Source organism: Antechinus flavipes, chromosome 4 (genome assembly GCF_016432865.1).
Source record: "Antechinus flavipes isolate AdamAnt ecotype Samford, QLD, Australia chromosome 4, AdamAnt_v2, whole genome shotgun sequence".
NCBI classification, from domain to species: domain Eukaryota; kingdom Metazoa; phylum Chordata; class Mammalia; order Dasyuromorphia; family Dasyuridae; genus Antechinus; species Antechinus flavipes.
In genome coordinates this window covers 188,797,417-188,941,595 of record NC_067401.1, presented here as the reverse complement: position 1 = coordinate 188,941,595, position 144,179 = coordinate 188,797,417, and the positions used below count along the sequence as shown (strand labels likewise).

The window sequence follows — 144,179 nt, the reverse complement described above, 5'->3', positions numbered from 1 at the left end:
ACTGCTTCCTGTACATTTTAAACAGGATGTCCTGCAATTAAAATGTCCAAAATAGAAATAATTATCTTTTCCTTGACCCTAAACTCACCTCTCTTTTGAACTTCCCTACCACTGAGGTACCTCCTATGGCCATTAACCAAAACCAAAAAACCCTGGCACTGAAATCTGACCTGATGTAACTAAGGTATCCTGGACTTTCACAGTTACACCCTTTGGATTTCCAGAATTTGCCAACTGCTTTGCAGTTGAACTTTCTGTTATGTATGCGTCTCTTGTAATATTCTTGTTTGGTTTTCTGGAAGTCTCTGAGCAGCCTTCATTTCAGTAGAGTAATCACCACGAGAATAGCCAGGTGTTAAAGTCCAATTCTTTATTTTCTCCTTCATAATCTTGTCTCCTTTCCTGGATCCCGATTAGCTTTCTTAGAGGCCTTCTGGAGTCTTGGTTTCAGTGGAGAAGTTAAGGAGGAGAGCCCTGCCACCAAGGTGGTGTGAGATGGGATGAATGAATCTGGCTCTCCTTGGCTCTGAGAGCTTGAGCTCCTGCCTCTAGTTCTCTTGTCTTCTCTGGCTCTGAGTTCCAGGTTATATCCTCTATTATAATTACATCATCATAGGTGTGAATCTTATAGAACTATATTAAGTACTAAGTACATGTACTGAACTAGAGAACTATTAAGCACCATGCTAACCTAGATAATCACTGTCTTTATCAATTCCACTGAGTTAGAACCTTGTCAGAATCCTTGTTTCAAGTTCAGAGTTCTGGCCCATAACAATCTCTCTTTGACTTCACTCACATTTCCATCTCATTAGAATGTGATTTTGTTTTAGCTATTTGTATCTCTAGCACTTGGTATATTGCTTAGCACATAGTATGCACTAAGTCATTTAAAATGCTCCCTCAAATAATAATTTGAGACTGAATTTTATTTACATTTATTTATTTATTTTTATTCTTTTTTAAAAATATCATTAAAGCTTTTTATTTTCAAAACACGTGTGGATAATTGTTCAACATTAATCCTTGCAAAATCTTGTACTCCAATTTTCCCTCCTCTTCTCCCCTCTCCTAGAGAGCAAGTAGCCCAATATGTGTTAAACGTACATGTATGCATATTTACACAATTATCTTTCTGAACAAGAAAAATCAAATCAAACCAGAAAAAAAGAGAAAATAAAATACAAACAAACAACAACAAAAAGAATGAAAATGCTCTGTTGTGAACTACACTCAATTCCTACAATCCCCTCTCTGGATGTAGATGACTCTCTTCATCACAAGATTATTTTAACTGGTCTGAATCATAAGACTGAATTTTGACTGAATAATGACTTTATTATCTCTTGGTTCAGATTCCCTGTAGCTAGGGATTACCAACTCTCTGGAGATAACCAAAGCTGTGGGTCTCTGCCATTACCAGGTGATGTGAGAATTGACTGTTGTGCCACATTTTCTCTATTTCCAAAGTTAGAATTCTGGAAGGAAAAGAAAGAAGTTAATTTTCTGATAAACTACTTGTCTTGTTTTGTGAAAGAAAGGAAAAGATCCCAAAGCAGAGAAAACAAGAGGCAACTCTCCACAGCTTAGCATCACCTTGGTAAAGTCAACTTGTACAATTTTTGATTACAAAGGAGTTATGAGAGAGAGGGGAAGGCTGCAATGAAAAAAAAATCATTTATTAAGAACTTACTATATGCCATGTATTGTGCTATGCATTTTATAACTATAATTTCATTTGATAAGAAAGATTCCTTTCTTGACTTCAAAATTCCAGGCTTGCTCATTCATGGATTGTAGCATCATCCAGCTTTTTCTCTTCTAGAAATACCTACTATTATCCTACCTTGAACTCTCCTGCTACAAATTCTGTGATTTTCTTTTGCTCCAAGTCTCAGCAAGTTAGTGCCTAGGTGACAAGGTCCCTTGCCTAGGTGACAAGGAGCAATAGTTGGCTCAAAAGCCTGTGGAACAAGAGGGAAGGGAATATCATAAACAAGAGATGATGTCCACCTTTTTTTGGAAACTTTGAGTCACCAAGAAAATAAAACTGCTCTTGAGCCCTGTTATGGTCATTGTGGGTTTTTTCTTTTTCTTTTTTTCTTAAAGGCAGGGAGAAGTGGACTTTAGCTGGTGAGAGGTATGGCAGTGTTTGTTTATGAAGGGATCCTTCTCTTGGCTCCCAGATAGGACAAATCTTGGGGGAGAATTATAGAATGACAGAAGCAAATAGAGTCATAGATTGCTGTCAGGTGTAGTCTGAAGATCCTGATTAGAATCTCAGCTCTTTCTATCCGAATAACCTGGACAAGTTCTTTTCCCTCTCTGAGTGAAATGAGAATTTGATATCTAAGACAAAGGCACCTTTGTGGGAAAATCTAGGAATTGGATTCAGGAGAATGGAAAACTGGAGCTTGTGTGGAATTCTGGGAGCAGCCATTAGCTACATGACTGGAATTGTAGCTATCTAAAATGACTGAACTCAGAAATAGTCATGGTGACATTCACATCTGAGGATAAAAATGACTCACAACATATGGTAAGGAGTAAGGTTCCTTTTCTCCCTGCCTTCCCTCTCTATTCCCCTCCCCCCTTCCATGACTATATGTGCCTGAGAAAGGGTTTTAGGTCTTTGATCTTTTCACTAATTCTTTTCTGATCTAGGGTCAAAGAACACAGTACAGGAGGGTGAGGCGTAGGAATCTAAGTGTTCAGGAATCCACACTATTCTAGCAAAAATGCATCGAGGAGTACTGGTCTGGAACAACTAGGTCAGCAGAAGCCTACATTGCCAATTTTGAACTTGAACTCAGTGGAACTAATGATATGCAGGAACTAAGTTATACTGTAAGCCCAATTCCCTGTCTCCTTTTCTACTCCTGCAGAGATTGAGGAAGTATAAGGGGAAATCATTCTGCAAGGGGAGAAATATTATGTATTATGTAAATGTTATCATTAAAGTAAACATCCCTCTTTTAAAATGCAATTCAATGTTAAGTAATTAAATGGATATGGGGGCTAGTCATTGGACCCCTCAAAAACAGCAGGGTCACAGCTAGTGGGAACTTGAGCCAATGGGGGGAAAAAAAAAGAAGCATCCCCTAACCTTTTAATCGTATCAGAGAACAAGGTGGGAAAAAAATCCACAGATTACCTACAAAAAAAGAAAAAAAAAAGCCTATGGTACAAACTTCAAGATACTCTGTAGTTAAATTTAACAATCACAATGACAAATAACAAATTTTGCAAGTGACCAGGAGAAAGATCTTCAGATATAAAGGAAAGGAAACTGCACCTACTAGTAACCAAAGAAGGGAGCAAAATAATGCATTCTGAAAAGCAAAAGTACTCAAGATGTAATCCAAAATGATTAGCCCTATAAACCTGAACGTAATAATGAATGAAAAGAGATGAAAGTTCAATAAAAGAGACATTTGAAATTTTCCTTCAAAGAAAACTAGAACTGAAACGGATTATTTATTTTGCAAACACCTCAAATAACAGAAATATAGGTAAATCAAAGTTTTGTTTTCTTACAGAATGCTTGGGTACTTAAAAGGAGAGGGGTGGAGAAAGAAGATAAAAGGGGAATTCATAATGTGACCTAATCATGTCAGTGATTAATGATGAAGGAAAAATTCCTATAGTCTTTCAGGAAGAAGAGAGACTACAGGAGAATGAGTGATGTGAGAAAGGATGGAATTGAAACAGGGCAAAAGAAATGAAGAAATGTAAGTTCAGTGGAGGGACATAGTGACCCAATGAAAATCATTCCTATGAAGAGAAAAAAGTACTTTATAATGGGCGACGTGAACATTGCCATGGATATAATCTTTAGGAATTGGGTGCTTGGAGAGTGTGTGCCTCTGAGAATGGCATCCTAACTCAAGAGAAGGGGAATCAGAGCCCTTGGGGGCAACTGACACCCAGTAGAGTATATGTATGTGGGATATAGACCTAGAGAGATTCTATGGCAAATGGGGGGAAAAATAATAATGAGAGGGCAAGGGGCAGTAATGAACTGTCCATTTAGGGACATAGGAAACTTTCTACTGTGTAATTCTTGAATTCTCTCTATCTCCTATAAGAATAGTTGTTTCTGTTCTTATTTCTAAAGCCAACATTTCTAGTACAATACTGATGATAGTAGTGATAATGGGCATCCTTATTTCTCCATTGATCTTATTGGGAATGTGTCTAGCTTCTCCCCATTACAAATAATGCTTGCTAATGATTTTATATAGATACTGATTATCATTTTAAAGAAAACTCCATTCATTCCTATGCTTTCTAGTGTTTTTAATAGGAACGGTGCTATACTTTGTCAAAGACAGTAGAAATCAAAATATGCTATATAAACAAAGACAAAGGAAATTACATTATAGACCAAAAAGAAATCAATATCAATATTAAACTTGTATGTTCCAAATGCCTTTGATTCCAAATTCAAAAAGGCAAAATTACATATATATGTTATATATATAAAACATAGAAAATAACAAAATAGCAAAAGGATATTTTAATATAGTTTTGGCCAAATCTAACAGAAATATATAAAAAAGAGAAAATTTAGAATTGAACAAATTGATGGAGAAATGAGAGCTGAAATACTTAAGGCATATTCTAAAAAGGATTGATAAAGAATATATATATTTGTCAGCACCACATGGAATTTTTTCAAACATTGACTATGTCAATACATGATCAGAGATATTGAAAATAAATGTAAAAGGTAAAAAGAGTAAACATATCATGCAATACAAATAATAATAGCCAACTAATATTTACATAGTGCCTACACTGTGCTAAACACTGCACTAACTCAATACATGATAACAATAAAATACTAATCAGTTTGGTGAATACAAACAAAAGAGATAAACCTAAGTGGAGACTTAATGAAATCTCAAGTAAACAAAATAACAAATCAATCAATTACTTAATGAAGGAAAATTATAATGATGAAACAACTTGCCAAAATTCCTCAGAGAGAATTAAAGTAGCCCTTAGGGGAAAATTATATTCCTAAAAACATACATTAACAAAATAAAAAATGAAGAGGATTAATAAACTGACTATGGATTTTAAAAAATTACTATCCATCATGGTTATTGGTGCTGTGAAGATCTTTCTTGTATAGTTCTTTTGTGTATTTTTGTTTGGCCCTGAACAAATAACTTACTCTCTGTTTACCTCAGTTTTCTCAATTTAAAATGGAGCTAATAATAATAATACCTTCTAGGGTAGTTATGAAAATCTAATAAGATAATATTTGTAAAACACAACATAGAGTCTGGCACATAGTTGGCATGAATAAATGCTTGTTCCATTCTCTCTTCTATTTTATATCAAGTTAGTTTGGCTGTTTTTCATATTTTGGAAGATATTCTTTCTTTTAACATTTTGTTTTGTTAGCATACATTTGTATCTTATTTTAAAAATTTCTTCTGGTTTTGTTGTGATTTCCTCTTGTTTGCTATTTCTTGTTTATTTGATTTTGATTTCTGTCCTCTTTTTTTTTTTTTAAATCAAGTTAGCAAAAGATTTGTCAATTTCATAAGTCTCTTCAAATAATCAGTTTTATTTACAATTTCTATAGTTTTTATTTCCAACTTATCTTTCTTTTTCTTTTTTCTTTTCTTTTTTTTTGCTGAAGCAATTGGGGTTAAGTGACTTGCCCAGGGTCACACAGCCAGGAAGTGTTAAGTGTCTGAGACCAGATATAAACTCAGGTCTTCCTGACTTCAGAGCTGGTGCTCTATCCACTGTGCCTCCTAGCTTTCCCCAAACTATTTTTATTGTTTCTTAATGTCTCATAGAGTCATTAGTTTTCACTTGCCCAAATGTAATTTGAAGGCATTATTTTTCTTCAGTGACCTTTTATAGCACTTTTCCCCATTTGACCAATTCTGTTTTTTAAACAGTTCTTCAAATGAATTTTTGTGCCTCCTTTTCTGTTTGGTCAATTCTGTCTTTTAAAATATTATGTCCTTCAGTAACAAAAAAGATAATGTAGTAAAAGAAAAATTGTGAAAAGAAATGAGAGTGGTGCAAGAAAGTTACAAAAAGAGATTCTAGAAAGATGGCTGGGTAAGTCAGAAAATCTTCAGTTCTCCAAATTTTCTCCACAGAGAAAAAAAATCAGAACATTGCCTTAGAAGGAATATAGAGCAACTGAAATAAACAAAAGTCAGGATAAAGTTCTTGTTTTCCTAAGTCAGCTTAAGAAGACCCCCAGAAAAACCCAATATCCAAGGGTGGTTAGAGTTGAGACTTAAAAACTTTCATCTTGGGGCATCTGGGTTGTATAGTGGATAGAGCATTTGGAATCTTGAAGTCAGAAGAACCAGAGTTCAGATTTTACCTTAGGCACTTGACACTTATCTGTGTGACTATGGGCAAGTCACTTTGCCCAATTGCTTTGCGAAGAAGAAGAAGATAGGAAAAAGAAGAAGAATAAGAAAAAGAAAGAAAGAAAGAAAGAAAGAAGAAAGAAAGAGAAAGAAAAAAGAAAGAAAGAGAGAAAGAGAGAAAAAAGAGAGAGAGAAAGGAAGAGAGAACGAGAGAAAGAAAGAAAGAGAGGGAGGGAAGGAGGGAGGAAGGAAGGAAGGAAGGAAGGAAGGAAGAATGGATGGATGGATGGAAGAAAAGAAACTTTCATCTTATAGACAGTTTGGGGTCTGACAGGCAAATAGAAGATTGAAGGACCTTCTACTGTCAAGGGATGCTAAGCACAGCTATATTGACCAGACATTTCCTAGGCTGGGCTGCTGCCATTGGGGAGAAAGAACTAATACACCTGGTGAATACAGTAGCAGAGGGGCAGAGGCTTGTTGACGTGGACACCAGCAGGAGATCAAAGCCTCTGATCTAGTTCTAGGTGAGAGAGAACAATAGTTTGCAGCCACTAGATGGACATAAAATCATTTGCTGTACAGCAAGATTAGCCATATAGCTTAGGAGTGATGTGTAGAACCTGAGGTTGGGCCCTGAAACATACCTCAGAAAATAACAATAAAAAGGATGGGAGGCTAAAGCAAAAACAAAAACTAAACTAACAATGAGGAAGAAAAGGAGAAAGTACCTAATAATAGATAGCTATTATGGGGATAGAGAAGATCTGGGTTCATATTTAGAGGAAGAAAATGGAGCTTAAAAAGCTACTAATTTTTAAATGAAAAGTGTCAAATGGTCGCAAGCACAAAAAGAGTTCTTGGAAGGACTTAAAAAGTACTTTAAAAATCAAATAAGAAAGATCCAAGGAAAAATTGGGGGGAAAAAAGCAATCTAAGAAAAATATGAAAAAAATAGTTAACCAATTTGACACAATACAACAGTATTTAATCTTTATAAATTTTGGTACTTCATCTCAATTCTTCCTGTAATGCTGGAGAAACTGAGGCAAGATAGAGATTAAAGAGTTTTAAATATTTTATATTAAGGGAGAGATTGTGTTAGGAGCATGTTGCCTCCAGGACTGATGTCCCAAAGCATCCAGCAGGAAATGTGAGGTTCCCATGAAATATTGTAATGGGCTGAAGCTCGAGTTGATGCACTGAGGTCCTAAGCATGTGAGGCTAAATAGTAATTGGACCATACTCTATTAATATATATGCTTGGAGAAAGAATGGCCCCGCCCACTCTGCAAGTTTTGATGTGTTGTATAGGAAATGACGTAGAGACAACTTGGGTGGGTGGAAAGAGGCAGGAAGAGAAGGAGAGGGGCTGCTAGTTGGGTTTGTGTTGCCACGGCTCTCACTTCCTATCGCCATCCCCCTTCACCTCCATAAAGAATAAAGATCAAGGATTTTCCCTTAACCTGAATTCCTGACTCTGGCTGATTTTAAAATATGCGGTCATCACAAAATATATATACAAGTGGCTTCTAGACCAAGGCAGGGGCAGAATCCAAGCACTGAGAGTGGGAACAGACTATCAATCCAGTTCTGACAGGGTGGGGGGAGGGTACTGGACATTCTGATAAGTTGGGATCAAGAAGAACAATGACAGAATTGGGGGAGACACTGGGGGTGATGATGTCTAAGATAGAAGATCTTTCTCCTTATCTGGATTAAACATTTACAATTTATAATCTTAGCATAGCCAGCCCTAAATTATATTAGTTCTAATGGGAACTAATTAGAGGGAAGAGTGGTGTTGCAATCAGGGGGATTGAGGCAGAACAATTAGGGGAAACTGAGGCAAGACAATTAGAAGGGAACTGTGGCACAACATTCCTAAAAGGCAATCTTCCCAGGATACTAGATAAGTTTTTAGAACCACCTACTTTAGATTGTTCCTTTCTTAAGGCTTACAGGCTCTTGTTCTCTTTGATGGAGGATTCATTCAATTTTACCAAAGGAAAATGCTGGAGAACCCTGATGGACTCTAACCATCTAGAGTTTCCTAATATCAAAGGGAATAGGAGCCAGACTCTAACCACTTAAATTCTCTTAATCTCAATCCCAGTCACCTGGGCAGTTTACCAGTTCTTGCCAAAGGGAAAATCCTCTCCAGGACTTTGACCACTTCAGAATCTCAAGCCCCGCCTCCTCACCAGTTTCTTGCCCTGTCTGGGTTGTGTACAACTTACCTGATGGATTTCAAACTTTTTCCCAGAACAAGTCTCCAAAACTATGTGGAACAGTGATCCTTACCTAAATTACAATCAGAGACTCTCAAGATAAAAAGCAAAAAAGGATTTATTACAATTTCATGAGAAAGGGCAGCTTCCAACAGACAAGGTATCAGTAGAAGAGTGCAAACTGCAAACTGCAAAACACAAGTTTATATAGACCCTAATGCAGAAGCCCCAACTCCCCTCCCTGACCTTTTCTCCCATTGTCTGGGGGAGTTCAGGTTTACACCCTAAATTCAGAAATCCATCCCAGAATCTGAAGAATACTAGTAAATAGCAAACTCTTTACCCATTAAGTAATTAAATACTAATTAAAAGGGGAGGGGAAAAGGTTGTTTATCTAAGATAATTGGAAAGCCTGCTGCTTTTAGCTATATCTTAACTTGTTATTGCAAAGTCTCAAGTCAATTAGAGCATAAGTCAAAGTCATATTCTTATGAGAGTTCTTCAATTTATCCCATTCATTGATATCCAAAGTATTTAAGTGTTTCTCAAGAAGCTTATTTGGCACTATTGATGAGAGAAATGCAAATTAAGACAACTCTGAGATACCACTACACATCTCTCAGATTGGCTAAAATGACAGGAAAAAATAATGACGAATGTTGGAGGGGATGTGGGAAAACAGGGACACTGATACATTGTTGGTGGAGTTGTGAACGAATCCAACCATTCTGGAGAGCAATTTGGAACTGTGTTAAAAAAACTGCATACCCTTTGACCCAGCAGTGTTTCTATTGGGCTTATATCTCAATGAGATCTTAAAGGAGGGAAAGAGACCTGCATGTGCAAAAATGTTTGTGGCAGCCCTTTTTGTAGTAGCTAGAAACTAGAAACTGAATGGATGCCCATCAGTTGGAGAATGGCTGAATAAATTATGGTACATCAATGAATACAGAAAGGCTTCGAGAGAATTACATGAAATGATGCTAAGTGAAATGAGCAGAACCTGGAGATCATTATACATGGCAATAGCAAGATTATATGATGATCAACTCTGATGGATGTGGCTCTCTTCAACAATGAGATGATTCAAACCAGTTCCAATTGTTCAGATCCAAAGAGAGGACAGTGGGAACTGATTGTGGACCACAACATCGCATTTTCATTCTTTCTGATGTTGTTTACTTGCATTTTGTTTTCTTTCTCAGTTTTTTTTCTTTCTTGATCTGATTTTTCTTGTGCAGCAAGATAACTGTATAAATATGTATACATATATTAGATTTAACATATATTTTGATATACTTAATATATATTGGATTACCTGCCATTTAAGGGAGGGGGTGGGAGGAAGGAGGGGATAACTTGGAACAAAAGACTTTGCAAGGGTAAATGTTGAAAAATTACCCATGCATATGTTTTGTAAATAAAAAAGCTTTAATAAATAAATAAAGAAGCTTATTCGGAAGAATATGCCATATGCACATAAATATCTTTAAAATTTGATGAAAATAAATGATTATGTATATACATATATATATCCCTTGTTTCAAAAATGTTTTTGAAAGAAATTCAAGGCATGAATGGGATGGATTAAGTAATAGTTTGATTTATATGCTGACTTATAGTTGTTAAAAACATGCCATGCTAATAGAAAGTTGTAGAGGCATAGTAAAGAGTGTAAACACATACAATGAATAATCCAGAGACAACAACTTTATAAGGTAGATGAGGAAAGTATTAAGTTTAATTTTACATATAAGTTAATTGAAGCTAAGAAATAAAGACTAAGATCACCACTATTACATTTACAATAAGAGCCAGGATTTGAACCCAGGTTCTGGTGATTCCTAGTTCAGATCATTTTGTCCCACATTGTGCATCATCTACAAAGAAGAGATTATTAAAGCTATGAGCGATATTGCCATGGATGAGAGTGAAAAAAGAGGTCAGTCATCAAAGTCAGTGCCTTAGGGAACTTCTAGACTCAGGATGCAAAAGTGAAACTAATAGAGACCATTGTTGCAGAAGTTAAGAAAATGCTATTTGGGAGATGAAAGGACATCAATAGGAGTATACTACCTAGAGGCCAATTAGGAGAAAAAGTTTTAATGTGGCAATCAAAAAGTTATTGTTGTTTTGGATACAGTTGTTTTGTTAGTGTGATAGTTATGGAAGCCATACTACAAGATAGGCTGAGGAATAGGTGCTGAGGATATGAAGGCAACAAGATTAATGATTGTAAAGCATTTGGCAAATAAATGCCATGTTAAATTATTGTTATTATAATCATTATCATTATTCCAATCCCTGTCTTCATCACTGGGGAATTCAATAGATTATATTGGCGTCCCCTCAAAGGTACTGGACTCTCCTTGAAATAAACTCCCTGACACCCAAAGAAAGAACACTGGGAAATGAATATAAACTGCTTGCATTTTTGTTTTTCTTCCCGGGTTATTTATACCTTCTGAATCCAATTCTCCCTGTGCAACAAGAGAACTGTTCAGTTCTGCACACATATATTGTATCTAGAATATACTGTAACCTATTTAACATGTAAAGGACTGCTTGCCATCTGGGGGAGGAGATGGAGGGAGAGAGGGAAAAATAGGAACAGAAGTGAGTGCAAGGAATAATGCTGTAAAAAATTACCCTGGCATGGGTTCTGTCAATAAAAAGTTATTAAAAAAAGAAAGAAAGAAACAAATTTCCTGAAAGTGTTTCCTTTCTGCTCATTGGTGTTAGCTGTGAAATTATATTCCAAGAGCTCTCTCTTTGTGTCAGTCATCACCTTTCACTTTTCCTTGGGTTGCTTGGGATTTTCAGTCTATACTTGGTCAAGACAAATCCTTCTACCTCCACCAAGAAGCTTTGTCCTTATCCCTCAGAGTTGTCTCCTCATGGAGAATTAGGCTCCTCTTGTCATCCTCCACCAATCCCATTGTCTTGTCCTTGAAGTCTGAGTTGGAGCAGTAGCTACAGAATAGAAGGTGGATTAACTCTTCTTTTATCTCCCTCTTCTAGCATCCCTATTCTGTGACTCTTTTTCCTGGACTACTTACCTCCATAAATTATTTGGGGGTTTGGATTGACAGAAGACCAAGAGGGATAGTCTCCAGACCAAAGCCAGCAAGAAACTTCACCATTCTCAGATGTTAGTATTCAGGAAAATTCTCAGATCCCTTGTTCTACTTACAATTCTGGCTAGATTACCTGTTTGGTTTTTTTTTTTTTTTGGGGGGGGGGAGTGGGAGGAGAGAGAATTTACAGGTACAGTACACAGGAGTCCTGGTTTCCCTTATTTCATATTCTCTGCTGCCCTCTTATGGTTCTTTTATGCCACAACTGAGTCCTGCATTCTATGTCAATAAAATGAATTGGCTCTTAATGAGCTTGCAAAATAAAATACACCAGGCTATAGGATGGTAGCTTTGAAACCAGAAGTAACCTCAGAATTCACCTAGTCCCATCTCTTCATTTTACATTTAAGGAAACTAATATTCAGAAACATTTAGTAAGAATTACAAATTACACAGGATTACACAGGAAATGTTATGGGCCAGAATTTCTGAAACAAGCATTCTTACAATGTGTTAAGTCAGTAGAATTGATGAGACAATGGTTATCTAGTTTAGCCTGGTGATTGATAATTCTCTAGTTCAGTAAATGTACTTAGTACTCAATCTTAGTTCCACAAGATTCACACCTATGAAGTATATAACGAACAGCCAGCAAGGACTGGACAAGATTCATTCTACCTTCAGTCAGGCTCCTGGTGGCTCTCCTGGGGGACTGAAAGACAGATTCATTCATCCCATCTCACACCCTGTGGTGGCAGGACTCGCCTCCTTCGCTTCTCCACTGAAACCAAGACTCGGGAAGGCTTCTAAGAAAGCTACCCCAGGCCCCAGGCAAGGAAACTAGATTGTGAAGGAGAAAATAAAGGATTGGGACTTTAACACCTGGCTATTCTTGTGGTGATTTCTGAACTGAAACAAAGGCTGCCCCAGAGATCTCCAGAAAACCTAACAAGAACATTATAAGGAAACAGTTGGAATTCAAATCCAGCTCCTCTGACTCTCAATTCAGTATTTGGTTCCACTATGTTACTCCTACACAACTTTGGCTTCCCTTCAACATCCCTCCCTGTGATGACTGCATTAGCACCTTGGATACCTTAGAATCAGCCAGAGTCAGGATAAGCAAAAGTCCTCGGTCTTTATTCTTGGTCTTTAGAGGTAGGAATGAATTGGATGGAAACAGAATCTCTGCGACCTCCTTCTTTGTCTCTCGTCCTGACTCTGGCTAGTCTTACTCCAATCCCTAGTTCCTCCTACAATTCTCTGTATACACCAATTATGGAGTCAGCACAGGGTAGTGGGAAGGGCCATTTTCCAAGCATATGCTTACAGAGTATTGTCCAATTAGTAATTAGCCTTAAATGCTTGGTTGTCCAAGTGCATCGATTCAAGAGTTTCAGCCTTTTACACCTCCCCACTTCTTATATGAAGGAACAGGAAAGTCAGAATTCCAGAACTTGGAAAAGGGAGGAACAAGACTAGAATATTCTACTTATTCCCAATTCTTCTCCCTAGTCTCCCTTTAGTTCTGTCTCTAGCCTCTAGCTTTTATATCTATCTCCACAATGGAGAACTGTCCAGGTCCTAAAATTTCTTCTTATAGATGAATCCCAATATTTTTTGCCACAAGTCATGTAACGTTTGCTCTTTGGAATGGGCAAATGAGAATCTAGCTGCCTAATTCTCATTTTGAATACAGAATGTAGAAGAGGAGGAGTTCTGAAATGACAATTAGCTAAGTCAGTCAATCAATAAACTTTTTAGTCTGTCTAGGAACTCCAAGTTTTTGTGTACTAGAACCAAACTTTCTTTGATTACTCCAGAATTGTTAGCATAAAAATAACAGGCCTCTTCTCAGACTCCTTAAGAGGAATTCCAGAAGAAGACTCCACTTGTCCCCCTCACTCCCCCCAATTCAAAGCTGCCTACTCTCAGATCTTCAGATCTTTAAAATGCAAACTTGATCCAATTAAGATTTTTGCTTCTTTTTTTCCTTTGCTGTTTATTGCCAAAATTAAAAGCAGCCAAACACTTTTGTTTTTCCCAGGTTCCCAATTCTTAAATCTTTTGTTAACAGTCAATGCAAAGAGATTACAATTTGCATATCCCTTTTAGTTTCTAAATCGACATGTAACATAACAAAGATAGACAAGGCACAAGCAGGGATTACACAAATACATCACAATTTTTAGACTAACAACTTTACCATACATCAACAAATACAGACCAGGGGCAAGCTCTTGACAAATCAGGAGTGCTGTGAGGGAAAATTTCAGTTCTACAATCTCTTCCTCCCTGAAACAGAGCAGACTCTAGATTGAATTGGAAGGTACTTAGATCTACTAACATGCTGATTGGCATTCCATCAACACCACCCAAATCATTAAATGGCTGCATCCAACCTAATGCCTTTGGGAAACTGAATGTTAGCAACCAGACAGAATAGATTGATGGATTTACCCTGCAGGGGTTTCAGACCACATTCTCTACTTAAGCCAAATAAAGTTCTGGTTATGGTGAGTCTATAATATGCCAAACCAAGTTACCCCCTGTGCCCTGAAACTTTTTAAGGACTTGTTTCCCTCAAGGTAAAAAGAAGAAGCAGATCCTACCTAGCCTCTACACCCAGAGGTCTCTAGGCAACGACACAGAATGTTGCTGATCTCACTGGGACCTCCAGATGATTTCAAATACAGACATTTATAAATTTTTTTTGGTGGAGTTTACTGTTCACCTGGCAGGGAGCTATCTCTTTCAAAAGCATACGACCCCATCGGATTGTGAAGCGAGCCTATATAGAATTGTAACTAGGGAAGCAGACAGGTGATAACAAAAGTGAGAAGAATGCCGTTAGAAAATTTCCTTATCTATCACAATAACAGGATGCATACAATAATGGGAATGGGTTCTAGGGGACCTTCCAGGATCAGTATTTTTTAAATAGCTTTTTATTTACAAGTTACATGCATGGGTAATTTTATAGCATTGACAATTGCCAAACCTTTTGTTCCAATTTTTCCCCTCCTTCCTCCCACCCCTCCCCTAGATGGCAGGTTGATCAATACATGTTAAATATGTTAAAGTATAAATTAAAAACAAATAAGCATACATGTCCAAACAGTAATTTTGCTGTACAAAAAGAATCGGACTCTGAAGTAGTGTACAATTAGCCTGTGAAGGAAATCCAAAATGCAGGTGGACAAAAATAAAGGGATTGGGGCTTCTATGTAATGGTTCTTAGTCATCTCCCAGAGTTCTTTCACTGGGCGTAGCTGGTTCAATTCATTCCTGCTCCATTGGAACTGATTTGGTTCATCTCATTGCTGAAGATGTCCAGGTCCATCAGAATTGATCATCATATAATATTGTTATTGAAGTATATAATGATCTCCTGGTCCTGCTCATTTTACTCAGCATCAATTCATGTAGATCTCTCCAGGCCTTTCTGAAATCATCCTGTTGTTCATTTCTTACCAAACAATAATATCAGGATCAGTATTTTTGGGGAACAATAATTGATCTTATCTGTAGAAGCACCTTACAGGGGTGATGCCTAAGAGAGCAAAAGAACAGAAATAGGCAAGCAAGGTCACTCTATGGTCATACTTGTCACTTTGATTTAGTGTGTGAGGCAGCTAAATTCAGATTCTCATGAGAAATTTATGGGGTCCTTTTGGTTCAACATAATGATCATCACCTATCTCTTTTCCCTGTTCCTACTTCTCACTCTACAGCTTCTGTGACCTTTAATTCTTGTATGGTCAACTAGGAATTCATACTCTCCAAGCCCTGAAGACTATGTTGTTAGGTTTTGTGTTCCCCAGAGTTTACAGAGCTCTGGATATTTCAGAGGCTGAGAATGAACCCAATTACTTACACCTGTTGTGTTCACTTACACCTATTTCTGACCCCCCCCCCCCCCCCCCCCCCCCCCCCCCCCCGTGGTTCCTGAACTTCTTTCCTGAGGCAGATTTCTGGGTACTCTACACCTTCCTAACCTCCTTTCCCAGTCAAGTTTTCTTTTTTTTTTTTTTCTGTCCCCTTTGTTCTAGAATGAATTTATGCTCAAACCATGAGAGAAATCTTTTTTTTTTTTTTTTTTTTTTTTTTTTCAGGCTAAGAATGTTCTCAGTTTATTTAGGATTAGAAGCTTCAACTCAGTGGATCTTTAGGGAAATCTATTGTCTACTAGCTGGTGATGTCAGAAAAGAAAGCTGAGAATCTAAATTCTAGGAAATTATTTGGAAACAAAGGAATACATTAATAACTCCAATTTATATGATACTTTAAGATCTACAAAACACTTCCCTCACAGCTACCCTGAGAGGCAGAAAGAGCAAATATTTATAGTACCAGGTTTATAAAATGCCTCTGTGCAACTATGTTTCTCACCACACTCCCATGAGTGTTACAAATTTATATCATTACTTTATTAAGGAAATTGAAGTTCAGAAGGTTGAACAATTTGTCTCAAGTCATAAAACTAGTTGTTTGAACCCACATTTCCATGAGAGAAATCTTGCTGTTCAGTCAAATTAAAGAGTTCTGCATTTGGATTTATTTCTGAATATTGCAGCATTTGGGATTGAGATTAGATTACAACATTAACTTTATTCTACCTTCTAGGCCTCCTAGGCTTAGAGTAGACATAATCTAACTCTCCTCTCTCCCCCACCTCTGTGCTTTTTTTTTTTTTTTTTTATCACCTCTATTTTGTCACAGAGGCTACTGAACCTCTGAGGCTCACCAAACCTCATGTGTGTCCAATTATTTGTGGTATTTCTAGGGACTGTAGTAAGTATTGAGATTAGCTTTCTAGACCCCATTCTGGGTTTGAGGATTGTGATGAGAAGTGGCTAGTTGTTCTTGTCCTATCCTAATAATTAGCCTCCATCCCATTGAGCCTCTACTAGGCAAAAGAGAGACAGAGCCCCAGAATTCTAATGAACCAGATGTTCCATTGATTACCAACAGAAGAAATTATGTCATCGTGGATTTTAGCAGAAAATAGGAAGTAGAACTGATGTTTTGATCCCCAACTCTGGAAGGACATTTTGCAAAAGCAAAGGCAAAAAAAAAAAAAAAAATACATGTCATTAGAATACAGGGATGTCACTTTCAAAGCCATCTCTGAAGGTGGGATACAAGTATGTAAATATTTTCCAAGTGCCCACATGGACACCTCTAGAAGATATCTACTTTTTCCTCCCAAAGTATCTAGGAAGACATTGCTAGGGGCCTAAACATGAATGGATACTAAGAAAAACAAATCTTAAAATTTATTTTTCAACCATGAGATTTTACTCTTTTACCTTTTCTTTGGTTTTAAGATGCAAATTGATTGTTAGATCACTGAGTATCATAGAATATCCAATACTATTTCATCCCCTTCTTTATTAGTTTCTAGAATTAATTGAGGGCTCAGATGTCAACAATTTAAAATTGTAGTTTATAGCTTATTATCATTACTATGTCATCAGAGAATTGAGGAAGAAGGGCTAGCAACCACATTGCAAGTTCTTCCCAATACACAATCTATATTTTTACTTTGTAAAGGTTTTATCTTTACTCTTCTGTTTGTTTGTTCTTTACTCTTCTGCCCTTACACCAATAAAATAAAGATTCTATTTAATTCAAAAGAAAAAAAAAAAGAGATTAGCTTTCTATGAAGACATACATGTATATTTTCCATATTCCCTGATAATTTTCTTTGTTGGGTTTTCTTTTTTCTTTTCTTTTTTTTAATAACTTTTTATTGACAGAACCCATGCCAGGGCAATTTTTTACAACATTATCCCTTGCACTCGCTTCTGTTCTGATTTTTCCCCTCCCTCCCTCCACCCCCTCCCCCAGATGGCAAGCAGTCCTTTACATGTTAAATATGTCACAGTATATCCTAGATACAATATATGTGTGCAGAACCAAACAGTTCTCTTGTTGCACAGGAAGAATTGGATTCAGAAGGTATAAATAACCTGGAAAGAAAAACAAAAATGCAAACATTCATTTCCCAGCTTTCTTTCTTTGGGTGTAGCTGCTTCTGGCCATCATTGATCAATTGAAACTGAGTTAGATCTTCTCTTTGTCAAAGAAATCCACTTCCATCAGAATACATCCTCATACAATATTGTTGTTGAGGTATATAATGATCTCCTGGTTCTGCTCATTTCACTCAGCATCAGTTCATGTAAGTCTCGCCAGTCCTCTCTGTATTCATCCTGCTGGTCATTTCTTACAGAACAATAATATTCCATAACGTTCATATACCACAATTTACCCAGCCATTCTCCAATTGATGGGCATCCATTCATTTTCCAGCTTCTAGCCATTACAAACAGGGCTGCCACAAACATTTTGGCACATAACCAGGTCCCTTTCCCTTCTCTTTGGGATATAAGCCCAGTAGAAACACTGCTGGATCAAAGGGTATTATGCACAGTTTGATAACTTTTTGGGCATAATTCCAGATTGCTCTCCAGAATGGTTGGATTCATTCACAATTCCACCAACAATGCACCAGTGTCCCAATTTTCCCACATCCCCTCCAATATTCGTCATTATTTTTTCTTGTCATCTTCTTTGTTGGGTTTTCTATTTCCTAACTCCTGATACCTGGGGCCTCAAGCTTCAAGACAAGCCTAGTCGATTTCCATCCCTACACTACTACTATCCTGGGATTGTTTGAAGAGCCTGATGGTGAGAAGAATTCCTGTTAGAACTAAGGATTTCTTTCCAGGAATTCTATCTTTCTGTCTATGCAGTTCAAGAACAAAGTTCATCCTAAGCCCCAGAAATGGAGCCCTTTCCGTATCATCCTCAAAATCTATCTTGTTTTGTGATTGAGCATGATAGATCAACGTCAGACCCTAAGAAAGACTGCCCTTATTTCCTAGATAATTGTTAGCATTTAGGACAAGGTGTTGGGGGGTGGGGAAGGATGAGTAAGAGGAAAACCATTAGGACAAAAGAACAGATGAGGGCTTGGAGGCTAGGAGACAGATAAGATGATTTACAGAGGAGCTAAGGCTGGCAGCATGTGCCTTATTTACAAAATGATTCTGGGTTTCTTAACATTTTACTCACTGACCTGAGGCAAATGTGTGAGTCTGGCTGAAGTGTGTGAAGAGCATGCAGAGGAAACTTCAAAGATTTTACAGCAATTTGTTAGTGTGGGGAGATTTTCAGATAAAAGGTAAAGTTCAGAGGCCAACTCATGGGCAGCCCAGCACGTGTCATCTCCCTAGAAGGGCAGGACTAGCAGAAGGCTGAGGTGTTGAAAGGCAGGAATGTGCCAACGCCCTAGAGCAGAGATTCCAGAAGTCAAGAGTCACACCCTGGCCAAGCTCCCCCTTCCGGTTCCTCCAGCAGCTAGTTTGACACCAACTTGCATAAATTTTCAGGCTGAACAGATAATCTCATCAGCCCTACTGCTTAGCACAGTGCCTGGCACATAGTAGGTGCTCAATAAATGTTTGTTGATTGGCTAGGGAAAGATCTCTGAAATCCCCGTTTCACCAATACATTCTGTTTTGAACCTTCACCCCTCCACCAGCCTTATCCCCAAAGAAGGAGGGGAACAAACAAACCCCACAAAGCTCCTCACAACTAAGTCCTCTATTAGAATCAGGAAAATCTAGGTTCAAGCTCTGGCTCTGAAACTCTGACTGTGTGGACTTGGGCAAATCTTTGTTGGGAAACCCTTTCCTCTCCCTAATTTCCTTATTACTGTAGAGGTACCACCATTCTCCCATCAGTCAGTCAAATCTGACATTTCTTCCATATTAACAAGTCTCATACACACTCCTTTCTAGCCTCTGACATTGCTGCCACCTTGGTGCAGGTTTTCATTTCTTGGATTATTGCAATAGCTTGCTGGCTGCTCTCGCTACCTTAGGTCTTTCTCTCTTCTAATTCATTCTTTACTCAGTTATAAAACTGATCTTCCTAAAGCATAAGTTTGTCCATGTCACTTCGTATTCATTCACATTCCCTATTCTCTCTAGGATCAAATATAAAATCTTTTGTTTAGATTTTAGAGCCTTTTCCATCTTTTTCTTTCCCAGTATTTTAATATCATGCACCAACTTCAGGGCATTTTTACTAGCTGTTCTTTATGGACATATTCTCATCTTTGTCTCCTCTTCCCTGATTTCCTGTGAGTCTCAATTAAAGTCCTACCTTCTGCAGGAAGGTAGCCCTTCTTCATCTTACCAATTTCTGTTTGATTCTATCTCAATTTAGTCTGAATATATTTGCTTACATAGTTGCTTTCCTCATAGACTATGAGCTTCTTCAGAGCATGGATTATCCTTTGCTTTTCTATGTATTTCCCTTTCCCCAACTTAGCACAATGCCTGGTACATAGTAGAAACTTAACAAATGCTTGTTGACTTAAATGAGATTTCTTTTAGGTCTAGATATGTGATTTTTTAAAAACTAGAAATTATTCCTGATTGCTTTTCCTCCAAAGGATTATAATGTAGATCAAAAGATTAAACTAAGATTGCTAGGAGGTTTTCCAACAATGGAGAGGGTTCAAATGGGCAGGATGTTCTTACTCTATCTTTAAATTCTTACTCTATCTTTCCTTCCCTTTGAAAATTCAGCATTAATTCCTAATATATAGAGAGCTATATATTGATAAAGCTAAAAGAGATCTTTGGAAATCATTGGATCCAGCCTCCTTATTTTGTAAGAGAGTAACCCCAAATTTAGAGTGGATAAAAAATTTGTCCAAATTCTCATAACTAGCTAGTACCATATCTAAGGTTAGATTCCCAAGCCTCTTTATTCCTAGTGTATGTGTATATTTTTTAAACAATGTAGTTCCTTCTCAGTTCCTCCTCTAATCATCTCCATAACCTAAAAGATGGAAGATAGGTGAAAAGCAATGGAAAAGAAGGATAAGAAAGAAGAGACAAACAAGTGTTGAAGGGAACTAAAAAGAAGAGAGAGGAAGGGCACAGAGGATGGAATTGTCAAGAGAAAAGGGAAATGAGATGTTAGGATGGAGGGAAGAATCTGAGGTATAGATTATTAAGAGAAGAGAGATGGCTTTCAAGCTTTGGAAATTGAAGAACTAGGAGAAATGAAGAATTTCTGGTTTCTCTAAAAGGAGAAAATAAAAGTGATATTTTTAAAGATGATTTTAGGTTTAGATTTAGGTTTAGGTTTAGGGATAGGGTTAGAGTGTGCATTTAGGGTTAGGGTTAGGGTTATGAATAAAGTCATGTACAGACATGCACCTCCCTTTCACTCCCACTCTCCACTGTGAAACCCAAAGGTGGGGCAGAGCTCTTCCCATTTCAAAAGTTCTGATACAAGGTTTTTGGTACCTATGTCTTCTGGTCCTGGACTTATATGTGAAATTCTTTGAAGCTCCCTATATACCTCTGTAACCTTCTCCATAACAGATCCAAATATGGAAACCCATACCTAGGATTTCCTTGACACCTAACTACTTATGAGGTGGAATGATTATAAAAGGCAGACAATAGAAATAGCTCATATCTAGATAGCACATTAATGTTTACAAAACACATTTCCCATCAAAACCCTGTGAATTAGTTTGTAAGGTAGCATAAGCTCCAAGTAAATAGTTTGTCCAGACTCACACTGATGAGGTCTTCAATGTAAGATATGGTTAGCAGAGGAATTGATAAAAATTAATCCCTGAGGCAGGCAGGGAGAAGTTTCTGATAGAGATAGAGATAAGTCTTGTTCCATGGTCCCACCCTCTGGGGAGATGGTCCAGCCTAGAGACCCACCCTCTGTAGAGGTTTCCAGCAGTTTCACCTTGCCATGCCTTGTCAGAAATCCCAGTCGTGTCCCTGAGGCTAAATTTTCCCTATAAAATCAACTTATGGGCCACCCCATGGCTGCTGCCTTCTTTTGAATCAGTCCACCATGGCATTCTGTCTTAGGGTGTCTTTCCTCATCCCCTTCCCCCATGTCGCATGGTATCTCCTCTAATTCTACTATGCTTCCCAATCCCACTTCTCCTTATAGCTAGCTAATTCTTTTAGAGTGCTAAGTCCCTTTCAGGGTTTAGCCTACCAGCTAAACCCAACTTCAGGGGGTACTCTCTTTCTACTAGGTTATTGTGAATTCCACTGAAAAACTTGTCTTTCATATTCTCTCCCCTCCATTTCATATTTACTATCATCCTAAATAAATCTACCTTTTGCAAGAGAATGACCATTGTAAAGTCTTCACATGACAGAACCCTAACTTGTGATGCTAAACTCCCCATTGTAGATCACATCAACACACCTAGCATTATCAGAATAAAAATCAAAAGCTGGAAGATAGGTTGCAGGTCACTACTCTTAATCCTACCTCCTAAACTGCTTTCCTTCCTCAAATGTTCCCATTTCTCTTGTAGTCCCTCTTTTTTTTCCGTCTCTATCTTGTCTTGCACATCTCACGTACTCATATTCCCATATTACATTGTAAGCTTCTTAAAGGACAAATTTCATTTTCATATTTGTCTCCTCCCCAGAAACTACTTCAGTGCCCTGAACATACTAGGTATTTACTATTTGTTGAATCCTGAACTCTAGTTGATTCAACTCATTTAACTAAAGACTTCCCAGGATTCTGGAGATGGGTATACATTGGTTAAATTGTGGTGGGGTTTCTGGCTCCTGAAAAGGCCAAGGTTACCTTTAGAGCTGGACTCAAGCTATAATTTTTTCTCAGCTTCAGTCCCTTGGGGGAGAAATTTAAGAGTTTGTTTTCCTGGTAAATAGTATTTATGTTTGTCTTCTCCATCTTATATTGTTGTTTCAACGGTGACTCCCATCCATGCCCCTTGTGCCCTGGAGGATATCTATTATATCCCAATTTTTATTTGTTTTGGTACACTTAAAAGGGCTCCACTCCTAGGATGAGTGGGGCCAGACAGGTTGGACTCCCTGAACTCCAAGGCCTCATTGACTGGGGGTGCCTACCACGCCAGACTGTGATATCACTCTTGCCTACAGTTTCTGGGATTCAGTGACTCATTTCAGAATGTCAATAGGATGTGCAAAGAATTAAGGTATCTTAACCGGAAGGCTTCCCAGAGATGTTGAGCTCTCTTTGCTTACTCTTTCATTTACTCTTTTCATCAATTTTTCTTTAAAACTTTTTTTTTGTCCCCCTCTCCTTGTGCTTCCTCCACCCCTACTATTTCTACACAGCCTTCCCCATTTTATTCTAAATCTACTGCTTTCTAAAGACTTTATTGTCTCCAGTCAACATGCTTTTGCTTTATTTTCAGCTCCACTGAACTCTTAAAAAATCTGTTCTTGGTTTCTAGTTTCTTTATGGTTGTCTCTCACTTCTATTTAGCTCTTTGAAAACTGCTATAATTTGCTAAAAGCCAAAAGCAGAGCAGATATTAACTTCTTAAATTGACTTGTGATAATTTCATCCTCCAAGAAGTGGAGGTATAAATAAGGGGGAAAAACTTTTCAAATTCTCACTAACAGGTAGGCACCAATTGCTGGGGATGGAAAGGGAAAAAAGTGACCATTCATTCCTTCCTAGAATTTTGATAGAGAGAGGAAAATTGGACATAATCTGACATCCATTCAGATTTGGGAAGAACATATTTTAAAAAGAAAGAATGAATAGTATGTAATGGACTAAAATTCTGTAGAAATCAGCTAAGAAGGGATAGGAAAATTCATTTTCTTTTTTTTCAGGTTACATATGTACATTAATTTTTAAAAATACATATTTCTTTATAAATCATGTTGGGAGAGAAAAATCAGAACAAAAGGGGAAAGCCACAACAGAAAAAGGAAACAAGAAAAAGAAAAAAAAATGAATATAGCATGTGTTTTCTATCCAAAGCTTATTGAGATTGCCTTGGATCATTAAACCACTGAGAAGAATCAAGTCTTTCATAGTTGATTATTGTACAAACTTGCTATTACTGTGTATAACATATTCCTGGTTCTATTTGTTTCACTCAGTATCAGTTCATGTAAATCTTTCCAGGCCTTTCTAAAATCAGCTCTTTCATCTTTTTTTTTTTTAATTTAATTTTATTTAATAATAACTTTGTATTGACAGAATCCATGCCAGGATAATTTTTATACAACATTATCCCTTGCAATCGCTTATGTTTCGGTTTTTTCCCCCTCCTTCCCTCCACCCCCCCCCCAAGATGGCAAGCAGTCCTATATATGTTAAATATGTTGCAGTATATCCTAGATACAATACATATTTGCAGAACCGAACAGTTCTCCCGCTGCACAGGGAGAATTGGATTCAGAAGGTAAAAATAACTCGGGAAGAAAATCAAAAATGCAAATAGTTCACATTCATTTCCCAGTATTCCTTCTTTGGGTGTAGCTGGTTCTGTCCATCATTTATCCATTGAAACTCAGTTAAGTCTCTTTGTCATAGAAATCCACTTCCATCAGAATACATCCTCATACAATATCGTTGTCGAAGTGTATAATGATCTCCTGGTTCTGCTCATCTCACTTAGCATCAGTCCATGTAGGTCTCTCCAAGCCTCTCTGTATTCATCCTGCTGGTCATTCCTTACAGTCGTTCATCATTTTTTATAGAACAATAATATTCGATTACTTTCATATATCACAACGTATTTATTTAGTCATACCTCAATTGATGGACATCAATTTTCCAATTATTTGTCACCACAAAAAGAGCAGCTACAAACATTTTTACTCATGTGGGTCCTTTTCCCTTCTTTATGATTTTCTTGGGATACAGACCTAGTTGTAGCACTGTTGGATCAAAAGTTATACACAGGGTGAGCTAATTGGCACAGTGGATAGAGCACCAGCCCTGAAGTCAGGAGGACTCTAGTTAAAATTTGAACTTAGACATTTAACACTTCCTTGCTGTGTGACTCTGGGCAAGTCACTTAACCCCAATTGCCTTAGCAAAAAAAAAAAAAAAAAAAGATTATGCACAGTTTGATAATCCTTTGGGCATAGTTCCAAATCTTCAGAATGATTGTATTAACGTTCTTGTTTTCCCACATCTCCTGCAACATCTATCATTATCTTTTCCTGTCGTTTTAGCCAACCTGAAGATATGGAGTGGTACTTCAGAGTTGTTTTAATCTGTACTTCTTTAATCAATAGTGATTTAGAGCATTTTTTCATGTGATTATAGAAGTTTTTAATTTCTTCATCTGAAAATTGTCCATTCATATCCTTCACCATTTGTCAATTGGGGAATGACTTTTATTCTCATAAATTTGACACAGTTCTTTATATATTTTTAGAAATGAGGCCTTTATCAGAAACACTGGCTCTAAAATTTTTTCTCCAGCTTATACTTCCTTTTAATTTTGTTGTGATGTTTTTTTGGTGTGTGTGCAAAACCTTTTTAATTCAATGTAATCAAAGTTGTCAAGTTTGCATTTCATAATGTTCTCTAGTTCTTTTTGGTCATAAATTCCTCCTTTCTCCAAAGCTCTGATAGATAAACTATCCCTTGGTCTCCAAATATGCTTATAGTATCCCCCTTTATGTCTAAATCACGTACCCATTTTGACCTTATTTTGGTATAGAGTGTGAGATGTAAATCTATATTGGGTTTCTAACATATTTTCTAGTTTTCTCAGCCATTTTTGTGAAATAGTGAGTTCTTATTCCAGAAGCTGGAGTTTTGGGGTTTTGAAAGTCTTTATGACCCCGATCATATTAAATTACTATGGTCATTGATTATTGTATCATGTGTATCTAACCTATTCCACTTATCTATCACTCTATTTCTTGGCCAGTACCAAATGGTTTTGATAACTGGTGCTTTATAATATAGTTTTAGGTCTAGTACTGCTATTTTGTATTTTTTCATTAATTCTCTTGAAATTCTTGACGTTTTGTTCTTCCAGATTAATTTAATTAAAATAATTTATTTTTTTTCCTACTTCTATAAAATAATTTTTTTGGCATTTTATTTGATATAGCATTGAAGAAGTAGACCAATTTAAGCAGAATTGTCATTTTTATTTTATTAGCTCGGGCTATCCATGAGCAAGTAATATTTTCCCAATTGTTTAGATTTGACTTTATTTGTGTGAGAAGTGTTTTATAATTATGTTCATATAGTTCCATTTGTCTTGGCGGTATAGACTCAAATATTTGTTTACAGTTATTTTGAATAGAATTTTTCTTTATATCTCTTGTTGCTTTGTCATTAATATATAGAAATGCTTATGATTTATGTGGGTTTGTTTTATATTCTTAAACTTTCTTAAAACTATTAATTTTTTCAAGTAGGTTTTTGGATGATTCTCTAGGATATAGTATATCATCTAGTATATCATCATATCATCTGCAAAGGTGAGGGTTTTATCTCCTCATTGCCTATTCTAATTCCTTTAACTTCTTTTTCTTTTCTTATTGCTAAAAGCAATATTTCAAGTACAATTTTGAATAATAGTGATGATAATAAGCATACTTGTTTCACCTCTGATTTTATTGGAAATGCATCTAGCTTCTCTCCATTATAAATAATGCTTGCTGATGGTTTTAGATAGATGCTGCTTTATTCTTATGCTCTCTAGTGTTTTTAATAGGAAGGGGTGCTGTATTTTGTCAAAAACTTTTTCTGCATCTATTGAGATTATCATATGATTTCTGTTAGTTTTGTTATTGATGTCAATTATGGTAATAGTTTTCTTGATACTAAACCAGCCCTGCATTCCTAATATAAATCCCACTTGGTTATAGTGTATTATTCTGCTGCTAAGTTGTAGGAAAATTTCAAGAATTAAATTCTGAAGGCACCAAAAAATACAGTACTACTGTGGAGAAAACAATGGAATTTGTCTGAAGAAATCAATTTGGAAAACTAAGATTTTACTTTAAAATTTTTCATTTTTACATGCATTTATAATTTTTATTTTGATTTCCTCATCTGTAAAATTATGAAGTTGAACTAGATTGTCTTTAAGGTCAGTTATAGTTTTATGATTCTATAATTCTGCTATTGTTCATTCCTCTTCTTCACAAATTTGGTGCAGGTCTCTACCTTCTCTGGGTCCTCCTTCAATACCTGTGAGTGCTTTGTATCCTCTCCTTCTTCACTGAGTGTCCTAGTCACTTTCTGAGTAAACTTTCAAATTTCTTTCCAGAATGGTTGAACCATTTTCCAGCTCCCACAATAGTATATTAGAGTATCTCTCCTTAAATCATTTTTAAAAGACTGTGCCATACTCATGTTAATCTTTCTATCTGCCCTTGCTTCTGAATACATCTTTAAAAAATCTAATTTGCTTTTGAAAGTCTTTATGACCCCGATCGATACAATGATTAAACCATGATTCCAAAATATTGAAGATAAAATACTTTCTTGGGGAAGATTCATCTCCTCTCAGAGAGGTGATGAACTTAAAATATGAAATTGCTGGACTACATATACTGGATTTTATTTTGTTGTTCATTGTGTTTGGGACTGGAGGTGGGAGGGGGGTGGGGAGGACAATGGCAGGTGTAAATGCTGTATATTCATTACTTCCTCACAATCTTTCTTAAAAGTTTTGGTGGCTACTTTGTTCTCCATCACCTCCCCAAATTACACTCTTAACCATCTTCTCTATATATGCCCTTCTTGCCTTAGATTTGAGAAGAGGAGCTAGATCAGGGGAGGGGTGTGGATGCCTCTCCCTCAGCCTTAGTTTCAGTGATGCTTACAAAAGTATTTAGAGATCATTAGATAAAAAAGGTAAGAGATACCACACTCTGGGTGGGGAAGAGTCTTGGTTCAGAGAACCTATAAACTTCAAGGCACTACTCAGATGTTTCTGTCATTCTTTGAAGAGATGCAGGGCAGGATAGGGTAGGGATGTGTGACAAAGAGGAACTATGTGGCTCCAGTGGGTGTTAGAAGGAGAAGTTGCGAGGACTAATTGCCAAGCTGAGTGCCAGCAGCATACCATCAATATTTGAGGGACAAGTCACCAGAGGAGAGTAAGGAAGGGAAGGAGGGGCAAATTAGTCTCTAAGAAAGTTGGGATCATATGATACCATCATGGCCTTATTTAGATGCTCTCTGGCTGTTTCACTCACCATTCAATCTGTGGTTCACTTTCTGTCTCTCATGATTATTTTTGATAATTCTGTCTCTTTCTTGGCCTTTTTGTCTTTATCTTTTCCTCTCTGCTTCTTCTCTCAGTTATTCCTTATTTCTTCCTTTGCTTTTATTCTATTCTATTCTATTCTTTATCTGAGTTGTCAGTTAGTAAACATTCAAACTGTCTATATGTGCTGCAAAATTTTGCTAAATGCTGACCCAAGAAACAAAAAGACATTTTGTTTTCAAATGTTTAGAGTTTAAAGAGGGAGACAACATGTAAATAACTGTACAAATAAGATATATACAGGAAAAACTGGAAATAGTCAACAGAAGGAAAAGACTAAAATTTTCATTTATTTATTTATTTTTATCTTTATAATAACTTTTTATTGACAGAACCCATGCCAAGGTAATTTTTTACAACATTATCCCTTGCACTCACTTCTGTTTCGATTTTCCCCCTCCCTCCCTCCACCCCCTCCCCTAGATGGCAAGCAGTCCTATACATGTGAAGTATGTCACAGTGTATCCTAGATACAATATATGTGTGCAGAACTGAACAGTTCTCTTTTTGCACAGGGAGAATTGGATTCAGAAGGTAAAAATAACCCGGGAAGAAAAACAAAACTGCAAATAGTTTACATTCATTTCCCAGTGTTCTTTCTTTGGGTGTAGCTGCTTCTGGCCATCATTGATCAATTCTCTTTGTCAAAGAAATCCACTTCCATCAGAATACATTCTTATACAGTATCGTTGTTGAGGTATATAATGATCTCCTGGTTCTGCTCATTTCACTTAGCATCAGTTCATGTAAGGGAAAAGACTAAAATTAAAGGCTTTCTGCAGGTGGTGGGATTTTAAGCTGGGCCTTAAAGAAAGCTAGGAAAGCTAGGAAGTGAAGATGAGAAAGGTGAACATTATGGTAAGAAGGCTAATTGAAGGTTTGGCTGAGACCTCAACAACTCTCTGTTTACCACACTTTGCCTCACTTTATATTTTTTACAGTTAAAAGATAAGGGTGAAAAAAAGGGGTCAGCAGCAATTTAGCCTGGGTTACATGGAGAAGTTAGGTGGTACAATGACTTGAAGAGATAAAGACCTGAGTTCAAATTTGATCTCAGACATCTATATACTTATGACCCTGGCAAGTCATTTAATTGCTCTCTGCCTTTGTTTTCAATCCATAAAATGGGGATAATAATAGCATCTACCTCCCAGAAAGAGGATAAAATGAGATAATAATTGTAAAATGTTTAGCACAGTGCCAGGCACACATAGTAAGTTATATAGATGTTCATTATTATTATTTTAAATTGTGCTTTGCAAACTGTAAAACATGTATAATGCTTACTATTATCAGAGTATTAAGTTTGTTCATCAGCTTTGTAGGGTTCAGGAACTTGATTTTATCAATCCATTATATGTATTCTATGTGGACTATGGAGATTAATTAATGACATTCACACAAGATGTACTGCAGAATAGAAATGACAATGTATTTGAAGGGAGAGGGAAACTGTGTTCTCTTTAAAATGATCACTCTGAAATTGTGTTCCCTTTTGATCTCAAGGCCTCCTGGGGAAGGCATTATTCAATTAGAAATCTTGGCCAAAAAGCATCCTTTTTAGTTTTTGAGGATCCAGACCCTTTGAATTCCAATTGGAGATCTGGATGTGATACCAATAAGCATCTAGTCCTGGAAACTTTGGCTTTCTTTTTAACCCAAAACTTGAGCCTCTAGACTCCTTTTAAAGGGTGATTTCTGAACTCATTCTTTGCAGAAGGTCCAGAGCAGTTTGCTAGGACCCTGCCTATGGAGAAGGCATTCTCTTCTCAGTATCAGCCTCCATTTCCCTAATAGGACTTTGCCACTAAAGAAGTCAGTCTCTTAACAAAATTGGCTTCCTATTCAACAATGAACTTTCATTTTTTTGTCAATTAATATTTTGGGTTCATGAATTTTTTCATGAAGAACCTGTGTGTCGACCAAAATGGGATTTTAACAACTCTCAGACTGTCACTAACCTCCTCATATTGATTTATACTGAGTGCTAAGGGGACAGAATATTCGTATTATAGCGAGACAGAGGCAACATGTTATAACATAGCATCTGATAGATATTGATTTGTCTTAATGTTAATGTTTCTTCAAAAGATGGAGAAACCAGCAAGGAAATTTAATTCTGGATTCGTTATTCAACAGCAGAAAGAAATGATTGCTGAGAAACCTTGGGGGAACTGATGATTTCCTCTTAGAGCTTGTGATAGAAAAGATCAGGAAAATCACAGTTTGACATGTCTTCAAAATTTAGAGAGAATAAATTTCAAAGGTTTCAGAGAAAGGATAGGTAGGAACCATAGACTAAAAGTTCTACAGAGAAAGTCAATTGAGAAAGGATTGGAAATTTTCAAAAATAAAATTCTGACTATCTGACAAAGGAAAAAATTTCCAAAGGAGAGGAAAAATGGAATTGTCTTAAGAGACAATTGAGAAAATAAAACACAATTAAAAATACATACAAAATATGGCACAGTAATAAAATGAGAGACAAAGCTTAGATTGAGCTAAACTAAGAACAGTGAAAAGTGCCTAGAGGTTTTTTTTTTTTTGTTTTGTTTTTTGTTTTTTGTTTTTTTTAAATCAAATTGGTGAAAGGGGAAAGAGATCCAAAAAAAAAGAAAGAAAAAAAAAAAGATAGGATTTTTCCTTAAAGTGACTGGGATTGATTTTTGTTAGAAGGCAGATCTGGCTCAATGCATAGAACTCTAAACTTGAATTCTACTTCAGATACCAGGACCCTGGACAATTCATCACTCAGCTTCAATCTATTTATCTACATGATGGGAATAATAATATCTATTTCACAGTATTGTTATGAGGATCAAATGTGGTAATTTATGTAAAGCAAATAAATCTTATAACAATAAGTAAAAGTTAGCCATTATTATTTTGCTTGTTTTCTCTAGCAAGAAGAATTACCTTTGCATTGTAAATAACAAGAAAGAAAAGCTAGTGGGGTGTTTATATTCAATTTACATAAGGAGATTGGGGGAAAAAAAATCATCTAGTTGATCTTTGTGAATTCAAGTCACCAGGCCCAGGTGAACTATCTCCTTTTTTCTGAAAGAACCAGTGGAGATGACCTAGTACTGAGGTCTGACTCCTTAACCCCTCTCTCCCATCCCTTTCTAGTATTCTTAAACCTTACTCCCCACTCCCCCATGTATACTCTTTGATTCAGTGGAATCCTCTCCCTCCTTTACTTCAACCACTGATTTCTCTAGTTTCCTTTAAGTTTAAATTAAAATTCTTCCTTCTCTAACTCTCTTGATTCCATTACCTTTCTTCTCTCAATTACTTATTGCTTATATAGCAAGCTATATGTATATATTTGCATGTTGTCTCCCCCATTAGACTAAGCCCCTTGAGGGCTTTTGCCTCTTTGTTTATCCCCCCAGAATTTAGCAAAGTGTGTGGTACATAGTAAATGATAAATAAATGTTTATTGATCTATTGTTTCTTGAGTTGTAGACAGTGAAAAATTTTGAAGAATGGGAAAAGTACAACAGGATTTCTAAGGGCAAATGTCCCAACATTCAAGAAAGAGAAGAAAATACTCTCCTAAGTATAGATTAATGAGCTTGATTTAAATTTCTGGGGAAACTTTAGAACAGATTATTAAATAGATGTTTATTAAAGATTTAGAAAAGGAAATTGGGATTAACAATGAGCCACTTTAGCTTCATTAAGAACAAGGTATGTTAGACTAATTTCTATTTCCCTTTGTAAGAGGATTACTAAATGAATAGTATGCTTTGGACATAGTTTGTCTAGACATTAGCATTAGATAAAGTATGTCATACAATGACTTGATAATACTAGAACAATTAAATGGATGCAGAACTGGTTGAAAGGTTATGTACAACGATGAATTAATGGTCTGATGTAAGCTAGACAAAAGATCTCCAAAGGAATGCTTCAGTGACTTGAATAAAGGTTTAGATACAAATGATTAGTAAATTTTTAGATGACTAACCAAAAGCTGAAAGGAGCCAAAAAGATCCTGGATGGCAAGGAGGATATCTTGACAGCCTAGAATACTGTGTTTAATTTAAGAAGATTTAATTCATTAGGAATTTTTGTAAACTTTTACATTTGGATTCAAATCACCATAAGTTCAAAAATGATTTAACAAAAGTCTTCTGAGAAAAGATCTGGTTTTTGTTGTTATTGTTCTTAGTAGACTGCAAGCTTAATGTGTGATGGCAGCCAAAAAAAAGCCACTAGAATCTTGGGATGTATTAAGAGAAGTCTGGTATCCATGAATATAGAGGCAAGATTTCTATTATCTTTTGTTTTCATCAGATCATAACTGAAACATTGTGTTACTTTTTGAGTGTCACAGGTTAGAAAAGAGATGGATAAGGTTGTCTGGAATGGGGGCAACCAGGATTGGTGAAGAATTTTAAGTCTGTGTTCTGTGAAGTCTGGTTGAAGAAGTCTAGGATAATTAATTTGGAAAAGGTAAATGAAATCAGAACATGATTCAAGTGTTTAAAGGGACTGTTGTGTGGGAGAGCAATTAGATTTAATTTAGTCAGAGGACAAGGAATTCTATCCCTCCCTCCTGTTTTCCCACCCATAGCTGATGTGGAATTCTTTAGGATCTTCCTAGAATTATAGGACTTAAGAATTGGAAGGTTAGTACCTCAGAGATCTCTTGTTTTACAGATAACAAAACTGAGGTCCAGAACAGAAAAATGACTTGCATGAAGACACAATTGGAATAAATGGAAAAGTCAGGCTTTGAATTTATATCATCAAATCATCAAATACAAAACTTTTTCCACTAATAATAACAGCTGACATTTATATACAACTTTATAGCTAACAAAATACTTTATAAACATTATCTCACTTGCTTTTACACTTAAGCCTGCTGTCTTCAAGTTGCTCAGAGCATATTACCCATATATTTCTTGCCTTATATCATTTTATGGATCCCTCTCTTTTCTTGGTGTGATTTGACATCTTTCCATATTTCTGCTTTGCTTTATTTTTCTCATTAAGTCTATATTAAACTAATATGGAAATATGTTTTGCATGACTTCATATATATAATGGATATTATATCTTTTGACTTCTCAGTGCATGAAGGAGAAGGTAGAAGGAGAGAATTAAGAACTGAAAATGAAAAAGATATTTTTAAAAGTCTTCATCAACTTAAGAGACAGTCATTAGGACAAAAAAATAACAGGGACCCAAACAAAAGGACAGAAACAGAAACTCTTTCCAAAGACAGATCAATTTTTTTTTCTTTTATTAAAGCTTTTTATTTTTCAAAACATATGCATGGATGATTCTTCCACATTAGCCCTTGCAAAACCTTGTGTTCCAATTTTTCCCTTCTTCCCCCACACCTTCCCCTAGATGGCAAGTAGTCCAATATATGTTAAACATGATGGAAATATATGTTAAGTCCAGCATATGCATATATATTTATACAATTATCTTGCCACACAAGAAAAATCAAATCAAATCAGAAAGAAAAAAGAGAAGCAAAAAAACAATTGGAACTAGTTTAAATCATCTCATTGTTGAAGAGAGCCACATCCATCAGAATTGATCATTGTATAATCTTCTTGTTGCTGGGTATAATGATCTCCTGGTTCTGCTCATTTCACTTAGCATCAGTTCATGTCTTTCCAGGCCTCTCTGAAATCATCCTGCTAGTCATTTCTTACAAAATAATAATATTCCCTAACATTCATGTACCATAACTTATATGTTTCTTTTATCCAAATATCACTCAGTTCCAAATAAGTTAAAGCAAGGGAAGCAGGCATACCAACTTTCTCAGCATACAATTTTATTTTTGTCCCACTAAGTAGGAAGGGATTTGGCAAATCAAGATAAATGGAATTGTCATTAAGGGAAATTAAAAAGAAAAAAGATGTTGGGGAAAGGTAGAGGGACTGAGAATCATAGGATCAAAGAATTAGACCTGGAGGGGATTGTAGAACTGATTTAATTCAGCCTCTTTACTTTCTTGATTCATTTAAGATCACAGAGATCCAGAATTTGTACACATCTGCTTTTTTCCATTGCACCCTGCTGCAAATAAAAAATAGGAAGGGAACATGACTCTCTGAGGATGAACTGTAGCTAGGATGGTCAGGAAGGAGAAATTGAGCAGTAAATCAGATCACCTTAAATCTTGTAAGTTACTTGAAAGCAGAGATGGTGTCACACTTCTCTGTATCCCCTGTTTAAAGTCTTCTGGGATAGGTAGTAGACTATTCACAGTTTTCTAATTGAATTGAATTAATGTTGAATTGAAAGAATTCTTTTATGTCAGTTACTAGGCTCTTGCATTTGGTGTAATTATTGAATGAACAAGGACAAGTTAAGAATTAGGGTCTCCAAAAGGTCTTAGATGTAGTGTACATTAAACATATGAAGGAGGCAGAAGGCAATAGTTATCAAAAACATGTGGAACAGAGGAGGGCCAGCTGGAAGGTGTGACTAATGAAGGCGGCATGGTTTCCATGCCAGGAACACCTTCTTGGAAAACTTTGTGCCAGCTCTCTCTCTATTTCTGTCTCTCCATCTCACTCAGTGCACCTTCATAATTTGGTAATCACAGATTTCAGCTCTGACATATGTCTATACTTTGCCACTCTTATCAGGCTATTTGATGATGAGAAAATTGATTGGCCTGTAATCAGACTCCTAAATGCCTATCTATACCTTTTATAGGCTCCATAAAACTTGTTGACTGGTTTGAAGGAGTGAGGAAAGTGTCACAGAAATGACTGATGTTGAGAGAGATTGAGAAGGAAGTGACTTCAAGTTGGGAAGGTGGCAAGGGTGAGGAATAAGCAAAGGGGGGATTTAAAAGAGAAAAGGGATAGAAAGGGAGGGTGATTTCTCTCTGCTTGATTATTCAACTATATTATGGTTAGTTCTCTAGACTTCAGTACTCTCAATACACAGAAGCACAGTGTTAGATTTGGAAGGGATCTTAAACATCATCCTTTTAAGCTGCATTCATTTGCAGGGAAGATTGGGGTCCAGAAAAAAGAGGTCTAACATTAGGTAAATTACACACAGTTAATGCTCCCAGCAATGAAATCCTTCTCTGGTTTTAGATAGTCTTCTAGCAAAATCCACAAAGGATTATGGGTGAAAGCTGCCTTTCAAGTAGGTATCTATTCTTAGCTTTTATTTTTAGAGGTCTCCTCCTTAGATTCCCTTTTCTAAAAGAGTTATAGAAAAGTGCTATCTCATTAAATAAACAAGCGTATTTAACTAAATCATCTGTATGACACATATTCAATTATAGCTTTTTGAATTTATACTAATGTCTTTGGTATTGATAATATATAAATTCATTTGAAAATGAAAAGAAAAAAAGAGGGTAAAAGGAAGCAACTGTTATTGATAAAATGAATGGCAGAGACAGGAAACAGACTCCATGAATTAGAGCAAAGAAAGTAAAATCAGTTCCAAAAGACTCATTCCATCCTTCCTTTCTCCCAGTATGGATCCAATGAGGACTAAGAATATGGTGTAGGATTAGGCAATAATAATGGAAAGGGAAGAGATGAGATATGGATTTGAAACATTATAGAAAGAGAGCTTCTCCCAAAATGCTTTGCTTCTCTATGTCACTGCTCTGGCATAATAAAGTAGGAATTAACAATAGCCAGTAAAAAAAAAAAAAAAAGTGGGGACACTATTATTATGAATAAGGAGCTGGCAAAAATCAGATAGACTGTAAATTCCTCCATCAAGATTAGCAACAACAAGGCCAAGAGTGCAGATTATACTTTTTTTGGGGGGGTACCTACAGTGCCTTTTTCAATAAATACCTGTTTTTTTGAGAAATTTCAGGTTTTGACACTCAGTCTCTTGGAGTTGGAAGAGACTCATAGACCTTCTAGTCCAATCTATCCCTGGATAAGTTTCCATGAGAATGAAGCTACTAGGCTGATAGCTAGCACTAGAGAGCCTTCTCTGGACAATTTCCAATTTGTCAATGGCCCCCAGAAAGGAACACAATTCTCTATTAATGTGGTCTAACAAGTTCAGAGTACAGTAGGACTGTGACTGCCTCAATCCCAGACACTCATCATCATGAAAGCAAACTGCCATATCACACCAATGACTTATTCCAAATGTATTCTTTGCTAAGAGTCCCAGATTTTTTTCACTCATAGGAAATATTGTCTATTTCTACTTCTTCCATCTTGTATTTGCCAAGTTGATTTTTCAAATCCAGTTGTAAGACTTAACAGATCCAGTCCTTTTAACTTTGCTCCCCACTTTCAATTACTTAGAAAAGTAGGTATTTGAATAGCGAATGGAGATGGTAAGTTGAAGAGAGACTCACCTAGAATAAAGAGTTGTCGGTCAAGATCAAAAAGGAAAGAAATTTGAGGACATTTTGCTAGGTTCCTGAGTCTATTTATCCTATTACACAAAGAGATAGAAAAGATAAAAGGTTTCTGAGAATGACATGAGAGAGAGCATGTGTCAGGATGAACTAAGCTCCTAAATTGACTTAGATTTCTAATCATTTCCTCATGATGTGAAGATCAAGTTTAGAGTCTTTTGCAAGTATCTATGTCTTCATCTAATGTACTGAGCATTGAGTATCCATAACTCCCCTGCCCCAAAGGAAGAAGTAATGGAATTAAAACAAAATCTAACTACATATTTTATAGAATTCCTAGATTTTATGTCAGTCAATCAGGCTATAAATATTTACTTACTTACTATGTGTTAGGCATTGTTCGAAGGACTGGCAAACAAAAAAAAGTAAAACATGGTCCACACCTTTGCAAAGCTCACATTCTAATGGGGTAGACAATATGAAAACAATTAAATGCATGTAAGATATATAGTATATAAATAGGTCATCTCAGAGGCAAGATTCTAGTACTGGGGATATGTTGGGGAGGACTGAAAAAGGGCCTCTTGCAGAAGATAGGATTTGAAATGAGTCTTAGAGGAACCCAAGGAAGCTAGGAACCAGAGTTTAGAAGGGAGAACATTCCAGGTATGGAGGATACAGATAATGAAAAAGACATAGCATCAGGAGCTTTAATGCCTCATGTGAAGAACATTGAATAGGCCAGTGAAACAAAGGGAAGTAAAGTCTGAGAAGACTGGAAAGAGATTGTGAAGGACTTTAAATGTCAAACAGAGCATCTTATATTTGATTCTCAGAGGTAATAGAGAACCATTGGAGCTTACTGAGTGACATGGTTAGGCCTTCATTTGGGGCAACTAACCGGCTGGATTTGGAATAGGGAAGAGACTTGAAACAAGACTTCCTAAAGTCGGGTGATGATTGTGTAAGAGGCAAGAGGAGGATATACATGGGAGATGTTATGAAGACAGAAAGAATTGGCAACAAATTGGATTTGTGAGATAAATGAGAGGAGTCAAGAATGGCACGAAGTTCGTTGCCTTGGGTGACTGGGAGAATAGTGGTGCTTTATAGAGCAATGAGAAAGCTAGGATGAAAAGAAAGATTTGAGTGGGGATCTGGGAAAATAGTGAGTTGGCAACCTAGTTTGCTAGCCATTTTAAGTATGTTTATTATGAATTGTGCTATAATTATTATGCAATGTTTATTCTATACAAGAGTAAATTCTACAAAGAGTTTGAGCATAGGTGTCTGCCTGCATGGATGGCTAATTCCATTAAGCTAAAGATAATAACAAGTAACCACTGAAATACAACAAATTAAAAAGAAATGAATTTCACTAGTGTGATGAATTAGAAAAAATAGAACTTATTTTGATTGAGTAGATCCATAAATCTCCATACATGCTTAATAATAAATCAGGATACTAAATTGCATATGAAACTGTCAGGGTAAATTTGGGACACCCCTGTGCATTATAATAGATACCATTTACATAATAGCCATCAACCACCTGGTATTGGAAAATGTTTCTCTTTAGAAGCAATGACCATGTGTCAAGGAGGAAACAAGATCTCTTATCCTTGCCTATGTCAATCAAGAAAAAATGCCAATAGGAAATGGCAAATGCAAGATGATGGAATTACATGGTTTCACCATGATTCCTAAGCAGACACATATATACTCTCATTCCTGAAAAAACTTTGGGAGAGGAGTGTTTTACTGAATTAGAAGAATGAATAAACGAAGAGGAAAAAGGAGGAACAAAGATAATTTTAGTAAAGGAGAAGAGAAATATAAAAGAGAAAAAAAAGATCAAGACATGGGTAGACAGAGACAGAAAAGGAGACAGAAGAAGTGACAAAGAAATAGAGGACTAAGATAGAGATGAAAGTGGTTATTAATTTATCCCTTCCAAAATAAATTTCTTTGGGCATACTTAAATTTGTATTTCTATAAAATTCAAGGATACATATAATTCCTACTGCATTTGCTTATAGCCTTCATAAATATGTGTTTTTAATATGTTATCTGTATTTATGGGTCTACCACTACTTGGAATCTTACTGATATGTGTGGTCCCTCCCTTTCCCAGGGCTGTGTCTGCAGTGGTGTCTAATAAAAGTGTTGGAACTCAAGAAAGGCTTAATGTTGTTGTTGCATTGTTATCCTTATTGACATTAAAAGTAATGACAATTTCTCTCTGTGCATTTTAATTGTGTAATTCTCTGTCCATGAATATCTCTATAGTTAACTGAAGCTAACCAAACATATTTTGTCAGTTTGTATGTGTGTATGTATAAGTGTGTAGCTGTCCTTGATCACAATTGCATGCAACTTTGTGCTTATTTATTTAATAAACCCTATTGGGTAACTAGAAAGAGGGGCCTTCACAGGAGAAGCAAAGAAATGGAGAGATAGCATGAGGGCAGACAGGGAAGGGGAGAGACTTTGGTAGAGCCAGAAAAAACAAAAGGAGAGAAGCAGAAGAGCACTCAAGTGGATGGAGCTAAAGGTAGAAAAATGAGAAGAAAAATAATATCAAAATATAAATGAAGACAGAATGAAAGAGTAAAAAAGCCAAGTAGAAATGTACAAAGGGAGAGATGGAGACAGTTCCAAAGATCAGAAACTTGGTAGAAAGCTAAATGTTTGATCTGAGAGACCACATACTAGAATTCTGTTGCATCTAGACAGAGGGGAATCTGGATTGGTGAAATTTAATTCAGCTTATGAACTTCCATGGAGTGGTTAGTGAAGTCTTCCTTGGAGGCCAAAGTAAAAAGGATCCTGGTAAAGACTCGAGTGCTCAATTTGGAATTGGAGAACCTATATTCAAATCCTGATTCTGTCACTATCAGTGTGATGATAGACAAATGATTTAAACTCTCTTAGCTTAAGATTTCTCATTTTTGAAAGGAAAAGATTAAACAAGATGATTTTTAAGTTTCATTCCAACTCTAAATCTATGATCACAGTTTTCTGTTATAGCTTGGGAATTTTTTCTTAGGTGGTATGGAAGATCCTAGGAGATCTGCCAAGCAATGATGGAAGTTCAAATACCACCTCTGTTACTTGCTAACCGGGAGATCTTGGGCTAGACACTTTACTTCCATAATGCCTTAGGTTCCTTATCTGTAAATGGTAGACCAATCCATATCTTTGCCAAAAACAAAATCCCAAATGAGATCATAAAAAAATCAGACATGACTGAACAACAACAAAATGAAGGGACTGGACTAGATAGCCTTTGGATAAATAGACACAAAAGAAGTAACTAGAAGAGAAAAGAGGCGTGGAACATCACTGGACATAGGAGTCCTATTAGTGCAGCTGACAAAAACTTGAAGTTGTAGTCAGAACATATGGAACTGATTCTTGAATCTTCCCTTTACCGTTTTTTTTTGATGCTGAATAAGTCACTTAAGCTTTCTGGGATTTACCTTCCTCTTTTGTAAAATGAATCATTTTAAATGATCTTTAGGGTTCTTTATAACTCTCCTAGAAATCTGTGACCTGCAAAATGAAGAGGTTGGATTTCTTTTATTCTAAATCCTATAAGCCTTTGAAATGGGGAATGAAGTAAAATAGTCATTCAACATTTATTATTTATTCAGTACTTGGGACAGTGCTAGAGCTGTGGATGTTTAAAGGATGAGTAAAACATTCCTTGCCTATAAGAAACATATAGACTTGTAGGGATTTAAGTCTTGTTCATAGCACAGAGATAATTATAATAAGTGGGAATGTAAATATCTAAGACAATAGTGCCATGAGAGTTTATTTGGATGGATCAGAGAAGGCTTAATGGAGGATAAGAAACCTGAGCAATCTTGAATGATGGGCAGGGTTTGGAAAGGTGGAGATAAAAGTTAAAGGGAAATCCATGAAACAATGGGAATTTTGACAGTAAAATTTTTAAAAAGTGAACCAATGAGAGAGAACCCTAAGATGGCAAAGATGAAGCTGGCACACAAGACCTCCTCCCCCTCTTATTCATAAAGCAGTGTCTTTGAGGCCAGGGAAGGTGGGGAAAATGGAAATATAAGCTGGGATTTAGAGCTACACATATGTATTAGAAAACCAGAAACAGAATGAGGCACACAAATCCTCTGGCCTCTTCCAGAAACCAGTCTACTGAACAGTCCCCACCTTCAGTCCCCACTTGAAGGAGTGCCAGACACCTGGAGTGATTCATGCCTTGAAGATGTTAGTGCAAACGCCAAGAGTGCATCTGGGCACTTTGCCCACCTTTCATCGGGCAGATGCTAGCCGTGGGAAGAAGGCATAAGCATGAAGACCAGCGTGTGGTGGGAGACCAAAGAAGTCCAGGGTTACTTGACTCTGCTCTAACTACATAGTGCCTCTTGGTGTTTTTATTCTTTTGCTCTCGGGACTCAGGTGTCCTCTCTTCTCCTCCCCTTTCCCTTTGGGAAGCGGGAGAACCAGATGGGCTCTTGCGCAAGGTCACGGCTTGTTGTTTACCTCCCGCGGGGGCCTCCTCCCTCTCTATAAAGCCTGTGCAGAGCCGGGGTGACGCGAAGAGACAAAAACTGAGGCTCTCAGAGAGAAAGACAGACTAAAGAAGATCCAGAAGGGCAGGGAAAAGCTCAGAAATTAAGAATTTAGAGGAGGACAAATAAGACTAGTATTGCGGTGGGGTGGGGAGAAATCGAAAGCCTAGGGTAATCCACTATGGAGGTCGAAAGAACATCAGGTGGATCCTTGCCCCTTCTCCCCACGGAGATTTCGGAGTTCGGTCCGGGGCTAGTGGAGCGTTTGGAACAACTGTCTACTTGCCCTCTGTGTAGGGGGCCCTTTCAGGACCCCGTGATCCTAGCGTGCGAGCACAGTTTCTGTCGCGCGTGCTTGGCTCGCCGCTGGGACGCCCCTCCAGGCTCGGATGATACCAACTCCGCGCCTCCCATCATATGCCCCTGCTGCGGTCTCTCGTGCCCTCGCCGCAGCCTTCGGTCGAACGTGCGCCTAGCAGTGGAGGTGCGGATTAGTCGTGGGCTAAGGGAGAAGCTGGCAGAGCCCGGGGCTCGGACCGGGAGACGCCGTGGGGGACGCATCCCTACCATGGGCTGTCAGGATCCGCACGGAGAGGTAAGGACTTGTCCCCGGAAAGGTGGGCGGAAGGTAGGGACTAAGATTCAAGGTAAAGGGAATTGGATACTGGAAGGTGTGTGTATGACTGGATCTGGGGGCGGGAGAAGGGGAGTGGGTTGATTTACTTGGCTTCAAAGGGAAATCTGGGGAAATAATGGGATTGGGAAAGAGACAGGCTGGAAGGCCGTTTTGGAACACATTATGGTGTTTTGAAAGTTGGAGATGAGAGAGAAGGGTGGAGTCGAATTTGAGCAGAGGATGATTTTGGGGAAGGGAAAGGAAGGTAGACTTCAACTGTAGACCCGGGATAAGTGACAGTTGAATGTCTGGGCCCTTAAATGGAGAAAAAAGTCAGAAAGTCAGTTAAGTGCTGGATCCAACACTTGGGGCTTGAGAATTAGTTGGGACCTGATAGAAGAAAGTGAGGTGGAAAATGAGAGGGAGGGGGTTTAAGATATCTGAGCTCTGAGAAGGGATTTGGGGGAATGAGAGAAAGCAAGGAGTTAACACTCTTGGATGAACTACAGGATTTCTTGAAAACAGCTAGCACCCATGAAAGTGTGCTTGGGATTGTACACCCAGGTTGGAATTTGAAGCCTAGTTATTGTTGATCTTTCTCTCCTAGAGACTTCAGTAGGGTTCAGGTAGGGAAGTGGGTAAGAGGTAGTGAAACCCAGGATGAGGACAGGAATCTGACATATGAGTTCTTTGGTTTTTGCCTTGAATCCAGGATATCTTGTCACGGCCTCTCATTCCCTTTGAGGACCCAGGTAACCTGGCTCTGGCCTTCTCTTCCCTTCCTGGGACACAGAGGTGTTTAGAATTTCTTGCTGCCCTAGCCACTTCCGCCCTTTGAAGCTTTGAGAGACCTAATTAGTCTTGTGGCAATTAACATAACAAGGCTAATTGCCTCCTCCTTGGCTCCAGCCAAGACTGGTCCACACCCTTGCCAAAAGCAAGAGACCCCTGACCAAGGGACCTTAGGGCGCCACCTGTCTATTTCTAAGACTCCTCAAGAACCTAGGTGTCTCACAGTCTCTGTTGGGGCCCACACCCCAGGTCAAAATTGCTCTCCAGGCTGTTGGGGAGTCCCAAAGTTTGGAGAGGCTAATAAACACTATTAGGGTTTTATGATGAGAGGAGAAACAGCTTTTATTAGAGAGCCTGGGAAAGAGATGGGAGTGGGGGGCAGTGGTGGAGGTAGGGGAATAATTGAGCATAGGAAAAAATGTTCTTTTGAAAGCAAAGAGGCATTATAAACCTCTTTGGTGGGGAGGTTGTTTATGGAAGATATAAGTTCTGGAGGATATGGGCATGATAAGATGAAGCATCTAGGAATAAAGGAAAAGCCTAGCTAGGCTAGGATGAAGGAAATGAAAATGTAAGAGTTTTTGATAAGTGGTGGAGAAACAGACATATTGAGGATATTGTACCTTTAGAATTTGGAAGTCATCTAAACCAACTTCATCCTAGAGAAGTTAGACTTGTCCAAAATTTCATAGGCAGTGGCAGAGATGGAATTCAAACTTAATTCCATATTATGCTGGGAAATACTAAGAGAGGGAAGGCCTGTGATTGGAATAAAATGGGAAATCTCTAGAACATTTTTTTTAAACCTAGGTTCACAGACTGGATAGCTTTTAAGGAGTCCTTGAAAGTGGATTTAAAAAAAAAATACATCTTTGATTTGTACTAACCTCTAACGAAATTTAGTGTATTATTCAATTATTTAAAAACGGTTTTTTTGTGAGAATTCCTAGGTTGAAAGGAAAAGTTTAAAAGCACTTGCCCTAGAAAAAGAGTTCTTCCAAAGAAGGAAATGAGTGTAGGATTTGAAGGATTAAATAGGTCCTGGGATGGAGTCTTCTATTGCATCAAAGCCTAGAGCTCACCTCTATTTTCTCTTTTATTCATCCCTAGGATGTGAGGAAGACATGGAGAAGGTGAGTTCAATCCTGGATGTTCCTTTTTCTTTACTAAGAATTTCTACTTCTGAAATCAAATAATACACTAAAAGTACTTCTCCAATCTTATCTTGATATAACAGCAGCAATTATTAATTGCTTAGCTTCACCTTGGATAATCTTCCCTCCCACTCCCACTCCTTTCCCCATAGGAATCAATTGTAAAGTAATGAGTCCACACATGTTATGTGTGTATGTATCTTCTCAATTACTAGCAGGTCTTCAGCATGAAGGTTAATGAAGTTTTTATGTGCATGTCTGTAATAGCTACATCTTTCTCAGACTTGATGCCACAAAGTCCAAACCAGAGGAATCAGATGAGGACATCCCAGATGATTATCCTGTGGTCAAAAACATGCTCCACAGACTCACAGGTGAATTGGGAAATGGGAAGACTAAATCACTAAATAAAGTCTTTGCTGATGTCTCACCCTCGTTGCCTGGGTCTCTCTCCCTTCCCCTCATATTGTTAGAATCTCACTCTCTCTCCTCTTACACCACTATTTTACCTTGTTGGGAAATATCCCCCTCCTGCCATCAAGGAAAACCACACGTATTTTGGCCAGATATTTCCCTTGTTGGAGATATCCAGAGAAAAAGATTCTCCAATTCTGTCACTGATGTTTCAGAGGGTGGGGTTGGCTGGTTTCTCAAGATACCTTAGATTCCTCCCCACTGCTCACTTCCGGTTCTCTTCTCTCCCAACTCCTTTTACCTTATGTTTCCTGTCAATCACTTCACGGTCTTGTTGACCCGCCTCCCTCAGCCCCACCCAGATTTAGTTGAAGCCATTTCCTCCACCCTTTTCTCCTCCCACTTTCCCCACACCCACTCATTTCCAACTCTATTTCTATTCTCGGCTCTTCAGGTCTGTCCCCATGCTCCAAACTCCAAAGACAATACTCAGGCCCCACACCTTTTTCTTTTCCCACTGTTATCTTCATCTGCCTTCAACAACTGTCCATTGATTTTCATCTCTAACATTCCCTTAGTTCTTCAGCTCTTCCCTAGCTAGCCTCTCATTCCCACCCTCTCATTTGCTGTCCCCAACTTTACTAAACTCATGTTTTCTCTTCAAATCTTTTTTCTCTTATTTTGGAATCCCCACTCTTCATTTCTGCTTTTCTCCAATAGGTCCCATTTACACTGGGAATTGGAAAAGCGCACTAGATTTGGATTAAGTGGACCAAGGGTTCTAGGCTGCTTCCCCACTTCATCTGTCAAATGATGGTAGTTAATGTGATCTCTTAAATCTTAAAAATTCTTTTAATTCTTCTTCCCTTGTTCCCAATCCACCACCCAGCGGACTTAACTCTGGACCCTAGCACTGCACACCGTCACCTCCTTGTGTCTCCCGATGGTCGAAGCGTTTGTCTAGCTCCACCTGGGACACCTGTGCCACTGGACGGACCAGCCCGCTTCGACCAGCTCCCCGCTGTGCTAGGTGCGCAAGGCTTCAGAGGTGGACGGCATTGCTGGGAAGTAGAGACTGCCAGTGGAACTTCTTTCGGGGAGTCCTCTGGTGAAGATGACAAAGGGAGCCATTATGCCGTCGGTGCTGCTGGAGAATCTGTGCGGCGAAAGGGCCGAGTAGGCTTATGCCCCGCGGGGGCCGTGTGGGCTGTGGAAGGCCGAGGCGGCAAGTTATGGGCTCTGACAGCCCCCGAACCTACGCCCCTGGCAGGTGGAAGGCCTCCGCCCCGGAGAATTCGCGTGGACTTGGATTGGGAAAGAGGCCGAGTGGCTTTCTATGACGGTCGGTCTCTTGACCTGCTTTTCGCTTTCCAGGCATCTGGATCCCTTGGGGAGCGTGTCTTTCCGTTGCTTTGCACTCGGGACCCCCGGACCCCACTTCGCATAGTGCCAGCTGATGGCTGAACACTCCACCCTGCATTTTTACTAAGGGATTTCGAGCTCTTCAAGTTTCCCTACTTGGGAAACTCCAGCTCTCCTGACTTGCCTCACCCACTCCCAAGAATTTCCCATTCCCTCCCAGTTAATTTCAGATCCAGTCTAAATACCTGGATGTAGAAACTTGAGACCCATTGCTTCCAAAAACTTCCCTTCCTAAGTCGAACATGCCATATTCCTATGGGAAAAGTGCTTTCTAAATAAATTTACAAACCTATCTTCCTACATCTCCAGCCCACTACAACCCCACCCACAATTTCCCAAGTCATGAATATTCCTTTGCTCAATTACTATTTGTTTCCTATTAAGCCTCACCCTATTAGAGAAACTGCCTTCTCAGCAATTCCCTAAGACCTTTGAGAAATCTTTTCCATTCCCCTTTCTAGAAAATAAGTATAAAAGGAAAGGTTCTTCCTAACTTTTTCTGGACCCCTTTCCTGATGATTAATTTCTACCTTGCAGCAAACTGTAAAATCTACCATCCAAGTATATCTGTTCTTATCCATTTTGGGGAAAAGCTCTTTACTGAGAGAGCTGCCCTTTTCTCTGAGATCTGGCTTGATGCTATGCAAACCCTCCCTACATTTTTCCCACCTCCCATTCAGGATAGGAAGAATGGTACTACCTCTCCCCACTTTGGGGGTCTCCACACAGCCCACTAAATACTCCCTTTAATTGGCCCCATATTTAACACATTCTGTGACATTGGGTTATTTATTTTGAGAGCCTATGGCAATAAATGAAATCTCAGTGAAGAGGTGGAGTTGGTTGACCTTTGTAGATAAATGGAGAATGTAGGAGACAGTGGATGATTCATTCCCAGGAATTTTGTGGAGGGGCCTATTAAGTTGGTGGTGCTCTTCTAGGCTTATTTGGGAACAGAATAAGGAATTGGAAGGAATACCAACCTCTTAGATCCCTCTTCATTCCTTCCTAGGTTCCCCTCAAAGTCATATTAGATCCAACCTCTGCAATGGGAAAACCAGAAAACTGAGGGAAATCAAACTCAGACAACAAAAATTTCAGCTTTCTTTGCCAAAAGTCTTAGAAAGGATAGGGAAATCCTTCTCCCTTCAATCCCTTCTGAGAACATTTTTGGAAAGGAATAGTTAAGGGATAGGGAGTGGGAATTCTCTGCTGTCAGCCTCTTTGGAAGGAGCAGCCATTTTCCAGCCTACTGATGAGATTTAAGGATATAACCTGAATCTCTTTCCAGCTGATAAAGAATTAGGATTGTATAATACTTTGGAGTAGGTGCTTTAAACCAAGATTAGAGTACAGCTTGGCAGCAGGGCAACTGGCCACTAATGGGGGAGTGGACACTTGGGTCTTGAATGGGATAGAGGCCTGGCAGTGAAAGCTGGGGTTATAATGAAGTCCACCTTCTAGTGTGCTAGATTCAGAGAACAGGGGATTGTGGGTTGGGAAGATTTGAATTCCAGGGAAGGGAATTTGGCAGTGAGAACAGAGGGCTGGATAAGAATGGGGCTGGAGACTAGGATAAAAGATGCCTGGGTCCCCGAATACAGGGATGAAGAAAGAGGAATGAGAGTGAGGGAGCTAGATGCCTGGGTCCCTCAAGGGTGGAATGAGCCTAGAAGCCTGGGTTCTGTTATAGCAGCAAAGTCAGGACTCCGGGATTTTTACCAACCTTCTTCTCCCCGTACCCTTCAGCAGGTAGAGGAGAAGCAAGGTGAGGTGAGGGGATAGGAAAGGGGGGGATAGGAGGGATCAAACCATGGGTTTAATCCCTAAGTAGTAACACAGACACATTCAGGTCCAGATAAATGGAGGGGCAACGGAGAAGAATGAAGCTCAGTGCTGCATGGGCCCAGGTGGGGGTTGGGAGGGGTTAGGGAGGTGGGAAAGAGTAGTTGGGGGTGGGACAGTGGTAGCACGACGCTGTCCCTTTTGGTGGCCCCGAACACAGTGAGTGTGACCACAGCCTTCATCATCTTCATCATCACTCTCTGTAGAGCTCTCACCAAAAGCCCGAGGCTTTTCATAGATACAGCAACCTAGAAAAAAAGTAGGGAAAAGAAGGAATTCAGCTCTTCAACTCAAACTCTTCTCTTATTCCATTCTTCCCCTTATATCAAGTGGAATGTTTCCTTTTATTGTGTAATTAACCCCATATTTAACATATTTTGTGATCTTGGATTATTTATGAGCGCCTGTGGCAATAAATGAAATTTTGATGAAAAGGTAGAATTGGTTGACCTTTGCAGATGGATGGGGGAACATGGGAGGTAGCAGACAATGAACTCTCAGGAACTGAATGGAGGGGATTTCACTTCTACTAGGAATCTCTTTTCTCCCTGCAGGATAAAATTCTTTGAGGTTCTCATTTCTCTCCTAAAATTCAGGCCTAAAAACTCCTATCACCGGGCTCTCTCTCAAAGCATCTGACTCTCTTCTACCACCCAACCTCCCAAAGTGGAAATACCATATTCAGATTCTCTCTCCTTCATTTCCTCTAAGGACCTATGCATTCACTGTGCTTTAACACCACTGAACCAACTCATAAGAATCTGGAACATATATAAGACTGGGGTTGGGGGGGAGAAGCAATGTCTAGAATTTGGATAGTTTTACTGCTTTGGGGGCAGGCTGAAAGTATTGTAAAGAATCTGTAGGGAGGTGGCTACTCACATTTTGATGAACGGCGTCCTAAATGCTCGTTGTCCACAGTATCACTTGACCATTCCACCTTCTTATCTGGCTTCCGTTTCCGAAGTTTAATAGTTAGGCTACGGTTTTCCTAGAGAAATGTGGGGGAGGATAGAGAGGAAGAGGTTGAGGTGAAATGATGAAGTTCCTACCAGAAACATTATAATATATGTATTAGATAGTCAGGAAACAAGAGTACACAAGTACTCTCAGGGGCTCTTAGTCTAATAGGAAAATTACTTCTTGGTTGGGGGGGAGGGGGAATAATCTCTGGATCTTGGAGGTGTATAAAAAAACAAATTACTACCCTCCATATGTTCCCTACTCTTCGTGCTAATCATCATCATCAATTTAAAAATAATTTTTCCTGTCTCCAATGGCATTTTAAGTTTCCTACGGAATCCTGCTTGATTCCTCATGGCTTACCTCTCCATCTCTCTACCTTTACATTTCCAATTAATGAATGGAAGCCGAGTGAGGGAGGGGATACTCTTAAGCTAGGTCTTGACTATCCTTGACCTCTTGCCTGGCATTCCCTATCCCCAATCATGTCTCGCGGCATTCTTTTCCATTTACCTCCTAAATCCATCATATATCTTCCAGATCTCTCAAGACCCTGCGCCAAACACCTCATCTACTGATTCTGACACCCTATCCAATATTTCTCTGGCTCCCCACCGCTGTTGACTCCTTTCCTAGGCCACCCAATCTCCAGCACTGCCTTTCTCCATCCTTGCCCGGCCCCATCCGGCATCCTTTTCCTCTCCCCTCTCTTCCCGCACCCTTTTCCTCCCTCTCCTCTGTCATTCTCTCCCAGTCTACGCTATCCTCTCCACACCCCTGTCCTCCTCACGGGTTCGGTTGTCACGGTAACCGATGTCTCGGTGACAGTCTCGCTCAGTCCAGCCGTGGTCTCGGCCATGGCGGAGGCTGAGAGTGGGAGAGTGATGGCGGGGGAGGCGTTATCTTCTCTTCCCTGGCTCTCCGTGACTATATGCCTCCGGTGTCGGGGGAAGTGGGAGTCAGGGTCGAGTTGTTTCTCCTTTTTGGCCTCGACTTCCCCGCCCCCTGAGGACAAGCAACCCACCCCCACTTCCGGCACCTGGCTTCCGGGTATGACGTTCCTCCGCATCAGATTTGTCCCACTGCCAATCGCAAGCGATTAAAGGCGCAGGCGCTCCAGAACTATTTCCGTCGTAATCGGAGAGTCAAAGTTACTTGACTGAGAGCCTATGAACGCTTGGGGGCACCCTTTGGACGTAGGAGGCAACGCAACTAGCAACTGTGAGGGCTAGATGCCCAAGCCCAACAAGAGTGGCTCTGCACACGAACTAGCTGCTCTCCAGTCTAAATCACTAACTACACTTGGGGTATGGCGAAATCTTAGGTACTCCCATCAAAACAAACATCCTTTCCTCTTCCAATGCAGGAATTGAGGCTGGAGGAAATTGGTGTGTGTGTCAAGAATCAGAAACTTGGGTGCTTGTCTAGGTTCTAACAACTACCTGCCGGTGAGAATTGGGATGCACTACAAGAGATGCTGTTTCATTTGTCCTACTTTCCTTCCTTCCTAAATCATGTAGTTTGTTGAAATGCCTAAAGAACTGAAAAAAATACCAACGATTACAATGATCATTTTTTTTTTAATATTGTGTACTCCATATCTCAGTATTTCCTTCTCACCCCCAGCAACAAATGCTGGAGAAAAAACCAATTTCCTAGTAACTTTTTTGATAAGCTTTTCTCATGGTCTTATTCGGGCAACACTTTTCACTTTTCAGTCTCGAGTTATTTACTTCTTTGGTCCTACTTTCCTGTTGCTTCGAGCAACAAAAGATGTCACACTACAGATATTAATCTTAACTGAGTGAGTTCTCATTGCTGAATTGAAAATGTTTTCTTTCCCAAGATTCCTCCCTCTCACTCTCCCCTCCCCCCCATCATCTTCCCTACCTGGTTTCTTTCATTCTTTCCTTAAGATACTTAACCCATTCTTCTCCTTTCCCCTCTCCACAAAGTAACTGTTTTACTGATAAAACCTGTCATTCATTGACTCACTTTTTCCTCCAAGTTCTTCACCTCATCTCATTACCATTCTGGTTTTTCCTTGTACCTTTCTATACTCTTACTAGTGTAATGGATTACTCCATTTACTGGAGTAATACTAGAGTATCAGAGGAAGAAATGGTCCTCCTCATTAAGACCATCTTCAATCTGGGTCCTTGATGTCTCATCTTTGTGTTTTTCCCATTATTTGACCTATTTCTAAATCCTAACCTATGTATTGGCTCCATACTTGCTCTCAATTATATATACAGATGTCCCAAAAGATATAATAGCTTAAAACTGCATTAGGACTTTGGGGACCCACTTTATATATTCCTCATTTTACTACAAAGCTCCCAGAAAGAAAAAGCTATCTACATCTTCTCCACTTTCTATACTTGATCTATTTAATCTTTTAAAATCCGGCTTCTGAATCCAACAATCAACTTAAATTGCTTGTCTCTAGCTGTTTCTTATAATCTTTAAATTCAGTGACTTTAGTCATCTTTTTAAGTATGACACTATTGACACCTTTTAACTGAGTACACCTCCTTCTCATTCTCCTTTGATTTTCCTGACATGTTTCCATCCTTTTGTGTGGAAGGATATAAAGCTCTTTCAAGCCATCTTCTGTCTTGGTATTAACTTCTGGATTTTATGTATCACAAATTTAATTCTAAAATGCCTAAAACAGAATTTCTTCTTTCCCCTCTTCTCACCTTTCCTATTTTTGTGATATTTGGTCGCATCCTGCTGTCGTTTTTTGTTGAATCACCATTAGTGAAGCTCCCCTCTCCTGTCCTTTATTTTTTGTAATCCCTAGCTTCCTTTGAGGTTCCATTCATCTAAATCTACCTAATCCCACCCCAACCTCTTTGCTGACTTCTGATCTCTAATCTCAGATGCCTTTCAGAAATCTGAAACTAGGTTATGTCCAAAACAAAACTCATTATCTTTCTCCTTAAAACAGGGGTGGGAAAATTTTTTCTCCCAAGGACCTTTTGGATATTTGTAACATTCATAGGCCATACAAAATTATCAACTTAACAGAACTCAAGCAGTGGGAGGTTGTACCTAATTTCCAACTGATCACCTGCAGTTGCCTTGGCAAATGATTTTGTGCTTCCATATCCAATCTGTTGCCAAACCTTGTCAGTTTCATCATTGTAACATTTTCCAAATATGCCTTTGTCTCTTCTCTGACACTGTCACTCCTAAAGTCATCACCTCATTGGACTAACTTATTAGTGGGTCTGCCTTTCTCTGTATTCCAAGCCTTTCCTAAAGTGTTATGTCCAACTATGTTACTCCTATCTCAATAAACTCTTATTTGGTTTTAAAGCCCTTTATAACCTAATCTCTTCCTATCTTTTCAGTCTTCTTACAAGCTTATTCTTTGATCTCCTAATACTGGTCTCCTTGCTGTTCCATGAATAAGATACTTCATTTCTTGGATCCAGGAATTCTGACTCCAAAATTCCTAAAATGGTCTTCTGTATACCTGGTTATTTTTTAAGTCATAACTAAAATCTCTTCTTCCTGTAGGAAGTTTTTAACAATCCCTCTTAATTCTAGTGGCCTTCCTCCCCACTTCCCCTCCCCCCCCTTTTTTTTTCTATTTATCCTAAATATAGCTTGTTGGTATGTATTTATTGCTTTTTTTTTCATTTGAAGATCAGCTTTGAGGAAAGGCATTGTTTTTTTTTTTGCCTCTTAGTACCTTTAATGCTTAGAAGAGTCTGGCACACAGTAGATATTTAGTAAATGTTTGATAGTACATAACACCTAAACCTTGTTAATACTCTTCCCTCCCATCCTCACATTACTTTCTATTTATCTGTATAATCCTTCACATATAATAGAATGTAAACTCCCACAGAAGGCAGGGACTAATTGGGTCATTTTTTGGTCTTTGTATCTCCATCATCTTATGTGCCAAATGTCTGGCACATAAGTAGATACTTAATGATACCCATGTGAACTGAAATGATAGTACTGCAATACCAGTTGACCAAATATCCCAAAGACGTGTTTTTTGTTGCCTTCATATATACATATATATTTTTTTTTGCTGAGGCAATTGGGGTTAAGTGACTTGCCAACGTCACACAGCTAGGAAGTGTTTAAGTGTCTGAGACCAGATTTGAACTCAGGTTTTCCTGACTTCAGGGCTGGTACTCCATCCACTACGCCACTTAACTGCCCCCCCATATATCTTCTTTATTTACTTTTCCAAGGAGAGTAAATGCACTGTACTTTTAGTTTGTCTTCTGGTTTAATTTAAAATGAACGTAAAGGTTTATACAATTCTTTTAGTTGGATGTTTATTTGTTGGTCATTAGACAAAAATCTCTATTTGAGTTCCTCTCTTTTCCATCACTCTACCACTCTGACAATGTAAAAAGAAGCCACTATTACATTGAGTCATTTCATATTTTTCTGTTTTATGACTTATGGCAGCTATCACTAAAAAGTCTGTGTTTTTGAAATTAAGCTAGTCCTTGGGAAGCAGATGTGTTTCTGGGATGGTATCTGAAGCCTTTCTAGCTAAGCAGAACCTGTCAGAACTTTCAAGAATCCAAGATTACCTCATATAATAATAATAACATAATAGGACTTTGTGAAGAGAATGCCAATTGTTTAAGTTATGAGATACCCTTAGACAACTGATAAAGTTTGTCATTTGTACATTTCTGGGAACCTTAAAAATGGATAATAAAACAAATCTATAATTGCAAAACAGGAAGAACTGGACTGCTTCTGGGAAACTGCATAGTTCTTTTAATAATTTCCCAAGCTTTTCTCAGAAACAAAGGCCCACTCTCTTAACTTCTTCAGTGATATACTTAGAATCTCTGAGGCTGAAACCGAAGACACATTCCAAACCCTTGGAGAACTCAGGTCACTTCTATATCATGTGCCATCAAAGCAGGCCTCTGTGGAAGAAAAATGCTGAAACACATTACAAATGAGAAACTACATGGATAAGTTAGTTATAAAATATGAAATCAAAGAGTATGACCAGAGTGAAATAAATTAGTTATAACACAGGGAGACAATCAATGAACAAATAGCCTGTGTGCTCTACCAGTATCCACGTAATAACAAGAGCTTGTAAGGGTCCCATGAAAGGATTAATGAAAGTAAGCAAAAAAGAATCCCATGGGCTAGGCAAGGATGGGTTGCATTCTGTATCACTGGAAGAATACTCAAACTGAAACTCTACCATCCTTGCACTGTCTTGCTCTTCTTTCTCTTCCCCCCTTCCTGGGATCTTGACCACAAAAATTTGAATTGAAAACACACTAGATTTACAGAATTACACAGATTTAATCACACACAGACACACAGAGACAGCCCCCCTCCCCCCCTCCAAGGGAGAGTGGTATCACAATAGTAGACAAGGATTTAGGATGTGAGATAAGTCTAGATCCTCAGCATTAATTAGGGACCTACCTTTCAAACAGAAGGGACTGAATCCAAGAGAGTAGAGATCAAGAGTCTTCTTTCTCTTGAAACCTAAAGAGAATGGCTTGTCAGATTAAATACAAAGTACTTCCTTGCATGCCAGTCAGATATTGTTCCCATATAATTTGTTTTCTCAGAAAAGACTCTTCAATTTGGGCAAAGTAGAGGGGAGAATGAATGTGATTATTTATAATCAGTTTTCTTATTTAAAAGTGTCATGAGGACACTGTGAAGTAAGTATTAAAAGGAGGATTCTAAACCTCAGACAAATTTAATGTTTTTTCCATGGTTACAAAGTTAGTTAAATATCAGGATCAAAATTTCACAATTTTATGAATCCTAGGCCAAGGACACAATACACTATGAGGCACTGAGAGCTTTAACTGGATCCAGATGTGAGATTCATGTCATAACACTTTGGGTAAAGAGGAGTTAGAGAAGGAAAGAAGAAACCCTTGCTTACCTGCAGTTAGTACAGGTATAAAAGACAGTCTGTCCTTCATCAGCTGAGCGCATCTGCCTGGTGTGATATGCCATTCCCTCATGACCACAATTGGAACAACGCCTATCAATCTGAGAAACTAGTAGTTTAGAAGCATAGCTTTCTACTCAAAAATGTTCAGTGATCCCTTAATACCTATGTAATTTAATACTAACTTTTTAGTCAGACTTTTAAGGTTTTCCTACCACAGTTGATCTCTAATTACCTTATCTTAACTATTCCCTTGCTTGGGCTCTACAACCAGACAAGATGGACTACTAATTAGCTGTTTCTTGATCTCATTTTGTTCTCTTTTACTTCCATGCCATGCCTAACTGTAGGCTATTGCCCACTTCAAAAAATGTGTTCCTACCACATTTTCCTACCTGTTAAAATCTTTCTCTTCTTTAAGGCCCAATTATTAAGGTTAAGCAGAAAGTACAATGAATTTAGATATGAGATAAAATCCCAACTTGCCCAGTTCCATAGCTCTTTGTTCCTAGGCAAGTCACAGGCCATAATTTTATCTGTTTTAAATGAACTCAGCCTAGCTAATTTCTTAAGGTTCCTTTTACCTCTGGCAACCTAAGATTTACAACTCTCCTCTATGAAACCTTCCCTTATCCTTCAGTTTAGCTATTAATCTCTACCTTCTCAAAATTTCTGGCTCCATTTTAACATGAATTAGACTTAGTCTTTACTAATCCACTTTGTCTCAGAGTATACACAGTGCAAGTCTCTATTATATTTAATGATATGATGCAGTATGTAGAAAAAATGTTTATTGAGCTTGCTGGGCTCCATCTATTCCCCGTGGATCCATATATCTAACATAAAAGGCCTCAACTCACCACTGGCCCCTGGAACTCGGGCCCCTCTTCCTCTGGCACTATTAAAGCTGTTGTTCCCAATTTATGGAACACGATCGAGGTCTCCACCACCTTCCCTTCGAACTCTGTAAAGGAAACAGGGTGGGAGGGGGGAAGAGAAGACTGCTCCTTACTTACCCCAAGGTGGGATCTCTCACCGCCCTTGTCCCTAGGAGCCCCATCCCTTGTTAATGTTAACTTCAGGAGTTGTCCCTAGATACCGGATACTCTCAACCTCAGGGACATCCCTATAATCTTCCTACATGGAGAACGCGTGCTCTTTTCCAGAGAGCTCTTACCCCGCACGTCTATGGAGAAACCGCATCTGGCGCAAGTCACTGTGTCCAAAGTTCCTGGGAGAGGCAGAACTGAGCCACATTCGGTGCAGAAATCCGAGTCCGAAAGGAAACTGGAAGAGGCTGGAGAGGGATCCATGGCGAAGATCTGAGAGAAAGAGAGCTAAAATGTGGGCATTCTCTCCTGCCCGCTGAACTCCGGGAAACCCTGCCGCCTCCTTTTGCTTGTGCCCCTGCCCCTCAACGCCCTCCCGTCTCCTCCCAGGGGCAGAGCATTTATTACTCTGTGTCCTAGGATTCCGGTTCCAGGAACAAACACGCACCGGCAGCCTCGGATGGAAGAACCAGCACAACACGTTAACTCCAGCAAACGCGCCTCTCTCGGGGGAGAGAGTTTGTTTCGCGAGAGATTATAACGTCACAGAGAAAACACGTGAACTCCATCACCTTGACGCGTCGCGAAATTTTAGCGTCACCAGCAGCCCAGTTACATCAAACGTACCGGTTAAAGCTCTATTCCTACAGCTATTTTCTAGGCCTTTAAATCCCCCCTTCACCCTTTCTTGTCCCAGGTTCCCTATCCCCCAGCCGAATTCCCTTCAGCCGAGTGACTTTAAGGACCATAACCTTCCCCCCCTCCCCCATGCCTTTGTCCCAGTGCATATTCCATATTGGCGCCATAGCTGAGCACAAAGTGCTTATGTAGTTTTATTTTTGCCCCTCCTCCCTTCCTAGGCTGAGGAGTGGGTGATGGTGTCAGAACCATTTAGAGAGGGGGAAAGTATCCGCAGAAGATGGGCAATAGTTTTAACTGAGAAGCACAAGACAGACACAGAGAAAAGACAGAAATGAAAAGAGATCAAAAGGGATGAGGACTAAGAAACGTCTTTAGATTTGATAATAAATTGGTCTCTACGAATCGATCCGTTTTGGTTGAGTAACAAGAGAGATTGAGAACCTAGAAGATTCCAGATCGGTGGTGCTCCCCAGAAAGAGAAAGTTTGAAAGAGATGGAACTTGCTTGTCTTGAACTTGTTTTTTCCTCACTGAGAAAATGTAGATGGAAGGGGTGAACATATAGGGGGCAGTCTGGGTAAATTTAGGAAGCAATGCCTCAACTGGTTGGGCTAGGTAGAATGTAATTCACTATCTTCCCAAACCTTTGTTGATCACTTTAACTAGTCATTCCTTGGTCTCCCAGGAGGCTCCCTGACAATCTCAGATTACTCACTCTGCTAAGAGTAGCAGGAGATCAGAACCTAGTTATTAGAACTCTGATGAGTTCTAATCTATCAGAACTCATCTCTTCTCCCATCTCAAACCCTTCATTTTCTTTTTGTTTTTTTAAACATGGTAGAAATATATGTTAAATCCAATATATGCATACATTATTTATACAATTATCTTGCTGCATAAGAAAAATCAAACTGGAAAAAAGAAAAAAAAATGCAAGCAAATAACAAAAAGAGTGAAAATGCTATGTTGTGAACCATACAATTCCCACAATCCTCTCTTCATCACAAGATCACTGGAACTGGTCTCAATCATCTCATTGTTGAAGAGAGCCATGTCCATCAGAATTAATCATCGTATAATCTTGCTGTTGCCATGTACAATGATCTCCTAGTTCTGCTCATTTCACTCAGCATCAGTTTATGTAAGTCTCTCCAGGCCTCTCTGAAATCATCCTGCTGATCTTTTCTTACAGAACAACAATATTCCATAACATTCATATGCTATAATTTATTTAGCCATTCTCCAGCTGATGGGCATCCACTCAGTTTTGAGTTACTTTTTGTAGAAAAAGGGCTGCCACAAACATTTTTGTACATGTGGGTCCCCTTTCTCTCCTTCAAGATCTCTTTGGGGATATAAGCCCAGTAGAAAAATTTTTGTATTAAAGGGTAACCACAGTTTGATAACTCTTCAGGCATAGTTCCAAATTACTCTCCAGAATGGTTGGATTATTTCACAATTCCACCAATAATGTATTAGTGTTCCAGTTTTCCCACACCCTCCCTCAAACAGTTGTCATTATCTTTTCCTGTCATCTTAGCCAATCTGAGAGGTGTGTAGTATATCAGAATTGTCTTAATTTGCATTTCTCAGATCAATAATGAGTTAGAGCACTTTTTCATGTGACTAGAAAGGATTTCAATTTCTTCATCTGAAAATTGCCCATTCATATCCTTTGATCATTTATCAGTTGGAGAATGGCTTAAATTCTTATAAATTTGAGTCAATTTTCTATATATTTTAGAAATGTGGCCTTTATCAGAATCCTTGAATATAAAAATGTTTTCCCAGTTTATTGTTTCCCTTTTGATCTTGCCTGCATTAGTTTTGTTAAACCTTGATTTTCATAGAGAAAATAACAGAAACAAGGAAGGAGGATTTCTATGGGAAAATATGGTACTCCTTTTCATTAGAAATTGGGAAGGAGAGGTGATTTAGGTATACAAGAGTAGCATTACCCTTTGTGTGTGTGTCTTTGTATATGTATGTGCGTGTGCGTGTGTGTGTGTGTGTGTGTGTGTCTAAAATTTTTATTAATAATTTTTTGATCCAGTGGTAAATAGGACTGAGCATGTGGTCCACACAAGTCAACGACAGAGAAATATTTACAGTAACATTCTTTGTAAGAGTAAAAGTATTGTAAATAAAAGTGATGTGCATCAGTTATAGAAGGCCAAATAAATTCATATATATTAATACAATGAAATAGTAAAGTACTAAGAAATGAGAAACATACCAATTCCTGAGAAACATGGGAAGATTTTTTTTTCAAACTGTTCCAAAGAAAAGAAAGTGAAGAAAAGAGAACAAATATGATGACTGCAATAAAGTTAAACACTAGAGGTTTTCAGACCACTGTCAGGACTTATTTTGGACCAAAAATAAAATTTATCTCTTCTAAATTGGGAGAATGTTAGACAATTTGTACACAACAAAAAATACATTGGCCATGTGATGAATATGTTGGTTGGTTTTTCTTAAGAGTTCTTTTGTTATATATATTTATTTATTTTAACACACATTGCTTTTTGAATAATGTTGGGAGAGAAAAGCAGAGCAAAAGGGAAAAACTCTGGAAGAGATTAATAAAAGAGAAAAAAGAAGTGAACATAGCAAGTGCAGATTTATATTCAGTCTCCTTAGTTCTTTTTCTAGATGCAGATAGTATTTTCTGTCCAAAGTCTATTGGGATTGTGTTGGAATCTTTACAAACTGCTAACTCATTAGAGTTGATAGATTATTGATCTGCTCTTATAAGAAGATATGTTGGGCCAGAACCTGAAACAAGGTATTAAGCAGAACTAATTGATACAATGCTTGTGTTTGCACCTTTACTCATTGGAGTTCACATGTTTGGGAAATTTCAGGGTTTAGTATGAGATATCTGAATTCACACCTCCCTTGAAGCTCTTAGGGCCAGAGAGCACTATGGGAGAAAACTCATAATCCCATTCTCTCAGAAGAGTCATATATAATTCAGTGAAGAGTGATTCATTCCAGAATATTTTCCACTTGGCTGGCTGGTGGCAGAAGAAGAGTTTTCAGAGGAAGAAGCTACGAGTAGAGAGTTGAGCAGGAGATGGAGATTGAGAAGGCTCTCTCAGAGGCACAACCAGATTCATCTTCATCTCACAGCACTGTAGTGGCTGGGCTCCTGCACTTCCCCCACTGAGACCAAGCTGGTCTGAAAGACTCGCCAGAAAGCTAGCCGAGCCCCAAGTGAAGGAGACAAGAGAGTCATTCCATCTTTGTGCTGGCTGGAGGCTGAAGAAAGTAGAGGCAGAGGCTGAAGGACAAAACCTTTGGATTTGGAGACATTCGGAGGGAGCTCTTGGAACCAAGCAGAGAGAAAGGCCTCAACTAACTAGGCTACTTTGGAAGGAGGAAATAAACATTTATATTTTTACCAACTGGCTGCATTTTGGGGTAATTATTGATCTGAACTGATACTAAGGCTCCCTCAAGAAAACCTCCCTGAAAAACCTGCTCTCTCTCCCAGAGAGAATCATATTATATTATTTTAAAGAAGAAAAAGATCACCGCATCTTGGCGCCCAACATGCGGCTGACAGACCCCTCCCCCCCCACCTCAGTGGATTTCAGTGGAAAAGCCTCTGATCCTGATCCAGTGAAAAGACTCCTCAACCCAGAAATTAGGGTGAGTATAACAAAGAAATTTTGTTAAAAAAGTTAAAGTAGAATTTCAGCTAAGATGGGACAGATATTTAGAAAACAGCCTGTTTCTGTTCAAGGAAAATGTTTAGAGAGCATTGTCAAAGTTATGGAAAGCCAAGGTTTAATAATAATTTTACAGCAGATCACTGAACTTTTACAAACTGTAAGGCACATATGTCCTTGTTTCTCTCTGGAAAAGGAATTAGATTTAAACGAATGGCAATTAGTAGGAGAGGATCTTTGTCGATTCTATAGTAAAAATGGACTTAACTCAATTTCCAAAGACATACTTAATACATACAATTTAATACAATTGGCTATAAGAAGTTCTTTAAGTGTTAGAATGAAGAAAAAGAAAATGCAGGAGGAAGAGGTGCCAACTTTACAAGGTGAAAAGGAGGACGGAATCAGATGAGAATGGAGTTAATTACAATTCTGAGTGTGATACTTGGCAGCAGGATGAATTAGATCATTCCACATCTCATGACCCTCCCCCCTCAATTAACTCTTCATGGGTAGAGGAAGAAGGGGGAGGAAGAGAGGGAGAAACACAATCAGCTTCTCCTGTAAAGCAGAATATGACAAGATTAGAAGAGGCATTAATTAAAGCAAAAAATAAAGGAGAAGATATATCTGATTTTATAAATGCATATCCTGTGATTGAAGAGCTCGACTCCTCAAGTCAAAAAGGGAGAAGATACACTCCTTTTAATTTGGAAAAAATTAAAGATTTGAAAAAGGGTTGCACTCTTTATGGGGCTACATCCTCTTATGTGAAGATGTTACTACATAATTTGTCTTATGAAATCTTAACCCCGAATGACTGGAAATCCATAGCTAAGATATGTCTAGAACTGGGACAAAATTTATTGTGGCTTTCAGAGTTTCATAAATTATGTAGGATTCAAGCCCAATGCAATAGGCAAACAGGAGCTCTATTGTACAAGTTGCTTTTGACCAACTAGCTGGTGAAGGTCAGTATGCAGAGAGTTCAGAACAGATTTATTATCCCATAATAGTGTATGAGCAAATTTCTAAAGCTGCAATAAAAGCTTGGAATTCTCTCCCTAGACAGAAAGATGGAAATAATGCTTTTACAAAAATAGAGCAAGGTCCCAATGAACCTTTTGCAGATTTTGTAGGATGTTTGCAAACAGCTGTAATAAGAACCATTGGAGACAATGCAGCAACAGAAATAATGACTAGACATTTGGCTAAGGAAAATGCCAATGAGGTTTGCAAGAGAATTATATGGGGGCTAGACAAAAATGCTCCTTTAGAGGAGATCATAAGATGCTGTGCGACAGTGGGCACAAATGCTTATTATGCCCAAACTATGATGAACATGGAAAGACAAGGTCCTTCTTGGCAAAGGAATTCTAGAGAAACTCGTCGATATTTTCAGTGTAGAAAAGTTGGACATCTAAGAGTCCAATGTAGAAATGGAGATAGAGTGAGAAGACAGGATGAGAGAAAACCCAAAACCCCATGTCCAAAATGTAATCGAGGCTTTCACTGGGCCTCTAAATGTATATTGACCCAGAGGAATGAGAGGCAGGGCCCAGCTCCAAAGTATCAATCAAAGGACAGGTGGGGCATGATAGCAGCTGAGGTTACCCCCAGAGAGAACTATTCTACTTATTTTAAAAGAAGAAGATCACAACAGGATTGCTTTGAATCACTGAGCCATTGAGAAGAACTAAGTCTTTCATAGTTGGATCATCACACATTCTTGCTGTTATTGTGTACAATGTATTCTTGGTTTTGCTTGTTTTGTTCAACATCAGTTCATGTAAATCTTTCCAGGCCTTTCTAAAATCATTTGTTCATTTTTTATAGAACAATAATATTCCATTAACTTATTTAGCCATTCCCCAATCGATGGGCATCTACTCATTTTCCAGTTCTTGGGTAGCATTATTATTATTTTTTTGCCTGAGGCAATTGGGGTTAAGTGATTTGTCCAAGGTCACACAGCTAGAAAATGTTGTATCTGAGGTCACATTTGAACTCAGGTCCTCTTGACTTCTAGGCTGGTGCTCTATCCATTGCACCACCTAACTGCTCTATGGATAGCATTACTCTTGAAAGTTTCTGTGGTTAACTAAGGATTTAATGAACAGTAGCTACGATGTTCTAACTTGGGTTATGTGCAGTATTAGTGGAACTCAGTCTGGCTTTACCAAATCATTTGATCCATCAACAAGCATTTATTAAATACATTTGTTTTTGTAAGTGTAAATTTTGTTGTTTAGTCATTTTTCAGTAGTATCCAACTTTTCATGGAATCTCACAGATATTGTAATAATTCCCTACTTCCTAAGTTAACTACAAGGACCTTCAAGATTGATGCTGCCCATGTAAATGTAATAATAATTACCTAATGATTATATAAGGAATGACTTAGATGGTGCAGTAGATACTGAGGTACTGGGCTTGAAGTCAGGAAGACTCAACTTCCTGAGTTCAAATCTGGTCTTAAAGACACTTACTAGCTCTGTGACCCTGAACAAGTCACTTAATTGTTTGCTTCATTTTTCTTATCTGTTAAATGAGCTGGAGAAGGAAATGGCAAACCATTTATTTATCTTTGCCAAGAAAATCCCAAATGAGGTCACAAAGAGACATGACTGAAAAAATGATCAAACAACTACAATGCTTATATAACATGTAAGCAGTTTTTAAATATGTCAGATATATGCTAAGCATAGGGGTACAAAGAACATACAAAAAATTGGCTGTGATCTCAAGGAGCTTACATTCTAATGAGAAAGACAATATGTACATTTAGAAATGGTAGTATTTAAGGGGAAGGTACTAGCAACTGTGAAGGGAGCAAGAAAGGCCTCCTGCAGAAGGTGGCACTAAGACTTTCAGCCAGGGATTTTAAGAGACATTAAAATGAGGAAGGTCATGGAGGGCAGGCATTACAAAGTTGAGCAGATGGGAGATAAAACTTAAATATGTGAGGAATGACAAATAGGCTGATTTGTAGAGGAGAGTAATGTGTAAGAAACGTGGCAGATCTAACTCATGCTGGAATGAAATGAAGCAGTCATAGATCATTAAAATATCAGTTAACAAGATCTTTACTTAGCCATATCATAGAACAAATATTCAACAAGAATATTTTGGCATTTTAGCTTCTATAGATCAAATATCCCTTCATCTCTGTGTGAAAATTTGTCTGTTCACCAGAGCAGAATGTGGTGATTCTACAGTCCCAAGTTTTAGGACACTCACCAAATCTGAAGGGCCCTCATTTTACATAAGTGGATAACTGGGAAACCAAATTATTATAACACATATAGCAGAAGCTACTGCAAGGGAAGCACAGCTTGAATGTCTCCAGCCTCCATCAAGTTTTTGGGACCATCTTTATTCTCTTTCAAGGAATAACTAAGAATCCATATTGTCAGAGAGAAAGAACTCTTATAGGTAATGATTGTATCATATCTGGAAAGCTAGGTAGAGGCCAGGTTATGAAAGACTTTAAAGGCCAAACAGCTTATATTTGATGCTAAAGGTCATGGGAAACTATTGGTGTTCATTGAATTGGGGAAGGGGCAGGATGGGTGACATTGTCAAACTTATATTTTAGAAAAATCACTTTGTCAAGGATGGATTAGAATAGGGACAGACTTGAAGCATATAGTCTAATTAAAAGACTGTATATTGTAATAGAACAGGTAATCACTTGAATTAGGGTTGTGGCTCTGTTAGTAGAGGAAATGTCTAGTAGAAATATCAGTTTTGGCATATTTAAATTATTTAAATATTAAACATGCACTCACATAACCCCAGACTAAGCTGGTGATGACACAGAGCAATGTTTGTGACCTTCTCTTGTTGCCATTCAACCTGCTCTATAAATAAACCTATGTTAACAGGAATTTCTCATCCTATGAGATGTCAGCAGATAATTCAGAGTATTATGGACTAGAGTACTGGAGAAATGAATGAAAGCAGGATTAGGAAATTGAGAGGTTGGTAATTAAAACTTTAGAAAATAGATTGGTACCAAGAAGAATTGGAGTACAAAGATGTTGTATTTGCAGATTGAGGCTCAGAGGGTAATGGCCAAGAAGCTTCAGAAAGAGCAAGAACTGAACTATCCAGAGACTATAATTGCACCAGAAAAGAAAGAAAGATCTAAGAGTGTTAGATCTAGTGTGGAAATAAGGACTAATGGACTACCAAAATCTAGCAACATACTGCCAGACTCAGAATGGGTAAAACTTAGTCCTCAAGAGAAGTAAGCACAATTTTGGATTGTTGTTCCATTTCAGAAGTAATCAGAGGTGGGGAAAGGGGGATGGTGGTGGTAAAATTTTTACTTATTCTCCATCTCAGAAAAGGCAGTATTTCTACATTGGAAAAAAATCATGTTTTCTCTTTTTCTCTATGTGTGTATCTATGTGTGTGTTTTTATGTATATACACATACATATATATATATATATATATATACACACACACATATGTATTATCTCTTTACATATAATATCTATTATGTATGTACATATATATAATTAGTATTAGTGGGTAGGGGAAAAAACCCTTGCTTGAAAAATACTCTTAATTACAATTATAAGTATTTGATTTCTTGGTTTTAAATGTGCTCAAACTTTGTGATAGAATTTATTATCTGAGTTATAGAAACAGTTTCCTAAGTTTTAATACTATTGTCTTCTTCACCATTTAGATTATCCTGGGCAAAAAGTACCCAAGACCCTCGTATTGCCATAGGTCATCAATCCCCACTAGAAAAAAAAATTGTGGTAAGTTAACTAGCATAGCACTATGTAATAAGAGAGATATGGTATTTTTAATCAGCAAATTTATGTGCTAGCAACATTTCCCAACTCATCTTGCAGATTGCAAAACAAAAATTTATATTTACATAGCACTCAAATATTTGCAGAGTGCTTTATAAATATTATCTCATTTGATCCTCATCATCCTTCCTCTGGGAGGTAGGCTATGTCATCCTCATTTTATAGATGAAGGCAGAAATTAAAGTCACTTGTCCAGAATCACAGTCAGTGCTAGTTAAGTGAATTTTGACATGGAATTTGAATTGAGGTCAAAATATTGGGTTGAAATTTTTAAAAAATAGCCTCAGCTATTTAATTTGGCAGTGAAAGCAGACCAAACCTAACTGCTATTTTTTTTTTTTTTTACCAAATGTAGAGAAAGCCAGCCCCCAGTGTCTTTTCTTTGAACCAGCCTTTACTGTTTTGCTTGTGTATAACAGTATAGAAAAATGTAAAAAACAAAACAAAACAAAAAACAAACAAAAAACCATCAAAAAATTCCCACTTCATTTTGACAGAGTTTAGGTGGTTTACATACTCCAGCAGCAAGAAATCTGTTAGTTCAAAGATATAAAGAGGAACATGAAACACTTTCTAAAGAAAAGGCTATGTCTTTTGATTACCGACTTGCTAAAGCAGAGAATTACTACTATACAAGAATAATGGAAATGATGGAAGAACAGAATGAATTTAAGAAGCCCCAAATAGAGCCAGTAAAAATACCAAAAAGCCAGAAAAGCTCAAAAATTAAAGAATGGGACTATTTAGTACCAAAGAGAGAGTTAAAACATATAAAGAGTCATATACTCAGAACAGAACAGGCCAGATATAGTAAAGATATAAAATATAAATCATTGCCCCAAAGTTCAAGCAAAACACATTTTCCCCTAATTCTATTTTCTGAAAATAAAAAGAATGACATCAAGAAGACCCCATCCATGAGAAAGCATATAAGAGAGTCGGACCAGAAGCAGCAAATGAAAGAACATCTAGAACGAATGAATAGAGGTAGAGAATTTAGTGAGGAAAGGATCAAGGAAAGACTTTCTATAAGAATCCCAAGTCATCCTCCTCCATTTCAAAAGCAGATGAAGAAGAAGAGCCGTAAAACATTTGAATGGAGTATTGCTTATCCACTTCTCCAGCCTCAAGATACAAGTCCAATTAAAGTGGATGTCCTTATGGAAGAATCATCAGAGAAAAAGGATGTGGGAAAAATTAAACAAATTAGTAGACCATTTTTGACTATTCCTTCACTTTTGAGGAGTCACTTAGAAAAAATGAAGCATTATTAAAATTTTATTATTTTTGTGAACACAGGTTATCTCTTTCATAGATGAATCTGACATAAACTGAGATCTCTGGGGGGCCCAGAAACTATCCTTTTCAGGGAGTTCCCAGACCCTGGGAAAAGCCTGCAAACTCCCAGTTAAGTGGTTTCATTCAGTTGGAGATCTCTGTCTGATAGTCCTCTACTGATTAGCCCAGACAGCTCCCAGCCCCAGGCCAAGATTTATTCCATATAGTCATGATTTTGTTAATTCATCTCTAACAAATTCTTAATCAAGAGTTTTGACTGCTAAGAAAGCTTCTTTCTTAGTGAAAAATAAAAATCTCCATACAGATTTCGGGTTTGCAAATTCTTTCACATAGGACCTGCACCTGGACCAGAAGGGATCTCTTCCCCCTCACCTCATCAAATCTATTTTTATTGTTATTTGAAAATTGTTCTAAAGTTATGATGAGGTCCTGAGGTATAATGCTGGAGAAATGGAGGCAAAATAGATTTGAGTTTTTTTAATATTTTATTCAGAGGGAGAGATTGTGGTGGGGCATGTTGCCCCCAGGGCTGATGTCTCAAAACATCTAGCAGTGAATGTAAGTTCTCAATGACATATATGGCTCTAAGCTTGGGTAGATAGACAAATGCAGGAGGGTTGGAGTACAAACTCTGGTGAGCAGGAATCTCCAGGCAGGGACCATCAATCTAGGTCTGACTGTTGGGGGTAGGACCATAAATTCTAACAAATTGGGAGAACTTAGGAGGTGTCCAACTAGAGCCAGGAAGTCTGAAACTTAGAGATTTAGACAATGCCAATTAGGTAGCTGAGACAGGACATTCTGGAGTCTTATCTTCTGGAATGTCAGATCTCCACAGCCCTAATTATTTCAGTTCTAATGAGCAGAGAAGTGAAGTTGCAACCAAGGGGATTGAGACAGAACAATTCAGGGAAACTGAGGCAGAACAATTCAGGGAAACTATAAAATTATTCCCTGAGGCAAGCATGGAAGAGCACTTGGATCAGTTTAATCTTATAGTTCTAACCTCTGTGGAAGTTGCTTGTGTCCACCTTGCTGTGTCCAGCCAGAAATCCCAGGTTATATCAAACCCTTGTTCTTAAATTTCTCCTATAAATCTGTCTAAAGCTTATGCTATCTTTGCTAAATCCCTTTTGAGTCAGTTTGACATGTATTTCTGCCTTGTGATGTCTTTCCTCTCTCCTCTCCCCACCAGTATCTCATGATGTCTTTCATCTCCTCACCATGCCTCATGGTATCTTTTTCCTTATAGCTAATAAACTCTTTTTGGGTCCTAAATAACTTTTAGGATTTAGCTTGTTAGCTAAGGACATTCCATCATTTGGAACTAGGAATTGTACCATATGTACAATATTTGGTGCCAAAAATTTTTTTCCTAAAACATGTTATTTACCAAACAAAGAGTCTTGTATGCTAAGGTTGCTATATTAAATAAAATAGTTTATATAGTGACTTCTTGGAAACTGACTAATCTGCTAATTTATTGTACCTTTACATAAATTATTAATATTTTTTATTTTCTTCTCCTTAGATTTCATTTTAAATTTTCCTTGTGTAACCCTTAAGAGCAGGGACTGTGTCTTATAAGCATTCCATTGTATCCACAGTGTTTGCATAGTGCCTGCACAGTGCTTGTGGGTACGTAATAAATGCTTATTGACTATGACTGGTAATTTTGCTGTTTTCTCTTAAAACAAATTAATTTAATAATAGTTTAGCCCTTTTAATGGTCATTTTAAAAAACTATGTTTATTTTTATTGCCTTATCTCCTTTGATTTTCATATGTTTTAATTTGATTATTTAGTTCATTTAGAATACCAATGAGGTGATTCAGGCCAATTCTAATAGACTTGTGATGGAGAGAGCCATCGGCATCCAGAAAGAGGACTGTGAGAATTGCCTGTGGATTTCAACATAATATTTGCACCTTCTTTTGTTGTTGTATGCTTGCTTTTATTTTTTTTTCTAATTTTTTCCTCCTTTTGATCTGATTTTTCTTATGCAGCATGATAAATGTGGAAATATGGATAGAAGAATTGCACATGTTTAACATATATTGGATTTCTTGCTGTATAGGGGAGGAGGGTGGATATGGAGGGAAAGGAGGTAGAAAAATTTGGAACACAAGATTTTGCAAGGGTGAATGTTAAAAATTATCTTTGCTATATTCTGAGTGATTCTTTTTTCTTCTTTCTGAGGCAATTGGGGTTAAGTGACTTGCCCAAGGTCACACAGCTAGGAAGTGTTAAGTGTCTGAGACCAAATTTGAACTCAGTTCCTCCTAACTTCAGGCTGGTCCTCTATCCACTGCATCACCTAGCTGCCCATTTTTGTATATATTTTGAAAATAAAAAGTTGTTATTTAAAAAAATGCCAGCTTAACCTATATATATCTTTTTTAATTTTTAAAAATTTTATTGTTAAATACAAAATAAGTAAAAAAACTGCAGAAAAATACAAAATAAAACAAAACAAACATTGTCATGTACCCAGCAGAACACCAGGGAGGATTCAAAATATATAACAATACATTTTCATTTCAAGAAAATATATATATTAATAGAAGAAATTATACTCATGAGTGTCCCATCTTTTCTTTGCTTCCTTGTAGATTGTGCTTTTGTTCCCTGCTGCATACTTTTTAAACTTTATTTTTTTCCACCCCTTTTATCCCCCCAACCTCATCCAAGCAGTTAAGCATAGATACATTTACACATATACATATACGTATACATATAAATATATCTATACACACATATATATATCTATACAAATACATATGTACACATGCATTTACCCATCTGTAAACATTTATCTGAAACAATATTAGTATCACTGATGTAATGTAGACTTCTCTCTTGACTGAATCTTTATGTTTGACTTTGTCTTAAGATCAATGATTTATTAGCCCTACCTTTTTTTTTTTTCAAATAGATTTTACTCCTGATCCTTGAAGTGTTTGTGTATATTGCTTTTTTCTTATCCTTGCTAACCCTTGCTGTTACTTAACCTCCTCCCACTCATAGACCTTCCCATCTTCTCCCACCTTTTGCTTTTCCTTCACCCCTTCCCTCTTTTTTTTTTATAAAGCTTTTTATTTTCAAAACATATGCATGGATAATTTTCAACATTCACCATTGCAAAACCTTGTGTTCCAATTTTCCCCCTTCCTTTCTCCCTACCCTCTTCCCTAGATGGCAAGTAATCCAATATATGTTAAACATGTGCAATTCTTCTATACACATTTCCAAAATTATGCTCCACAAGAAAAATCAGATCAAAAAGGAAAAAATGAGAAAGAAAACAAAAATCAAGCAAACAACAACAAAAAAAAAACAGTGTAAATACTATGGTGTGATCCACACTCACTCCCCACAGTCCTCTCTCTGAATGCAGATGGCTCTCTTCATCACAAGACCATTGGAACTGGCCTGAATCATTTCATTGTTGAATAGAACTACATTCATCAGAATTGATCATCATATAATCTTGCTGTTGCTGTGTATAATGATCTCCTGGTTCTACTCACTTCACTTAGCATCAGTTCATGTAAGTCTCTTTATGACTCTGAAATTATGCTGCCAAACGGTTATAATTGTCCCAAAACGGTTCAATCAGTTCACAACTTCACCAACAATGTATTAGTGTCCCAGTTTTCCAATATCCCCTCAGACAGTCATCATTATCTTTTCCTGTAATCTTAGCCAATCTGAGAGATGTGTAGTGATACCTCAGAGTTGTCTTAATTTGCAATTCTCAGGTCAATAGTGATTTTGAGCACCTTTTCATATGAGTAGAAATGGTTTTAATCTTTTCATCTGAAAATTATCTGTTCATATCCTTTCACCATTACCAATGGGAGAATGGCTTGGATTCTTATAAATTTGAGTCAATTGTATATTTTAGAAATGAACCCTTTATCAGAACCCTTGAATGTAAAATTTTCCCCAAGTTTTATTGCTTCCCTTTTAATCTTGTCTGCATTGGTTTTGTTGATACAAAAGCTTTTAAGCTTAATATAATCAAAATTATTTATTTTTGCATTCAGCAATATACTTCAGTTCTTCTTTGGCCACAAATTCCTTCCTTCTCCACAAATCTGAGATGGAGGACTATCTTTTGTTCTTCTAATTTGCTTATAATACTACTCTTTCATTTTGACGTTATCTTGGTATAAGGTGTTACTGATTTCCAATTTTCCCAGCAGTTTTTGTCAAATAGTGAGGCCTTATCCCAAAAGCTGGGATCTTTTGGCTTTGTCAAACTGTAGATTACTATGGTCATTGACTATATAGACTATGTAGACTTTATAGACATATATAGACATTGTGAACCTAACCTATTCTACTGATTGACAGTAGTCAATTTTTAGGTCTGGTACAGCTAGACCACCTTCATTTGGATTTTTTTTTCATTAATTTCCTTGAAATTCTTCACCACTTTGTTATTTTCTCTAGCTCTGTAAAATAATTTCTTGGGAATTTGATTGGCATGGCATAGAATAAGTAGATTACTTTAGATGGTGTTATCATTTTTATTATATTAGCTCAGCTTACCCATGAGCGCTTGATATTTTTCCAAAAGATTAAATATGACTTTATTTGTGTGGAAAGCTTTTGTAATTGTGGTCATATATAGTTCCTGACTTTGCCTTGACAGATTGATTCCCAAATATTTTATATTACCTACCGTTATCTTAAATGGAATTTCTCTTTGTATCTCTTGCTGTTGGACTTTGTTGATAATATATTAAAATGCTGATGATTTATGTGAATTTATTTTATATCCTGCAACTCTGCTAAAGTTGTGAATTGTTTTTAGTAGTTTTTCAATTGATTCTATAGGATTCTCTAAGTGTATACTTAGTAAGTGTATACCATCATATCATCTGCAAAGAGGGATAATTTGGTTTTCTCATTACCTATTCTAATTCCTTTAATCTCTTTTTCTTTTATTGTCAAAGCTAACATTTCTAATACAATATTGAATAGTAATGGTGATAGTGGGCAACCTTGTTTCACCTCTGATCTTACTGGGAATGTTCCCCATTACATATGATGTTTGCTGATGGTTTTAAATAGATGCTACTAATTATTTTAAGGAACACTCCTATTTATTCCTATACTCTAGTGTTTTTAATAGGAATGGTCCTTGGATTTTATCAAATGCTTTTTCTGCATTTATTGAGATAATCACATGATTTTTGTTAATTTGGTTATTAACATAGCCAATCATGACAATTATTTTCCTAATATTGAACCAACCCTGGTTTCTGGTATAAATTCTACTTGGTTACAGTGTATTATTCTGGGGATAACTTGCTGTAATCTCTTGCTAACATTTTATTTGATATTTTTGCATCAATATTCATTAGGAAATTTGGTGTATAATATTCTTTCTCCATTTTAACCCTATCTGGTTTAGGTATCAGCACCACATCTGTGTCATAAGAGGAGTTTGGAGTAGAACTCCTTTACCTATTTTTCCAAATAGTTTGCACAGTATTGGAATTAATTTTTCTTTAAATGTTTGGTAGAAGTCACATGTAAATTCATTTGGCCCCGGTGATTTTTCTTAGGGAGTTGATTAATAACTTGTTCAATTTCTTTTTCTGAAATGGGAGACTATTTAAATAATTTATTTCCTCTTCTCTAACTTGGACAATCTATATTTTTGTAAATATTTCTCCATTTCACTTAGATTATCTGATTTATTGACATATAGTTGGGCAAAATAACTCCTAATTATTGCTCTAATTTCCTTTTTCATTGATGGAAAATTCTCTCTTTTCATGTTTGATACTAACAATTTGATTTTCTTCTTTCCTTTTTCTAATCAAAGTTATCTGTTTTGTTGTTTTTTAAAAAATAAAACCAACTCTTAATTGTCTTTATTAATTCAATATTTTCTTACTTTCAATTTTATTATTCTCTTCTTTTATTTTCAGAATTTCAAATTTGGTATTTAACTGGGCATTTTAAATTTCTTTTTCTAGCTTTTTTAGTTGCATGCCCAATTCATTGATCTTCTCTTTCTCTATTTTATACAAGTAAGCATTTAGAGATATAAAATTTTACCTAAGAACTGCTTTGACTGAATGTTGTCTCATTATTGTCATTCTCTTGGATGAAATTATTTTTTGTGTCTATGCTTTGTTGTTTTACCCATTCTTGAGGATCAGATTATTTAGTTTCCAATTCATTTTTGGTTAATTTTCGCCTGGCCTTTTTTGCATGTAATTTTTATTACATCATGATCTGAAAAAATGCATTTATTTTTGCCTTTTTGCATTTGATTTTGAGATATTTATGACCTAATACATGTTCAATTTTTATATAAGTTCCATGTACTGCTGAGAAAAAAAGTATAATCCTTTTTGTCTCCATTCAGTTTTATCCAATGGTCTATCATATCTAACTTTTCTAGAATACTATTTACCTCCTTAAATTCTTTTTTATTTATTTTATGGTTGATTTATATAGTTCTGAGAGAGCAAGATTGAGATTCTCTAGTGTAGTTTTGCTGTCTCTTCTTGCACTTAAACTTCTTGAGGAATTTGAAACCACTTGATTTATGTTTAGTACTGATATTACTTCATTATCTATGATACCCTTTAGCAAGATGTAGTTTCCTCCTTATCCCTTTTAATTAGACCTAGTTTTGCTTTTGTTTAATCTGAGATCAGGATGGCTACCCCTGCTTTTTTTTTTTTTTTAAACTTCAGCTGAAGCATAATAGATTCTGCTTCAGCTTTTTATCTTTACTCTGAATGTATCACTCTGCTTTAAATGTGTTTCTTGTAAATAACATATTGTAGGATTCTGGCTTTTAATCCAGCCTACTATCTGCTTCCATTTTATGGGAAAGTTCATCCCATTCCCATTCCCAATTAAAATTACTAACTCTGTATTTTCTGCCTTCTTGTTTTCCCTAAGTTATACTTTTCTCTTTTCTTTCCCCCCTTCCTTCCTTCCCAGTATTTTGCTTCTGACCACTACCTCTCTCAAATAGTTCTCCCCCTTTTTTAGTCTTTCTCTCTTTTTTATACATTTTCTCTTCTATTTCTGATCTTCCTTCTATTAGTTTCCCCCTTTCTTTTCTCCTTCCCCCTCCTACTTCCCTATAGTATGAGACAAGTTTCTCTGTGAAGCTAAATATGTCTGAAATTCTCTCAACAAGACTATACTATGATCGGTTCTGATGGACATGGCTCTCTTCAACAATGAGATTGATTCAAACCAGTTCCACTTACTCAGTAAGAAAGAGAGAACCCTCTACACCCAGAGAAGAAGATAGTGGGAACTGAGTGTGGACCACAACATAGCACTCTCACTCTCTCTGTTGTTGTTTGCTTGCATTTTGTTTTCTATTGCAGTGTTTTCTTCCTTTTTGATCTGATTTTTCTTGTGCAGCAAGATAATTATATAAATATGTATACATATATTGGATTTAACATATATTTTAACATACTTAATGTATTGGACTACCTGTCATCTAAGGGAGAGGAAGTGGAGGGAAGGAGGGGAAAATTTGAGATAGAAGGTTTGGCAAGGGTTAATGTTGAAAAATTACCCATGCATATGTTTTGTAAATAAAACCCTTTAATTAAAAAAAAAAAGAATCCCCTTTCCTCCCCTAGTTTTTTTTTTTGGTTAACATCACAATAAAATCAAATTATACTGGCACCCTCAAAGAATACCTGTAACAGAGATACAGATCTCAAGAGTTAAGCATATCATCTTCCCATAGAGGGCTGTAAGCTTTTTAACTTTTAAAAGGAAGTTTTTTTTCCTTTTCCTTTTATCTTTTTATGCTTCTCAAGTTCTGTATTTGAAAATCAAATTTTCTATTTAGCTCTGGACTTTTCATCAGAAATAAATGAAATTCACCCATTTCATTTACTATCCATCCTTTCCCCTAATGATGCTTAATTTTGCTGAAGAGTTGATTCTTGGCTACAATCCAACTTCCTTTGCCTTTTTGGAATATCAGATTCCAAGCCCTTTGATCCTTTAAAGTGGAAGCTGCTAAGTCCTAGGTGATCTTGATTGTGACTCCTCAATATTTGAAATTTAGCTATGATGTTCCTTGGAGTTTTCCTTTCAGGGTCTCTTTCAGGGAGTTATCAGTGAATTCTTTCAATGACTATTTTACCCTCTGGTTTTAGGACATCAGGGCAGTTTTTCTTGATGATTTCCTGGAAAATGATGTCTAGGCTCTTTTTTTTTAATCATGGTTTCAAGTAGTCCAATAATTCTTAGATTGTCTCTCCTGGATCTATTTTCCAGGTCAGTTGTTTTTCCGATGAAATATTTTACATTTTCTTCAATTTTTTCTTTTCTTTTCTTTTCTTTTCTTTTTCTTTTCTTTTTTTTCTTTTCTTTTCTTTTCTTTTCTTTTTTTTTTTTTTTGGTTTTGTTTGATTGATTCTTGATGTCTCATTGAGTCATTCACTTCCATTTTTTCAATTCTAATTTTTAGTGAATTATTTTTTTTCTGTTAGTTTTTTAATTTCCTTTTGCATTTGGCCAATTGAACTTATAAATGAGGTGTTTTGTTCAATTGTATTTTTTTTTTTCCATTTCACAAATTCTGTTTTTCAATTAATTGATTTCTTTTTCAAATCTATTTTATAAAGACTATATGCTTTTTTCTCATTTCATCACCTCTATTTTGTAAGGAGTCATATGATTTTTCCATTTCACTAAGCCTATTTTTTAAAGGAGTTTTCTTCAGATAATTTCTGTGTTTCCTTTTCCAAACTCTTGCAAAGTTCTCATTTCCTTTCCCCATTTTTCTAATTTCTTCTGAGATCCTTTTTGAATTCTTTCAAGGGAGTATTGTGAGATGGGAACTAACTCATTATCACCCTTTGGGACTTCTTCTGGAGATGATTTGCCTTTAGGATTGTCAGGATTGTTCTCTTTTTTTCATAAAAGCTATCTATGGTCAGAGTTCTTTTTGCTTAAAAAAATTTTTTTTTAAAAGATTGAGATATCTTCTCTTAGGGCAAAGGTGGAGGAGGGGGGACTTTGTACCAAGCTATCTCTAGAGGTGACAGTGACTTTATGCTGCCTTGAGGTGGTGTTGCTAACTTCCTTCTGGTGCTAGGTTGGTGTGACCAAGTCCCACGTAATTCTGGAGTTCAGAGACTCACTTTTTGCCTTAGTATTTATGTGGGATATGTCTCACAGCTAATCTGCTGACGCACTGGCTTCCATCAAGACAGAGTAGCCAATGCTACTGTATTTTGGCTAAGAGCCTCCAGATAGATTCTCTTGGGTCCCTGTGCTGCACCTGCACCTGCACTTGGCTGCTTCCCCCTCTTCTCTCCCCCAAGAAGAGCTCAGATGAAAACCTGTCTACTCTCTGCCATCTTTACTCTGTCCCTCCCTTTTTTCTTTATAGATTTATAGATTTCTATATAGATTTTATATAGTATATAGGGTGTAATACTCTTCATGGTATGTATGAATATTGACAATTTGTCCCATTCTGATGTAATTTTTCGGAAATATGAACCCTCCTCTGTTAAAGACCAACTCTGAGGAATTCAGGCCAGACCAGGTTTTCCTGTAGCTTGTCTGGAATCCAAAGGCTGTGTTAACTCAGGATGTTGGTCTACTATTCCTCTGTTGTCTCTTGGGAAGTGAATTATCTTTTTGATAACAAGAAAGCTAGGAAACAGCCAGGGAAATGTTCTCATGAGAAAGTTTCTTGTTATGGCTATGTCTAAAGATATATAAACCCCTACCTTCAGATAGATTGGAGCTTATTCTTCACATCTCCCACCTGGTCCTTGTGATTCTTTCTCTCTTCACATTCAGTTGGCATTAAATCACTATAGCAAAAATTCCTGGTAAGCCACTTCCAGCACTCCTCTCCTTTCTAATGCCTTTGTGTCTATTCTTTCTCTTCACCTAATTTGTATAATATAATCACTAATTTTACCTTTTCCTTAGCCTGGTAGGCTAAATTCTGAAAGGAATTTAAATATATTCTAAAAAAGAAGTGGGGTTTGAGAGGAAAAAAATACCATGAGGCATAATGGGGTTAGGAGAGATGTGGCAGGGGGGAAGGGTAAGGGGAAAAACAACATGAAAACAGAGTGTATGGTGGACTGACAAAAAGGAAGTCAACAAACATGGTATGTGCCATAGATAGATTTATAGGCAAAATTTAGCTTTAGGGACTAGTCATAACTTGGATTTCTGATTAGAATACTTCCACAGAGGATGGGAGCATGGAACTAAACTGATCTCTATCAGAACCTTTTTCCTGCCTTTCCCTGAGAACAATTCTATCAGTACTTCAGGTTTCTCTCTGCCCACCACACCCACCATTCAGGATCTCATCATAATTACTCTTATATTTTTTCTTTTTGATCTGTTCTCCAGATCTGTCATTTTTCTTACAAGATGTTTCACATTATGTTCTATTTTTTCATTCTTTATTTCGTCCTCTTATTTGTTCATCTCTTGTTCATCTGGCTTTCCCTTGTGCAATTCTAATTTTCCAACAATTATTTTTTTCTTTGAAATCCTTACTTCCCTTTCTAGTTGGTTAACTTTTTTCATAATCTGTTTTTCTTTGCTATTTTATTTTTTTAAAAACAGTTTTTTCCCCTCATCTACTGGGAGGCTCTTAGCCAAAATATAGCAGCATTAGCTACATTGTCTTGGTTCAGAAGCCATTGGAACAGCAGACTGGCTGTGAGACCTACAAAGCTATTATAAATGGCAAATAGTGAGTCCTTGAACAGCAGGAGTCCTTGAACCCCAGCATAACAAGTAGGACTTAACCACATCCACTCAGGACAGGAAGAAAGTCGGCAGCACTGGCCCCAAGGCAGCATGAAACCACTGTTGCCTGAAGAGAAAGCTTGGGATAATCTCCCCTTTACCCTAAGAACAGACCTCAACCTTTAAAAATGAGCCAAAAAGCAAAAAGAACCCTGATCATGGGTAGCTTTTATAGAGACAGGGAAAAACAAACCTCAAACTCTGAGGATACTAATGGCAAAATCTTCCTAGATGAAGCCTCAAAGGCTGATGAGTTGCTCTCCATCTCAAAAGGCTCTCTTGGAAGAATTCAAAGAGTATCTTAAAAGAGAATTAGAAGAAAAGTGGGGAAAGAAAATGAGAGTTTTGGAAAAGGAAACAGAAACTGTCTGAAGAAAATCACTCCTTAAAAATTTGGCAAAATGGAAAAAAAAAATCACTCCTTAAAAATTTGGCAAAATGGAAAAAAAATCACTCCTTAAAAATAGATTTGGCAAAATAGAAAAAGAAAACAACTTGAAAGACAGAATTGGTGAAATGGAAATAGAACAACTGCCAAAAAAGTAGAATTGGTGAAATGGGGAAAAAAATCTAATGAACAAAACAATTCATTTAAAAGTTCAATTTGGCCAAATGCAAAAGGAGATTAAAAAACGTAACTGAAGAAAACGATTCACTAAAAATTAGAATTGAACAAATGGAAATGAAAGACTCAATGAGACATCAAGAATCAGTCAAACAAAACCAAAAGAAAAAACAATAATAAAGAAAAGAAAATAAAAAATAGAAGAAAATATAAAATACCTCATTGGAAAAACAACTGACCTGAAAAATATATCCAGGAGAAACAATCTAAGAATTGTTGGACTATCTGAAAATGATGAAAAAAAAGACAGTCACAGCATGACTGACTATTTGAAGAATGAAAGTCTCTTAATACTGTTTGCCTCAGTTCCTCATCTGTAAAATGAGCTGAAGAAGGTAATGGCAAACCACTCCAGTGTCTTTGCCAAGACCACACCAAATGGGATCATGGAGAGTCATACAACTCAACAGCAACAAATATGATTTAAGGAGGAGGCAATCGGAAGACTTCTCAGAATAGGTTGTGCCTGAGCTAATACTCAAAGAAAGGAATTCTATCAGAATGATTGGGGTTCTTTAAGCTAATCTCACCAAACCCCCTATTTTAATGATCAGGAAGTTACTTTCTTCCATTTATCTGTAATACTAGATGGAGTTGTCAAAGAAAGTCTGAAGTACTGATAAAATTACTTCCTGAGCAGCAAGCAGGGAAGGATAACAGATGGGGATCAGCTCAGCTTTAGAGTCCCATTTCCTATGGAGGGTTATAGGTATCCTCACTTTACTGTATCTAATCAGAAAGTCAAGTTATGTTGTTTTCCCTATAAATCTGTCTGTGGACCATACCATCTTTGCTGATTCTTTTTAGATCAGCCCACTATGGCATACTGCCCTTGGTGTCATTCTTCTCACCCTTCCCCCCTGCCTCAATGGTATCTTTCCTTTCATCCTTCACCATGCCTCATGGTCTGTTTTCTTTTTATAGCTAACATACTCTTTTAAGATGGTAAACTCCTTTGTGAATTTAGCCTGCCAATCCATGGCATATTCCTGTTTCATACAAAAGTATTTCCTTTAGCTTGGTTAATTGTGAGTTCCACTAGGGAATTTATTTTTTCTATTGTTAATTGTTATATGTCTCAAATCTATTTCAGGTTTACCTCTCCTGGTGCCTATTTTCTCTCTTTTTTTTCTTCATTTTGTCTATAACCTCTTCTAAATAAATGTCCTTTTTGGCAAAGAGCATGGCCATTGTGAATTCTTCACATGACCAAACTTCAGTGTTGGTGCCAAACCCCAACATTTGGTGCCAATTGCTCTCTTCAATCTCATCATTTGGTGTGCTGAACTTCCAACACATTACCTGGTTTTTTAGCATCTTCTGTTTACTTTCCCACTACCATCAATCATGGCCACAGTAGAGAAAAGAGGACTGAATTCTATTTTTTATTTTTCTTTGTTTTATGGTTTATTATAACAAAAACTTCTCAAATGACCAGCCTACTGTTGATGAACCTTTATTTTTGCTAACTTCTAGCTGGAATGTAGCAATCTTTTCAGTTATGAATGCATTCTGCAAAAGCTTCACCAGACCCACTAAAGCGGTGCATGCTACAAAGCAAGTTAAAAACCTCTGGTGTAAAGGGAAGCATCTACCATGTTTCCCCGATAATAAGACACTGTCTTATTATTTTTTTGGACAGAAAAACACCAGAAGGCTTATTTTCAGGGGAGGGCTTATTTTAATGAACATTGACAGCAATTTTAATAAACAGGTAAATGTGAACAAAAAAAAAGTACCCTTATTCAATAATGATCATGTCATCTTCTTCAACAACATCGTCATAAGCGTCCATACCCTGAATTCCGTCCTGGATGTCTTGCGCCTCTATTTCCTTCAGAAGAAGTGGACCCAATCTGTCATGTCCAGCAATATAGCTCTCTTTAAATGAACATGTCTTGTCCAGGTAACCTGCTCGTAGTGCCTTGGCGACACAGCTGTCAATAATTTTATCCCATGACTTCTTCACCCAAGTCACGACTTCTTGCAGACAGGGCTTCACAAAGTTTCCACGCTGATTTCTTTCCATTCTATTTTCAATGTAGTCATTGACTTCCATGTGCAAATGGCAAATGGTCCTTGAATGGCTTGTTTATTGCAATATCAAGGGTCTGGAGATAGGCAGTCATTCCTGCAGGAATCATTACTTGATCTATTCTTCTCTCTGCAAGGAAGTTCTTCATTTCTTTAGCGTGGTGAGTGCTGGCTGAGTTCTTCTTTTATCCTCCATCATGCCCCCTGAGTTCTTCTTTTATCCTCCATCGTGCCCCTTTTATCCTCTATCATGCCCCCTCACTCCTGCTTACATACCGGGTTTTTATGTTGTCCTGCCTCAGCTCTCCTCTGCGGCACTGCTCTCAATGGCGCCAGCAAGCAAATCACTGGGGAAGAACAGGATGACACGTTCACTGCTGCAGCTCTGATTGGATGCAGCTCGGAGCACGGCATGCGTTTCACCGGGGGGGGGGGGGAGACATTGCATACAGAGGGTACCATAATGTAGTGTGTACCGCAGGAGATCACCTTCACTACAGTAGCAATTTCAATAGGGCTTATTTTCAGGGGGGGAGGCTTATTTTAGAGGAATCTTACACAGTAAGGGGAGGGCTTATTTTCAGGATAGGTCTTATTATCGGGGAAACATGGTATTCAGGAGTGGGGTTGGAGGATAATTATTGGGAAGAGAGGGTGATGGTTAAAAAAAAAACAGTTATAAAGAAAGAATAAGAATAATACTTTAGGTGTCTTATTACTGTAGAGCTGAACCTAAAATTGTTAAAAGCAGATGAGTATCTCCTTCATACCCAAAGCAGATAATGATTCCATACATTTTAGTAGTCACCCAGTATAGAGCCTCATTAAGATTCAAAAGGAGACATCATCTTTGAAAGGTCACATCTTCTGGAACTACTTCACAGGCTGATAAGAGGTGTGGAGTTGGCCCTGCCTAGTGGGGTCCAGACTGAGGAGGGGAGGCATGTGACTTTAAGATGGCAGCAGCAGCAGCATCCCGGGGGGCTGAGTATTAGAATCAGTTAGCAGCATGTGATATTTAGTTTATCAAGTGGATGAAAGCTCATGACTTGGAGCAGGGGTCCTCAAACTTTTTAAATAGGGGGCGAGTTCACTGAACCTCAGACTGTTGGAGGGCCGGACTATAGTAAAACAAAAACTTTGTTTTGTGGGCCTTTAAATAAAGAAACTTCATAGCCCTGGGTGAGGGGGATAAATGTCCTCAGCTGCCGCATCTGGCCTGTGGGCTGTAGTTTGAGGACCCCTGGCTTGGAGTCTGGAAGAAACAACTCTTATAGGTAGATTAAAAATGCAGGAACCAAAACTAAGCAAAAAACCCCCCAAAAGTGGAGTTAGTATGGAGGTTACTAGAGACCCCATCCAGAAGGAAGACTTAAGTGCTCAGGTAGCCTAAGGTGCAAGCACCATAATGTTTAAAAGTGTTAAGCATTAGGTAGAGAGGTAAAGAGAAGTGAAGACTGGGCCAATGTTACTCTGTAAAGAGCTGGCTGGGAAGGCCAAAATGAAGCCTTTTTAGTCTCAAAAGGGAAGACTTAGTAAAGGTGTCAACAAAAACCAAAACTCTCTACAAGGGGGCATATATGTAAAATCTTATCTGCCAGTCCTCCTCTGGGAATATATCCCTACACTGGACAGGTTTCAGGAGAGAGGTTTAATAGTCCATTCAGGATTTTCCACAAAGAATTAGAGGGCCTTTCCTTCTTCCCTAAAGCTCTGATGAGGGCAATGAGTTTGGCCTTCTGAGTAGAGGTTCCAAGGGAGAGCAGTTTAGCCTCCAAGGTGCTATTGGGACTTACCACAGAATAACCTGCTATCCTTTTCCCGTTTTCAAGAAAATTGGACCCATTAATAAAGCATTCATTGTCTAGATTGTGAGAGGAATATCCCTCAAGTCAGGCCAACTGGGAGTAGAATCTAAAGCTTCCTCGAAATTGTGAATGATACCCAACTGAGAGCTGTCAGAGAGTAGGGTGGCAGGGCTGAGAGTGTGGCACACCCAGAGTGTCAAATTGGGAATGGCTACAGGAGAGTCTAATACCTTGCAAGCCTCCCACTATTACAAAATGCTCTGAACCTGGTGGGGAGTTGGAACCTCCAATGGATGGCCTAGGGTGAACTTGGAGGCTTTCTTATTTAGAAGGGCTGTGGTAGCCACTACTCTATGGGAGGAAGGTCACCTCAAACACACCAAGTTTCTATAAAATCTAGTCATGCCCAGGAAAGTACTAAGTTATTTCTTTGAAGCAGGTTCAGGGAGTGATAAGATTGTTTGCTTCTTCTCTGTGAGTGAAGGGGAATTGGAAATTAATTCATGGCCCAAACACTTAACAGACTGACAGGTAATGTGGGCCTTAGACAAAGAAACTTTATAGCCCCGGGCCAGTGGGGAATGGGGGGGCAGAAAGTTAAAGGGTTTTGCCAGAGAAGCCTCTCAGATTGGCTTGTAGATGAAGTTATCATCTACATATTTGTATTGTGCTTATGGCTTCTACTGACTGCTCTGATTATAGAAATTTGCTATAAGAAGAAAAAGCAGGAGTATGATTATAATAGCATCAAAAGAAGTCCTTCAGGCTTCAGCTTGAGAGCACTTACATGACAGGGGAAAGCGTCTTTAATTCTCTTTGTCAACCAAACATGAAGTAACAATTCCAACTCAGGAATAATCAGGTGGGAAACAAAGAAACAGAATTGGGAAACTCAGTCAGAAGGATCCCACCTTAACCAGAAGCTAAGAGTGTTCTTCTAACTCTTGCCCAGATAAAACAATTGCCTATGACAATTCAGGAAGGCATCCCTTTGAGTAACTTGTGGCATTTCTCTGGAATGGTGGGTTACTGACTTAATGGTCCATCAGGCAATCATATTCAAATTCAAAACTCAAAAAGAATGTATCAGTTATAGTCCCAAGAGATTTAACTCTAATAGAAAATTCTACATATCATAGCTTGGGGCTAGATAAAAGTTTACCAAGACTCACACACATGATATTTTTAACATGTTTTTTCTTCTTCTGAAGTTTAAACTCATCATGGTGCAAGGACCAATCATTAAACAAGTTTATTGATTTTTATTAAATACATGATTTATTTAGGAACTATACAATCTAAACAGGCTCATTTCTCAGGGCTGACAACCTTGTTTACCCTGATGTTTTCAAGAAAACTGGCAAGTTTATAAACTGAGGAAAATTGACAACTCCCAAGAGAAGGGGCGAGCTTTTTGTTGCCCACCCCAACTAATTTGGATTCCATGGATTATGCTGTTTGATACCTCTCCCCAACTCTATGAAGAGGGGAAAAGGCGCTACACACCCTCATACTTGAAGGTAAATTAATAAGGCTTTCATTTTATCCCTCTTTATTCCACACACAGTAATTACCAATTTTAGGTTTAACATGATGATAATAACTTCAAATAACTTAGCAACAATTTTAAAAGTTTCCTAATAGCCAAATAGTCTTAGCTGTAATTTTCTCTTATTTTCTAGCAAAGGTGGAAAAATACATATTTCCCTAAATTACATTTACAAAACAGGGTTAGCAAGGCTAAATAAACTTTCCATCTTTTTTTTAACTGTTTAGTTGATTCTGTCCCAAAGTTGTTGTATCTTTGGAAATTCTCAGGGAGGGTTTCTGTTTTCCTTTGAATAAGTTTCCTTTTTGTTTTAGGGAGAAAACAAGACAATTCATAAAATTCAGATAGAACAGAACCTACTGTAAAAATAAATAGTCTCATATCATTTACAGCAAAGTTTCCAATTTTAACATACAAAACACTTTAAAAGTTACTGACTTAACTTTAGTATATGAGATTCCCTAAATTTTAATGAAATGTTCCAAAGTCAGGAAAGGATTAAGGGCCAATTTTTATTAACAGGATCCTCAGAATTCTGACTCTCCATAACTCAAAAGCAGGCTGTTTGTTGGCAGAGTTTTAAAGTAATAACTGTGATCTGGGGACTTCTGGCCAAGATGGTGGAGAGGACACCCACATCTATTTAAGTACTGTCTTTTTTCTCAGAATAATTTATTTCATGACAGGCCTCAGAATTAGTGCTTGACTGAAAAAAAATCACAATTACCAAGAGAAGATATCCTCGCAATTCACCAGAAAAGGTTTGCATTTGCTCGTGAATGAGGATGATAGATCGAGCACAAACTGAAGGCAGGCAGTGGCAGCACAGCAGATAGAGTAAGTCAGGCAGTTCACAGCTGACCAGACCGGAGTGGGGTGGGGTGTGATTTTAGCCATCTCTTCGGGGAGATCTTTAACATAGTGCTGCCTACTTTGCCCTGGCAACAAGCCAGTAGACAAAAAGAGAAGCTAAAAACACAAGGGATAAAGACTATAACCATGAAAAGCTAGCGTCTTTCAGGACCTGGCCACACCCACCTGGAGTGTCTCAGCACGCTCTCAGAGTCTCAGAGTTTCAGAGTGCAGATGCAGTGCAGCCATTGCTGTCCTACTAGTGCCTCGCTGCTGCCTCCTGCAGTCTGTAGAAGAAGCTCGGTGATACCATCCAGCTCTCCTCCCCCCCAAAAAAGCAGACTGCATTTGCTTTTCTTGCTAGTTTTCTTTGATTCTTCTTTGACAAAATGAGCAAAAAATTAAAACGGACCCTAACCATTGGTAGCTTCTATATGGACAGAGAGCATTCTTTAAGCCCTGAGGAGACTAAAAACAGACTGTCTCCAGAGGAATTCCCAAAGGGGAATATGATTTGATCCTTAACACACAAGACTCTCATAGAAGAAATCAAAAAGGCTCTCACAAGAGAGCTAGAAGAAAAATGGGAAAAGAAAAGGGAAGCTTGGCAAGAAAGTTTGGATAAGCCATCCCTCTCATTTAAAGATAGCGTGGATAAAGAAATCAAATCTTTGAAAAACAGAATTAGTGAACTGGGAAAAGAAAATAGCTCTTTAAAAAATAAAATTGGCGAAATGGAAAAAAATTCCATAGAATACAACAACTCACTTAAAAACTCAATTGGACAATTAGAAAAAGATATAAAAAAAGTGAGTTTATATAACTCATTAAAAATGAGAATCGAACAAATGGAAATGAATGACTCAAGGAGACACACCAAAAATCAGTCAAACAACCCCCCCCCCCCAAAAAAAAAAAAAAAAAGAAACAATGAAAAAAATGTCAAATGCCTTCTTGGGAAAACAACAGACCTGGAAAATAGATCTAGGAGAGATAATCTGAGAATCATTAGACTTCCTGAAAAATATGATGAAAAAAAGAGCCTGGACATTATTTTCTAGGAAATTAACAAAAAGAACTGCCCAGATGTTATAGAAACAGAGGTAAAATAGACATTGAAAGAATTCATTGATCACCTACTGCAAGGGACCCTAAAATCAAAACTCCAAGAAATATAGTGGCCAAATTCCAGAACTAACAGATGAAGGAAAAAATACCGCAAGCTGCTAGAAAAAATCAGTTCAAATATAGAGGAGCCACAATAAGAATTACTCAGGACCTAGCAGCATCCACATTAAAGGATCGAAGGGGCTGGGATATGATATTCTGAAAGGCTAAGGAACTTGGTATGCAGCCAAAAATAACCCAGCCAAAATGAGCATCTTTTTCCAGGGAAGAAGATGGACATTCAAAAAAATAAGCAAATTTCACCTATTTTTGATGAAAAAACCAGAATTAAACAAAAAGTTTGATCTACAAATAATAGAACTCAAGAGAAACCTAAAAAGGTAAAAAGAAATCTTGGGAACTATATTTCTGTTATAAAGATATATCAAGAACACATGTATGCTTTGTTCTAAAAACAAAGAGGTGGAAAAGGAAATTGTACCTGGAGAAGGGTAAGGTGGGGGTATTACATCTCACAAAGAGACAAAGGAAACCTATTATATCTGAGAGAAAAAATGGAGGGGGATGAATAGTGTGTGTATCTTACTGCCACCAGAATTGGCTTAAAGAGAAAAATATTAGACATATTTGATTTATGATGAAACTTCTCCCACCTCATTGAAAAGTGGGAGGGCAAAAGTGAAAAGGGAAGGAGTAAGCTAAGTGGAAGGGACTACAGAAATTGTGAGGAAAAAGGGGTAAGATGGGGGAGGAACTCTAAGGTGGAGGGAGGGATAGTAAAAAGGGAGGGCTGTGAGAAGCAAGTGGTGCTCACAAGTTTAATGCTGGGGAGAGAAGGGTAAGAGGGAAGAAAAGGAGAAAAGCATAAGCAGGGGTTAACAAGATGGCCAGTAATACAGAATTGGTAATTTTAACCATAAATGTGAATGGAGTAAACTCTCCCATAAAGAGGAAGCAGTTAGCAGACTGGATTAAAAGCCAGAATCCTACAATATGTTGTTTACAGAAAACACACTTGAAGCAGAGTGATACATACAGAGTAAAAGTAAAAGATTGGAGCAGAACCTACTATGCTGCAGGTGAAGTAAAAAAAGCAAGTGTAGCCATCCTGATCTCAGATCAAGCAAAAGCAAAAATTGATCTAATTAAAAGAGATAAGGAAGGGCACTATATCTTGCTAAAGGGTAGCATAGATAATAAAGCAATATCAATATTAAACATATATGCACCAAATGGAATAGTATCTAAATTCTTAAAAGAGAAATTAAGAGAGCTGCAAGAAGAAATAGACAACAAAACTATAATAGTGGGAGATCTCAACCTTGCACTCTCAGAATTAGATAAATCAAACCACAAAATAAATAAGAAGTCAAAGAGATAAATAGAATACTAGAAAAATTAGATATGATAGATCTTTGGAGAAAACTAAATGGAGACAGAAAGGAGTACACTTCTCAGCAGTTCATGGAACCTATACAAAAATTGACCATATATTGGACATAAAAACCTCAATTGCAGTAAAGCAGAAATAGTAAATGCATCCTTTTCAGACTATGATGCAATGAAAATTACATTTAATAAAAAGCCAAATAAAAAATAATTGGAAACTAAATAATCTCATCCTAAAGAATGATTGGGTGAAACAGCAAATCATAGACATAATAACTTCACCCAAGAAAATGACAATAATGAGACGTCATACCAAAATGTGTGGGATACAGCCAAAGGGGTAATAAGGGGAAATTTTATATCTCTACGGGCCTACTTGCATAAAATAGAAAAGAGAAGGTCCATGAATTGGACTTGCAACTAAAAATGCTAGAAAAGGAACAAATTAAAACCCCCCAATCAAACACTAAACTTGAAATTCTAAAAATAAAAGGAGAGATTAATAAAATTGAAAGTAAAAAAAAAACTATTAAATTAATTAATAAAACTAAGAGTTGGTTCTATGAAAAAACCAACCAAATAGATAAAACCTTAGTAAATCTGATTAAAAAAAGGAAAGAGGAAAATCAAATTGTTAGTCTTAAAAATGAAAAGGGAGAATTCGCCTTTGAAGGGGAATTTATGAATGAATGAAGAGGAAATTAGAGCAATAATTAGGAATTACTTTGCCCAGCTTTATGCCAAAATTTGATAATTTAAATGAAATGGAAAAATACCTTCAAAAATATAGTTTGCTCAGATTAACAGAGAAGTAAATTGGTTAAACAGTCCCATCTTAAAAAAGAAACAGAACAAGCTATTAATCAACTCCCTATGAAAAAATCCCCAGGACCAAATGGATTTACATGTGAATTCTACCAAACATTTAAAGAACAATTAACTCCAACACTATATAAACTATTTGAAAAAACAGAGATTTAAGGAGTCCTACCAAATTCCTTTTATGACACAGACATGGTACTGATACCTAAACCAGGTAGTTGAAAACAGAGAAAGAAAATTATAGACCAATCTCCCTAATGAATATTGATGCTCTAAAATCTTAAGTAAAATATTAGTAAAAAAATAACAGAAAATCACCCCCAGGATAATACACTATGAAGGATTTATACTAGGAATGAATTTATACTAGGAATTGTTGAAGGTTCAACAATTAGGAAAACTATTAGCATAATTGACTATATCAGTAACCAAATTAGCAAAAACCATATGATCATCTCAATAGATGCAAAAAAAGCATTTGATAAAATCCAACATCCATTCCTAATAAAAACACTTGAGAGTATAGGAATAAATGGACTTTTCCTTAAAATAGTCAGGTGCATCTATTAAAAACTGTCAGTAAGCATCATATGTAATGAAGATAAACTGGAACCAATCCCAGTAAGATCAGGAGTGAAACAAGGTTGCCCACTATCATCATTACTATTCAAGATTGTACTAAAAATACTAGCTTTGGCAGTAAGAGTTAAGAAAGAGATTAAAGGAATTAGAGTAGGTAATGAGGAAACCAAATTATCACTCTTTGCAGATAATATGATGGTATACTTAGAGAACCCCAGAGATTCTACTAACAAGCTATTAGAAATAATAAACAACTTTAGCAAAGTTGCAGAATACAAAATAAATCCACATAAATACTCAGCATTTTTATACATCTCTAAAAAAATCCAACAGCAAGAGATACAAAGAGAAATTCCATTCAAAATAATTGTCGATAGCATTTGGGAATAGATTTGGGAGTCTATCTACCAAAAGAAAGTCAGGAATTATATGAGCAAAATTACAAAACACTTTCCACACAAATAAAATCAGATTTAAATAATTGGAAAAATATTGAATGCTCTTGGATAGGCCGAGTGAATATAATAAAGATGACAACACTCCCTAAATTAATCTATTTAGTGCTATACCAATCAGACTCCCAAGAAACTATTTTAATGACCTAGAAAAAAATAACAACATTCATATGGAAGAACAAAAGGTCAAGAATTTCCAGGGAATTAATGAAAAAAATAAAATGAAATTGGCCTAGCTGTACCAGATCTAAAACTATATTATAAAGCAGTAGTCACCAAAACCATTTGGCTAAGAAATAGATTAGTTGATCAGTGGAATAAATTAGGTTCACAGGACAAAATAATCAATAACTATAGCAATCTAGTGTTTGACAAACCTGAAGATCCTAACTTTTGGGATAAGAATTCATTATTTGACAAAAACTGCTGGGAAAACTGGAAATTACTATGGCAGAAACTAGGCATTGACTCACACTTAACACCGTACACCAAGATAAGGACAAAATGGATTCATGACTTAGGCATAAAGAATGAGGTTATAAATAAATTGGAAGAGCATAGAATAGTTTAACTCTCAGTCCTGTGGAAGAGGAAGTAATTTATGACCAAAGAAGAACTAGAGATCATTATTGATTACAAAATAGAAATTTTTGATTATATCAAATTGAAAAGTTTTTGTACAAACAAAACTAATGCAGACAAGATTAGAAGGGAAGCAATAAACTGGGAAAACATTTTTACATTTAAGGGGTCTGATAAAGGCCTCATTTCCAAAATATATAGAGAATTAACTCTAATTTATAATACTTCAAACCATTCTCCAATTGATAAATGGTCAAAGGATATGAACAGACAATTTTCAGATGATGAAATTGAAACTATTTCTACTCATATGAAAGAGTGTTCCAAATCACTATTGATCAGAGAAATGCAAATTAAGACAACTCTGAGATACTACTACACACCTGTCAGATTGGCTAGAATAATAGGAAAAGATAATGCTAAATGCTGGAGGTGATGTGGGAAAACTGGGACACTGATATATTGTTGGTGGAGTTGTGAACGAATCCAATCATTCTGGAGAGCAATCTGGAATTATGCCCCAAACCTATCAAACTGTGCATACCCTTTGATCCAGCAGTTTTATTACTGGGCTTATATTATCCCAAAGAGATACTAAAGAAGGGAAAGGGAGTGCCAAAATGTTTGTGGCAGCCCTTTTTGTGTTGGCTAGAAATTGGAAAATGAATGGCTGCCCATCAATTGGAGAATATTTGGGTAAATTGTGGTATATGAATGTTATGGAATATTATTGTTCTGTAAGAAATGACCAGCAGGATGAATACAGAGAGACTGGGAAAGATTTACATGAACTGATGCTGAGTGAAATGAGCAGAACCAGGAGATCATTAATACACTTCAACAATACTGTATAAGGATGTATTCTGATGGAAAAGGATATCTTCAACAAAGAGAAGATCTAATTCAGTTTCAATTGATCAATGATGGACAGAGTAAGATACACCCAGAGAAGGAACACTGGGAAATGAGTGTGAATTGTTTGCATTTTTGTTTTTCTTCTCAGGTTATTTTTACCTTCTTAATCCAATTCTTCCTATGCAACAAGAGAACTGTTAGGTTCTGCACGCAAATATTGTATCTAGGATATATTATAACATATTTAACACGTATAAGACTGCTTGCCATCTTGGGGCGGGGTGGAGGGAGGGAAGGGAAAAGTTGGAACAGAATTGAGTGCAAGGAATAATGTAAAAAATTACCCAGGCATATGTACTGTCAATAAAAAGTTACTTTAAAAAATTAAAGTAACAGCTGAATGTCCGGACTAGCTTTCTGGAGGATCTCTAGACAAGCCTTGGCCTTTGTTCTTAGTGGAAGAGTGAAGGAGGCAGGAGACTCACCACAAAGATGGTCAAAGATGGAGTCTGGAGTCTTCTTTGTGTCTGTGGCTGAGACTCTCAGCTCCCAGTCCTCTTGGCCCTTAAATACCTCAGTACGATTACATCACTATAGTAACTGAGTATGTGCCAACTACAGTAATTACATCACCATATCACACTAAGTATATGCCAACTAGAGTGATTAACTAGAGAGAAACATTATTCCATCAATCACACTAAATAAGTGCTTAACTATAAGCACCCTGCTGTCCTTGATTCAAGTATACCTTTTCAGAGTTCTGGCCTTCTACAAACAGTGAACTGCCTTTGTTTTCCTAAAGTTCCCAGACCCTTAAATCTTCTGTTAAGGTAGAAGGCCAGTGGGTTCATGCCCATACTGCCTCACCATCCCTAACAGATGTAGTGAGCCAGTAAATCCATGCCCATGTTGGCTTACCATCTCCCTAATAATTATAAAGACATATTGGGTAAAAATCTAGAGTCTTGATTGAGAATGCATGCAGTAAGAACAAGGCATTTAAAGTATACTAATTGCCCCTTAAAATGGAATTAAGGACATACTTGAGGTAAATACATTAGCAGACAATTTCTTCTATTTACTGCTCTGTTTCAACAAGTACCTTAGTATTGATAAAAGTTTGCAACTATTCATAATTCTGTTGATGTTCATGGGCTATTTACAGTTTTTTGTTGATAAGTAATTGGTATTGATGGTTGGAGTGGGTACTGAAATATCAAAGTACAGAATGTACATTAACCCTGGAGGGATAATGATGTCAACTGAAGTTAGTTAGTAACATTGTTACACTAGCCTAAAAGATATATTAAGCGGGCATTCAGATTAACAAAATGAAGACTGCAAAGCAGACTTTTCGTCTGGCCTCAGGTATCCACACTCTTGGTTTTCACTGGAGCTGGACTCCAACATGTTAACATTGTGTGCAAATAAATTACAATTTACAAATTCTTTTAGTGGGTTTTAATTAGAGCTCCTTTAAAACTGCTTTTACTATCATATTTCAAGTAACAAATTTCACTGAGCTGAGTATATTTTCTTTCTCTGCATTTCACCTCTTCGTCCCTGTATCCTTGCTGCAATCAGGGAAGGAGAGAAGGGGGATGGGGAAGAGAGACTCTTTCTTCTATGCACTATCCTCCTAATCCTAGGGAGGCTGACTTAATTTAGTTGAATTTGCTCCCAAACTACTTTACACACACACACACACACACACACACACACACACACACACACACACAAATTATTTATCTGAAACCCCATGTAACATTGTCAAATATGAAGCAACTATATCCAGTAAAGCAGTTAACATTCATATAGCATATTTTATGCTAAGCATTTTTGCAATAACGTGATATTCACAACAATCATTAATTTTCTTTATAAATCAGAAAACTGGGAAGAGATAAAATAATTTGCCAGATATCACACAGCTAAAACATATCTGCACCTTAAGCAGAGAATGGTGAGGTACCAAATGCAGAGGCTGACTGTCTTTCTCACCTCACACTGCTGTGCTTGGCATTGCTAGGGGCACCCAGATTCTTCCCAGGCAGTTGCTGGACAGCATCTGCTGAAAGATAGGCTGGGGTGATTAGTACCAGGATCTTCCTTTGATGATAGTTTTCAGAGACCAGGGCTCAGGGGAGCTGACCATAGAGCCTGACCCACACTCCATCCCCACTCCTTGAAGCTGGGTTGGGGAGGTATTTGGGCAAGGTTTTGTGAGATTCCCATGGCTGCTGCTGCTTTCAGCATTTCTACAGGTGAGGCCGAATTTGAGTTTCCCTACAGTTCTTCAGTATTCTCTTTTCTTAATCTGCTCTGAGATGAGTGCAGCTAAGAGAGGTACATGGGCTATATCAATATTGTTATTAATCCTCACCATTAAAATACATTCAGGATTCCAGGGAGTGAAGCATGCTAAGTGATTAGGGTTGTGGATAGGGTCCCTTAATACCTTCTGGAGTACTTTCCCAATGGAGTAGAAGGGGACTCTGTACAAGATAGGAGTCAAGGAAGGATTAGCAAAAAGTTGCTCTTTGCCCCATTTATTTTTTCTCCTTCCCCTACTTCTTCCAGCATGGGGTAAACTCCTGGAATTATCCCCAATGTATCAGGAATTTTTTCTTGCCAATGTCAAAGTGATGAATTGCCAAATTCCTTAATCATCATTATCAAAATCCTGAGAATCTGCTAAATTTTAGCAGATTTATAATTTTAATTAGCTAACTTTATTTTGAAGCCCCCAGCTTGGCCAGAACTGGGGTCCAATAAGAAAGGTCAAGGCTTTCCCTTTTTTTTAGGTGGGAGTCAAGGATATTAAGAAATCTTTCCCATCTAACTACAGTATAGAAGTTTTTTTCCCTTACTGGATGCATTTTAAATCTTTCCAGATAACAAAATGTAGCTTACAGAATAATCATGACAGACATTCTGCATACAGACTTAGAAAAAAAAATGATATGCAAGAGAACTGTCCTGTCTTTACCAAAAGGCATAAAATTTCTCTTCTGATGTGAAAAAGGTGACAAGGTTAGTTCTTTGCCAAAAGCCACCCTATAGCATACTGCCTCCTCCTCCAGAGTCCCAGAGAGGGTGAAAAGGTGGCAAAAGTTCCCTAGGAACTTTGCCAAAACTTGCAAGAATTTCCAATTCTGGGTGTCTCCAGTTAAGAAAAATTTGCTGAGCAGGGAGCTGAAGATAACATAGGTAAGTCTTCACCAGACTCTCCCTGTAAGGGCCACCAAATTTTGAGGTTCAAAATGAGATCCCAGAAGATTGAAGTTGCAGATTAATGTTGTAAATTATCTCAAAAGAATTTGCAGGCCCCTTCCAAGTGAAGGGGCAAAGTTTATTATAATTGTAATACCAATTGATGTGGGCTACATTCCAAAAGGATTTAGCAAAGAACCAGGAGCAAGAAGATAAATTTATGGGAAAAGACAAAAAGATCCAATTTTTCATGTTACTGATATGCTAATTTTATGACTTAGAAGTAGAACTGAGGAATGGTTTGGTATGAACCTTAATATTAAATTTTATGGTTTAGAGGTGGGGTTGAAATAGTAGTCTGGTAGACATCTCACCATTTATCTCAGAAACCATGTTATCTGGCAGTCAGCAACATTTGTAGGACTATACTATAATATTCCTAAGATCAGGAGACTTTAGGATCATTGACAAACAGATTGTTAGAACAATAGCACTTCTAAGGATTACTGCTATAGTCCTCCTAGAAGCTGCACCTCATCATCATGACAGGTAGTGTCCAAACAAATAGAAACATGAGACAGTCCCTGCCCTCAAAGAACTTTGAAGTATACTAGTGACTACATCACACTGAAGGAGAGTTTCCCTCAAGGAAAGGGGTCTTGGGACAGGCACAGGGATTATGAATAGAGGCATAAATAGAAGGGCACATTCTTTCCGATAGCATTGGAAGTACTCATTTGACTATTGTTCCCTAAGAAGAAGGTATTTAGCAGAGGAATTGATCCCTGGAATCAGGGAGAAGGCTCTGATAGAAATCAGTTTAGCTTCACAGTCCTATACTCTGAGATGGTTGTCCAGTCTGAAATCCAAATTATCCTGAGACCCATCCTCTGTAGAGTTCTGGAGCAGTCTCACCTTGCCATACCCTGTCAGAAATTCCAGTCATATCCCTGAGGTTCAATTTTCCTTATGGGCCATCCCATGGCTGCTGCCCTCCTTTGAGTCAGCTTGCCATGGTACTCTGCTTCATGGTGTTTCCCCCCTTTTCTTCTCCCCATGCCTTCATTTTGTCTGTAATCTCTTCCTTAAATAAATCCACCTTTTGCTAAAGAGACTGGACATTCTGAATTCTCCACATGACTGAACCCCAACTTTTGGTGCTTACTATCATCTGGTGTCTACATCACTCACATAATTTTGGTTCTCAAATCATATTATTTATCACATTGATGCGATTTGAGTGGTCTCAATTTCTGGTGGTCAAGTTAGTGGCAATAAGTGAGTTGTTAAGAATCCCCTTTAAATCAGCTGCAGGTTTAGGAATGAAAGAATTCACTCATTCCCGAAATATTAGTGCAAAATGAAAGTTTATTGTTGCTTAGAAATCATTTTACCAAGAGAGCGACTTCTATAGTGGCAGATCTATTGGAAAATGGAGTTTTGGCACTGAGAATGCTTTCTCAGTGGACAGAATGGTCCTGGCAAATTGCTTAGTTCATCTGCAAAGACCTTGGTTGAAAGAGGCTGTTATACTGGGTATCTTGGTGGGGGTTGGTAAGGGACAGCCCGAGCAGATCAGACCAAGTAGGGGGTGGGACAACTTAGATCAGGATTCCTCAATTGAATGAAAATTAAGAATTTCTATGGGAGTTGATTCTCACATCCTGAAAAGTTTGGACTCTGTCTCCACTCCTTGGAGTCTGGAAGATCCTGCTCAAAGGGGACACAATCTTAGAGTGATAATCTTAAAGGGAACAGTTCCTCTCCTCCTTCAACATCACCATGATTCATTCATTTTCTGTTTCTCCTAATCTATTTTGTCTTTATGTTGAGGAGAAAGACACCCCAACAAAATTAGAGTCAGTGTCATAGGTATGGTGAAAGAATTTGCACACTCAGTCTCCAAGTTAAGAGCAAAGAGTTAAGCATTATTATGCTTAACAATGGGCTAACTTCCAAAGGATTTTTGAAAAGGGAAATCTAGCAAAGAGGCAGAAGCAAGAAGAAATTACAGGGCTAATAGCAGAGGAATCTAGCAAAGAGGCAAAATCAAGGAGAAAATTTTGTAGGAAAGAGTGTTGCCATAGTTCTCGTTTATTGTCCTGACTCAGTTTCCCTAATTGTCTTGAATCAATATCCTTAAATTAGTTCTGCCTCAATCCCCTTAGTTGCAAACCCCTGCTCTGGTTCATTAAGACTGGTATAACTCAGAGATAATAAATTGCTAATGTGTAAACTCAAGATAAGACTTATCTCAGATACCTAATTGACATCTGTTTTTTCAGACATCCTGTCTCTAGGCAGACACTTTCTTACCTCCTAGTTAGTAAGAATAAGATAGAACAAGAACAAGTGGCAGCTTATCCATGAGGAATGAAGAAGTCCTTCTAGACTTTGTTCCTCTAAAAGCAGGAGGAGCTCTTAACTTTTTCTGTGCCATGGAGTCTATGGGCAATCTGGTAAAACCTATGGATCCTTTCTTAGCATAATGTTTTTAAATGCATAAAATAAAACATAGAGGATTACAATGAAAACCAATTACATAGAAATACTTTTATTAAAATATTAATATTTTTAGTTCATGGACTCCAAGTTAAGTGTCCTTGTTCAACAGGAGTGTCATGTGTTAGATGCAGAGGACTCTGTTTTCTTTTAGTGAGATGACTGAATTTCCCAACAGCAAGTTCTTTATGATCTCAAGATATAAGACATTCATATTTTCTCTTCATCAAGCATAGTACAAAACTAGGTTCCCTTAACAACTCAGGTCAGTCATTAAGTGGAACCTGCCTTTGGAGCAGAGAGTTCAGGGAGAAACTTGACTACCCAGCAGAAAATAACTTTGACTCCCATGTTAAACTCCATCATTGGAAAAAGAATATGTAGCCAGAAGTAAAAGGTCAAAAGCTTGAAGAACAGAGCAAGAAGGAAGGAGACACAGAAGCCTCAAAGATGAATGAGATGGCAGAGAGGAGGCAAAGGTTTGGAGCACTTGCTGAGAGATAAACTACAAGAACCTATCAGAAAGTGTGCATTAATCCTGGGCTGAAATCTCACGGTGCTCAGTAGTCAAGACTGGCAGTACCAGCCATTTGTAGCTCAGGGAAACGAGACCAGCTGAAACAAATCAGGTTACTTCTTTCACCTTCTGTAAAACTTTATCCAAGCTTCATTGAGTATGCAAACTGGTTAATTTTTTATCTGTTATTTTCAATTTAGATTTCATTTGCTAGGAAATCTTGATGGCCAGCAGAAAAATCAATCCATGTATATACTTTATCTAAGATTTTGAAATAGTGGATGAGATAAAAAGTCCTTATTCTAGGGAACATGGAAAATTTGGTTTGAACTGAGTGTGGACTTAGGAGCTAATTTTGGACAGCAATATTGGCCCGTTAGAAGACCAGGTCTCCTTGCATCATTTGAATTTGGGATTCATATACTTTTAGTTTATAAACTGGCAAGGACAGCAGTCAGCAAAGGGATATATGAATTCTGAATTTATTTGTCAGTCTTATAGCAGGTCAATATTGTTTTGCCACATTGTTCTAAATTAGTTCCTATGCTCCCAATGTAAGCCAAACTTGACATCCCCTTAAAATAAGAAATTTTCTCTCTTATGCTATGTTTGTATAAAGCTTTGAATACACTGTTTAGCATTTCTGCCGGCCAACAGAGTTGGTAAATAAAACCTAAATTAACAATAACAGATAAGAGAGGAATAAACTGGTACTTTATGCTAGTGAGGAAAAGTAATCTTGGTAGGATGTAGAAGGTCATTAGATCAGCCATCATTCTTTGGCTGGTAGGCATCACCCTAAGCTGTGGATCCTTGGCACGGCAGCTTTCCCTCTTGCAATTGAAGTAAATGCTCATGGCTTTTCTCTCAGCAACTAGCCTTGTCCTGCCTCAGCACTGTGTTTCCAACCCATGATTACATTTCTCTCTAGCTTCTAAGTGTCTTGCTTTCTCAGTTCTTATGTCCAGCTCACAGATTCTTTTTTTTGGGGGGGGAATCAAGATCCATCCAGTAGTCAGGCTCCTTTTCCAAGTCTTTCAAATCCAAAGGTAGTTTTTGTAAGGAAGAACACCATGGCAATAAAGACCAAGGATTCATGGCACTAAGTGCCAACAGATATTGTGGGATATCTCCTTTTAAAGGATTGATAGAACATCTGCTTTGAATAGATTGGGTGAAGGTCAGGGATTGTGGCTTTCAAAGCTCTGTGATTCAATAATATTGGTTAGTCATTGTTTGTGTCATTCAAAACATAGGTGTTTGATGACATTCAAACAAAGCATTAGACATACATTTCTTAAATCTTAAAAAAAATCACACATTCCTGTTGGGGAAGGAGGAAAATTTTGAAAACTGAAAAGTTGTCACATGGTAGCTTAGAAATATAAGATGAAAGATGTCCAAATTGATTTTGTAAGACAAAGAAAAAGTCAATATATATTAAGGGATGAATGGAAAGAAATATCTGGGGATATTTCTTGAAAGTGAGTTTGGAACTATACTGAGGATATAAAGAATGAATAGCATATCCAAAATGGCAGTCAAGTTGGAGAAGAGGGTGAAGGAAAGGCAAAAAAAAAAATAAGGGGAGTGATAGAAATGGAAAGAAAAAGGAAACTGCAGAAGGAAACAAGATAGAGAAGGATAGAGCAAAAAAAAGGAGTTAGGAGTAAAATAGAACAGAAAGAAGAAAGAATCTTTCTTGTTTTGGACCTGAGATCCAGAAAAGACTCCACAAAGGTCAATGTGAATGTCTTCTGTCTTCAGTAAGTGGATATGGAATCTTGAGGAAGAAGAGTGCTAGAGGGAGCATCTCTTTTATAGAGCAGCCAGTGACCTGTCCTCCAAGTGAAGAATCAATCTGGTCATCCTCTTCACTAGTGCTTGAAGGGGAGGCCAATATCACTCAAAAGGGGTATTCTGAAAGAAGAAGAAAACCTCTTTTGGACATAATGAATTAGATGTTCCATGGACATATCAAACTCCATGAAAGCTCAATAACTTTCCTCTCAAATACTCCCCTGTTCCTAACTTCCCTATCATTGTTGAGTACCACCAACATATTCCTAGTTATTCAGACTCATAAACTGGCTAAATTCTCAATTCCTCACTTGTACTCAACACCTCATATTAAATTGGTTGTTCCATCTTGTCATTACTACCTTTATGACACCTTTTGTAGAAGTCTTTTAATGTGAAAGCCATGTAATGTCTGGGCTGCCACAAATCTTCTACTTGGTCCTCCTACCCCAGTCTTTCCCCACTGAGGTATATCCTCTCTTCAGATGCCAAAGTGAACTTCTTAAAGTACAAGTCCCACCATGTCATTTCCTTGTTACCTCCCTCATTTATTCAAGCTCCAATGGCTTCTTATCTCAAGGATCAAATATAAAGTTCTTTGGCTGCTTCCTATCTTCCTATACTTATTTCACAATATTTCCTTCCATATACCCTATGATACAATAACATTGGCCTTGTTGCCCCCTCAAACATGACAGTCCATCTCCTATCTCATTACCTTTTCACTGGCTATTCTCCACATCTAAAATTCTTTTCCCTCTTTCCATGTCTCACCTGACTTCTCTGAGTTCTTTCAAGACTCACCTCAAATATCACTTTCTCTCTACATCCTTGAGGGCAGAAAGACCTTTCTTTCTTTCTTTGCCTCCCTAGTGCTTAACATGGTGCCTCACATAGAGTAATAAATACTATAATAAAAAATAAGATAAATGCTATAATAAAATTAATTAAATATATTAGACAAATAATATGATACATTTTTGAAAGTTTACTGAATGCTTTTTGAGCGATTTACTCTTGTTTAGTGGCATTGATTACAGAACCAGAGAGGACTTTGCATATTGTGTCCATCTAGCCATAAAAGGATTGCTTTTAATCTAGAGTAAGATCTCTTTTCTAATGTGCTGATTGTTTTTAGGACTCCCTGCCTGCTTGTCCTTTTGGGTCCCTTCTTCTCTCAGGAAAAATAGGGCAGTTGTAAGAATTTGGTAATTTATGAATTGTGTAGAAATGAAAAATTAGAATTTTAGATCTAGGAGAGATCTTCACTAGTAATAACTTAGTTCATTGAGATTATGTAACTTGTCCTAGGACACACACAACTAGTTATGCATAGAATGGTAAAGGAAGCAATCAATTGCTTTTCTAAGGGTCTTGTCTCTAATGAGAAATATGCTTACTATCTTTGTGACATTGGGTAAATCATTTGTGTGAGTTTCTGTTTTCTCATGTATAAAATGAGGGAGTCTGTGCTAGCTCTAAATCTATAACCCTAAATTGAATGAAATTTGCTACTATTACAAAAAGAGACCTAAGTAATAGATTCCTAAAATAGAGTAATTAAGGGAAAGGAAGTCTGGGTCTTCTCCCCTAGAAATGTCTCCTTACTCTTTTTTTTTTTCTGGTTATGGGAGGAGTTATTTAAAGTGAAGGAAAGGAGAATAGATATATTTTCACCATAATTTAACATAAAATTAGAAAGACTGTTAGGTTAAGCACTGGATATAAAATTATGAAGATTATCTGAGTACTTTGTTAGACAGTCACTAGTTTTATAACTCTGGCCAAGTTAATTTCTCTCAATCTCAGTCTCCTCATCTAGAAAATGGGAGTAATAATAGCACCTACCTCACAAGATTATTGTGATGCTCAAATAATACAACATATAAAGATCTTTGTAAATCTTAAAGCATTGTGTAAATATTAGCTATTATTAAATTAAAAAAAAAACCCTGCTGTATTGTATTGTACTGCACTGAAAAGATTATACTAGAAAAATCCCTGTCGTAGATATTAGGATTTCTCTGGGAACTAGAACTCCAAGCTTCAGAGGAATGAACTGGAGGAGAGGAGATGTGCATGGGAAAATGTAAAATCAAAACTCATTGAGACACATGGATGGGAAGGAACATGCAACTTACTTAGCTCTTCAAGGAATTGTCCTAAAACAGAAAGAGAAACAAACAAGTCACTGTCAAATATCTTGTTCAGGTAATTCTTAGCTTGGGCTGATTTTTCCAAAAACCTCCCTGACTTCTGTCTTTTGGGAATAGTCAGAGATCAAGCTTTGCTATCTTTCCACTCAAGAATCTAGAAATGTTTGCCCTTTTATTTTTGATAAGTATCTCCCAAGACCCTTAGGGAATCACATGTATGTATTGTGTGCATTTCTGGAAATCCAATATTCTTTAATCTTGGCCCCAAGTCCCAGCTTTCCTCTGCACCTCATTTTAAAGAGATTCTACTTTTGATTGCCACTAAGTTCCCCACTTTGACAGTCTACCTGCTAATCTTCGATGCAGCCAGTTGTAACAGATGATCATGGCAATGAGGGGTCCCAGAACTGGCACTATCACAAAAAGTGTTATCTTCCAGCAAGGCACTCTCAGGAAATGGGGATCTAAATACAGAATCACAGGATAAGAATGACAGAATCTCACTGAGGGAAGAGACCTTGGAAACTATCCTGTGACTCTGTAACTCCACCTTAATGCTTCCCCCCCCAAAAAAAATGGTTATTCAAATTTTGTGTGAAGGGATTCAACTGAGATAGAATTAGAACTTTCTTCAGTGACCTATTTCACATTTGGATAGCTCTTATTTCCAAGCATAATTATAATAACCATATCAAATGTAAATCATTCCCCAATCTTTGCCAATTTATCAAAATCCTACCTAGCCTTCAGGGTTTAGCTCAGATACCATTTCAATTCTTTTTTCATCTACTCAGCCCACAGTTATGTTTCTGTCTTTTGAACTCAGAAGGGACTTTAGTAACAATTAGAACAGATAAGAGTTTTCAAACTCTCTGCTTATGAACAGCATTGAGACCTACAAAAATCCCCCAAATCAGATTCAAATGTAATTCAGTAGTGGTGGTGGTGGTATTTTTAAGTCACATTTGACTCTCATGAACCCATTTGTGGTTTTCTTGACAAAGATATGGAAGTGGTTTTGTTCTTTATTTCTCCAGCTCATTTTATGGGTAAGGAAACGGAATCATACAGAATCAAGTGACTTTCCCAGGGTTACACAGCTAGTAAGTGTCGGCCAGAGTTGAACTTAGGAAGATGAATCTGCCTAACTTCAGACCCAGAACTATTATTTATTGTACCACCTACCTGTCCCAGCAACAAATTCCCTTACATGAATAGCATTGAGACCTGCAAAACTCACCAGATTTGAATAAAATTGAGTAATGTTTAACAAAATAAAAATACAACATAAAATTGATAATGTTAATTTGTGGTTTTCTAATTTAGTTCTATTTGACTTTGATACCACTAGTTTAGATGCCTCTTTGACACATATTAGGATCTTAATAACTGTTATTGAGTGACTGTGTGATTTGGGAGATGATGAAATTGAAATCCAGTGAGATAGAATAATTTGTCCAAGACCGTGGCCAATAAGTTTCAGAACAGGATAGGATATGGACTCAGGTTTCCTGATTCTAAGACCAGTCATAAGCAAGTCATAGGATGACTTATTCTTAACCTTATGGAGTCTTCTTCATTGTGGTTCCTTTGCTTCAGCTTGTACATAGCACCTTTGTTCACTTAATGTTTTTTCTTCTATTGTTTCTTTGTTGATCAAAATCCCATACTTGATATGATTCAAGATTTTCCTTCTCCAAAAAGTCTACTTTGATTAAGTCCATTCCATTCTGATCCCTTATCCTTGCTCCATGTCTTTACTGTGTTATAGGGAGCCAGTTTATTTTGATTTACAGAATTTTAGATAACAGTGTTGGTGTGGAATAATCATATGTATGTTCCTTCTTTATATCCAATCTGCCCAATAATCATATATATGTTACTTCTTTACATCCCATCTGACCCCACCCCAATGACCAATGCAGTGCTATATATTCAAAATGGCATATATATACACAGGAAATAATGACCAACCAAGTTTTAATGACCTCACTTTTGAAGAGTGAAATATATATTTTCCCTAGCTTACTGACCCTTATATTGATCTCTTTCACGATATATATGTATATATATATGTATATATATATATATAATATATAAAATCTGTTGAATGAAATACAATAAGGAAATAACTGTGTTCTTATGTCCATTTCCTACCATTAAGCCCCTTGCATTTATTGTCTGCCAGGGATTCTATCTCCCTGGTGCCTGAAACAGGAAAGATGAGGTGCAGCTGGTGAAAAAACAATTTTAACTGAAGACGCTGGTAGGGAGAGAGAGAGAGAGGAGAGACAGAGAGAGAAATGAACTTACCAAAAGTTCGGTGGAGATTCTCTAAAACACAAAGGAGAATAAAAGTTATTAGTTTAGGTTTGATAAACACTAGGTCCAGACTGCTACTCGCTCTTTTTAGGGAATCTGTTATCTATTTTCTTTCAATTGTTCCTGGAATTATTCAATTTTGAGAGAGAGGAAGTAATTTGGAAATAGAGTCCAGGAAAAAAATGTTTTCTCTAAAGGGAGTGGACTGGATGAGAAGGACCTCTAGTGAGACCATAGAGAGTTTTTAAAAATAATTTTCTAAACTGAAAGAACTTAGAATAGGAAAAAATTAATAACAATGTAATCTAATTCTTTCATTTACAAATGGGGAAGTTGAGGTCCAGAGAAACAAAGCAGTTTTCCAGAGTTGAAAAGCTGTAATAAGAACTTAGGTCTTTTTATTCTAAATTCTTTCTACTACTTCAAAATGTGTTGGTGAATTCAGGGCTATGGAGGAGGGCTGGAGAGACTATGAATCATCTCAGCATCTATCAGGGCATCTACATCAGCATTAATCAAATTCTGTCCTCAACTTCCTTACCCCTTCACCATTGGAATTGAAACAAAATAAGTTTCTGAGACTGATGGTAGATTTCCAGTTTCACCTTTCCTACTACAATAAAATAGGGATACACAGAACTTACCAATCTCTGCTTGGAGTTTACCTAAAATATAGAGATAGAAATAGATGTTGATTCCTGTGTAATGAGACTGAGCCCAAGATCATTTCTTCTTCCCATGTAGCATTTGTATTGATTGATATGTGATCCTGTAAATCTTCAGTTGTTTTTGTTTCATGTCTTAATGAATATAACATGAGCCACTAGTTGAGGTTACAAACTACTCAAAGGCTTCTACTAGGTAGAAGTAGACCACAACTATGAAATGTGACTTCAGGAGCATACAACATACTGCTTCACTTTTTTGTCTTTTTGACTAAGGCCGAAAAATCCATACTTTTGTGCTGGAGCCAGCTCAAACTGGAGAAAGCCTATTCTGAAATTTTCAGTGTGAACATTTACAACTCTGAAATTGACAAAAGCTGTAAATTAGGACTTGATTTTTTTTTATTTTATTGAATATTTAGACTTAAGTGGTTGAAAAAATGTTAGTAATATAGATTTAAAAGCAGATACAGCACAAATTTTTGTCATAGATATTTGCCAGTTTTACATATTCACCCCTGCCTTTGAACTTCAATATGATTTCATTAAAAAGGATTTTAAGTAGGACACAGTGGGAGATTCCAAAATTAATAATGTATATTAAGAGGTAGAATATGAGGGTAATAGATTGGGAGTCAGGTGGAAAGGAAAGCCCTAGGCAGCTGGGGAAAAGACTTCAGAACTGAAAACTGGGATTGTGACAAAGCAAACTTTGTTTATTTCATAATTTTGCCAACATCAAGAACCATATATTTTCCTTTTATTTCACTATATAGTACTCAGTTTAGAGTTTTGTACATAGAGGATACAGATTGTGACAAAGCAAACTGTTTATTTCCTAAGTTTGCCAACATCAAGAACCATATATTTTCCTTTTATTTCACTGTATAGTACTCAGTTTAGAGTTTTGTACATAGGGGATATACAGGAAATAATGACCAACCAAGTTCTAATGACCCCATTTTTGAAGAACAAAATATATATTTTTCCCCAGCTTACTGACCCTTATATTGATTTCCTTCATGATCTATCACGTACTATAATACCTCTCAGTCTGTGCTGCATGTAGAGAAAACCAAGGCCAATAGTGATTTGCAGGATAAGAATAGGCAGGACAGCAATTAGAACCAGCATTCCAGGGTTAATCCAATAAAAAGGATCTGAAATAGGGAAGAGTACTGAAGGTTAATTTTCTGGCAATCAAAGTTCTAAAACTGCTACTGTAACTACAAGAGATCCTAAAAGATCATTTCACTTATCTTTCTGCCTTTTAAAAGGAAATGTTTAAATCTAGAGAGTCCTTTAGAAATCACCTACTCCAACTATTTACAAATGCAGAAACTGAATGAAGCTACTGGTCCAAGTTCATCTAGTTTATAAATATAAGAGATCTAAATTCAGTCAGTCAATTAGCATTTATTAAGCAACTATTATATACTGGGAACTATGCTAATTGCTCAGGGATACAAAGAAAGGGAAAAACTCAACAAATATGGTTCTTGCCCTCTGGGAGCTCACAGTCTAGAGTTGCAAAGAAAGGCTTCCAAAGATGATGGCAATTTATCTGGGATGTAAAAGAATGCAGGGAGAAAATCTAGGGAATGTTTTTCATGTCTAGGAAAACTAAGGAAACACATGTAGATATAGCATTTTACATGTCATTGTTTCACCCTCTCAATTCTTTAGAATTAGATTACTTTCCAATAAATTTTTGTTCTATTATCTATGGTCCTTTTTATTACATGTAATTTTTATTGCATCATGATCTGAAAAAGATATATTTATTATTTCTTCCTTTCTGCATTTGATTGTGAGGTTTTTATATCCTAATGCATGATCAATTTTTGTATAGGTGCCATGTACCACTGAGAAGAAAGTATATTCTATCCCCATTCAATTTTCTCTAAAGGTCTATCATACCTAACTTTTCAAAAATTCTATTCACCAGTTTAATTTCTTTTTTTTTTTTGTGTGTGGTTAGATTTATCTAGTTCTGATAGAGAGAGATTGAGATCACCCACTAGTATAGTTTTGTTATCTATTTCTTCTTTCACTTAAACTTCTCGAGGAATTTGGATGCTATGCCATGTGGTACATATATGTTTAGTATTGTTATTACTTCATTATCTATGCAACATTTAGCAAGATGTAGTTTCCTTCTTTATATCTTTTAATTTGATCTATTTTTGCTTTTGCTTGATTTGAGATCAGGATTGCTACCCCTGCTTTTTTTTTTTTAAACTTCAGCTGAAGCATTATAGCTTCTATATGTATCTCTCTGCTTCAAATGTGTTTCTTGTAAACAACATATTGTAGGGTTCTGGCTTTTAATCCAGTCTTTTATCTGCTTCCATTTTATGGGAGAGTTCATCCCATTCACATTCACAGTTAAAATTACTATTTCCTGCAATCCTATTTTTCTCAAGTTATAGTTTTCTTTCTCCTTTCCTTCCTCACCAGTGTTTTGCTTCTGACCACCACCTCCCTCAATCTGCCCTCCTTTTTGTTTCAGCCCTTTCCACTTTTCTTATGCCTTTCCCCTCTTACTTTTGTCCTCCCTTCTGTTAGCCTCCCCCTTTTCTTTCCCCTTTCCCTTTTACTCCCTTGTAGGATGAGAAAAATTTCTATAACAAACTAAGTATGTATGATATTCCTTCTTTGAGCCAAATCTGGTGAGATTAAGGTTCAAACAATGCTCACTCCTTTCCCTTCTTTCGCTTAATTGTAATAGGTCTTAATTTACCCCATTTACCTTTCCTTTCCCTTTTTTCCTACTATAATCCTTTTTCCACCCCAGTTTCTTTTTTATATCATCACATTAAAGTCAACTTATACTTATGGCATGTCATCTTATTGATGGACATAAATGAAAACATATTTGATCAAAGGAACATTTATAAAGTGCTTATGCAGTGTCTAGCATATAGATGTTTGTTCAATTAATTCCCCACCATGAAGATACTTGCAAATTTTGTACCACTTTCTGTTGCAGGGGATGAAGAGCTAAATAAAGTCTCCTTTTTCTTTTTGTAGCTGACATTTAGATTGCACTTTAAGGTTTGCAAAGTATTTTATACACCTTATATATTACATTAAGTTTTCCAAATCAAATAAGCATATACTTTGATACTCAACAACTTTAATGTAAATTTTATTAATAATTAATAATTTTATTAGAGAATCAGAAGGTGATGTTCATAGGGAGTACTTAAATGCAATTTAAAAAAAATCTAAGGATTTTATTAGACTGTGATTTTAATGAGTAAACATTATGATAAAACATCATTCGAGGCTGCAGAAACATAGCTTCTAGGAATCAGGAAGTGATAGTTCCACTGTACTCTATTCTAATCAAACCATATCTGGAATACCATATAGAGTTTTTGATATCATATTAGAGGAAAGGTACTGATACTCGAGTACTCAGAGGAAAGTAAATAGAATAATGTGGGTCTTGAGTTCATGTCATATGAATATTGGCTGAAGGAATTGGAGGTATGAAGTCTAGAGAAGAGATCACTCATGTCAGGACATGAAAGATGTGTTCAGATATTTAAAGGGTAATCATGTTGAAGAGGAATTAGGTTTATTTTGTTTGGTTCCAGATAACAGAACCAGGAGCAATGGGTAGAAGTTGCAAAGAGGCAAATTTAGACTTTTATTAGGAAAAACTTCCTAATAATCAGAGCAATCCAGAAGGGAAGTGGAAGTAGTGGGCTTCTTTTTGAGGTCAAGCAGAGGCTGTGTAACCACTTCTCAGGTAATTTAGTGGAATTTCTTGTTTTTTGGGGGTATAGTTTGGAATATATTAAGACTGAGATCTCTTCCAACTCTGGATTTCTGTGACTCCTGTAATATGTTACTATTACAATACTTGATCCATTTTCTGGTACACTGTCATTAAGATTCATGTGAATTCACATGCCATTCATGTGAAGTTGTTTAGAGATAGAAGAGAAGGAAATGAATGAATGAAAGAAATGAGGGAAATGAAAGAAAAAACTTATGTTAACTATTAAAAAGATATAAGCTATTGCTGCTCTTATAGAAAACCATTTTGATGTTTAAAGAAAATAGGAAAATTTTTGTGTCAGTAAAAACTTGTGAGGTATATATATATATATATATATAAAGAAACAGCTTTCAGGTGAGATTTAGGTTATTTTGGACAGAAAATAAATTGTGGCATAAATATAAAAACTCAAATTACTATATGAATTATGTGGAATATGTTGCTTGTGAACAGTGTGATGATGCTTTAAAGAGGCAGAAAAAGAATTATTATTAAAATGAACAGAAGTGAGTACAAAAAATGCAGGTTTAAGGACACAATTGTATTGGATATATTGGACCATACTGAAGACTTACATCTGCATGGGAATACAGTATCTCTACTCAATCTCAATAATGTCTCATTGCAGTTTGCATCCAATGATTTAATTACTATAAAAAGTAAAATTTTTTTAAAATGAGAAATTTTAAAAAACTGCATGGTCAGAGCTCTGGCAGTTAGAATCAGTCAACTGACAGACTTCAACTGATTCTTGATTGGTGAAAAAGAGAATTGATTACCTTGACTAAGAGCCTCAGGAATAGTTGTTGACAAAATGAAGCTTCTCCTAAGAGCTTATTGAGCTCTGCTGCCATCTATGGTTGAGAAAAAATTGAAGCAAAATCCCAGAGCAACTACTTTTTACCCAGATTTTTTTGCCTTGATTTAAAATGATCAACTGGAATTCTATGTGCTGCTGTGAGTTTTGTTCTCTTCAGAAGATATAACATCTGGGTGAATGCACATAGAGGTAGCCAGTCTGATGAGCTTAGTATTCTGGCATAAAGGCAATTGCTATTCCCATTGAGGTTAACACTTTCTAAAATGTCCTTTTAAGTGTGGTTGTAAATTGTAAGAACTTATAAATAAAACATTCCAGTATAGTAGAAGATTTATTTAGTTGGAGAATGGTAAGAACCAGCAGACAAGCAGTTAACAAAAACAATTTTTTTGTTGTTCAAATGATCCTGAAAAGACTAATTATATTAAAGTTTGAATTTCAGAATGAGTTACCCAATCACAAAGACTTTCCTCTATCTCTGCTTCTATGACAGATTCCTATGTATGTATCTACTTTTCCCTATACAAACTGAACACATTGACAGGAGAACAGGCTCAAATTTTACCTACAGAATGTAATACAGTTTATCATTTATGTGCTTAATTTTATATATAATGACAAGTTGTATTTATATAATCTTTTAAAGTTTGAAAAGTATTTTACATATATTAACTCATGTAATGTAAAATAGCATAATTATTTCTTTTACCTTTTTTCTAAAAAAAGGTTATATTTGACATTTAAAAGTGTATTATTATGAATGACTGGTTGTAAAAATAGAAAAATCATATCAGTGCGGGGTTCACAATTGAGAGTTATGGATAGATGCTTGAAGCTGGAGTCAGGAAGTCCTGAGTTCAAATCCAGTCTCACTTACTACTCACTTACAGCTTACTAGACTTTGGGAGTTACTTTACCTCTGTTTATTAATAATACTAGTAATAACAACTACTACATACAAAACACTTACTACATTCCAGGTTTTGTGTTAAGAATTTTTAAAAGTTATCATCTCATTTGATTTTCACAACAACTCTGGGAGATAGGCTCTATTATTATCCCTGTTTTACAGATGAGGAAACTGAGGCAAGCAGATTTATAAAATGAGGATAATGATAAAATCAAATTAAAAGAGAAATTAACTAATATTGTCAATAATAACCCATATAGGAAAAAAACTAACTTAATGAAAAATGACATATAGGTGGATGACTAGCCCACTAAATGCATATATCTATATGTATACACATGCACACATCTAGGTATGTACCGTGTTTCCCCGATAATTAGACTTATCCCGAAAATAAGCCCTCCCCTTACTGTGTAAGATTCCTCTAAAATAAGCCCTCCCCCGAAAATAAGCCCTATTGAGATTGCTACTGTAGTGAAGGTGATCCCCCTGCGCTACATGCTACATTACGGTACCCTCTGTATGCACCGTTCCCCCCCACCCCTCACCCCGGGTGAAACGCACGCCATGCTCCGAGCTGCATCCAATCAGAGCTGCAGCAGTGAGCGCGTCATCCTGTTCTTCCCCAATGATTTGCTTGTTGGCGCCATTGAGAGCAGTGCCGCGGAGGAGAGCTGAGGCAGGACAACATAAAAACCCGGTATGTAAATGGGAGTGAGGGGGCATGATGGAGGATAAAAGGGGCATGATGGAGGATAAAAGAAGAACTCAGGAGGCATGATGGAGGATAAAAGAAGAACTCAGGGAGCATTATGGAGGATAAAAGAAGAACTCAGGGGGCATTATGGAGAATAAAAGGGGCATGATGGAGGATAAAAAGGGCATGATGGAGGATAAAAGAAGAACTCAGCCAACACTCACTGCGCTAAAGAAATGAAGAACTTCCTTGCAGAGAGAAGAATAGATCAAGTAATGATTCCTGCAGGAATGACTGCCTATCTCCAGACCCTTGATATTGCAATAAACAAGCCATTCAAGGACCATTTGCGCATGGAAGTCAATGACTACATTGGAAATAGAATGGAAAGAAATCAGCATGGAAACTTTGTGAAGCCCTGTCTGCAAGAAGTCGTGACTTGGGTGAAGAAGTCATGGGATAAAATTACTGACAGCTGTGTCGCCAAGGCACTACGAGCAGGTTACCTGGACAAGACATGTTCATTTAAAGAGAGCTATATTGCTGGACATGACAGATTGGGTCCACTTCTTCTGAAGGAAATAGAGGCGCAAGACATCCAGGACGGAATTCAGGGTATGGACACTTATGACGATGTTGTTGAAGAAGATGACATGATCATTATTGAATAAAGGTACTTTTTTTGTTCACATTTACCTGTTTATTAAAATTGCTGTCAATGTTCATTAAAATAAGCCCTCCCCTGAAAATAAGCCCTCTGGTGTTTTTCTGTTCAAAAAATTAATAAGAATTCCCTTATTATCAGGGAAACACGGTATCTTTCAGGAACAACACATAGACAGAGTTGAAGAAAGAATTAAATGAGAAAAAGAAATCTCACTGGATTGCACTTGCATGATTGTATACTTCCAAAATAATGCCTGGTCCAAAAACTCATCTTCTCAATTTAAATGCTCTTCTATGATAATGCATGTTGAATACTGGAACATCACAATTTGCAAAGAATAAGAACTATAAGTGACTCAAGGGCCAACGACAAGACATTGCAAGTAGCAGGTAGTGTTTAGCTACTTATGACTAATTACTCTTCTCCCAAGAAGTGGTATAAGAGATATCACCAGGGAAATGTGTCATCAGAAAAGGAAGTGCACTGGTGAAGTGAAAATAGTAGAAGAAAACAGTTGTATATACTGTATTCCTTTGGTTCTAGTAAAATGTAAAAAAAAAAATCTAGAAGAACTCATCCAATGTGTTGGGTGGGTTCCCTTTGGAGAGTTTAAAAATGTGAGAGGGAATTCACAGAGAACAGCACTGGATGAGAAGGCATGACTAAGATTATTGCACTGAGGGAGGAAATACCTGTATCATGACATGATAGGTTTCTTAAAATTCTTCTCTCTACAGCTTAAGTTTCTTTTATTCTGTTTCCAAGAAGAGAATACAGCTCTTATAATGAGGTTATCATTGACAAGTGGCTGGGATTACAGGTCATTCACTTCCTCTTTCTTTGACCTAACATCCTCAAAAGTAAAATGAATTTAATGTTTCTTGTAAGCTCCTTACATATTTGTTTAAAAAGTCAAAAAAAGACTATGAAGATTTGGCTCTGCCTTTTACTTCCTCTATTATCAAGGGCAGGTCATTGAACCTCATTAGTTCTCAGTTTTCTCAACTATAAAATTTGGAGATTGGAATAAAAGCTTTCTATAGGGGCAGCTGGATGACACAGTGGATAGACCCCTGAAGTCAGAAGGACTTGAGTTCAAATTTGACCTCCAACACTTAATATTACTAGTTGTGTGACTCTGTGCAAATCACTTAACCTCAATTACCTTGTAGAGAAAAGAAAAAAAAAAATCTCTAGGGTCTCTTCTAGAACTAAATCCTAGCAAAGCATTTATTATTAATTATTGGCTCTTTTACTTTGCAGTTTTTTGTTAATATCCAGAACAATCTGTATTCTTAATTTAGCATGCAGTCCATATAGCCCAGTGGGGGAGCCTTTTAAAACCAAACTAATGAGCAACCTTCCTGTAGGCAGAGAGTACAGAGGAGAGGAATTGAGCAAGCAGCTGGAAAAGCTTCACGGTATGGTATCTTTTCAAATTCACCTGTACAGAACACATTTCTATATAAGACTTTTTATTTTGTTTCTATTTCCATATCTCCAAAGGAGCACACAGAAATAGTGCTTTGTTGGCTTGGGTACAGTGAATCTTTACCACAAACTATCATTTCCACTGCATTTATTAAGAACCTTCTCCATGCCTATAGAAGTAATGCTGCTTCTGGTCACTATACAAGTCACACTTTTTATACAAAAGAACATAATTATGTCATGCTTTGCACCATATGTGGGGAGAGAAGAGTAGGAGGTAGTTCTTGTTATTGAAGTTCTCACTACTCTTTTTTCCTGTTCTAGAACACCATTTACTTTTTAATTTCTCTCTCTTCTCTCCAAATCATCATAATCACCTAGCAGCTGACTTTCACAATAATTCTCTTGAGATAGGTGGGTATGATCACAGTCATTTTACAAATGAGAAAACGAAGGCTGAGAGAGGTTAAAAGACTTGTGCAGTTTGACAAGGTAATAAGTATCTGAGATTGGATTTTTTAACTCTTATGTTTTCCTGACCCCAAATCCATCTTGTTATCCTTATAGTTAACTGCTTTGAAACAAAATACAGGACACCAAATGATCCAGGGGCATTTGTCACTCAGGTTGTGGAAATGACAAACCACAGAATACTATTGGACTCCGGAAAAAGCCTGCATTGCAGTCATCCTTAAATATCTTTCAAACCCACCCTCCCAAGTACTGCCACCTGAATTGGGAATTCTGATCCTTCGAATTCAAGATGGAGATGATAACAAGGAAGACCCCAAAAGGAGTTTCCAAGATTGTTAGCTAAATTCAGCTCTGAAAAAGAAAAAGAAAAAAAAAGCAGCAGAAAGGGATAAATCTGGAAATAAAAAAATCTAAAAGGAAGCAAAAAACTAATCAAAGTGACTAACTAAGAAAACAGAAAAATGATTTATTTGCCTGCTAAAAATGGAGAAAAGTAAAAAATAAAAAGAATCCAGGCCCTGATTCAATAAAAGAGGGGGGAAAGAAAAGTAAATTTGAATGAAATCTTATGCCGCCCTTTTCTGTGTTTTTTTTTTTTTTTTAATTTAGTACAAGGAAATCTGACCATGTCATTCCCATTACTTAATAAACTAGGATGAAATATATACTCTTCTTTTTGGCTTTCAAAATCTATCTATTCTTCCTCTTCCCATGCTTTATGGTCTAATTAAACTGGTTATCTTACTATTCCTCACACAAAATATTTTCTCTTCCATCTTTTCACAACTGGTCATCCCACATGCCTGACACACACTCTGTCCTTACCTCTACCTCATGGCAGACTCACCTCAAGTTCCACATTCCCTTCCCTGATACATCTGCTCCAAAATCATTAGTTTCTCCTGATACAACTGCTAGCAGTTGTCCTCTTTTCTCTTTATATTTATTAATTTATAAATACATATAAGCATAAATACTCAACAGAAGGTAAGCTCTTTAAGGCAAGAACTATTTTCTTTTTGTTTTTTTGATGCTCATTGTCTAACAGTGTGTGGCATATAGTGGGCCTTTAATAAATGTTTGCTGAATGACTGACTGATGATCCCTCCTCCTTATTTTTCTATACAATTCAGAAGAATATTTTTAATAAATGCAATGGTTTTTAATAATTATAGAAATATATTTTTAAAAAGATGGAATCCCATCTCATCCTTCCCCCTTTTAAAATATATTTATATAAATATAAATTCTTTTTAAATGGGGAGAAATAAGATACTGGTTATTTTTTGTTTTATATAACCAGAAGTTAATGGAATATCCATTAAGGGATCTTTATCATTTACTTGACATCTCATATATAGTTTTTATATTATACTAAATGAAAAAAGACACAGATTGCAATTTAGAATCATGAGCATGAATTTTAAATGTCTTAACATTTTAAGTATCTCTTCTCTGTGCCCATCTTGTCTTATGGTAGAAAAGTTTTCTAAATAAAACTGATGAGGGCAAGGGTACCAAAGAAGAGGTCAGGAAGGAATGGATGAGGTTTCCTTGTTCTCCAAGGCCTGAGTTTGTAGCAAAGGGATTTCGCTAAACTCAAAGACTACAGTAAAAAGCTTTCATTGTTAAGGAAAAACACCAAGACAGATTCTCTTGGTGGGCATATCATTCTCAAGAGAGAAGTGATCTGCCAAGAGACATTTTCTGAAGACCCATTTTATACATGAGTCTAAGAATTAACATCCGGTCAGACTTCCTCCAAGCACTTATGCAGGACCATTTGGGTTTGTATATCAAAGGACACATTTTCTGAAGACTCATTTTATGCATGAATATAAGAGAATCCTGTCTCCAGAGGATGCAAGACCATTTGGGTTTGTATATCAAAGGACACATTTTCTGAAGATTCATTTTATGCATGAATCTAAGAGAATTCTGTCTCCACAGGATGCAAGACCATTTGGGTTTGTATATACATTTTGTTGGTGAGTTTACATAACTTTACAGGGATGTCTCAGTTCAAGCAGAATTTTACTCTCATCAAAACCAACCCCTGATGTTGGAACTTCCTCAGAATTATGTGTTCACTTCAACTTGTTGTTATGGTAGTGGTAGTTCAGAGCTCTTTTTTAAGAAAAATAATTGATATTTAAATATTGCTTTAAAGTTTTCAAAGCACTTTTTGTACATTATTACAAGCATTTACTACTTTATGTGCCAGGAAGTATGCTAAGGAATGGAGAAGGGAAAAGAAAGACAAAACCCAGTTCTTAACCCTCAAGAAGCTCATAGTCCATTGGGGGAACACAATATACAAACAATGATGTACAAACAAGATATATGCAAGATAAATTGGAGATGATTAATAGAGAAACGGCATTAGAATTAAGAGGGAGGGGCAGCTAGGTGGGACAGTGGATATGAAGAGGAAGGGAAACTATTCCCTTTACTGAAACTGTGTTCCCTTTAAGATTATCACTAAACTGTATTGTGTCCCCTTTTTGATCTCAGAGATCAGAATCTCCCAGACTCTAAGAAGTTTAGAGAAGGCCCATCTTCCCAGGATAAGAGAAGCAAAACTATTCAAGGGTAACTAACTCTCATAGATCTTTTTGAAATTCTAAATTCTCATTCAATTGAGAAATCCTGGTCTGATTGGCTCAGGCTGTCCCAGCCTCCCACCAAGATGCCCATATAGCAGGCTTCTTTCAGCTCAGCTTGTTGCAGAAGGCCCAAACAATTTGCTAGGATCCTGCCCGCTGATCAGTGTAAAATTTCATTTCCCAATAGGATTCTGACACTATAGAAGTCAGTCTCTTAGCAAACTGGTTTCTATCCAACAATAAACTTTTATTTTGCAATTAATAATTCGGGAATAAGATAGTTCTTTTACTTTAAACCTGCAGCTGATTAAAGGAGATTTTAACAACTCTCTTATTGCCATTAACCTCATCACCACTGGGAACTGAGGGAATTCAAACCTCATCAGATACAGCACCAGCCCTGAATTCAGGAGGACCTGAGCTCAAATCTGATCTTAGACACTTAACACTTCCTAGTTGTATGACCCTGGGCAAGTTACTTAACTCTAATTGAAAAAAAAAATTAAGAAGAATTGGGAAAAGTTTCCTATATATGGAAGAATTTTAGCTGAAATTTGAAGGAAGCCAAGAGGCTGAGTCAAATTATGTTATATAGTGTTTGAGGAAAAGCAGAAGAAGGTATCCAAATTCTCTATGGGGGGACGGGGAGTAAGATGTAAAAAACTGGAAAGGTAAGTGAGGGGGGAGGTCAGTTTATGAAAAAGCTTTAAAATCCAATCAAAAGACTTTATATTTAATCTTGGAGATGAAAGAGAACCGATGAAGTTTATTGAATAGAGAGGAGAGGGCTGACATGCTGAAATCTGCACTTTAGGAAGATCAGTTTGAAAGCTGAGTGGAGAATAGACCCTAGGGAGAAAGACTAGCCAAAAGGCTATTGCAATAGTCTAGGTATGAGGTGATGAGAGTGAGGCAGGATGGTAGAAGTATCAGAGGAGAGAAGGAAACACATGCAAGTTATTAAGGAAGGGAAAATGGACAAAACTTGGCAACTGATTGTATTTGGGACACCTAGGTTGTAAGCCTGGTTGCCTGGGAAGACAGTGGTGCCTTTGAAAGTAACTGAGAAGTTGGGAAGAGGAAAGAGCTTGAAGGATAAAATGATAAGATAATGAGTTTAATTTTGGAGATGTTGAGTTTAAGAAATCTGCAAACTATTTGAGGCAGTCAGAGATGCAAGACAGGAAGAAAATGGTGATTAGGGCTTGATAAGTAGATCTGAGAATCATTAGCATAGAGTTGAATTGAAATCCTGAGAACTAAAGAGATCAAAAGAAATTGTATTGAGAAAAAAAGAGAAAAAGACCTGTAACAAAGCCTAGTAGGACACCTGGTTTAGCCAGCAAGATTTAGATGAAGAACTAAAGGAGATTTAGGAGAACTCAGACAGGCAGGAAGAGAACAGGACAGAGAACACCGTCCCAAAAACCTGGACAGAAGAGAATATGAAGGAGATCTCATTTGAGTTTCACAAAAACTTTATGAGAAGAAACGGATTCAGAGAATTAATCTGTCCATTTAAAGCTTGTAAGAGTTTGGTTCTAAATTTTAGTCTTCTTCAATCTGAATTTAATGCTTTATCTACTATTTCAAACTGTCTTTACCTTGTAACATTTTACAATTTAGAAAAAATCTATATCAGAGATTAAGAGTTGGAAGAGAGTCATATTGTTCAAACCTCACATTTTACAATGATGAAATTGGGGTAGAGTTTTAGTCACTTGTCTAAGATCATATAAGTAATAAATAGCAGAACTGTGATTCAAACTCTGGTTCTCTTACTCCAAATCAATCCCTATTTACACTAAATTATCTTGATTCCAAGACTTTAGGCCAGATTATTTCTGCTGATATTTGCAAAAGTCTGGAAATCATTATCTTGTGTGGAAAGAATTTGATTTTATTTAATACAAAGTTAGTAGCACTTTCTTTGTAGAAGACCTAACAGCTTTCTATATCCAAAATACTGGTACTTGCTATCCTTTTCTAAAGGATCATTGCCTCTTAGTTTAATCTTGAATAGCAGTTTTAAAAAGGAATACATTTACATGGTTTTTAGATTTTTTTCATAATAGGAAATTAAATAATGGGAATCAAAGAAATAAAATCTTGGCCAAAAATAAAAATAAAATAAATAGTGCAGGGAATGGGAAGGAGAAACATATAGGTATGACTTCTTCCTTTCCTCCTACTAGATTCAGAATATTTCTTTTCATCTGTTAATTCCCTCTGGAGAAACTATATGTTAAATTTATTTTTGTCTATAGTTCCTGCAGATTAATAACAATTTCTAGTAATGTTCTCAATAACCTGCAACTCCACTAAAATAACTTGATATAATATGGCATTCATTGTGACAAATTTGTGACAAAATTTGACTAGCATATGGATTGAAGTTTTGTGAATTCTATCATTATTCATTCACAAATTAGAACAAAAACACATTTCAAAAAAGAAAATGGTTGCTTGAATGATTTGTGGCTTTGTTCAGCCTATATTGATATAAATAATTGTAAACTGATTATATTTGCAATCATTTGCTGTTTTATATTTTTATGCCCTTACTATTCATTTTCTCCATTGATTCATTTATTAGAAGATGAATGAAATTTCAAAATAAAATATTGGTTACCAAAAATATAGCATTTAATTTCAAATAATGCCTGACCTTCCACCTTCAGCTCCATTGCTGCCTCCTCTTGGTATGAATGATCTCGGAAGAAACAGGTATATCCTCCCTCATCAGAGAATCTCACATGCTGGATCTTTAGGATCATCTTCCCTTCTCCTATGGCCTCCTTCAACAGTACTGTTCGCCCTCGATATTCAGGTGCTTGCTCTCCATCTTGATCCTTCCCATTTCGGTAGAGGTGAACCACTCTAGAAAAGGGGGGGCGATACCAGCCCACTTCCATTCCTGTAGCATTCTTACTAGGTGAAAGTCGGCATGGTAATTCAATGTCATCCCCTACCAAGGCCCGGATTGGATGAGCTGGTCCTATCACTGAGAATTGTCCTGTTCAGTGAATCAAGAAGATGAAATTAAGGGAAAATAAGTGAAATTTCAGCATGAAGGCATACGTAGCTGCTGCAATAGGGGAGGAAGAAAGGGATCTTAAGCTTCTACTTCCTCCCCCCACCGCCACCCCCCACCCTTCTCTGTCTCTCTCTTTCAGTCTCTATCAATTTCAAAGGATTAAGATGCCTTGTGATTTTTTGGCTTTAAATAATTGCTTTTGCTGTTTCAGAAACTAAAGTGCTTTTTTGGTTACTTCTTTCAATTCAAACTCCTTAGCCCAACAATGAAGAAGTTTTTTCCCCCTGAGACAATTGGGGTTAAGTGACTTGCCCAGGGTTACACAGTTAAGAAGCGTTAAGTGTCTGAGGCGAGATTTGAATTTAGGTCCTTCTAACTTCAGGGTTGGTGCTCTGCCCCACTGCCCCAACTAGCTGCCCCTGAAGAGTCTTTTTATTAGCTGCTCCTTCCCATCAAACAGCTCTCATTTTTTCTCCAGTTCAGTTTCTCTACTCTAACTTATCCAATCTACTCCTTTTTCATACTCCATTTCAACCTTCAAGACTTTGCTCACATAATCCTGCCCACTTTAAATGCCCTCCTTTATTAACTCATTTCTCCCTTCTTCTTTCAAACACACTTCATTTCTCTCCTACAGCAAAACATCCTACTTTATTCCCATTCTGATCTTTACTCTGCATTTTCATAAGCACTTATAGATTTAGATTCACTATATTATTAGATATTTTGAATATGTTTTACTTTATCATTGATTGCTTTACAAATCCTCTTACAGGTTTATAATATTTGTCCTCAGTTACATGATAAGCTTCCTAAAGGTAAAAACTATGCGGATTGGACTGGGAGATTACTAAGGGAGGTGGTCCTCTTCCATTAGATTTGAGGATCAGAGACCACCCTGTGTTTTATTCTTTTTCTTTTTAAATCTCTTTACTATGTCTAATAAAGGGCCTTGCTTTAAAAAAGAAAGCAACTAGTGGAATATAATGTTAGCTCTCAAACATGATGTAGAAATGGATCTCATCCCTCGAGGTCTCCTTGGAGAGAAAAAAGGAACAGAAATTTCTTACCTGAGTAGCTGGAAGGAAGCTGGAGAAGGAGGAGGAAGAAGGAAATGAGGTAAGCTGGCAAAGAGGATCCTGGCAAATTCCACATCTCCACTGATACCGGAAACAGGGAACTAAATTATAGGAAACTATAAAAGTACAGAGTCTCAGACACATGTCCCTTCTGCCTACTGAAAAACTCTGAAGGGATGCTTTTAGAAAGTAGTGTCAACTCCAATTGCCCCCCCCTTCCTACACTGCAGCTGTGCCAATGGGATTGGCCCACATAATCCTAGAGCCAACACAAAAGAGCTACAGAAAGGAGGGAAGATGGAGTGCTTTCTCCTCTTTCCTATCGAAGGAATGGAACAGACACTGCCTGGTACTGGGTCTCTGACTGTTGTCAGAGGCTTGGGCATCTCATCTGCCAGATGAAATTTCTCTTCTTCCCTGCCTTCTTCCCTGTGGCCTGCTCAGGATGCTGTGAAAGTTATAAGTAATTAGCTGGGAAACTCTATTTGACAAAGGTTTTCTAAAGCCTGCAGAAGCTAAAAAAAGTCATCATGCTCATATCTCAGTAAATTACATCATCTAAAATCTAAGTTTCTCTTTCTGTTTTGTTAAGTGAAGTAGATGGGGAAGAGAGGGAAGAAAGTATATTCTGAGAGACATTGGTGTGTTTGCTGGAGCCAGCTTGTACCGACTTAGGGAGGTGATTGCTTAATTTTCAGTGTAGATATTTATATCTCAGAAATTAGAAGGCACAGACTGTGCTAAAAACCAGAACTTGATTTATTGTGCTTTAAAAAAAAACTGTTTAGACTTAAAAATGATGGAGAAACTATCAATAATATAGATTAAACTTTAAAATGTGTTGTATATTTATATCTGAGAGCTGATGGTTAAACACTTTTCTGTATGTCCCTGCTAGGAGATCTTTTAATATACACACTTTTTGAAATTATCCATTAGCAATGAGAGTGGGGAGAAGGGCAGGGAAGGGCAGAAGATTTCCCAAAAAAAATTACAGAAAAGGTTGGGACTGCTGTTTGTTTTTCATTATTTTGGCGATCCCAGGAAGCATATTGCTTATTCTCTGCTTTCTTAATTTTTTTCTCCTATTCTCTTTCCCTTGTTCTTTCACATGCTGTGGTTATAGAGGGTCAGTTCTACATCTACATTGTGTGATTTGAAGGGCTTTGAGAAGTCCTTGTTGTTCCACAAACTCTTGTATTTAGGACTACTACATCAGAAATTCTATGATATTAGGGTTTTATTTTTAAGAGTTTTTTGCAGTCATTCTTTTTTAAGATTCAAAGATTGTCTAGAAGTGTTCCCGCATTAAGCTAAATCAGACTAAGGTAGTAGTAACTTTTCATATCCACTCTCTTCCTGACTTGAGGTAATTTGAAAGACAAGGTAACTTGAAAGATCAGACATTTTGAGATTGTCTGGAGGGAAATACAGTTTGTGCAATTAAATGGAGGAGATTCTAAAAGTGCCTGTTGGGAGGAGGTGTAGGAGGAGTGTACAGGGAGAGTGGTGAGGGATTGCAGAAATAAATCTTGCCTCTTATGTGTTTTTGCCTTGCTCTGTGCCTTTTTTCTAAAATTCCAGCTAATTTTAATGAATGCGAGATCACAGGATAGATTTTTTTCAACTCTCCATCATTTCATCTCCTGTTATTTCATATCTCAGCAAAAACAGTTCACATTTCTATAGAATTAAATGTATTCTCCTCACACCCTCCCCCTGGGTTAGATAATATCAATAATGTTATCCCTATTTTGCATATAAAGACACTGAAACTCATTGCATTGAATGAAACACAGATGTCAAAGCTCTTCCTACCATACCATATTGCTTCTCAAGAATCTACAATAGCTTCCTTTTGTCCACTAGGTTCTAGGCAAACTCCTTAGCTAATGATACTTTCTTCCATTCCCATGATACTTAATAATATGCAAAGTGCTTTATTCACAATAATTCTTTCAGAGAAGCAATATGAATATTATTGCTCTTACTTTAGAGATGGAAGAAATTGAAATTCAGAGAATGAAAGGGATTTGCTTAAGGTCACAGGACTAATACTATTAGATTAAGAAGTGAAAAACAGATCATTTAATCCCTAGAATAGCTTTTTCCCCCTCAAATTCCTTACTGCCCATCAACATCCCTCTAGCATGTGTTCCTTACCATAGCGCTTCTGCTGATGTCTGATTGTTCTTAAATATGACCCCTCCACTCCAGCCAAGTTAACACCATGCCTCATCACTTAAATATATATTCTCTAATTGACTCAAATTTATAAGAAATCAAGCCATTCTCCAATTGACAAATAGTCAAAGTTTATGAACAATTTTCAAATAAAGAAATTGAAACTTTTTATCATATGAAAAGGTGCTCCAAATCATTATTAATCAGAGAAATGTAAATTAAGACAACTCTGAGATACCACTACACATCTCTCAAATTGGCTAGGATGACAGGAAAAGATAATGACAAATGTTGGAGAGGACATGGGAAACTGGGACACTGATACATTGTTGATGGAATTGTGAGTGAATTCAACCATTCTGGAAAGCAATCTGGAACTATGCTCAAAAAGTTATCAAAATGTGCATATCCTTTAATCCAGAAGGGTTTATCTCCCAAAGGGATCTTAAAGAAAGGAAAAGGACTCACATGTGCAAAAATGTTTGTGGCAGCCCTTTATATAGTGGCAAGAAACTGGAAACTGAATGGATGCCCATCAATTGGAGAATGGCATATAAATGTTATGGAATATTATTGTTCTGTAGGAAATGATCAGCAGGATGATTTCAGAGAGTCTTGGAGAGACTTACATGAATTTATGCTAAGTGAAATGAGCAGAACCTTTTTTTTAAAATAACTTTTTATTGATAGAACTCATGCCAGGGTAATTTTTTTACAACATTATCCCTTGCATTCACTTGTTCAATAATGAAGAGAATCAGCTACACCCAGAGAGAGAACTATGGGAAATGAATGTGGACCACAGCATAGCATTTCCATTCTTTCTGTTATTGTTTGCTTGCATTTTTGTTTTCTTTCTCTGTTTTTCTTTTCTTTCTTGATCCGATTTTTCTTGTGCAGCAAGATAATTGTATAACTATGAATACATATTTTGGATTTAACATATACTTTGACATATTTAACATATTTTGGACTTCCTGCCATCTGGGGAAGGGAATGGGGGGAAGAAGGGGAAAAGTTGGAACAGAAGGTTTTGCAAGGGTCAATGTTGAAAAATTATCCATGATTATGTTTTGTAAATAAAAATAAATAAAATTTAAAAAATATATACATATATTCTCTATTCTTCATCAATCTCTGTCCATTTTTTCCTTAAGATTGCCTTGAGATTCAACTGTTAAGAGGAAACTTTCCCAGATTAAGCCCATTATATTCTGATCACTACTTTATTTTTCATATTTCTTATCACTTGTGTACTCATTTTATACTTTATTACTTTGCATTAATTTGACATAGTATTTTTGTTTGATTATTATAATGGTCTGAGGCTTGAGTTGATGCACTGAGGTCCCAAGCACATGAGGCTAAATAGTAATTGGACCATACTCTATTAATATATAATCTTGGAGAAAGAATGGCCCCCGCCCACTCTTTGTGCAAGTCCTGATGTGTTGTATAGGAAATGACGATTTTGGTGGGTGGAGGCAGGGGAGTGGAAAAGGAAGGGGAAGGAGAGACTTTTGGGATAAGCTCTCTAGGGTTACCTGTGGCTCCCCCTTTCTTTTGTTTTTGGAGCAGCGTCTTAATGTCTCTGTTTCTCCTCTCTACTATTGCCTGTCCTGAGGATTAAAGGGTATGCCAGTGGTGTGTAAAATCTTATACTGTGCACAAAAGTGTGCAAAATGTTTGGAGGTGTATGCAGGACCATTGTCTGTTTTTATTGCTTGTGGCACTCCCATAATGGCAAATGCTTGTGTGAGGAATTCAGTGACCACTCGGGCTGTCTCTTTTGCTGCTGGTATGGCAAAAGTGAATCCTGAAAAGGTGTCTACCACAACATGGATAAAAGACAGATGACTGAAAGATTTATAATGGGTCACATCCATTTGCCAGATTTCATTGGGTCTCAAACCACGAGGGTTCTTCCCTGGAGGCAGTGTAGGAGCGTGGAAAGGAAGGCAAGCTGTATAGCTTTTTACTATGCTCCTACCTTCCTCTTTTGTAATCCCAAATTGTAAACGCAAAGCTCGAGCAGCCTGATGGTATTTAGAAAGGAAGGGGAGGAGATGGCTCAGTGGGTAGAGCACCAGCCCTGAAGTCAGGAGGACCTGAGTTCAAATCCAGCCTCAGACACTTAACAATTCCTGGTTGTGTGACCATGGGCAAGTCACTTAACCCCAACTACCTCAGCAAAAAGCAAAAAGAAGAGAAGGGGAGGAGATGGCTCAGTGGGTAGAGCACCAGCCTTGAAGTCAAGAAGACCTGAGTTCAAATCCAGCCTCAGACACTTAACAATTCCTGGTTGTGTGACCATGGGCAAGTCACTTAACCCCAACTACCTCAGCAAAAAGAAGAAGAGAAACAAACAGAAAAGTCGTTGCAATGGCAAAAGCCAGCTAGCAGAGCGAGAGAGATCTGAGCAAACTGTGGCAAGGCAATCCCAAAAGTCTCTCCTTCCCCTTCCTTTTCCACTCCCCTGCCTCCACCCACCAAAATCGTCATTTCCTATACAACACATCAGGACTTGCACAAAGAGTGGGTGGGGGCCATTCTTTTTCCAAGATTATATATTAATAGAGTATGGTCCAATTACTATTTAGCCTCATGTGCTTGGGACCTCAGTGCATCAACTCAAGCCTCAGACCATTACAGATTATATAAATTTTTATTTGCATATTATTTTGTACTTATTCTCAATTATTGAAATAAAGTATGTGTACCTATATATTTAGTTCCCCTAATTGACTATGAATTCTTTTAATAATTCATTCTTTTGATATTCATTAGATTGTGAGCTTCTTGAGGGCAGGTACTTCTTTTTCCTACATTCTATTTCTAGCACTTAGTACAGTGCCTGGCACGTAATAGGAAATGAAGAATTGCTTATTGACTAACTGATAATATCATAAATAAAACTTAGGTTTGTTTCACATCTAGGTTCTCTTCAAATGGGAATAACAGTTCCTTCTGAAAAGATGCTTAATGTACAAAATAGATCAGAGATAGGACAGCTGTTTATTTCCAGGGTCACAAAAAAGATGCTTATACACTCATAAATACACAGTGACAAGTAGTTGAAGTACAATATAAGTACTGTAGATATTTTCATTCTGTCCTTTTCAGTCCAAAAATCATTCTCCTTTGAAGAGAAAAAAGCAGAATAAGCTGAATATTTTTTCATTCTCTTGCTGAACCAAAAAGGACTCTGTAAGTTTTTCATCAGAGCCTGAACTTAGTTTCACACACTAGATCAAAGTGACAAGCATGACCATAGAATGACCTTGCCGATTTCTATTCTTCTGCTTACTTAGGCATCATACCTGTGAGGTGCTTCTACAGATAAGATTCCATGAAAATATTGACCCTAGAAGGTCCCTTTAAGCCCATTCCCATCATTGTATGCATCCTGTTACTCCTGTTGTACCAGTTTCTTTTTATTGTTCTGCCTCAGTTTCCCTAATTGTCCTGCCACAGTTCTCTTTTATTGCCTCAGTTTCCCTAAATTGTTCCTCAGTTCCTTGAATTGTTCTGCCTTAATCCCCCTGGTTGCAACATCACTCCCCTTTCTGCATCTTTAGGATGCAGATTAGGATATAATTTAGGGCTGGCTAAAAATTATAAATTGTAAAAGTTTAATCCAGATAAGGAGAAAGACCTTTTATCTTAGACATCATTGACTCCAGACTGACCCAATTTATCAGAATGTCCGGTGCCTAATTCCATTCTGTCATTGTTTTTCTTAATCTCAATTTATCAGAATTTATGGTCCTGCCCCCAATCCTGTCAGAACTAGATTGTGAGGTCCATTCCCACTCTCAGTGCTCAGACTCTGCCCCTGCCTCAGTCTACTGGTCTCTTAGAGTCATGTGTGTAGATATATTTCATGGAAAACTCACATTCCCTGCTGATTGCTTTGAGACATCAGCCCTGGGAGCAACATGCCCCCAACACAATCTCTCCCTCTCAAATAAAATATTAAAAACTCTCTAATGTCTATCTTGCTTCAGTTTACCCCTCACTATACTCCCACTATTGTATACATCTCAAACCCATTCCTAGCATTATGTGCACCCTGTTATTGCTTTAGGCTATGAGAAATATACATTTTTTTGGTATAACAGCTGCCTGATGCCCTAACTATATTCTTTTTTCTTCTATATGACTTAGTTGTAATCCTATATAAAAGCTGTTCCTCAGTCACTCTGGACCTGATGATTTTTGAATATGAGTTTGATTCAGTTGGCTAGCCTAAACTTTCCACAATTAAAAGATTAAAAACTAATCTCTGTCTTGCCTCAATTTCTCTGGCATTATACTCTGTCTCCAGTTCTTCAGTCTGTGTTTCCAGGTCCCATGGCTGCTATGCATAAATGACAGTAGAAGAAGATTTTCTCTGCTTCATCTCTTAACACTCTCTCATATGCCAGCCATGCAAGTTGGTACATAGTACATTTAATAGTGTTGAGGTGTGAGAAATGAGAGTGAGAGATCCCCAGGCTGGTGCCACAGGTTCTTATGAAAGAATTCGCAGTCGCAATAGGTCAGGTTTGTGGAAAAAAAATGAGTTTATTACACTGAGAAGAAACAACTTCCCAGCAGGCCAAATCCTGAAAGGATTTTTTAGCAAAGTTTTGGGGTTCAACCTTTGATTATATTGGGTTTTTGTGGCCTACTGCTAGGGAACAATCTCCAGATGAATCTGAGGGACTAATTTTCAATTCAATAAAGGGTGGTGATTATGCCCCAGGCCAAGATCTCCAATTGAATTGTAAGTAGAGATCACCATCTAGGAGTTTCTCCTAGGAACAGGAGGGTGGAGTCCCTCCCAGAGGCCAGGAGGGGTTGAGATTTTAGCATTTCTCTAATCCAGGTCGGAGACCCCCCCAGAAAAAATCAGAGAGACACAGTTTACAACAATAAGATTTTCATTCCCTTTTACCAGAACAATTGTTGAAGTTCAGCTATATATGATCCCCTTGTAGTTAATGGAGCCATAAATAAACCAGGGAAAATGTCATTCCTTAGAAACTATGTTTTTATAGTTGGGAAACAATTGGGCTAGTGGAGGAGGCAGTTTTCTAGGGCCTAAATTGAAGGCCTAAATTAAGTAAAACATTTCTGGTATATCCATCACTTGTTTGTGAAGTATATTAATACAAGAAGGATCTAGGGAATCATGATTCTAGATGTAACAATTCTCTTTAGCAATAGAAGCCTCCTATGTCATACCCATCTTGTTAGAGGGATCATCTTGTATCACCCAACTCAATAGGCAGCTCTGGACAAAGGATGATTGTATGATCTTGCTTCATCTGTTCAGTAGTGACTTGGGCCCAATAACAGCTGAGAAGTTGCTTTTTAAAACAAATGCAGTGAATGGCTACTGGGAAGAACTGGTACCTCCAAGAAGTCTAGTGACCATTTATTCTGGTCAACCTTGGTGCCTGTCAAAGGTCCCACTCAGCCTGACTTCTTAAAAAATAAGTTTTTATTTATTTCTTCCTTACACACACACACACACATCATCATCATCATCATCATCATCATTTCCCCCAAAATTCCTCCCCCTCCCAGAGAGCTATCTCATATAACAAATAGTATTTTTAAGCAAAGAAAGGAAGTGAAAAAGGAAAAAAAAGAAGGAAAGAAAGAAGGAAGAAAGGAAGGAAGAAAAGAAGGAAGTAAGGGAAAAAAAAGAGGAAAAATTCAGGCTTGGGTGACATTGAAAGACCTTGCTGCCATGATGCTGCATTTCCCTGTAGAGTATTACCAGCATCCTTATCAGTTGACCATCAGTTGCAAGACAGAGGAGGAGGGGAAATTCTGATACATTAAAAATCCCCACCTCCCATCCCAAGAGACCTCCTCAAAGACCATCTTCTCCTCTGATACTTGGTTCTTGGCTTGCATTCTTCCAAACTGGAACTCTTAAACAGCTAGCTATCTTCAGGTTTAGCTATTTTAAATAGTCTTCTGAGCTATAACCAATTTCTGGCCTAACCACATACATTGTATCTTCTGATTCAGAGTGAGGTGTTTATACTTTGTGAGAACATCACTGGGTATTAATAGTTATGACCACATCAATATCTTGACATCTGAAACTATATCTCATGATTATATTAATTGAACTGGGAATGTAGGATGGCAGAAGCAAATCTCTCCTCTTCTATTATCCACAAATATTACTTTTACCAAAAGGTTTAGACATAGGGCAAAAGAGAAGGGAATGAGAGTGGTCGCTGGAGTAGTTCTTTCTTTAGCTTTCTTTAAGCTCAGAGTAAATTTCAGATTTTATTTACTGCCTTGAGTTCTTTAAATCCTTACCATGAAGGAAACTTGTGAGCAAATGAAGTGGAAGCAAAGCCAATTAAGGAAGATGTAGAGGGACAGAGATTTTGATCTTAGTGGATGGTGGAGAATGATGGAAGTTGGAGGTTATTTAACAAGTTGTTTTATGTAGAACTTTGTCATTGTGGCTTAAGCTGAGTACCATCAAACATTACTATGTTATCACTCTCGATGGATAGGGGATCTAAGGCTCTGGAGACTGCATCTAAGAGCAAACTAGCTACCATTAGAGATGTGGAGAGGGAAGGGAAGAGGAGGGGAGGAGAAAGCACATCGTATATTTTTTGGATGCTAGTCCAGAAACTAGAGACTAAGTATTTCAGGCACTTGATTCCTACATTGGCTGTTTTCCCAACCCATTCAAACCTGTGAGAATAGGATATAGTTGGAATGGCCTGAAACCATGAATTGTTATCAGGTTAGGAATTCTGTAAAAACGGGAAGTTTTATTCCTCTCTCTGACAAGTATTTATTCCAAGATTTTTCTTTGTCCTTTAAATTGCTTATAATTCCTGATTTGCATATTATTTTAAAAGCTAGCTTGTCTCTGATAGAAAATTAAGTCTGGTGATAAATTATTTGTGTATATTCTTAAATGCAAACAGAAGAGCAAAAAGAGAAAAAGCTAGTGAATCAATTTTAGTATAAAGAGATAAAGAGGACCAAGGTTTAAACTTTGGCTTAAAACATTAGGTTCTGCCTAAGAATAGAAGAAGATCTAGAGTTAAAATTTTAAGGGATTCTTTTGGCTTTGATTTATGATTTACTTTTGACAAATTTCCCTAATAAAGCATAATTTAAACTGGGGTTTTTCTGCCCTCAGGCAAAAATGAACTGCACTATTAGCAATCTGAGGAGCAAACTGAGGAGTAATGTAAGACTGAAGAAGTTGGTAAGACATATTACATTTCCCATTATTTTTATCTCATCCATTCTTTGTGAAAGTAGGACAATGACTAATGAGTAGGTTCCAGCTAGAGAAGAAAGATGGAATTTAGGGAAATTTGTTGTTTTTTAGCCTTGTCTTTATGACCCCATTTTGGATTTTCTTGGCAAAGATATTTGAGTGGTTTGCCATTTTCTTTTCCAGTTCATTTTACAGATGAGAAAACTGAAGCAATCAGGATTAAATGACTTGCCCAGAGTTACGCTTACACAGAATAAGTGTCTGAGATCAGATTTGAACTCAAGTTTTCCTGACTCCAGGTCTGAGGCTCTAATCACTGGCATCATCTAGCTGCCCATGAGTCACACTAGAAAGTGTCTTCTTCCTCCTCCACTAAGATTCTAAACCTTGCCTGATAGTGCCACCTACTGGTCCTTCATTACTATTGCTATCTCTTCCCCCCCACAAATCTCATCCCCCACTCAATGGCAATGTAAGCCCTCTCTTGTAATAAAAATCAAATAGTCCAGGGCTTCTTAGACTTTTTCCACTTGTGACCTTTTTTTGTTTGAGAAACTTTTGTGCAACTCCAAATATATAGGGATATAAAATAGGTACAGAAATAAAACATTTGCCAATAATAAACTGGTATTTATTTATTTATATTATTTATCATATATAATAATATATTATATAACTAATTATAATTATTTAATATACATTAAATATATATTATATTTATATATAAAAACAAAACATATATAAATAAGTAGAGAAATTTATTTAAAAAATTTTTTGGTATATATGTATAATTTTTTTGGCCATTTTTTAAAGATGCAAAGGTTTGAAAACAAAAGGATTGTTAAGGGCTTTTAATGACGTTAACAATTTTGATAGTACCAGAAACACATTTAACTCTGGTGATTTTTTTTTTTTTTTGGACTATGAATGCCTCTTGATAGATCAGGCAGTAAATAAAAGTCTTATGTTCATTGCTACCAGCTTTAATTTTTAATACAAATACAATATTCTTGCACATTATTGCTTCCACAACATCTATACAGACTCCCAACACAATTTTTTGAATATAAATCTTCATTTGTGAAAAATTCGTCTACTTTAAGATACATATTTTTTCCTCTGTGTGTGTCCTTCCAAAGGGTAACTGTTATGGGCCAGCACTCTGTACTTAAAACAAAGATTCTTACAAAGTGTTAAGTTAGTGGAATTGATAAAAAATGGTTATCTAGTTTAGCATGGTGATTAATGGTTCTCTAAGTTCAGTATAATTGAATTAATCTTATAACAATTAATGGTTTCCTAGTGATATAATCATTGGTTTATACTCAAAATAGAGCATATAAAACTCCAACAAACTCAGCCAGAGTCAGAGCCAGAGACAAACTCAGAAAGGCCAGACACAGACTCGGAAGGGAGAGACAGATTCATTCCATTGTCCACCTTTGTAGTGGCTGGAGGCTGAAGCACAACCTGGGATTCAGAGACAGGTGTTAAAGTCCAAATCCTTTATTTTCTCCTTCACAATCTAGTTTTCTTGCCTGAGACCCGGGCTAGCTTTCTTAGAGACCTTCCAGAGTCTTGGTTTCAGTGAAAAAGCTAAGGAGGAGAGCTCTGCCACCATCGTGGTGTGAGATGAAGTGAATCTGTCTCTGAAAAGAAGGCTGCCCCAGAGATCTCCAGAAAACCACCAAGAACACTATAGGTAAAAAAACAATAATTCCTCATATATGTTTCCTTTATAAACATACCATAACATAAACATAAAGTAACAATTATGTTAGAAATCATGTTAGAAATATCAGTTTTTTCACCTAATTGAATTGCAGACTTTGGATTGCCCTTAAGCTTGGACTGCTGGAATTGGTCTTTGCTAGATTCAGAAATTATTTTGGAAATAGTATCATATGGTAAAGGAATTCTACGAATTTCATCCCCATGCTTTTCCCCATGAACTATTTCTGATATTTTAATAGCAGCAGGTAACAGACCTCCTCTTGTGCAGGACTTCTTGATTTTTGCAATTAAATAAATTTCATAAAATGCAAGTAAATGATTTTTGTTTATAGCAACAAATTTCTCAGAACATTGTTTTTATTTTTTTTAAGATTTTAAAAGCTGTTCAAACTATTCCTTTGCTTTATTGCAGTATGCTGCATGCTTGGTAATAAGATATGATTTTAGTTTGGCTGGTGTACTGCTCTCTGAAGCCAACATTTTATTACAAATTAAGCAAAGAGATTTTTTTCCCACACCATCATCATTATTAGAAGTAAATACATATTGCAAAAATGATTCAACATATTTTATTTTCTTGTCAGTGTAGATGTACTAAAACCTGGTAGTGAAGACTCCTGCTGCATTGTCATCAGTATTTTTACATCTTCTGTCTTTTATCCATTACTAAAAAAAATTTTGTTCTAAAATATAGACACATATTGCTAATAATTTCTCAAACATATACTAACTTTAGTTTATGAAAATACATTTGTGATTAACTTAAAAAATTAATGTTCATACATATATATACACACAATGATGATGAAGAAGTATTATTACAGGACTTTTGTCTTTACTTGCTGCAATTAAATATGTTTCTATATAAAAAAAGAGATGATAGCAATTAAAAAAACAAACAAACATTCTAACACAATCCAATCCAAAGATATACTTACATGCTGAGGAATGATAATAGGAAAATACTGAAAGTCTTTATTTTTTTGTAGTTGGGCTTCAAGGGAGCCCCCAAAAGGTTGGGATTCCATCTCAAAAGAATGTGCAGGCTTAGACCCATCTCCAAGCCAAGGGGCAAAGTTAATTATAATTGTAATACCAATGAAAATGAGCTACGTTCCAAAAGAAATTAGCAAAGAACCAGGGACAAGAAGATAAGTTTATAGGGAAAAATTAAAGAGACCAGGTACTTCATGTCACTAATATGCTAATTTTATGGTTTAGAGGTATTGAAAAGTGGTCTGATTTTAACTTTGTGTGCAGATGCAATATCTATAATTCTCTGGGCAGAGCTCACAAGGTGGCCATAATGGAGGGAGGAGGGAACTTTCTGGAGGTGTGCTGTTAGACCTGAATATATGAATAGGTTAAGTAGTAAACACCCAGTTTTGTTCTGCATCTGCAAAAACTTTAAGCCCTTCATTATTGTTGCTCCTTAGTCTCAGAAACTTTATTCTTACTGACCAACAGGTTGTTATCTGACAACCAGCAATATTCGTAGCTATAGCATCTTGATCATACAGAATAAACTGGAGCAGGATAACCTAGGGGAAGAAATATTTTTCAGCTGCTTCATGCCCAAGGCCAGGTTGCTTCAGGGTCACTGCTATATCTTCCTTAGGAAGATCATTATTATGTTTCTGTAAGAGCAGAAAACTTTCTATGTGATTCATACAGATTCATTCAGAAGTCTCAAATCTGAGCCAAGCTGTTTCTGGCAATGTTCCTTGATGTTGTGTGATATAAGGCATGCACAATGCAAAAATGGGCATCTTGTGTTCCTAACATGAACAATAGAGTCCCATGACGCAATATGGGCAAGCACTGCCAGAAATACCTCAGATTTCTTATGTTTGATTTTGAATTAATTTTTGGTTTTGTTAAGTGTTCAGAAACCCTTTATTGTTGCCAAATTTTTCACATTCCCCATATTCAGTTATGTGACCCAGTCCTTATGGCATCATGACTCATTAGTTTAAGAAGCTTTGATTTAATCAAGCAAAATGAAATCCATACATCACTGTATTTTGAAAATGTATATTTCATTTTGTAACTTTAGTTAAGGAGTTCTCAACCTGAAGCCTATAGACTCAATTTTTAAAAATAAAAATCTTTCAATATAATTAGTTTCCTTAGAAATCTTATATATTTTGTTTTATGCATTTAAAAATTCTGAGGGATCCAAGAATAGCATCTATGATGCAAAAAAAAAATTAAGTTCCCTTGCTCTAGTCCATAGTCTTCTGAACTTGATTGGTTTATTGCATTAATTTGAGTTCTTAAGTAATTCAAAAACGATTTTCCTTTAAAATACTGTAGGCATTGTACAAATTCTATTTCTGCTCATTTCACTCTGTAGCAGTTTATATATATCCTTTGAATTAGTCATTTTTGCCATTTCTTTTTCTTAGTTTCTTTTTTTTTTTTTTTTGCTGAGGCAATTGGTGTTAAGTGACTTGCCCAAGGTCACACAGCTAGGAAATACTAAGTGTTTGAGGTCAGATTTGAACTCAGGTCCTCCTGAGTTCAGGGCTGGTGCTCCATCTACTGTGCCACCTAGCTGCCCCATTTTTGCCATTTCTTAAGCAGAAATCACATTCCATCACATTTATATATTATTGAGAGAGAGCATGGAACGACAAAGAGATAATCAGCTTTAGAGTCCAGAAGAGTAGGTTCAAGTCCTACTTCTGAAATACTCTGGTTGTGTGACTTTGGGCAAGTCACTTAACTTCTCAATGCTTACAAGTCACTTAATTTCTCAATGCTTTTCTTGCAGAGAAGATACATTGGTGAGGAGTTTCTAAATCTGAAAGTTCCTTATATTAACGAAATGATAGGTTCAATTCCTAATCCTACTACTCTATATATTTATTCCAACAGTTTTTCTGTTGATGAATTCTATTTCCAATTTTCTGGGAACAAAAATGGTTGCTATAAATATTTTTATAGTTATAGGTCCTTTCTCACTGACCTCTTTGGTGCATATGTCTAATGGTGGCATTACTGGGTCAAATGGTATACACAATTCAATACTTTTTGAGATATGGTCATTAATTATTTTCCAGAATTGTTGGACCAATTCGAAACTATACCAACAGTGCCTTTTTTTGCTTGTACTCTGATAGCCCCTTCAACAATGGGCATTTTCCTTTTCTGTCACCTTTGTCAATCTGATGAATGTATGTGTTGAATCCCAGCTTCTGCTAACTTCCCAGTAAATTTTTGTTATAAACATTTACACTTCAAAAATTAGCAAACACTATAAATCAGAGCTTGATTCATTGTTTTGTTGATGGTCTAGATTTAAGTAAATGATGGAGAAAATGTTAATAATATAGATTAAATTTAAAAAGGTATCCTTTATATATTATCTCCACACCCCCCTCCCCCAACTGGTTGCTAAATATTTACAAGCATATCCTGGTTTCTTCAATCAATCTTATTTTTAGCTGTCTTCTATATTTTCAATCACATATTTCCTTTTATACTATGATACAATGAAGGCAAATTCCCTCCTTTATGTTAGGTTTCTAGATTATTTTGCTTATCATCCATTTGGGGCAGATATTTTTGGTATGTTTTGTATGGACATTTGAAAGCATATTTATTTTGGCTTCTTTTTGTGATTTTTGTCTACTCATGAATACCTCTAATGCTAATGTTCTTTTTATATGGTTAGCTATTTTTTGTGGTATCTAGCTTGGTGGATATAAATAGGCAGTTTCTACCTCAACTCCTTATTTTTACTATAAAATCTTTGATTCAGTTAAAGCCTTTAGTTTAGCTTAAAGCTTTTGATTAGATTTGCAAGACTGTAATTTAAAATATTCTTACCAAGTCCTGTTAAGGATTTCTCTATGCCTGGCCAGTAGATAAACTTATTTTATTTTATTTTATTAAAGCTTTTAATTTACAAAACATATGCCTGGGTAATTTTTCAGCACTGACACTTGCAAAACTTTCTGTTCTAAATTTTTCTCTTCTTCCTCCAACCCCCTCCCCTAGATGGCAGGTAATCTAATACATGTTAAATATGTTAAAATATATGTTAAATCCAATATCTATACATATTTATATAGTTATCTTGCTGCACAAGAAAAATTGGGTAAAGAAGGAAAAAAATAACTGAGAAAGAAAACAAAATGCAAGCAAACATCAACAGAAAAAGTGAAGATGCTATGTTATGATCCACACTCAGTTCCCACAGTCCTCTCTCTGAGTGTATATGGCTCTCTTCATCACTGAACAATTGGAACTGGTTTGAATCATCTCATTGAAGAGAACTACATCCATTAGAATTGATCATCATATAGTTTTGTTGTTGCCATGTATAATGATCTCCTGGTTCTGCTTATTTCACTTAGCATCAATTCATGTAAGTCTCTCCAGTCCTCTCTGAAATCATCCTGTTGCTCATTTCTTACAGAATAATAATCTTCCATAACATTCATATGGTATAATTTATTCAGCAATTCTCCAATTGATGGGCATCCATTCAATTTCCAGTTTCTAACCACTACAAAAAGGGCTATCACAAATATTTTTGCACATGTGGGTCCCTTTCCCTCCTTTAAGATCTCTCTGCGGGGTAACTACTACAGTAGTAACACTGCTAGGTCAAAGTTAAGATAATTTTTTGAGCATAGTTCCAGATTGCTCTCCGGAAAGATTGGATTCGTTCACAGTTCCACCAACAATGTATCAGTATTCCAGTTTTCCCACATCCCCTCCATAATTCATCATTATCTTTTCCTGTCATCTTAGCCAGTCTGACAGGTATGTAGTGGTATCTCAGAGTTGTCTTAATTTGTATTTCTCTGATCAATAGTGATTTGGAGCACCTTTTCATATGAGTAGAAATAGTTTCAATTTCATCATCTGAAAATCGTCTGTTCATATCCTTTGACCATTTATCAATTGGAGAATGACTTGAATTCTTATAAATTTGAGTCAATTCTCTATATATTTTAGAAATGAGGCCTTTATCAGAACCTTTGAATGTAAAAATGTTTTCCCATGTTATTGCTTTCCTTTTAATCTTGTCTGCATAGTTTTGTTTGTACAAAAATCTTTTTAATTTAATATAATCAAAATTGTCTATTTTGTGATCAATAATAATCTCTAATTCTTCTTTGGTCACAAATTCCTTCCTCCTTCACAGGTCTGAGAGGTAAAATATCCTATGTTCTTCTAATTTATTTATAATATCATTCTTTCTGTCTAGATCATGAACCCATTTTGACCTTATCTTGGTATATGGTGTTAGGTGTGGGTCAATGCTAGTTTCTGCCATACTAGTTTCCAATTTTCCCACTAGTTTTTGTCAAATAGTGAATTCTTATCCCAAAAGCTGGGGTTTTAGGGTTTGTCAAACACTAGATTACTATAGTTATTGACTATTTTGTCCTGTAAACCTAACTTTTTCCACTGATCAACTAATCTATTTCTTAGTCAGTACCAAATGGCTTTGATGACCACTGCTTTATAATATACTTTTAGATTTAGTACAGCAAGGCTACCTTCATTTGCTTTTTTTTTTTTTTCATAATTCTCTTGAAATTCGTGACCTTTTGTTTTTCCAGATGAATTTTGTTATTTTTTCTAGGTCAATAAAATAGTTTTTTCGGAGTTTGATTGGTATAGCACTAAATAGATTAGTTTAAGTAGTATTGTCATCTTTATTATATTTGCTTGAGCTATCCAAGAGCACTTAATATTTTCCAATTGTTTATATCTGGCTTTATTTGTGTGGAAAGTATTTTGTAGTTTTGCTCATATAGTTCTTGACTTTCCCCTGGCAGATAGATTCCCAGACATTTTATACTATCCACACTTATTTTAAATGGAATTTCTCTTTGTATCTCTTGCTGTTGGATTTTGTTAAGTGATGTATAAAAATGTATAAAAAAATTTATGTGGAATTATATTATATACTGTAACTTTGCTAAAGTTGTGAATCATTTCTAGTAGTTTTTGGTTCTTTTTTTGGGGTTCTCTAAGTAATATCATCTGCAAAAAATGATAATTTGGTTTTCTCATGACCTACTCTGATTCCTTTAATCTCTTTTTCTTCTCTTAATGCCAAAGCTAACATTTCTAATACAATATTGAATGGTAATGGTGATAGTGGGCAGCCTTGTTTCACTTCTGATCTTATTGGGAATGGTTCTAGTTTGTCCCCATTACATATGATGCTTGCTGATGGTTTTAAATAGATGCTATTGATCATTTTATGGAAAAGTCCATTTATTTTTATACTCTTTAGTGTTTTTAATAGGAATGGGTGTTGGATTTTATCAAATGCCTTTTTTTTTGCATCTATTGAGATAATCATATGATTTTTGTTAGTTTGGTTATTGATATAGTTTATTATGCTCATAGTTTTCCTAATATTGAACCAGCCCTGTATTCCTGGTATAAATCCTACTTGGTCATAGTGTATTGTCCTGGGGATGACTGTCTGTAATTTTATTGCTAATATTTTATTTAGAATTTTTGCATTAATATTCATTAGGGAAATTGGTCTCTAATTTTCTTTTTCTGTTTTCTCCTTACTTGGTTTAGCTAGTAGCACCATATATGTGTCATAAAAGGAATTTGGCAGGACCCCTTGTTTTCCTATTTTATCAAATAGTTTATCTTGTATTGGAATTAAGTATTCTTTGAATGTTTGGTAGAATTCACATGTAAATCCATCTGGCCCTGGAGATTTTTTCTTAGGGAGTTGATTAATAGCTTGTTCTGTTTTTTTTTTTTTTTTTCTAAAGTGGGACAATTTAAATAATTTATTTCCTCTTCTGCTAACCTGGCAATCTATATTTTGATAGATATTCCTCCATTTCATTTAGATTATTAAATTTGTTGGCATATAATTGGGCAAAACAACTCCTAATTATTGCTCTAATTTCCTCTTCATTCACTGATGAAATAGTTTCAATTTCATCATCTGAAAATTGTCTGTTCATATCCTTTGCCATTTACCAATTGGAGAATGGCTTGATTTCTTATAAAGTAGAGTCAATTCTCTATATATTTTGGAAATGAGGCCTTTATCAGAACCTTTAATTGTGAAGATGTTTTCCCAATTTATTGCATTAATCTTGTTTGCATTAGTTTTGTTTGTATAAAGGCTTTTTAATTTGATATAATCAAAATTTTCTATTTTATGATCAGTAATGGTCTTTATTTCATCTTTGGTCACATTTCTTCCTCCTCCACAAGTCTGAGAGATAAACTATCCTATGTTCCTCTAATTTATTTATAATCTTGTTCTTTATGCCTAAATCATGCACCCTTTTTGATCTTATCTTGGTATATGGTATTAAGTGTGGGTCCATGAATAGCTTGTATTCTTATAAATTGGAATCACTTCTTTATTTATAAATGAGGCCTTTATCATAACTCAGATGTAAAATCCCCCCCCCCCCCCCGTTTTCTGCTTCCCTTTTACTCCTGTCTGCACCGGTTTTGTTTCTACAAAAAATTTTAATTTAATATAAGCAAAATTATCCATTTTGCATTTCATAATGTATTCTAGTTCTTCTTTGGCAACAAATTCCTTCCTTCTCCATAAATCTTAGAGGAGATTATCCTTTGTTCTTCTAATTTGCTTATAGTACTACTCTTTATGTCTAAATCACTTGAGAAAGAAATAAGAACTCATTTTAATTTTATTTTGGTATAGGATGTTAAGTATTAGTTAATGCCTAGTTTCTACTGTATTATTTTCTAATTTTCCCAGCAAATTTTGCCAGAGAGTGAATTCTTACCCAGAAATTGGGATCTTTGTGTTTATCAAACACTAATTACTATAATCATTGATTATTTCTCTTGTGAATCTAACCGATTTCACTGATCAAATACTCTGTTTCTTAGCTAGTACCAAATGTTTTTGATGACTACTGCTTTATAATGTAGTTTTAGGTCTGGTAAAACTAGGTCACCTTCATTTGCATTTTTCCATTAATTCCCTTAAAATTCTTCACCTTTTGTTCTTCCAGATGCCTTTGTTATTTTTTCTAATTCTGTAAAGTAATTTCTTGGCATTTTAATTGGCATGGTACTGAATAAGTAGGTTAATTTAGGTAGAATTGTCATTTTTATTATATTTGTTTGGCCTATCCATGAACACTTGATATTCTTCCAGTTGTTTAGATCTGACTTTATTTGTGTGGAAAGTGTTTTGTAGTTGTGTTCATATAGTTCCTGATTTTCCCTTGGCAGATAGATTCCTAAATATTTTATACTAAAGACAATTATTTGGAATGGAATTAATTAACTTATTATTATCTACTCTTAATTCCTTTTTCTTCTCTTAATGGTGATAGTGGGCGACCTTGTTTCATCCATGATCTTATTAGGAATGGTTCTAGTTTGTCCCTATTAAATATGATACTTGCTCAATTCTGATTGACATGGCCCACTTCAACAATGAGATGAACCAAATCAGTTCCAATAGAACAGTAATGAATTGAACCAGCTACACCCAGGGAAAGAACTCTGGGAGATGACTATGAACTACTACATAGAATTCCCAATCCCTCTATTTTTGTCTGCCTGCATTTTTGATTTCCTTCACAGGCTAATTGTACACTATTTCAAGGTCTGACTCTTTTTATACAGCAAAATAACTGTTTGGACATGTATACATATTTTGTATTTAACTTATACTTTAACATACTTAACATGTATTGGTTAACCTGCCATCTGGGGGCAGAGGTGGGAAGAAAGAGGGAAAAAGTTGGAACAAAAGGATTTGCACCTGTCAATGCTGAAAAATTACCTATGCATATATTTGTAAATAAAAAGCTGTAATAAAAAAATAAATATGATACTTGCTGATGATTTTAAATAGATAATTTTTAAATAGATCATTTTAAGGAAAATTCCTATGCTCTCTAGTGTTTTAAATAGGAATAGGAATGGATTTTGTCACATTTTTTTTTCTGCATCTATTGAGATAATCATATGATTTCTGTTAGTTTGGTTATTGATATAGTCAATTATGCTAATAGTTTTTCTAATTTGGAACCAGCCCTGCATTCCTGGTATAACTCCTACTTGGTCATGGTATATTACCCTGGTGATAATTTGCTGTCATTCCTTTGCTAACTTACGAACTTACTTATGATCTAATGGGGAAGATATATATTTGTATATATAAAGACTATATACAAATCAAGCTGTGTACAGGATAGGTAGAGAATACTTAACAGAGGGAAGACACTGGAATTAAGAGGAGTTGGGGAAAGGTGAGATTTTGTTGGAATTTAAAGAAAGCCAGGGAAATCACTAGTCTGAACAGAAGAAAGCAGAGCCTTCTAGGCCTGGGGACAGCTAAAAAAAGTGATGCTGACAGGAGAGAGAATTTTAGGTTTGTGAAACAGCTAGGAGTCCAGTGTCACTGAATTGGAGAATGCTTGTGGAGGAAGAAGTTGTAAGACTGTTAGGTTATGAAGAACTTTAAAAAAAGTTTTAAATTTATTTTAAACTTAATTATAAGATAAAAAAGAAAAAATTGTCAAGTACACAGCAGAATATGAGAGGATTCAATATAAAGTAATAAATTTCCATTTTAAGAAAATCTATATAATAAATACTATATATTGTTTTTAAATAATTGTTTTCTTTGTGTCCTTGTAGGTTGTCTTTTTGTTATCTTTTGTGTCTCCTTTATTTTTCCCCTTTTCTCCCCAACCCAAAGAAGGTTATAATTGGGTGAGGATATGCACGTGGCATATATGTATATATAAATACACATATGTGTATTTATACATACACAAACACATATGTATATATATTCATATACATATACATTGATATCTAGAATCATCTATGTGTAAGATTGTACTATGTTTATTTCCATTTGTTATCTAACATCTTTTTTTATCAGTCCAAGTCTTTTCATATTTTTCTAAATCAACTAGTTCATATTTCCTAGATTATTTTCAACCAAATCCCATTCTATCTGAGAGATTGTCTATGAAAGTTCCCCCTTGTTTTCCTATGTTCTTTCTATTCTTGGATGCATAGGTTTTATTTATACAAGAACATTTTAATCTAAAATAATCAAAATCATCCATTTTATATTTCAATAATGCTTTCACCTTATGTTTTAATGTCTGATACTGCTGAATCTACTTCCTTTACATCTTTTTTCCCTTCTTGAACTTTTGTTCTTCTTAATGTACTTTGTTATTACTTTTTCTAACTCAGTAAGAAGATTATTTTTAATGATTTAAATACCGTTTCCCCCCAATAATAAAACACTGTCTTATTATTATTATTTGGACAGAAAAACACCAGAGGGCTTATTTTCAGGGGAGGGCTTATTTTAATGAACATTGACCGCAATTTTAATAAACAGGTAAATGTGAACAAAAAAAAGTACCTTTATTCAATAATGATCATGTCATCTTCAACAACATCGTCATAAGTGTCTATACCCTGAATTCCGTCCTGGATGTCTTGCGCCTCTATTTCCTTCAGAAGAAGTGGACCCAATCTGTCATGTCCAGCAATATAGCTCTCTTTAAATGAACATGTCTTGTCCAGGTAACCTGCTCGTAGTGCCTTGGTGACACAGCTGTCAGTAATTTTATCCCATGTCTTCTTCACCCAAGTCATGACTTCTTGCAGACAGGGCTTCACAAAGTTTTCACGCTGATTTCTTTCCATTCTATTTTCAATGTAGTCATTGACTTCCATGCACAAATGGTCCTTGAATGGCTTGTTTATTGCAAGGGTCTGGAGATAGGCAGTCATTCCTGTGGGAATCATTACTTGATCTATTCTTCTCTCTGCAAGGAAGTTCTTCATTTCTTTAGTGCAGTGAGTGCTGGCTGAGTTTTTCTTTTATCCTCCATCATGCCCCCTGAGTTCTTCTTTTATCCTCCATCATGCCCCCTCATTCCCGCTTACATACCAGGTTTTTATGTTGTCCTGCTTCAGCTCTCCTCCGCAGCACTGCTCTCAATGGCACCAGCAAGCAAATCACTGGGGAAGAACAGGATGACGCGCTCACTGCTGCAGCGCTGATTGGATGCAGCTCGGAGCATGGCGTGCGTTTCACCCGGGGGAGGGGGGAGGGATGGTGCATACAGAGGGTACCGTAATGTAGCGTGTAGCGCAGGGGATCACCTTCACTACAGTAGCAATCTCAATAGGGCTTATTTTTGGGGAGGGCTTATTTTAGAGGAATCTTACACAGTAAGGGGAGGGCTTATTTTCAGGGAAACACGGTAGGATGGTGTAGTTTTCTGGTTGGTTTTCTGGAAGTCTTTGGAGCAGCCTTTGTTTCAGCTAAGTAATCACTCAGAGAATAGCCAGGTGATAAAGTAAAAATGTCTTTATTGTTTCCTTGCCTGGGGCTCGGTTACCTTTCTGGAGGCCTTCAGAATGTGTCTTGGTTTCTGTGGGGGAGGCAGGAGGGCTATCACAATGATCTCTGTCTTGAAGGCTGGAGTCTAGGAGCTTGAGCTCCAGCCTCCAGCCACCTTCTTCCCCCAGTTTGTTCCAGTTCCCTTCTGAGTCTGTCTCTGGCTCAGACAGGCCTTGGTTTCAGTGGAGAAATGAAGAAAGACAGACCTGCTACCACACTGGTGTGAGATGGAATGAATGTCTCTCTTTGGTTTCAAGAGCTTAAATTCCCGCCTCCAGTCCTCTGTCTTTTCTGAGTCTGATCCTGGCTGAATCGGTCCCAGTTTATATGCTCTATTATAATTAGATTATTTACAGTATACTGAGTAAAAGCCATCATTATAACTAGGGAACCATTATTTGTGGTAAGATTAAATCAAGCATACTGAACTAGAGAACTATTAATCACTATGCTAAACTAGATAACCATTGTCTTATCAATTCCACTGAGTTAACACCTTGTTTAAATCAATCATACAGAGTTTCATCCCTCTACAGGATGACATTACATAAATAGATTAGTTAAGTAAAATTGTCATTTAAAAAATTATATTGGCTTTACCAATGCATGATAAATATAGCTTCAATTATTTAGACCTAACTTTATTTGTATAAAAAGTTTCTATGTTTATATTTGAATAATTCTTGTGGGTTTCTATGTTTATATTTGAATAATTCTTGTGGGTTAGGCATAGCAATAGAATTGCATAGAATAGCAGGAATATTCTTGGGTATTTTACATTATCTAGTTATTTCAAATGGTCTAAAACAATATTGAATAATTTGGCTGATGCATAGTAAAGTTTCCCTATTTTTTTCTGATTAAATATCTTTTAGTTATAACTTTTAAATCATGATTACTACATTTGCTTCTTCTTGCTTCTTCTGTGAAATATTGTTATTTATTTTATACGTAAATACAAAATAAGGAAAGAAAAAATGAACATTGCCATAGGCACATAAGAGATGATTCAAAATATAATATAGTAAATACTACATATTCTGTTCAGAGATGTCCATCTTTGCTTTCTTGTGGGCTTTCTTTAGTTCCCTACTGTAGATTTTTTACTCTATTTCCTCCCCCTCATTCTTTCCCCCATCCCTACTATAAGTAGGGGTAGAACTCCACTACAATTAAATGTATATACATACATATACATGTATATATCTATAATCATTCATGAATATTATACACTTATATTTAAGACCACACTATGCTTATTTCCATTTGTCTTCTTGTTTTCCTAAAGGTGAATAGCATCTTCCTTCCTAAGATCAAATATTTCCATATTTTTCTAAATTCCTTAGCTCATCATTTCTTATACCACAGTAATATTCCAATCTTATACTGTATAGTAAAATTACTAGATTTTAAAATTTAAATACTTTAAAACAATATTGATTAATATGGCTGACACACTTTCCCTATTTTTTCTATTTTGATTAAATCCATTTTCGCTTTAACTTTTCCTAAGATCATGATTACTGCCTCTGTTTTTATTTATATAATATATTATATTCCTTAGCTTTATTTCATGTTTGTGTATATCTCTCATTTTTATAGCATTTCCTGAAAGCAATATATTGTTGAATTCACAATTTTAACCTATCAGTTTTCTTTTATGGGTAAATTCATCTCAGTTTCATTCTAAGATATAAATGCTTGTTGTATATTTTTCTCCTCCCTCTTTTCCCTCACTATCCTTCTCACCCAATTCCTATCCCTCCTCCCTCCTCTGCTTTACTTCTATTCTTTACCTTATCCTCCTGAACCTTAAACTACTGTCCCCTCTGAATTCCTCTTTTATCCTCCCCCATCCCCTTGCCCTGTTTTCTTTCTGAATTTAGAAGACTTTTATTCCAAAAATATTTTTTCTTCTTCTTTAACTCATTCTCAAAGAGAGTGAGGTTTTTAGCATTGCTCACCCTCCCTCTGCTAGTTTCTTTTGTAATTCATTTGTGTAAATGTACTTTTTTATCTCTCTCTACACAGCTATACATACATACATACATACATACATACATACAAATATATTTAAATTCACCCCATCATACTTTCTTAGCCCAAGCTTTTTTTTTTTTCAAATTACCCAAATAAAAATTTCAGTCATAAAAGAACTGAGATTTTTATATATAAGAAGCAAACAATTTGACCTTATTAAGCCCCTTATAATTGGTACATAATGTGTACTTCATATTTCTTCTGGATGTTATGTATTGATTTTCCCCTGAAATTCTGCTGTTTTTGTTACAAATATCTGATATGAAGGTCTTTGAATGATTGAGTATTTTGTATTGACTCCTGGAAGCAATAGGAAATCACTGTAGTTTATTGAGTCCCTATTCATGAATGATCCTGTGCTTTAGAAAAGTCACTTTGGTATCTGGAAGATGGATGGATTGTTGATAAGCAGGGATAAACTTCAGATCCACTAGCAGGCTATTGTAGTAATTTAGGCATAGGGTGATAAGGGCTTGCACTAGAGTGGTTTCAATGCCAAAAGAGAGAAGGGAGGAGTATATTTGGTATTCTTGTTGACTTTGCTCCAAATATTAATGACTTAGTTGCAAAGAGGAAGCTGGATTTGAAATGATCCCATAGTGGTAATAAATAATTTTCTATTAATTAAGATAAAATCAACTTATATTTATGTGTTTGATGTGTTCACCATATCTAGCACTTTCCAATTCTCTCTCTCTCTTTTCAAAAGGTGTGAGATTTTTGAGAAATTTATAAGCTTTTGATTGCTTTTATTTCTTAATTCTGAACTATATTTCCTAAAATATTATTTTGCCATTTTTATGCCCATTTTTGCATTGCAGTCACTGAATATTAACGTAATTTGAAAGATAAATTCTGTATTATTGTTCTGTAAGAAATGACTAGCAGTATGAATCCAGAGAAGCTTGGAGAGACATGCATGAAGAGAGACATGCATGAACTGATGCTAAGTGAAATGAGCAGAACCAGGAGATCATTATACACTTCAACAGCAATACTATATGATGATCAATTCTGATGGACATGGTTCTCTTCAATAATGAAAGGATCCAAATCAGTTCTAATTGATCTGCAGTGAACAGAACCAGCTACACCCAGAGAAAGAATACTCTTTCTGTAATTTTTGCTTGCATTTTTTTTTAAATTCTCAGGTTATTTTTATCTCCTTTCAAAATCCAATCTTGCTTGTGCAACAAGATAACGATGTAAACATACATACATATATTTAACATATATGGGACTACTTGCCATCTAGGGGAGTGGGTGGAGGGAAGGAGGGGAAAAGTTGAAACAGAAGTTTTTGCAAGGGTCAATGTGAAAAATTGCCCATGCATATGTTTTGTATATAAAAAGCTATAATAAAAAAAGAAAGATAAATTCTAAATCTTCTGTGGGGATTAATGTCTGAGATATTCTTTCCTGTTGTTTAATAACAACAATAATAATCTATTACTTCTAGGATGGAAATATTATAAAATAGCAAAATGGATATCTGAAATCAAGAAGACCAATTTCAAATCCAGCCTCATAACCTTACTAGCTATGAGACTCTAGATATATTATTAACCTCTTTATGCTTCAGTTTCCACATCTGTAAAATGAGGATAAAATAGTACCTACCTTCCAGGAATTTTGCTTTACCCCATCTTCAAACTTCTTCAAGTCAAGTCAACAAACATTTGTTAAACACTTATGTATCAGGCATTTTGGTAGGCTTTGTGGACAAAGAAAGGAAAAAAAATAATACCTGTTTTCAGTTAACTCTCAGTCTAATGGGGAACCAACATATATAACAATTATTTACAAACAAGATATAGACAGAATAAATGGAGATAATCTAAGAGAGAAAGTACTGTATTAAATAGGAAGTTCTTGTTGTTTGGTCAATTGCAATTGTGTCTCATTCTTTGTGACTGGGGCAGCTAGATGGCACAGTGGATAGAGCACTGGTCTGAAGTTGAGAGGGACCTGAGTTCAAATCTGGCCTCAGAAGGTTAATACTTCTTAGTTGTTTGACCCTGGGGAAGTCACTGAACTCTAATTGTCTCAGCAAAAAATTAAAAAATTAACAAAAAATATCATTTATAAAGTCCCTTGCAAAAATACTATGTAAAT

The 144,179-nt window shown here is 36.7% G+C and overlaps 5 protein-coding genes across 13 annotated transcripts; 2 read left to right on the top strand and 3 right to left on the bottom strand.

Moving 5' to 3' along the window:
- Window positions 1-40,442: 40,442 nt before the first annotated feature.
- On the top strand, window positions 40,443-45,363 carry RNF39 (ring finger protein 39). Of its 2 annotated transcripts, none has more exons than XM_051996096.1 (4): window positions 40,443-41,258; window positions 43,182-43,204; window positions 43,493-43,599; window positions 44,529-45,363. In XM_051996096.1, the coding sequence occupies exons 1-4, from the start codon at window positions 40,845-40,847 to the stop codon at window positions 45,101-45,103; spliced, it is 1,119 nt and encodes a 372-aa protein (XP_051852056.1). In that variant the 5' UTR covers window positions 40,443-40,844; the 3' UTR covers window positions 45,104-45,363. The 2 variants fall into 2 exon arrangements, with proteins under 2 accessions (XP_051852056.1, XP_051852057.1); XM_051996097.1 differs by having other exon boundaries at window positions 40,444-41,258; window positions 43,508-43,599.
- Window positions 45,364-45,831: 468 nt separating this feature from the next.
- On the bottom strand, window positions 45,832-48,897 carry PPP1R11 (protein phosphatase 1 regulatory inhibitor subunit 11). Of its 2 annotated transcripts, none has more exons than XM_051996099.1 (3): window positions 48,645-48,897; window positions 47,789-47,897; window positions 45,832-47,154 (listed from the first exon to the last, which is right to left on the bottom strand). In XM_051996099.1, exons 1-3 carry the CDS (start codon window positions 48,726-48,728, stop codon window positions 46,952-46,954), a joined length of 396 nt encoding a protein of 131 aa, XP_051852059.1. In that variant the 5' UTR covers window positions 48,729-48,897; the 3' UTR covers window positions 45,832-46,951. The 2 variants fall into 2 exon arrangements, with proteins under 2 accessions (XP_051852059.1, XP_051852060.1); XM_051996100.1 differs by having other exon boundaries at window positions 48,660-48,887.
- A 3,211-nt stretch (window positions 48,898-52,108) lies between these two features.
- On the bottom strand, window positions 52,109-55,398 carry POLR1H (RNA polymerase I subunit H). 3 transcript variants are annotated; one of them, XM_051996102.1, is made up of 6 exons: window positions 55,290-55,398; window positions 54,970-55,114; window positions 54,653-54,756; window positions 53,784-53,893; window positions 53,309-53,371; window positions 52,109-52,788 (listed from the first exon to the last, which is right to left on the bottom strand). In XM_051996102.1, exons 2-5 carry the CDS (start codon window positions 55,103-55,105, stop codon window positions 53,347-53,349), a joined length of 375 nt encoding a protein of 124 aa, XP_051852062.1. In that variant the 5' UTR covers window positions 55,106-55,114; window positions 55,290-55,398; the 3' UTR covers window positions 52,109-52,788; window positions 53,309-53,346. The 3 variants fall into 3 exon arrangements, with proteins under 3 accessions (XP_051852062.1, XP_051852063.1, XP_051852061.1); XM_051996103.1 differs by having other exon boundaries at window positions 52,109-52,804; window positions 55,250-55,363; XM_051996101.1 differs by having other exon boundaries at window positions 55,250-55,363.
- Window positions 55,399-63,068: 7,670 nt separating this feature from the next.
- Window positions 63,069-112,012, top strand: LOC127561014 (putative uncharacterized protein ZNRD1-AS1). Of its 4 annotated transcripts, XM_051996087.1 has the most exons (4): window positions 63,069-63,142; window positions 63,215-63,411; window positions 63,861-63,936; window positions 64,491-65,287. In XM_051996087.1, exons 2-4 carry the CDS (start codon window positions 63,233-63,235, stop codon window positions 65,265-65,267), a joined length of 1,032 nt encoding a protein of 343 aa, XP_051852047.1. In that variant the 5' UTR covers window positions 63,069-63,142; window positions 63,215-63,232; the 3' UTR covers window positions 65,268-65,287. The 4 variants fall into 4 exon arrangements, with proteins under 4 accessions (XP_051852047.1, XP_051852048.1, XP_051852049.1 ...); XM_051996088.1 differs by lacking the exon at window positions 64,491-65,287 and adding an exon at window positions 110,840-112,012 and having other exon boundaries at window positions 63,082-63,411; XM_051996089.1 differs by having other exon boundaries at window positions 63,084-63,411; window positions 64,349-65,287.
- MOG (myelin oligodendrocyte glycoprotein) lies at window positions 94,531-117,864 on the bottom strand. 2 transcript variants are annotated; one of them, XM_051996091.1, is made up of 8 exons: window positions 117,460-117,864; window positions 116,021-116,368; window positions 103,001-103,114; window positions 101,934-101,954; window positions 101,281-101,301; window positions 99,315-99,431; window positions 98,953-98,973; window positions 94,531-96,931 (listed from the first exon to the last, which is right to left on the bottom strand). In XM_051996091.1, exons 1-8 carry the CDS (start codon window positions 117,542-117,544, stop codon window positions 96,918-96,920), a joined length of 741 nt encoding a protein of 246 aa, XP_051852051.1. In that variant the 5' UTR covers window positions 117,545-117,864; the 3' UTR covers window positions 94,531-96,917. The 2 variants fall into 2 exon arrangements, with proteins under 2 accessions (XP_051852051.1, XP_051852053.1); XM_051996093.1 differs by lacking the exon at window positions 99,315-99,431 and having other exon boundaries at window positions 117,460-117,860.
- Between the last annotated feature and the right edge of the window lie 26,315 nt (window positions 117,865-144,179).

What these genes read in the sequence shown, in the direction of transcription:
- MOG (XM_051996091.1), bottom strand. Translation starts at nt 117,544, where the DNA reads ATGTGGAATTTGCCAGGATCCTCTTTGCCAGCTTACCTCATTTCCTTC. An exon ending in AATGGAGCTGAAGGTGGAAG is followed by an intron (nt 103,115 to 116,020) that starts GTCAGGCATTAT and finishes TCCCTATTTCAG; the next exon opens with ATCCTTTTTATTGGATTAAC. An exon ending in TAAACTCCAAGCAGAGATTG is followed by an intron (nt 101,302 to 101,933) that starts GTAAGTTCTGTG and finishes TTTGTGTTTTAG; the next exon opens with AGAATCTCCACCGAACTTTT.
- POLR1H (XM_051996102.1), bottom strand. Translation starts at nt 55,105, where the DNA reads ATGGATCCCTCTCCAGCCTCTTCCAGTTTCCTTTCGGACTCGGATTTC. An exon ending in CCGAGTTCCAGGGGCCAGTG is followed by an intron (nt 53,894 to 54,652) that starts GTGAGTTGAGGC and finishes CTAGTTTCTCAG; the next exon opens with ATTGATAGGCGTTGTTCCAA. An exon ending in TATACCTGTACTAACTGCAG is followed by an intron (nt 53,372 to 53,783) that starts GTAAGCAAGGGT and finishes CATTCTCTTTAG; the next exon opens with GTTTCAAGAGAAAGAAGACT.
- LOC127561014 (XM_051996086.1), top strand. Translation starts at nt 63,200, where the DNA reads ATGTTGTATTTGCAGATTGAGGCTCAGAGGGTAATGGCCAAGAAGCTT. An exon ending in AAACTTAGTCCTCAAGAGAA is followed by an intron (nt 63,412 to 63,860) that starts GTAAGCACAATT and finishes TTCACCATTTAG; the next exon opens with ATTATCCTGGGCAAAAAGTA. An exon ending in CACTAGAAAAAAAAATTGTG is followed by an intron (nt 63,937 to 64,490) that starts GTAAGTTAACTA and finishes TCATTTTGACAG; the next exon opens with AGTTTAGGTGGTTTACATAC.
- PPP1R11 (XM_051996099.1), bottom strand. Translation starts at nt 48,728, where the DNA reads ATGGCCGAGACCACGGCTGGACTGAGCGAGACTGTCACCGAGACATCG. An exon ending in AACCCGTGAGGAGGACAGGG is followed by an intron (nt 47,898 to 48,644) that starts GTGTGGAGAGGA and finishes ACATTTCTCTAG; the next exon opens with GAAAACCGTAGCCTAACTAT. An exon ending in AGGACGCCGTTCATCAAAAT is followed by an intron (nt 47,155 to 47,788) that starts GTGAGTAGCCAC and finishes CTTTTTTTCTAG; the next exon opens with GTTGCTGTATCTATGAAAAG.
- RNF39 (XM_051996096.1), top strand. Translation starts at nt 40,845, where the DNA reads ATGGAGGTCGAAAGAACATCAGGTGGATCCTTGCCCCTTCTCCCCACG. An exon ending in GTGAGGAAGACATGGAGAAG is followed by an intron (nt 43,205 to 43,492) that starts GTGAGTTCAATC and finishes TGTCTGTAATAG; the next exon opens with CTACATCTTTCTCAGACTTG. An exon ending in CATGCTCCACAGACTCACAG is followed by an intron (nt 43,600 to 44,528) that starts GTGAATTGGGAA and finishes TCCACCACCCAG; the next exon opens with CGGACTTAACTCTGGACCCT.